General features: G+C 44.4%; 4 protein-coding genes and 2 long non-coding RNA genes across 12 annotated transcripts; 3 read left to right on the forward strand and 3 right to left on the reverse strand.

Moving 5' to 3' along the window:
• Positions 1 to 20,259: 20,259 nt before the first annotated feature.
• On the forward strand, positions 20,260 to 51,242 carry Msantd2 (Myb/SANT DNA binding domain containing 2). Of its 6 annotated transcripts, none has more exons than XM_021638643.2 (4): positions 20,418 to 21,188; positions 43,787 to 44,042; positions 45,334 to 45,394; positions 49,738 to 51,242. In XM_021638643.2, exons 1-4 carry the CDS (start codon positions 20,676 to 20,678, stop codon positions 50,588 to 50,590), a joined length of 1,683 nt encoding a protein of 560 aa, XP_021494318.1. In that variant the 5' UTR covers positions 20,418 to 20,675; the 3' UTR covers positions 50,591 to 51,242. The 6 variants fall into 6 exon arrangements, 5 of the variants coding, with proteins under 5 accessions (XP_060227773.1, XP_021494318.1, XP_021494319.1 ...); XM_021638644.2 differs by having other exon boundaries at positions 20,419 to 21,188; positions 43,943 to 44,042; XM_060371779.1 differs by lacking the exon at positions 20,418 to 21,188 and adding an exon at positions 22,867 to 22,899 and having other exon boundaries at positions 40,172 to 44,042.
• LOC132649028 (uncharacterized) lies at positions 47,815 to 55,828 on the reverse strand. Its single transcript, XR_009587431.1, has 3 exons — positions 55,192 to 55,828; positions 51,237 to 51,395; positions 47,815 to 47,959 (listed from the first exon to the last, which is right to left on the reverse strand). It is a non-coding gene; the product is annotated as an uncharacterized LOC132649028 (long non-coding RNA).
• A 76-nt stretch (positions 55,829 to 55,904) lies between these two features.
• Positions 55,905 to 66,050, forward strand: Esam (endothelial cell adhesion molecule). 2 transcript variants are annotated; one of them, XM_021638634.2, is made up of 7 exons: positions 55,905 to 56,037; positions 59,273 to 59,460; positions 61,962 to 62,163; positions 62,350 to 62,505; positions 64,406 to 64,528; positions 64,814 to 64,940; positions 65,165 to 66,050. In XM_021638634.2, exons 1-7 carry the CDS (start codon positions 55,968 to 55,970, stop codon positions 65,481 to 65,483), a joined length of 1,185 nt encoding a protein of 394 aa, XP_021494309.1. In that variant the 5' UTR covers positions 55,905 to 55,967; the 3' UTR covers positions 65,484 to 66,050. The 2 variants fall into 2 exon arrangements, with proteins under 2 accessions (XP_021494309.1, XP_060227787.1); XM_060371804.1 differs by lacking the exon at positions 55,905 to 56,037 and adding an exon at positions 56,783 to 56,920.
• Positions 66,051 to 66,159: 109 nt separating this feature from the next.
• On the forward strand, positions 66,160 to 71,639 carry Vsig2 (V-set and immunoglobulin domain containing 2). The gene is made up of 7 exons (XM_021638640.2): positions 66,160 to 67,106; positions 67,525 to 67,682; positions 67,947 to 68,154; positions 68,874 to 69,032; positions 69,889 to 70,008; positions 70,121 to 70,265; positions 71,451 to 71,639. The coding sequence occupies exons 1-7, from the start codon at positions 67,046 to 67,048 to the stop codon at positions 71,581 to 71,583; spliced, it is 984 nt and encodes a 327-aa protein (XP_021494315.1). The 5' UTR covers positions 66,160 to 67,045; the 3' UTR covers positions 71,584 to 71,639.
• A 323-nt stretch (positions 71,640 to 71,962) lies between these two features.
• On the reverse strand, positions 71,963 to 80,043 carry Nrgn (neurogranin). The gene is made up of 4 exons (XM_021638657.2): positions 79,775 to 80,043; positions 73,401 to 73,628; positions 73,160 to 73,177; positions 71,963 to 72,785 (listed from the first exon to the last, which is right to left on the reverse strand). Exons 1-2 carry the CDS (start codon positions 79,787 to 79,789, stop codon positions 73,407 to 73,409), a joined length of 237 nt encoding a protein of 78 aa, XP_021494332.1. The 5' UTR covers positions 79,790 to 80,043; the 3' UTR covers positions 71,963 to 72,785; positions 73,160 to 73,177; positions 73,401 to 73,406.
• Positions 80,044 to 87,249: 7,206 nt separating this feature from the next.
• LOC132652287 (uncharacterized) lies at positions 87,250 to 91,721 on the reverse strand. The gene is made up of 3 exons (XR_009589771.1): positions 91,611 to 91,721; positions 88,016 to 88,107; positions 87,250 to 87,537 (listed from the first exon to the last, which is right to left on the reverse strand). It is a non-coding gene; the product is annotated as an uncharacterized LOC132652287 (long non-coding RNA).
• Between the last annotated feature and the right edge of the window lie 34,143 nt (positions 91,722 to 125,864).

A 125,864-nucleotide genomic window follows, 5' to 3' on the forward strand; every position in this document is an offset into this window, starting at 1 on the left:
GCTTAGCCTGATCCCAGCATATGGTAGTACCTTCCTTTGTAAAGGAAGTAAAATTACAGCACTTGTAAAAAGCTTGCTGTGATACAAAGCTTTAGTGAATGGAGGTTCCTAGGGCCCACCAAACCCGCGCTTTCTGTGTGGGCCAACCTCTGTGGCTTCCAAACTGCTTTACCTCTGTTGCGAATCATTACTTTGTTTTCTCTCTCTTAATACAAAGGGCAGGGACTGGGTCCAGGTGAACAAAGCACAGGTAGGTGAATGGCAGATCCAGAGAGATGAACAAACAATGACAAGAATCTTTATCATGCTAATGTGGCAGTTGGAGCACCCTGAAACCACTTACTGAAGCTAGTGAGACACATCAAAGGTTGGGAGGTTCTGCCCTTGAACGTCTGGAAGATGGGAAGTATTGATGTCTGAGCTGATTGCTAGTGAACAATGATGTAATCAATTATGCCTACTTCATGAAACTTTCCAGAGACCTTGGAGCTTTGGCATAGGTGAACAGGTGAAGGTTTCCAGAGACTGATGCCCTATGGAGAGTGAGGAGAATCATAGTGAGCTTGCCCATCTGAATCCTTTGTAGTAATCTCTATAATAAATCAATAGATGCAAGCAAAACGTTTCTCCAAGTTCTGTGAGCCATTCTGGTGAGCTAATCCCAAGGAAGATAGTCATGAGAATTCCCAATTTACAACAGTTCGTTTTAATAGGTAGCAAACCATGTGTAGATGGTGTTTGGGGTAAGGGCACTGTTGTCACGTTGGGCCTCAGCCTGCGGATGAGGCAGCCTGAGAGACACCTCCTTGAGGTACCTTCCAAGAAAACAAATCAAATGGAAACCAGAGGAATGATTAAGGGGATTTTGAGGGGGGAGGGGGGATTTTGGAGGGTTTTGTGGTTGCTGTTTGTGTGTTTTGTCTTGTTTTGTTCAAGACAGGTTTCTCTATGTAGCCTTGACTGTCCTGGACTCTCTTTGTAGACCAGGCTGGCCTCAAACTCAGATTGTCATAGTCTAAGAATAGCCACACAAACCACTCAGACACTGATCTCAGTCAGATATGGATGGTTTATTAAACGCAAAACCTCAAGACTGGTCAGGACCAGGGACACAGAAAGGAACTCTGGGAGCCTAACTGTGACATCGACTTGTTCCCACAGCAGGTTTTTGGGTTTTTTGTTTGTTTGTTTGTTTTTGCATTTATTATTATTATTATTTATTACAATTTATCTACTTTGTATCCTGGCTGTGGCCCCCTCCCTCATCTCTTCCCAATCCCACTACCCACTCTCTTCTCTCCCATGCCCCTCCCCTAGTCCACTAATAGGGAAGGTCCTTCTCCCCTTCTATCTGACCCTAGCCTATCAGGTCTCATCAGAACTGACTGCATTGTCTTCCTCTGTGGCCTGGCAAGGCTGCACTCCCCTCCCACCACGGGGAGGTGATCACAGAAATGGTCACTGAGTTCTCACAGCAAGGTTTTTATAGAAAGAACCAAATGCAAAAGACATTCAGAGGGCAGTACTCATTTTACCTAACAGTGCAAAGCAATATTACGTTTTTTGCTAAATAGACAAAATATCATCGGTTAACCTTTAATCAGATTGGTTCTAAGAAAAGTAAGTGAGGCAGTGCTTAGAGTCATCTAGAGTACATCCAATATGAATCCAGGTGTGTAGATAAGAAGGGTGACACCAGAGTGTACATAATTACATAAATAACAAGTAGATATGACACTATTGAATCATAGTAAATTATAAGGTCAGCTCCACTCTCTGGCAGGGTCTGTTAGTGTCAGGTATGAATAACTGCTTCTAGGAAGCAGACTGAAAAAGTTTAAAATTTTGAACTTAGTTTCACTTTATAAACAAAATGGAAGCCAAATGGCTGCAACTATGTCAAAGAGCTGGCCTCAGCAAGATCCGCCTGCCTCTGCCTCCCGAGTGCTGGGATTACAGGTGCTTACTGTCGTGCCTGGCTGGTTTGTTTGTTTGTTTTTGTTTTGTTTTGTTGTTTTTTTCAAGACAGATTTTCTTGTGTAGCCTTGACTGTCCTGAAACTTGCTCTGTAGACCAAAGCCTAGAACTCAGAGATTGACCTGCTCTGCCTACCACTGCTGAGATTAAAGGTGTGCACCACTGCTCAGCTAAGGAAACTTCCAATGAAAACAGATAGCTTTGTGAAACCCTTTAGCTAAAGACCAGTTTCAGAACCCAAACTGCTCTTTTGCTCATTTTTAACAAGCGTTTTGAGGGCTGTTTGCTGAAAATGTTAATGTTTGAGTTTTAAACTGCTACTATGGGAATCTGCTTCCCCTCCCAATTCCCTACATCTCTGTTGATAGTCTTAGTTACTTTTCCTGTTGCCGAGAGGAAATACTCTGGCAAGAGCAACTTAAGAAAGTTTATTTTGGCTCATGGTTTGAGGGTATGGTTCATCCTGGGACGGTGGCAGCGTTGCAGAGGCCAGCCATCTTGCTTTCTCACGTGGACTCCAGTGCTCAGCTAACTTGTTCCTTCTGATTTGGTCCAGGACTCCAGCCTACGGAATGGTGCAGCACATGTTTAAGGGCAGGTCTTTTTACCTCATAACCCAGTCTGCGCAATGCCTCACAGTCATGCCCAGAGGCTAACCTAATACAAATTAACCCCACCAGAGAGATCTGTCTACCATTATCCAGCCTCCCAAATGAATCAAACTTATGTCGAGTTAAAAATAAATAAATCAGCCTCCACAATGTCTGAACTGCTAAGCCATTTCTCCAGACCCACTATTTTTTTCTACTTTGACTGGCATCTGTTAGTGCAGGTAAATATAACAAAAATCTCACTGAACTCTCAGTAGACCAGGATATTGCTTCAGAGGGATTTTTTATGTTCTTGGAGAGAGCTCTGTTTTGAGAAGTTTTCAAAGGTGACCAAGATAATTTGCCTTCTGATTTCTGGTGGGTTGGGGTCTTTCTGAGGTTAACGCTGAAACAAAGTTTTCAGCACAGAAGTTGATGGGAGAAATGAGTTGCCAGTAAGGAAGCAGATGTGTGACGGCAATGAAGGAAGCCAATAGAGGTGAAGAGCTGGAGCTTAATCTTCTGGGAAATGGTGTAAAGCTCATCCCAGACTTATTCTGCCAGAGGAGCCAAGTTGGGATATCCGGCTACAAACTCTCCATCTGCTGCAGATCCAGCTCTCTAAATGGAGAGTGATGTGTAGAATGGCCTCACAGAACCCTAAATGCTATATGTTATAACCACTAGCACTTTTTATTTTTCCATGACAGGGTTTCTCTGTGTAGCTCTGGCTGTCCTGGAACTCGCTCTGTAGACCAGACTGGCCCCGAACCGAGAGACCTGCCTGTCTCTGCCTCCAGAGTGCTGGAATTAAAGGTATGGGCCATCACTGCCTGGCTCACTTTAACTTTTTAAATGTGAATGAGTGATTTGTTGGCGCATAAATTCAGTGCTTGAGGAGGCCAGAGGAGGGCAGTGGATCCCCTGGAACTACAGTTATACAGAGATGGTAGGGAGCCTCCGTGTGGGTGCTGGGAATTGAACTCAGGTCCTCTTTTGGAGCAGCAAGTGCCCTTAACCACAGAACCAACTCTTTAGCTCCTAATTAGAACTTTCTTAATGGAGTTTGTGAGGGACTCCATGTGGTATGCACATCTGTGACAAACGCAGGATTCCGGTGATCCGAGCAGCAAGGCTACTCTAACTGTAGTCAGATACTGCCACAGAGTCTGTTCTTGTTCTGAGTCTGTTTGTTTGTTTGGTTGGTTGGTTGGTTTGGGGGGGTTGTTAGTTTTGGTTATTTTGCTTTGGTCTTTTGCTTTGCTTGTTTGTTTGTTTGATGGCTAGAGATGGAACCCATGGCTCTCAGAAAATTTTAATATCTGAGAAAAAGAATGAGACAACTATATTTTCTAAACCAGCAAACCCTTGAGATTAAAAAAAAAAGTTCTCTAGTCAGATAGTGGTGACACACACCTGTAATCCCAGCACTCTGGAGGCAGAAGCAGGTGGACCTCTGAGTGTGAGCCTGGCCTACAGCGCCGGTTCCAGGACAGCCAGGGCTACACAGAGAAACCCTGTCTCAATTAAAAAAAAAAAAGTCCTCAAATTCTGCCTGTAAAAGGAATCATTTCTACATTTGCTCATCTCTCCTTTTCTGTGTTATTACACATAGTTAGGAGATACCAAATGGAACTAGCACCTTCTGCCCTACTTAAAAATCTGAAACAGGGCTGATGAGATGGCTCTCTACGTGGTCCTCTCACTTGCATAGGCATGCTATGATATGCACATACCTACACATACACACATGTGCACACACACACCATGTCCACATACCACACACATACACAATAGTAAACAAGTCCACATATTGTTTTACATATTACTAAATATTGCCTCTCTCTCTCAGGTTGGCAAAGGTCAGTCACATGAGGACTGCATAGCATGAGATGCCCTCTCTCCAGTATCAGCTATTTTCTCACCTTTTTTCCAACACCAGCCACTGTTGCTCCACCATCCCTCCAGCCTTCCCTTACTGCCTCCTTGGTGTTTTTCCAGTTCTAAGCGCCAGCTGCTCCAAAGGCAGAATTCCAACACCACAAAAGTGCAAGACAGAAGCCTGTAGAGATTAGGTTCCAGCACAACGTGGCTTCTGCTACATTTTGCTCCAATTGAGGCCCACAATTCTCCCCTCCCCTGGGAAAGTCAGATAGTATGAGAGATCATGAAACAAGTAAATGTACCAGTTTCACTCATTATGTACAGATTCATTCACTTTTAATGAGCTAGGGGGTTCACATGATTACATGACAGTTCAGAAAACTTCTGGACTAAGTCTCAGAACTTGGGGCCAACAGATGTAGTTCAACAGTAATGAAGTGATACAACTAAGAACCAGCCAGTGTATAGAGACCACATGCCTGCCCCAGGGCTTGGAATGCTGAAGTTTAGCTTGTAGGATTGATTTTAAGTTCCAGGTTAGCCTGAGTTACACAGCCAAACCCTGCCTCAAGAAACCAAAGCAAACAACCAGCCACAGTTAGAAATGCCTACAGCAGAGGTCCCACATTTTATATCTTGGAGTCTGTATCATCCTCCGAACTTTGATGTGTGGTGAGGGCATGCCGAAAAAGCTTACCGTAATCCTAGTGTCCAGACCTCACGTTCCACGCCTAGGGAAGCATGCTTGACTCAGGTGTTACCCTCACGGGTGAGCTCAGTTTCCAGTCATAGACCTTCAATTGTCAGGCTGGCTTCACTCCTCCTACCTTTCAGGGAATGTGCACAAAAGTCAGACCTTTCCCTGGGTGAAGACAAATCTCCACAGTGTACCTATCTATGTTGTTCTTTTCCGGGTCCTTTTGTTTCTTATCTTTTATTTTTCTCATTATGCTTTGTTTTGATATTGAAACATGGCTTTGCTCTTTAGCCTCAGCTAGCCTAGAACTAACTTACTGTGAAGCCCATGCTGGCCTCAAACTCATGGAAATCCTCCTGTCTCAGCCTTGCAAATGCTGAGATTACTGGTGTCACCATATCTGTCTTTCTATCCTACTTCTAAAAGTATTTTATTACATAGCAGCAATTAATTAGGACTGATACTGTACTTGCTACTTTATGTGGCCAATGTCCTACACTTCTGTTGCATTTTAATCAACTTTATGCTATATCTGTTGCAGGATATTTGATCCCATTGTGAATCCCTGAGATTGTGAACTGTAAAAACCTGTTTATTGTTTAGTGTGGCTCAGCCCTAACACACACACACACCTTAGCCCAAGATCTTTCTGTTTACTGTAAATAGTCCTTGAGGTGTGGCTCATCCCTAGTACACACCTTTAATCTAAGAGCTTTATAAAGTCAACCCTAGGTCAAGAGTCAGAGCAAGAAGCCAGCTGACAGGGATTAAACAGAAAGGAGGGACATTGAGAGACATCCTGGAGAAGAAGCTTTTGGCTTTTTTTCTCCTGGGATCTGAGCTGAGTAGAAAGGCCAACTGGGTGCTTTGCTGCTCTGAGCTAGCAAGATTTTACCCCACCGTGTGGCTCCCATTGGTAAAATTGAATGGCTGGGACTTTTATTTATAACAACATATATTATTTCCTATGAAGGTATTTGCAGCATATGCTTCCTGGTTTCTTCTCATTCTCAAGTTGAAAAACAAAATAGTAGCAAAACAACTGTGCTATTATTATTTATAGGTGTATATGTGAGAGTGTGTGTGGAGATCAGAGGTCAAGTTTTGGAAGTTGGTTCTCGGTTCCCACTGTGGGATATTTTCAGGCATTTAGGACAAGTGCTTTTATCTGTTGAACCATCTCACCCCTCTCACCTCTTCTGTTTTTTGAAAGAGGCTCACTATGTAGCTCTGGCTGGCCTGGAACTGACTATGTAGACCAAGCTAGCCTCAAACTCACATTGATTTCCCTGTTTCTGCAGGCTTCTAATGTGTGTCACCACACCTAGCTCTACCAAATACCCCACCCCCACTTTGAGACAAGGTCTCTCTATTATGTACCTCTAGCTGTCCTGGGACTCTATGTAGACCAGGCTGGCCTCATAGAAATCCACCTGCCTCTACCTCCTGAGTGCTAGAATTAAAGGCATGTGCCAGCACACCCAGGTCAAATAACACTTGAATAAAATGCATTTTGCTTATTATTGTTATGGGATTCACCTTAACCCAACATAACATAAACCCAACAGGTCAAGGCAGGTGACAAAAATGTATTGTAATCAAGCTGCTGTTGATTGATCAGGACCACAAAACAGACTGAAGAGGACCTGAACTACCACCCTGAAGGGGTGTTGTACAGCTTATCTAAAGGATGAAACCACAAAGCAAGGAGGAGTGGAGTTGGAACATTGTCCAACCAGAGTTTGACATAAGGAGTTGAGCAAGGGAGTTTCCATCAATCAGGACAGGAGTAGGTTCCTGGGCCTGAGAACACGAACTCCTTTGACCCTGCCAGCAAGATGGAGAAGTTGTCCTTGAAATGGCTGGACTCAGACAATTGTCTCCTTACAAATTGTCCCTGAGATGCCTGGACTCAGACAACTGTTTCTTTACAACAGAAGCTGTTCAGCTATTGGGAAATCCCCAGGTCCCCTAGGGCCTGGGACCTTGAACTTAGTTTTTCCCTATGATTAAATGGAGTTTGAAAACGAAGTGGTAGTACTTAGAACAAGTTTCTCTTGCTTGTTTCCGACAATTATTAAGCATATGTGTATGTATGGTACATGTGTGAATGCGGAAACGTGTGCCATGGCACAGATGTGGGGGTTAGAGGATAACTTTCAGGAGTTGACTCTCTTTTTCCATCGTGGGTTCTGGCCCTGACTTGGGTCATCTGGCTTCCATGTAAAGTCCTTTACCCTCTGACGGCTCTCCTTTCATCTTCCTGCTAATGTGGTGACACAGTGTTTTTAGGACGAACAGAGTGTCACTCTCCTCTGTCTTTCCTCTCTAGATCCCTTTTATTAGATTTACATTTAGATTTCTTTCTCTCTTTTTCACTTCCTTCCTGCAAGACAGCATCTCACAATGTGTTATGTGACAAGAACTTTTCTGAGGAGACTCAGCACACACACCTACTCACCCGAGATAGGGATCCCAGGGCAGAACAAAGTACAACTCAGTGAAGCAATGAATTCCACTGGGGTTACTTACAGGAATATGGGTGAGGGGTTATCTTCAGGAACAGAAATGACTCAAGGACAGCTGCATCATCAAAGCCCACCCCAGAATGAGTAACTGTTCACAAAAGCTGGAACACAGGTACACAGCCTACAGGCAGCTCAAATGGTTGAAAAGTGACCTTTCTGGTCCCTCAGTTGGTCTAAACCTCTTTTTGTGGCTTGTTGGAATCTTCTGTGCTGCTTTTATTGTTTATTCTGGCAAGGTGGAGGGCCTAGTGAATCTGTTCATCTGTTCAGTAGCAAGGATTTCCTGGAGGTTTTATTTTATTTTATTTTTTTAAACCTGCTCAAGAAGGTTTTCTGCATGAAGGAATGTTTCAGTCTCTGAGAAAACTGTTACAGAACACTATGTGGACCTGGCTGTCCTGGGACTCAGTATGTAGACCAGGATTAAAAGTGAATGTCACCACTCCCAGCCAGATTTTTTTGTTAATTAATTTATTTATAAGTTTTCCAAAATAGTTTTGTTTTGTTTTGTTTTTTCTGTGTAGCCCTGGCTGTCCTTGAAACTTACTCTATAGACCAGGCTAGCCTCTGCCTCCAGAGTGATGGGGTTAAAGGTGTGTGCTACCACAGTCCAGCATATTAATTTATTTTCTTTCTTTCTTTCCTTCCCTCCTTTCTCCCTTCCTTTCTCCCTTCCTTTCTCCCTTCCTTTCTCCCTTCCTTCCTTCCTTCCTTCCTTCCTTCCTTCCTTCCTTCCTTCCTTCCTTCCTTCCTTCCTTCCTTTCTTTCTTCTGTTTGTTTGGTTTTGGTTTTTTGAGTCAGGGTTTCACTGTGTAGCCCTTGCTGTTCTAGATCTCACTCTGCAGAGCAAGCTGGCTTTAAACTGTCAGAGATTTGCCTGCCTCTGCCTCTGGTGCTGGGACTAAAGATGTGTACCACCACCACCTGACTCAGATTAACTTTTATAAAGAAAAGTGTTGGCCAGGCATAGTGGTGCTTGCCTTTATTCTCAGTATTCCTGAGGCAGAGACCAGAGGATCTCTGTGGGTTTGAATCTAGTCTCTTCTAATTAGGGGCTGGAGAGAAGGTTTAGAGCCAGCCTATACTGCTCTTCCAGAGGACCCAGGCTCTATTATTAACACATGTGTCAAACAGCCCTATAACTGCCTGTAACTCCAGCTCCAGGGAGTTCCTGAGACCTACCTGGTGGAAAGAGAGAACAAATTGCTTGCTGACCTCTGCACTATAGTGCATGCTCTCCCCTTCAATAAATAAAAATAAATACATAAACGTAAATAGATTCTTCCCTAGGTGTTGATGGAATGCCTGTGTTGGGATAACTGCTCAATAATTTGATTTATGAGTGCCATGCTGCATTTTATTACTTATCATGTACCCATCAGATTAATGTCCCTTAAGTGGCACAAAGATAATATTTTTTTCCTGACAAAATATTTATCTTTGTTAGCACTTGAAGAACTACAAATTAAATAAAGAAATACTATTTTAACCTTTCAATTTGTAAATAATTTAAAATGACAGCATAAGCATGAATTCTCTTTATACTCAGCAAATAAAAAGGAAGCAATTTCCATTTCTAAAGCATTTCACAATATGGATTTGACAATACTACTCAGAAATAGGAGATGAACTCCCTGGAGGTGGTGGCAAGAGATTGACAAGTTGTGAGATAGGTATATTTCTCTATAATGCTAAAAAAAAATGATAATATAACCTGGAAGAAAATTTCTATAGAAAAAAGTTGACAAACATCAAAATCTTCAAAAACGTAAGAACCCAATATTCTTTTTCTAAAAATGCATTAAAAAATGAAAAGAAGATCACAGCGGAAGATTGAGTGTCTAATCCTACATGAACAGGCTGCATTCTGCATATCATGTTCTAGAAAAGGCAAAACTGTAATGAAAGTAAAGGCTGGTTGTTGTTTAAAAGAGAGAAAATCTCAACCTTCCTATTTTACCAGTAAAGACTCAGGAGCCAGATGCGGGGAGAAAACCTGCTACCTCAGAGAGGCAGAGAAAGTACCCAGCTGACCTTCCTTCTCAGTTTAGGTCTGGATGGAAAAAAACCTAAAAAGGCTCATTAGCTCAGCTGACAGCCCCAGGAGCAAAAGACAAAGAAGCAAAAGTGAAAACAAAAACAAAAACAAAGCCAAAGGCTTGCTAGTTCAAAGCCTGAAAACCCAGGGAACTGAGGAGCTGAAGCCTAAGCTAAAGCCAGAGCTTGAGCTAATAGCCCTTTCTTCTCCATGGTGTCTTAAATATCCCTCAACTCAAAGTCCCTCCTACTCTTTAAAACCTGTCAGCTGGTTTCTTGCTCTGCCTCTTGAGCTAGGGTTAACTTTATTAAATCCTGTGTCCAGAAAGCTCTTGGTAATATTAAAGGTGTGTGCTAGGACTGGGTAAGCCACACCACAGTTACCACTTTAACACTAACAGAAAGTTCTTAGATTAAAGTTATGTGATAGGGCTCAATCACACCAATGAAACAGGGTTTTACAGTCTACAATTTAGGGTTCACAATGGTATCAAATATCCTGCAACAACTGGTAAGGTAGTAAACGTTCTAGCTGCTAAACCTGATGACCTCATTTCTACCCCTGGGACATCTGTGGATGTCAGAGGACAAGTTGTCAAAGTCAGTGCTCTCTTTCCACTGTATAAATCCCTGGGATTGAACTCAAAAGTCCTTAGGCTAAGCAGCAAATACCTTGACTCACTGAACCATTTTGATGGCCCTAGAACTACTTAAAAACAGCAATTCAGGGCTGAAGAGATGACTCAGTGGTTCAGAGAACTGCTCTTCCAAAGGTCATGAGTTCAATTCCTGGCAACCACATGGCGGCTCACAACCATCTATAATCAGAATTGATTCCCTCTTCTGGCAGGTGTAAATGAAGATAGAACACTCATATACGTAGAATAAATAAATCTTTAAAAAAAAGAGAGAGTAGAATTTCTCAACTTTAAAAAAAGTAAAAACAACAGTTCTCTAGAATGTTTCTCTCTTTGAAATGAAGCATGGAACAAGAAGGAAGACCATTGAAGTGATGTAGATCCAAAAACATTATCTCACTGTCTGTGGGCTTCTATCTATCTCCTCCCCTCAGAGTCCACCCAGGGATGTTTTCAGCTGGCCAAAATCATGCCCCTCACACAAGACAGCTTGCTTCCAAACATCACGAGGCACAAACTGAGTCTTTAAAGAAACTAGAAACTTCTACTTCATTTTCCTCTTTCTGTTTTTTTTTTAAAGTCTTTTCCTCTAACATTAACAATCTACACACAGTAAGAATAATTATGGCAACCATACAATTAGAACTTTACATCAAATTTTTAAATGAACTGCTTATGTACAATACATCAAACAGTAGTCAAACAAAATAACCTTAAATTTCCACCAGTATACAATAATTAAACAAAATAACCCTAAATTTCTACCAATATGCTATAATTAAACAAAACAACCTTAAGTTTCTATCAATATACAATACGAAATAAACTTAAGTTTCTATCAATATACAATAGTTACACAAAGTAACTTTAAATTTCTACCAGTATACATTAATCCATACCAAGGTAGGATAACACATCAAGTGACCAAAAATATCTACCCTACCTTTTGGGAATGAGGGAGTCGTATTCTTAAAATTACTTATCTGGAGGCAAAGATATCTTTTGGGTGCCCTATGAAAATAGGACTATAAGCCAAGACTTCAGAAATCGCTAGCTGTATCTTTTTCTGTCCAGTATCTGTGTCGTCTGTCCAGTCTTTGTCTGTCTAGTTCCTGTGTGAACAATCTTTTGGGTTAGCCCTTTTGAAGTTTATTTGCATGCAAACTTTGGAAAAATCAGTGACTGAGGCAGTGACTGAGAGTGAATCACCTGAGCTGCTTGCTTCATGAAGACATTCATGTCTCAGCTGATAAGAGGTTTTCCCTGGTCAGATCTAATCTTTATGAGTTCTGTTGGTAATCATATTTTGTCACTCCCTACAGATACATAAACATAACCACATCCCCATCTCAAAACTATCGAGGGTTTCCATTCTAATGTCAACACATCCTTATGGCGTATTGGTTGACCTAGTTCCTCAGTTTGTTTGTTTGTTTTTCCTATAACCTGGTGTCTCTCAGCTGTTGCTGCTCCTTTTTCACCAACGCTAAGAGCCTTTAGAGTTAACAAAGCATTATTTAGTCTACCCCTGGGGTTTTTCACTCCTCCTTTTTGTTTAATAAGCATCTCTTTTAAGGTACAATTGGCTTTTTCTACAACTGCTTATCCTGTAGAATTGTGTGGTACACCCATAATGTGCTTTATATTGTAATATGCAGAGAATTGCTTCATCTTATTGGATACATACACAGGCACATTATCAGTTTGTTTTTATTTAATTTACTTTACATCCTCCTGTAGCCCCATTCCTCTCTTCCCAGTCCCACCCTCTCTCCCCACTTCTTCTCCCTCCCCCTCCCCTTTTCTGAGGACTGAGACTGTCCTCTTTCCCTGTGGCCTTGGCAAGGCTGTCCTGCCAGGAGAAAGTGAATAAAAAGCTGTCAAGTGAGTCCATGTCTGATGCAGTCCCCACTTCCCTTACTAGAGGACCCACATGAGGCCTCAGCTACTCATATGCTGCATCTTTATAGGGGGCCAAGGTGAAGTTCATATATGGTCCTTGGCTGATGCTTCAGTCTCAGCAAGCCCCTCTGGGCCCTGGTTAGTTAGCTCTGTTGGTTTTCTTCTGAAGCTACTGTCATCTCCAGGTCCTTTTCTCTTTCCTCCCACTTTTCGACAAGACTCCCTACACATCACCCAATGTTTGGCTGTGAGTTTTGGCATCTGTTTTGAGGTCTGCTGAGTAGTGCCTCTCAGAGGACCGCTCTGTTAAGCTCCTCTCTGCAAGTTTAGCAGAGTATCATTCATAGTGTCAAAGGTTGGAGCTCTCTGATAGGGTGGGTCTTTGGTTGGGCCGGGCAATTGTTGAGCATTCCCTCAATCTCTGCTCTATCTGCTTTATCTTTATCCCTGATCATCTTGTAGGCAGGGTAAATTCTGGGTTGAAGTTTTTGTGGGTGGTTTAGTGTTCTCCGTAGGAGACTAGTCTAGTTAGAGGGTGTCCTCTTCAGTCTCTATGGCCTCTGACACTAGGAGTCTTTGCTTGAGTTCCCCTGATATCCTCCCAGGGTCTGTATTATGTGGAAAGCTGCTTGTGTGTCATGCTGCTTTGTTATTCAGAAAAAAACAAGTTTTCACCCTGGCTTTCACCTTGAGACAGAGAAAAGAGGATGTTTGGACAAGTTCCTTAAAACTTGTTTGTGTGATCTTGGACCTTATTTGCTACAGGAAAGTAGTTTTAGAAAACAAGTTTGGCAGTTCCAGGAACTTTTTTCTTGTATTGATGTGATTTGGTTTTGCTTTGCCTATAAAAAAAGGAATTGTGGAATAAACTCACGCTGCAGTCTTACAGCCCTCTCAAGCTGATCCCATGTGTGGTGTGACTTGCTTTAATTATTTCAATCCTCACTCCCCACTCAGGACCTGTTTGACTCTTCTCTGGCAGCATTATCAGTCTTAATTTGTGCAGGTAACCCACAATTGCCATTATTTCTTACAAGTCTGTAATTACACAGTTTGTTTGTTTTTGTTTTTGCTGTTTTGTTTTTTGAGGCAGGGTTTCTCAGTGTAGCCCTGGCTGGCCTGGAATTCCCTCTGTGTAACAGGTTAGCCTCAGACTTACAGAGATCTGTCTACCTGTGCCACCCAAGTGCTGGAATTAAAGGTCCTATAGTCTGGATTTTTGAGTTTGGGCCTTGCTGTGTATATATCCCAGAGTTGCATCAGAGTCCTTCTGTGGCCAACAGTGGTCTTGAACTTGTGGTGATCCTTCCGTCTCTGCCTCACGGATGCTGAGATTTGGAAGCATGTGTTATTATGTTTAGCACCTTTCACCTAAAATTATTTTGCAATCTATCATTGGTTTTTTGTGTCAGTAGCTTTCTTTCATATTTCTGGCTTTTTGAGACTGGGTGTCATTATATAGCCCAGGCTGTCCTAGAAGTCATGATCCTGCTCCTTCCTCCCCCATATTAGGATTGTACACATGGGTACTCTGGTGCTGGGTGTGATCCCTTGTGTGGCTATACCACCATTTTGTGTATACATTCATTTGCCGATGGACATTTGGGTTTTTCCAGTTTTTTATTACAAGTATAACTGCAATATATCATGTATGTCTTTAATGGGCATATGTTTTCTTTCCTTTTGGGGAAATGCCTAGAAATCATATGGCTGGGGCATATGGTAGGTGCATGTTTAACTTATTAAGATTCTGACAAACTGTTTTCAAAGTAGTGAAATCATTTAATGATCTCAGCAGTATGAGAGCTCCACACTATTATCAGCTACTGTGATTAGTCCTTTTTTCTTTTCTTTTCTTTTCTTTTCTTTTCTTTTCTTTTCTTTTCTTTCCTTTCCTTTCCTTTCCTTTCCTTTCCTTTCCTTTCCTTTTCTTTTCTTTTCTTTTCTTTTCTTTCCTTTTCTTTTGAGACAGAGTTTCTCTGTGTAGCCTTGGCTGTCCAGGACTCACTTTGTAGACCAGGCTAGCCTTGAACTCATAGAGATCTGTCTACCTCTTCCTTCCTGAATGCTGGGATTAAAGGCATAGGCCACCTTGCCTGGCCTGATTAGTCTTTTTAATATCAGGTACTCAGATGTATGTGTAACAAGATCTCATTTGGTTTTAATTTGCATATTCCCAGTGACCAATAATATTTACTTTCATTTCATAAGCTTCTTTGCTATCTGTATATCTCTTTTGGTAAAGATGTATCTTAAACTCTTTTGTCCATTAAAAAAATTAAGTTCTAAAATAAACAAACAAACAAAAAACAAAAAATCTCCCACCAATGCCAACAAACAAACAAAAAACAAAAAAATCCACCAATGGCAGGTGGTGGTGGCACAGACCTTTGATCCCAGTTACCCGGGTGGCAGAGGCAGTCTGTGAGTTTGAGGCCGCCTTGGTCTACAGAGATCCAGGAGAACGCCTGCTCCAAACAACAACAACAACAATAAATCAAAAATCAAAACAAAACACAAACAAAAAGGGAAGAAAGGAAAGTAAGTTCCTTCCTGTTGCTAAGATTTAAGATAATTGCACCTATTTGGGTACAAGTACTTAATTAGACATTCAATTTACAAATATTTCCCCAGTTTGTGTCTTGTCTTTCCATTTTTCTTTACTGTTTTTTAAAAAGCAGAATTTTATGGCTCTGCCAGTGGATAGAGATGACTGTCATCAAGCTTGCTGACCTGAGCTCACTCCTCTCAACCGACATGGTAGGAACACACACACACATACACACAGAGTAAATTGAAAAGAAAACCTAATAGAAAAATTTCTTAATTTTAATATGGTTCATGTTATCATTTTTTTCTTCTAGAATTACAATTTTCATTGTAGATCTAAAATATCCTTGCTTAGCTGAAAATCACAGATTTTATGTTTTAAAACTTATTTATTAGTATTAGGTGTGTGTAAAACATGTATGTGTGGATGAGCACACATGTGCCACAGTACTCATATGGAGACTGAACACAAATTGTGGGGAATTGATTCTCTCCTTCACCTTGTGGGTCCCTGGAATCAAACTCAATCACGGCAATTGCCCACTGATCCTGTTTATTTTTGATTTTTTTTTTTTAATTTTTCGAGACAGGGCTTAACGGCTACCTTTAGCTTGTTTAGATTAATTCTCCAGCCTCAGTTTTTTGTGTGCTGAGATTTCATGTGTGCAGTGTGCATCACTCCTTCTAGCTTTTTTTTTTTTTTTTTCTTTCAGAAATTTTATAGTGTTAGTGTTCAGGAATAGCTGCATACTGACAACTCCAACACAAGATTCAGATTGAAAGAAGTTTATTGAGCGCGCGCTGAATAAAAATCTGAGAAAATCAGCCACCTCTGGTCTCAGGAGCCAGTGACACTGAGTGTGTTTTTAAAGGGAAAAACCACAACCAAGCAGAAAAAAAATCTTTTTTTTTCTTTTTTTTTCAAGTACAGTGTGTTCATTCAACTGAGAAGAATTACCTTTTTACTTCATGTTCCTTGACTCTAGGTAGCTAGACAAAGCACTTTAAACTGATTGGCTGGATAGAGGGTAGGGGACTTCTTGGGGGCATTCCAGCTTTCTGGGAGCAAGGAACATAGCAGGGTGTTGCAGTCTTAACTCTACCAGAACATCCCCTTGTCTTTAACTCAAGCAGAACAGGCATTTATCTATTGGTTTATTCTAAGCAGCATAAGTATCGAACTACTGAATTGAACCCTGGTCTCAGGCACATAGGACAATGAAAACTTGAACTTAATTTCACCTGGTGATCACAATGGAGACAGGGAGGCAAAATAACTTCTGATGTGCTCAAGGAGACAGCAGGTGCCATGGTTATGCTAAGAACTAAAGCTGGTCTTAAGGAAGGGGCTAGAGTTACATACAAAGCTTAAACTGATTACAATAGGTTTATATTTATGTCTGAAACAGTTGCTCTGCCCCATTCTTTCTTTCTTTCCTTGAGTTTCACGTATCCAGGCCTGGCCTTGAACTCCTGTTCCTCCTGCCTTCACCTTCTGAATTCTGGCATTACAGGTGTGTACCACATGTTCCGTTTATATGTTGCTCGGGACTGAACCAGGGCTTTTTCCGTCCTAGGTAGGCACTGAGCTACTGAGCTCCATACACAACCCAGGGGCGCTCTAAATTAAGAATACATGCCAAGCCCAGCTGGGCAGAGTGGTGCACTCCTTTAATCCCAGCACTCAGGTGGCAGAAGCAGGTAGATGGATCTCTGTGAGTCCGAGGCCAGCCTGGTCTACATAGAGAGTTCTAGGACATCTAGAGCTACTTAGTAAGACCCTGTCTCAGAGAGGGTGTGGGGGTCAAGTCCAAAGGTTCTAATGTGGAAACCTGACTTGTTCAATGGCATAGGTACAAGGCCAGTGAAGCTAGGAGTTGGAGAGGAGATTGTTGTGGGTAAAAGTGCCTTACACATTATTTTCCCAGTGTGCTGCTGTATGAAAGACCCAGAGTTAGTGGCGTAAAGCACCAAAAGTCACTTATTTGGTCACTTTGAAGCTGCCTGATGCAAGCTAGGAGGCTTTCACTGAGGGTCTCCAGAGTGATTGACCCCAGCTCTGGCCATCTCAGAGCTTCTTCATCCACATTTGGGGATTTGGGCTAGTATGCAGGCTAGTCTTGTGTCAATATGACATACAACTATAGGTATCTCAAAGGAGGTAACCTTAATTGAGGAAATGCCTCCATAATATCTGGTTGTAGGGCATTTTAAAAAAATTGGTGATCAATGGGGAAGGGCCTAGCCCATTGTGGGTGGTGCCATCCTGGACTGGTGGTCTTGCATTCTATAAGAAAGAAGGCTGAGCAAGCCAGGGGAACAAACCAGTAAGCAGCACCCCTCCAAGGCTTCTTCATCAGCTCCTGCCCTATTTGAGTTCCTGTCCTGACTTCCTTCGGTGACAAACAGCATTGTGGAAGTGTAAGCTCCAACTCAGCCCAGAGCCAGAGGAATGGCTCAGTGGGTGAAAATACTTCCCAAGCACACCTGATTCCCAGAACCCACTTAAAAAAGAAATCTAGATACTGAAGCCTGGCTTGGTGGTACACACTTTTCATGGTGTCACTCATGAAGCAGAGGTAGGGGGATTTCTGTGAGTTCAAGGCTAGTCCAGTGTATAAAGCGAGTTCCAGGATAGCAAGGGCTGTTACACAGAGAAAACCTTTAAAATAAGGGGTAGGGGTAGGCTAGAGAGATGGTTCAGCAGTTAAGAGCACTGAGTTCTCTTCTAGAGGAAGAGTTCAATTCCCAGCACCCACACAACTGTAACTCCAAGATCTCACACCCTCACACAGTCAGACATGCACATACAGGCAATACACCAATGCACACAAAATAAATAAATTACAATAAATACATTTTTAAAAATTAAAAAAAAATATATATATATAGGTACTGTGGGGCAGTCTGCAATCCAGCACTCCTACAGGGAAATTCAGGAGAATCTGCCAGAAGCTCGAGGATGTGCTGGCCTGGAATAGACAGCACAGCAGCAGCTAAAACAAGAGGGACTGGGGCTCAACAAGGTTAAAGAGAACTGTTAGGTCAGGTTTTTAGGACAAAGGCAAGGTGGTTTGGACCAAGAGGTCCCTGCCCTTCTCTTCTGACCAGGAGTACCTTTCTGTTTTCCTTCCTTCCTTCTTTCTTTCTCTTTCTTTCTTTCTTTCTTTCTTTCTTTCTTTTTTTTCTTTCTTTCTTCTTTCTTTTTTCCTTCCTTCTTCGTCCCTTTTCTTTTCTTTTCTTTTCTTTTTTTTTTTTGAAACAGGGAACAGGGTTTCTCTGTGTAGCTCTGGCTGTCCTGGACTCGGTTTGTAGACCAGGCTGACCTGGAACTCAGAGATCCTCCTGTATTTCTGCCTCCCAAGTGCTGGGATTCAAGGCCTGTGCCATCATGCCTGGCAAACCCATGCTTTCAAAAGCCCAAGCAAATCAATGGACAAAGCCAGCTCCTGGTTTCAGAGTTCAAAGTGACCACTGAATCTAAGACTGACCTACAGGGGCCTGAACTCAACAAATAAGGCTATAACCCAACCACCTCATCATCACATCACAACTCCCAGCCACTCCCCTTTAAGAAGCCCCTACCCCAGCTCAGCCTGGCAACTTCACTGATCTCTTCCTGTCACTGGAGAAGCCATTTAAGAACAACCAAAAGTTGAACTTTGACCTATATGGCATGAGCATGTGTGTGCAAGCACACACATACGCAGAAAATAAATAGACACAGATAGATAAATATATAGAAACTTAAAAAAACAGACCACTGCAGTGCTGGTAAGGAGTTTGAAATTTATCATTCCAAATGAAAGCCTCCTGAGTGCTGGGATTAAAAGTGTGTGCTACCATGTCCAGCTCTTTTTAGAATTTTAATGTCCATATATTGATTATATGCAATATTGGACTTCAGTATGACCTGTTCATTCATGCCTACATTGTACTTTGATCAGGTTCACCCTAACCCCCGTTCATTATCCTGTTAGGTCAGGTTTTTAGGACAAAGGCAAGGTTGTCTCACTCCCACCCATTGATCGGCTTCTCAGGATCCTTCTATTTTCATGTCGTGTGTGTGTGTGTGTGTGTGTGTGTGTGTGTGTATTATGAATGAGTGAGCAGTTAAATACAGAGTATGTGAAATTTACTGATGTTAGACCCCTGAAGAAAATGTCACTTTTTCCTAGCAACTGACCTAACAGCCTATGCATTCTGAGGAGTTTGTCCTTGTGAATCCCCTCCCCCCGAGTCCGAGTCCATGGCAAAATATGGACAGACCTGTTTTGTGTAGGTGCAATGGTTAGTCCTGGTTGCCAATTTGATTGCGTCTAGAATCACTGAAGAGTCTTCAGGTAGAGCTGTTGGGGATGGTCCTGTAACTCCAGTTCCAGGAGATCTATCTGATGCCCTTTGCTGACCTTTATCAACACCAGGCCCCTACATGGACACACATGCATACAGGCAAACATTTATACACATAAAACTAAAATGTTTTTTTTTTTTTTGCTTGTGTATGTGTGGGGACATGTGGGGCATGTCACGTCTGAAGGTCACAGAACTACTAAGGGGAGTTGGTTCTCTCCTTTCACCCTGTAGGTCTCCAGGGATGGAATTTAGGTCATCACGCTTGGCAACAAATGCCTGTACCTGTTGAGCCATCTCTTCTGCCACTTCTGAGGTTTTAAAGCTAACGATCCAAGATAAACAGTTACAATTTTCAGCTTTAAAGAATATGGATGCTGGCTGGGTGGTAGTGGAGGTGAAGGCTGAGGGCGTTAATCCCAACACCAGGGGAGTACAGGCAGCCTGTTCTACAGATCGAGTTCCAGGACAACTAGGGCTACACAGAGAAACCCTGTCTTAAAAAAAATAAAACAAGAACATACAAACAAAAAAGAATATGGATGTATCTTACAGCTAAGTACATACTTCTTGAGTGTTCAAGACTTAACGGATATATTCAGGGGGGACTGATGAGTGCTAGTTTATCACAGGAGCTGTCATAATTGACAGTGCGTTTCATTTCCTTGCACTTGACAGTATGGAAAACCGGGCGATTTTACACCATTTCCAAGTCACAGAGGATTGAGAGTCTGGAGTAGCTATTCTGCTCTTTCATGCCCCCATTATATATGCCGTACAAAAGCAAGAAAGAAAACTAGTTACTCTGTCGTTGGCTACATCTACCCAGAAAACAAACCAGGCGTAGAACCGAGGACTTGTGGGTGTGGCTCAGTGGTGGGGTGTTTGCCCAGCCAAACACGTGAGTGGAATCAGAGTTGCTATCATGCAAGAGATTCTTGAAAAGCTAAAGTGTACAAATACAGTGACCACATCTGTTCTTAAAAGCCTCTTCCAGAACTGCTCTCTGCAGCCTTCGCGGCTTGCCTTCCTCCACACACCCTTTGTAGAGTTCCCTAGTCTCCACCCTGGACATCGGTTTCTGTACCCAAAGGCGGGCTTAGGAAGGAGGATGGGCACAGGGGAGGAGACAGGAAAACAGAAATGGCCAATTTGTCCTAAATTCGAGCCCTTCGCGGGCCTCACCCCTGCTGTGAGGGCTGAGATTGGAGAGGAAGTAGGGAGGCTCCAATCAGTCCCCCACTCCCGCGCCCTCATGCCCCCACCCTTCTCTGCTCGGAGCTACGGCGGGCCGGGTCCCAGACCCTCGCCTCCGGAGGGGAGCGGCCGGCGCCAGCGGGCTGGAGAGGAAAGGCGAAGACCTGCCGGCCGCCCGAGCCAGCCAGCCACGTCCCCCGCGCCCTCGCCCAGCAGCGAGCCGCCCAGCCCCGAGCCAGGCCCCAGGGCAGCCCCGGAGACCGCGGTGGCCGGATGCGCGGCTGCGTCACTTCCGGGCGGTGCAGCGGCGGCGGCTTGGAAGATGGCTGCGCCCTGTGGCTCGGAGCTGCCCGCCAACTCGCCGCTAAAAATTCCGAAGATGGAGGTGCTCTCTCCGGCTTCTCCCGGCGACCTGAGCGACGGGAACCCATCTCTGTCCGACCCTTCCACGCCGCGGGGAGCGTCCCCTCTCGGGCCGGGCAGCGCGGCGGGCTCGGGGGCCGCGGCATCCGGGGGTCTCGGGCTGGGGCTGGGGGGCCGCAGCGCTGCCTCGTCCTCGGTCTCCTTCTCGCCCGGCGGCGGCGGCGGCGGCGGGGCTGCGGCGGCTGCTGCCGCCGCCTGCCGGGGCATGTCTTGGACGCCGGCAGAGACGAACGCGCTCATCGCTGTGTGGGGCAACGAGCGGCTGGTGGAGGCGCGGTACCAGCAGCTGGAGGGAGCCGGCACGGTATTCGGCAGCAAGGCCCCTGGGCCGGCCATGTACGAGCGCGTGTCCCGGGCCCTGGCCGAGCTGGGCTACGAGCGGACCCCGTCCCAGTGCCGGGAGCGCATCAAGGTAACCGGCCGCCCTGCCCGGGGCAGCGAACCAGAGGCGGAGAAGGCGGGGAAGCGGGCCTGGGGGCGGGGGCCGGGCCGAGCGCGGGGCTCCCCTCCCGGGCCCCGAGTCACCCCTCGCGTCTCCTCCGCCTCTTTCTTCTCTCGCTGGGAAGGGGCGCTTCTTTCCAGATGGCCGCCAGCCCGTAGGTTTCCTGAGTTTGAAGTTGGGCGTGTCTGCCGCCGCCCCTCTTTCTTGCCAATTGAGGCTGTTCCTGCGCTCTGAAGTTCATAGTTTCTTATTGTGCGCGGGGCCGCACTGTCACTGGTGCTGTCGCCCGCACTGCTTTGTTCCCAGGTAGAGGGGCTCCCTGGCCGAATGGAATTCAGCTAGGATGGAATTGAGGAAGGGCAGCAGAGGGCCGAGTGAGCGCCCAGTGTAGGATTTTTCTGTAAGTGCTGGAGTTTTAAAAAGAAAGGAGCCTTGGTACGGCTGGCCTTTTGTGTCAGTCGCATTGCTTGTCACTTGAGGTGGTTAGGACTAGCAAGATTTGAGGTGCTTGTGGAGAGTTGGAAAGGCTTAATGAAAGTCAGGTCGTGAATTGTTAATCGTGGAGGTAGAGGACACCTTGAATGTTAGTCTGGCTGAGGGTTATATTGGGATTTGGATTGGCGATCTTTAGAGTCAGGTTGGCTTGAGAGTCAGGAGGCTTCTATTTCTGCGGAGGCCCTCTCTTTATACCCAGTTTTTATTGCTTTAGTTAAGGTGCCAGATGCTGACAAGTAAAACTAAGTGCATCTGGCCATCTTTATGAATCTGCATGTTTAAATGGGCTAAATTTTACCGTAAGCTTGTGTATTGGTTTGCTGTTTCTAATGATTTGTCTAGGCGTTCTTATCCGTCTTTCCAGACAAGGAGCTGTATTTTAGTCACGTTCTTTCCCTCATTTTAGTGTCTGCTAAAAGTTTCTCCCAGTTTTCATTGAAAACATTTACAGCACTTAAGTTTAACACAGTGTTCATTTCTGATAGTGTAGGCTACTCTTTCTGGGGAGTGAAAAACTGCTAAGAACAGTCATAACTGAGAATAATCACATTAGCGGACAACCATAAACCCCAATAAGAACAGTTTAAGTGTAATCACACTGACTTTGGGGAGGTTGTGCCAGAGTTCACTTGGCTTCAGTGTTGTTCATTTGGACATTGTTCCTTAGAAAATTTGGTCCATAAACAACTGCTTCATTATTATCTACTGTTCAAGGCATTTGACACCTATTAGAAAGCTAAGTTAGATTATCTGATTATGTACATTTGTGGATTCTTAGTGATTTCCTCTGTTAAACAAGAATGTCATTGAAATAATATGTAATAGTGAAAAACTATTGTTCTTTGGATTTCATTCATTGCTCTATTCAGGGTCATTCATGTTAAATTTGGGGCAGTTTCTTGAACTGCCCTGGATAGCATCTGTCCACAACTTTTCTGGAGTTCTGAGAGTGTCTTAGGCATTTATAAAGTATGCCTGTTTTCTTGATTTTTATTCATAGGATTTTCAAAGTGTACTATCGAAACCTTGCTGAATATAAATCTCTCCATAAAATTGTTTCTCAAACAACCAGGGAATATCTAGTTGGAATGCTTCATTGTCCAGTTATGAGAAGGAAATCTAAAGCAAAGAAAGGAGATTGAGCCTCTGAAGAATTTAGAGGATCAGTTTACCTGTTTTCAGACAGGTAAGACCAAGTTGACCTCAAACATTTAGTCTTTTGAGATTATGAGATGATGGGTTCTCTGATATGCTGTGGCAATTAACGGACATGGAGGGCTGATAAATGTTCTGTTCTGTAAAGTCTTCTTAAAATGATTTGGATCAAGGAATCAGACTCTTTTGTTAATGTTGATATTTCCTGCTAGAATTAAATGTTCTTTAAGGACAAGTTCTGGTCTTATCGTGTCCCTTGACACACCAGCATACAATAGGCACTGCTTAAATACTTCATTTACCTAACAAAGTTTAAGAAGAATTTTGGAAGGTGTTCCCTTTTTTTGCTTTTTGTTGCTGTGATAAAACACTGATCAAAACCAGTGTAGGGAGGAAAGGGCTTCTTTGGCTTACAGGCTGCATTATTTAGGAAAGCCAGGAATCTTAGTTAAAGAACAGCATTCACTTGGGGGCTTGCTTACAGTTTCAGAGGGCGTGCCCAGGGCGATCGTGGTGGTCCAGGTATGGTGGCAGCAGGCGGTCACGGTGTTGGAACAGCACCTAAGAGCTTACATCTGATTCTCAAACAGGAGGCAGAAACGAAGAGACTGGGCCTGGCTCGGTTTTTGAAATCTCAAAGCTTACCTTCAGTGACATACTTCATTCAACAAGGCCGCACTTTCTAATCTTTCCCAAAACAGTTCCACTGACTACCAGATCAAGCATTTACATATATGAGTTTATGGAGGCCATTTGCATTCAAACAACCACAACAGGGCAAGAGCCCAAGAAAGGAATCCATAGGTAGGAACTGAAGCAGAGACGAATAGGAACACTGCTTACTGTCTTGCTTCCCTTGCTTCCTCAGTTACCCTTTTTTCATAGCCCAGGCACACTTTTCCAGGGATGGCATCACCCACAGCGGGCTGGGCCCTCCACTATCAATTAAAAGAATGCCTTACAGACCTGGTCACAACTAGTCTGATTTTCTCAACTGAGTTTCCCTCTTTTTAGGTAAATCTAGGTTTGTGTCAAGGTGATAAAAAGCTGTGACTGAATATATAACAGTTCACAGTAGTGTCATTAAAATTTATAAGATATACACTTTGGAACCCAATTTTAAAAATACTACATTTAAAGCTATGCTTGGAGGGGCTGAAGAATTAGCTCTGTGGTAGAGTGCTTGCCTCTTTTCTATATGGCCTTGGAGTCAATCCCCAGCACTGTGGACAAATACAAAAACAAAACTGTTAATAAAATTCCCCCAAGCTTTGACCCTTTAGAAAACCGTGTAAATGTGATCTTAAGCAGAGAAGCAAAATGTAGTCACTGAAAACACAGTTATAATATAGCTGCCCAGGAAATAAAGATTATATTTAAGAAAAATACAACCTTAAGTTCTTAGAGTCTTTGACCTAAAAACAAATCTTTGGGTCCCAGTTTTTAGAAATGGCAGCTTAGAACAGTAATTTGGAAACATCATGTCACCTTTGTATTGATGCAATAGTGCAAAAAGATTCTGGAGAGATGGCTCGGGTTAATAGTGAGAATAGCACCAGGGTTTGTTTTCTTAGTACCCATATGGGACAGCTTACAACCACCTGCAACTCCACCTCCAGGGGACTTAATGCCTTCTTCCAGCCTCTGGGTACTCACAAACACATGGAATGCTGGTACGCACACACACATAGGCATGCACTGATGCACATAAATAAAACAAATATGACACAAAAAGAAATCCAGTTAGTAATACCTTTGTCTTATGGGGGATTTTGAGACAGGGTTTTTCTGTAGCTTTGACTGTCCTGGAACTCGCCCTGTAGACCAGACTGACCTTGAACTCAATCTGTCCGCCTCTGCTTCCAGAGTGCTGGAATTAAAGGCATCCACCACCACCACCACCACCACCACCACCACCACCTAGCTATTTAGTCAATTTATTTTATCTTAAGTGCGTGTTTTGCCTGTGTGTGTGTGAGTATCCAGTTCCTCCAGAAGTCAAATAAAGGCATTGGATCCCCTGGACCTGTAGCTATAGATGGTTGTGAGCTATCAAGTAGGTGGGTGCTGGGAACCAAACCCTGAGTCTTCAGCGAGAACAAGTGCTTATTACTACTGAGTCACTTCTCCAGTCCCTAAGCCAGGAAGTTCTTGTGTACAGTAATGTAGCTTATTTAAGTGTAAGCTCAGGGGTAGGGTGTCAGTGTTAGAACATGTGGTTACTATGTAGAATTACCCTGGGTTCAATTCTTAGCATTGCACAGCACACAGAACACCTTAACAGGATGAACACAGTAATGTAGTTATTGCCCAATCCATTGCTTCTTTGCAGTATCCTCAATAAACTATTCTTACAAAAACAAATCAACAAAAGCCTTAATATTAGATGGGAGAAAGAATACCATGTGAATCCGTTTTAATTTCTCTTGTAGTGTATTTGAAATTCCTGTAAATATTCAGTTATGTGAAGTCAGTAAAGGGGAAGGAAAGATGGCTTAGTGATTTAAGGGCACTGTTCTTCCACAGGATCCAGCTTTGGTTCTTAGCACCCTCATGTAGGCTCATAAGCATTTCATTCTAGGGGATCTAATGCCTTGTGGTTTCCAGAGCCACCAGTCACACAAGTGATACACAGCTACACCTGCAGGCAAAATACCCACACAGTAAACAGGAGTTTTGTGGTGTAGATAAAGATAGATACTAGTTTTGAGTATCTCAAAAGTTTCACTTTTGAGACAGGGTTTCATGTAGCATAGGCTGGCTTTGACCTTTATTTGTAGTTGAGGCTGGTCTTGAACTTCTGTTCCTCTTGCTTCTTCCTTGTGAATATTGGGGATTATAGGACTGTGCCACCATGCCCATCTCCAATAAGTAATTTCTTCTTGATTTGAAAATAGATTAATAGACATTAGTTTTTTTCCACTTACATAATGTCTAACACAGAGCAGCCTTCCTCCTAAAAAAGGACTGGAAGGCTGGCTCCTATCCTAGCCCCTTTCCCAACTACATTTCTTAAATTATATTACTTCTCTGGACTGTTCTTGTTATTTATACAATGAAAGTATTAAGATTATAAATATTAATAATGCTTGAAATTTCTTTCTGAAATTCAGCTTTTAAAATGTTCATAACTATATTTCTAAGCCTACAATATTTTAATTGAAAGTCAGATAGAAACATTGTTTAGAGTTGTACAGCTCCATTTGATGTCTGCCATGATGTTGGCATTTGTTCCGTCTTTTGGATAAAATAGATGTGTTTGAGACTGCTTTACTACACAGATTGTTTATTCTGAAATTTTCTTACGTTTTTTGTTTGCCAGAAGAAAATGTGTTTGCTAACAGTTCCAGCCCAATTTTGGAGTCAGATAAACAAATATAGAGGTTTTTTTTTTTCTTTTTGTGTTGTTTTGTTTACCTTGTGTGTTTTTTTTTCTTTTTTTATAAACCTTTTCTTCATATGTTCACTCACCGAATGGACCTTGAGTGCTTGTTATTTGTGGTTCCGTCTGCTAGACGTTAGAATAAAAACCAAATCGTGTTAAATACAGTTCCTGTAACCTAAGCGCTTTTACTGCAGCTGAAGCTTGTATATACACATCGAAGAGTTGAGAAGATGAGACAACACAAGTGATGGGAAGCAGAGCAGTACTTGATTAAGTGGCATAGGACTAAAGCAGATTGTAAGTGTGATAACTTCAAAGGGGGAGTCACCTTCTCCATGCTTCCTCAGTAGTTGAAAGATATGTCTTGAGGTAGAATTGACGAAAGCATTCAATTCTGAGCCAGATGCCACATTCACACTTCAGTCAGTTAATCTGATGCACTGCAAGCCTCATTCTCAAGTCACATATTTCTGGATGTTTGCCAAAAATTTGCCTCTTGAGAGTTGGCTTTATGTCTCTGAACAGATGTATGTGTTTGGCTTTGCCTGCAGTTGAAAGGCAAGGTGATTGTTTGTGACCCAACAAACTTGCTTTTGCTGTGTTCATTCCATGTTGGTTAACCATCAGAGTCTTCTGTTTAGCCATTGGAACAAATAATTCTCATGGGACATTGCTTAGATTTGTTCATTTGTCATTATGTTGGAATACATTCTGTAATTTAGCACCAAAATCACAGTACAGTGTATTTGGCTTTTTATTTTCGCTACACTCTCTGTTTGTGAGAACCAGTAGAGCTGAGGTAACTTGGAGCCAAAAGATGGTCTTTTCCTTGTACAAATATTTTAATGGGCTGCCCATTCCTGAGGAGTTTCCTTTGGTGTTTGTAGACAAGACTTTTCTTCTTAGTATTGAAAGATCTACAAGACCTGTCACAAGCAACATAGATAGATCTAGTGAGTTCTTTCTCTTATCATTTGTTACATATTCTGAATTTTGTTGTCCCATCGTGCTGTCACTTGAAAGCTTGTCTTTCACTTAAAAGTTTACTTGTTTGGGGTTGGGGGGTTGGGAGTGTGTCTCAGTGGTAGAACATTTATTTGCCTAGCATTGTAAGGCCTTGGGCTCTTTCCACAGCACTACATGGAGCAATAACAACTAACAAAACCTGCTTTCTTAGAGCAGAGTATGATGGCCCAAGCTATGATCCCAGCATTAGGGAGGTTGAGCAGAAGGTTAAGGCCAAGCTGGCTATATAGAGAGGTCAAGGTTGTATTGGCTATCAGAGCTTTAAAGAGATACAACAAGCTCTCATTAGAACTGTGAATGAATGGGATTCTCACTTATTTCCTGGCTTTTTTTTTTTTTAATCTAATGAAGGGTAGAGTTAAATATGTATCTGAGCCTGAAGGCTCACATTTGTAATTCCAACGCTTAGGAGGCAGAAGCAGGAGGATTGCAAATTCAAGGCTGGCATGGGCTGAATGAAATCTGAGATACATAGAGAGATTCTGTATTGCTTACTGTTTCATTTTTGCAACAAAATGTTCTAGAAAGGCAACTTGTCGTGGGAAGGGTTTATTTTGATTCACAGTTTGCAGATATAGTCCATTGTGGCATAGTCATGGCAGCAGGAGTTTAAGGCAGCTGTGACTATATTGTGTTCACAGTAAGGAAGCAGGAAGATGAATGCTGCTGTTCAGCTTGCTGTTTTTTATTCAGCATGAGACTGCATCCCATTGGGATGCATTCAGTTGGTTTTCTTCTTCAGACCTTTTTGGAAACAGCTTTATAGTTATATCCATAGTTGTGTTTTCATAACTTGAGTCCAAATTTGGTGTTAACCATCACAAAAAACAAACAAGAAAAGTAAAATAAAAATATTTGTAAAGTGTATGGGTATAGCTGGGTGTGTAGCTGTGGTAGAAATACTTGCCCAGAGTGGATAAGCCTTAGATTCCTTCCCAAGCACAGCAAAGGGGGCATAGTGGAATAGTAGAATCTCAACAGTTGGGAGGTGGGGGCAGGAAGACCAGGCGCTCAAAATCATTCATTCTTGGCTATATAGAGAGCCTGGCTTGGGTTACATGAGATCCTGTCAAAAAACCCAAAAAAGGAAAAATATGAAACAAGCCATGTAGTGTAAGCATTGCCCTCCAATAAAATGTTCTGTGATGATGGGAATGTTTGTGTCTGTTAGTTCAGTGTGATTGCTATCAGTTACATATGGCTACTGGCCCCTTGGAATGTGATTAGTGTGCCCAAGTAGCTGGTTTTAAAATTATGTTTAGCTTCAATTTATTTACTTAAAACTTTTAAATAGCCACTTTAACTAATGGAGACTGTGTTGTTGGAGTATTAAGAAATCTTTAGAAGGGTTTACCTGAAGGGAATGTGTTTAGTGGGGCAGAAGGCAGTAGAGTAGAGGAGTAGTTGGTATAGAGTAGAGCTCAGGGGCAATGTAACTTAGATTGTAACCTCTTTACTAGAGCAGTTTTTGTTTTCCAGGGTTTATTCTCTCTTAAGCTCCTGTGTAGGCTGTTGTCACAAGGTGCTTAAATTGACTTCTGAACCTCATCCTTAGTTAGCTACAAGGAACTGAGCTATAATCCCAGCATTTGAGAATAGAGAGGCAGGAAGATTATCCTGGCTACATGGCATGAGACCCACTCTCTCCCCACAGCCCTCCAGGGGGGAAAAACCTGGGAGATACAGAGGAGAGATCAACATTTTTCTTTTGAAAATGTTATTACATTTATTTAGTATATGTGTATGGTGTGTGTGTGTGTGTGTGTGTGTGTGTGTGTGTGTTGGGCATTCAAATGCCATGACACCTGTGCAAGTCACCCAATAGCTTGTGGGAGTTGGTTCTCTCCCTTAATGTGGATACCTGAGATTGAACGTAAGTGGGTCAGGCTTGGTGGCAAGCACCTTACACACTGAACCATCTTGACAGCCTGTGCTCTTATTAAAAGTATTTTATATTTAAAGTTGTTTATTTTATATGTATGGGCATCTTGCCGGCATGTGTCTGTGCATCACTTATGTACCTGGTGCTCATAGATGCCAGAAGAAGGTATGTTTCACAGGTCAGCAGATCTGTGAAGCAAGTTCTTTGACCTGCCTGCTGAGCCATCCCATGCCCACACTGTGCTCCTAAAGAATTATTCCAACATGGCATGAAGCCCCAGGTTCTCTAGTGGAACACTTGGTTGAGTGAAGGGTAAAGGGAAATAGGAAGTAAGAAAGGAGGTGCTGACAAACTAGAGGTCAGTGTTGTGCCGGGGAATTAGTTTTTATCTTTATCTAACAAAGCATTTTAAGCATCTAGTGACATGGTTACTTTTCTTTTTATAGCTCTTACTGCCAGTAATGTCAATAGAAAGGGTTAGAGTGGAGGTATGGAGGTCACTTTGAAGTTATTCTTGCAGTGAGTTAGTAGTGGCAGTGGAAGCTTGGGAGAGGAGAACAGATTTCATGCTGGCACAGTTCTTAAGAGATTTGTTGGATCTTAACTTGTTCTAGAACTGCCTACTTCTGCCAGTTCTTTCTATGGTCACATGACCTTCATGGAAGTTAATGGCTCAGTGATAGGCTTCATTACTCACAACCTAGTGAGACAGAAATAGAACGTGTTAGGATGGTCCTGTTCTATGGCCTAGAAGATACATTCTCTTAGCCTGTGGTCTGTCTGGTTTGGACAGAGTGACTATCCCACCTTCTTTTCTACCTCTTTTCTTTTGTTGTTGTTAACATTGGCAGAGGATAAGAACTGAAGTTTGGATCTAAGATTTCAGTTTAAAAAATTTTAAAGTATTTTGAGACATGATAGTTCTGGTAGGCCTAGTCCTCATTAGGTAGATTAAATTAGCCTTCAAGTTGCAGCAATCATCCTGTCTCCACCTCTGGAATGCTCAGATTATAAGAGTGTACCACCAAGTTAGGCCAGATTTCGTGTTAATTATCATACAAGTGTGCTTTTATTACTAGGCTAAGATACATTAGCACAGTGGTTCTCAACCTAAAAGGATTGAATGACTGTTTCATAGGGATTACCTATGTTTACATTGGGATTCGTAACAGTAGAAAATTACAGTTAGGAAGTAGCAACAAAATAATTTTATGGTGGGGGGTCACCACAGCATGAGGAGCTATGTTAGAGTCACAGCATTAGGAAGGCTGAGAAATGACTGCATTAGCAGTATTTTCCCTTGTGGCGACCCCACCCCCTGCTGCTATAATGTTTGACCTACCTTTGATTCTGGGGCAGGGTCTCACTATGTAGTTCTGGCTGTCCTGGAAGTGACTTGGTAGACCAGGCTGGCCTCAAACTCAAAGAGCTCCACCTGGCTCTGCTTCCCAAGTGCTGGGATTAAAGGCAAAAAGCCTGTTAGGTAGTGCTTTAGAGTTTAAACAGTTTTTAGGGTCACAGGGATAAGGACATACTTTTTAATTTTCTCACTGTAGGGGAAGTTTATGCACCATGCACTGTTCTGCCTACTTTTGCCTTTCCGGAAACTTCTATATGTATTTAAAATTGATGCTTAATGAACCATTGCCTCTTATGCATATGCCACAGTATCTGGAGTTTGTGATCTGTGCTGAGCCTTTCCACTGTTCTGAATACTAGGTGAAGATGTCTGCACTTGGAAAAAGACATGTATTTAAATATGTGTGTATCACTTGTTTGTGGTTTAGAGAGTTCTTGAGAGCCTTTGGAAATACTTTGTTTTTCTTGGCACTAATTGGGTGCTATGTTTTCACTTAGGATGTGCTGTTAAGCCTTAGTGAAATAATAAACCTGTATCTTTTCTCAGGTATTCTAGGAACAGTAGTCATTCATCGTTGCGGTTTTCTGTGTGTGTTCTCAGATGTGTTAATGAATAACATATTTTGAGTTAACAAGTATTATTGACAGAGTAGGTAGGAAGTTGTTTACTTCTATGTTTTCTAGTTGGAATTCTTCTGTCTGTGAGACTGCTTTATTGTAAAAGCTCAAACTTTTGACATTTACAGTAGTTTTCTCTTTAGATTACTTCATTTATTTGAATAAGCCAATTATGTTTGTGATATTAATAAAACAAAAATAAAAGTTTGTATCAATCAAAACCTGCTTTTATTATTTATTTAATTTATAAATATTTTTCTCTACATGGAAAGATTGGGTTGTGATTTATAAAGAAGAATGTGTTAGGACAGCAAGTCAACCTGTATGTGGTATCTGAACTGCCTAGACACAATCTTAAAGAATTTTTATTCACTCATCTATCAAATTTATGGAGCCATTTTCATATGCCAGGCATTAAAGGCACTGGGAGTATGTCAATGAAAGGAAGAAACCTTTTTTAAAGACAGTATCTCTAGCTCAGCCTTCCTCACTGTATATAACTCACTATATAACTGAAGGCTGTGAGCTTTTGATGGGCCCACCTTCCTCTTTCAAATTCTAGGATTACAAGTCTTTGTCACCATACCTGGTTAAAAACTGATTTAAGAAAACAAACCACAGATTCTATATTCTAATATAAAATGATGATATTTATATTCTTATAGTGCTGGAGATTGAGCTTAGAGCCTTGCATATGCTAAGTAGACACATATCCCAGTCCTGAGAAAATAGGTATATATAGCCAATTCAAACCAAGTGGTTTACTTCTGTAATTCTAGCACCTGACAGTAGGAGGCAGAGAGTTTGAGACCAGCTTGGCTACACAGTGGGACCTTGCTTCTGAAATAAGTTAACAGTTAGCACAAGACAAAGGCTCCTCACATGTGATATTTCTGATAGAGCTTTATTGGTCTCAGTTTAGACACCACACCTTGCACTTTTAATATGCACCTTCCTGTCTTAAGCTAAAGCAGGTAATTTTCTTTTCTTGTTTAAATTAGAAAACAGTTGGGCTTTGAGAGGTCAGTGTTGTGCTTGTTTTAGACTAGAACAGAACAGAAAAGAATATTTTTCCTTTATTTAAGTAATGTATCCTTACTACTACACTAAAAAAAAGGAAAAAAAATTGAATTCTTTACCATAGCATAATGACACATCCCTAAAATGACACATCCCTAAAATGTTTATTTTACATACATTTATTTATTTATTTATAATTTTTTTTTTTTTTTAAAGAGCCCTTGCTGTCATGACTCACTTTGTAGATCAGGCTGGCTTCAAACTCAGAGAGATCTGCCTGCCTCTACCTCCCAAGTGCTGGGATTAAAGGCATGCACCACCATGCCCAGCAAAATGTTTATTTTTCAACAAGACTGGTAAACCTAATTTTAATTTCAGTATATTTCCATGTGTCAAAACAGGAATGAGATGGCTTTATTTTATCAAACGTCAAGAAAATATATGGGCCTTTTATGCACCTTATTTACACTATTTGTGTTGAGTTTTCCCTTGTGCTTGCTTCCTGTGAATAGGCTGCCATTGAGTGAGGCTCAAATCTCTAGGTAGGGAGTTAGACTCCTTTACCTTCTTTGTTCATATGTCAGTGTGTTAATTGCATGTTAGTTATAGTCATGCTAAGCCTTAAAAACTGGAATTGATTAGCTGACAAAGCTAGATGTTTCTGAAATTTGATTCTGGGTAAAAGATAATTACACAGCAATGTCACAAACCATCTAGGTATGAAGTCCTGTTGTGTGTTGAGCTGCTGTTATCAAGCAAAAAGATATCTTAACATCTTTTAAATACTAAAATGGGAGAAAGTCAAGGTACACTGTTCAATGGGATGGGTTAGTTGAAACTCTTGATCCCACCCTACCCCACATAATTATTGTTTTTGTAGTGATCAAGAGGTGTTGAAATAGTCTTTTTATGTATTTCTGGCTGGCCTCAAACTGGGACCATCCTTCAAGTGCTGGGATCACTACTGCCCATTATTTGAAGGTGTCATTCACATTTTATTCTTAATGTGTGCTCTTGATATAGCACATTAATTTTCTGCTTTGCTCTACTTGGGTTTACTGTTATTCATAAACCCCTTAGTATATACACACTGCCTGCATCATTTTGTAATAATTATAACAGCTAACATTTATTGAATAAAAGTAGTTAGGTACATCACTTTAATGCTCACAACAAGTCTGTAATGGAGCACTGTCCTTAACGCAGCTTTACAGATGGAGAAATTAAGGCACAAATTAATTTGGCTAATGTCACAAAGCTAGCAGGTGGTGACAAAAGAATAAGCATTCTCATTCCAGATCCTGTGTTTGTAACAACTTGGTTTATTTTCTCCTACAAATCACCAGCCCACTTTCTTTAAATTTTGACAACTGCAGTAATGTTTTTGGAGTATAAAGCGTAAATGTAATACCAAAACCATATCCTAGCATCCAGATGGACACACCACTATGCTTACATGTTTTTCTTTTCTCTTTCCCATTTTGTTTTCCCTGTTACATAGGGTCTCATTTATCCCAGGCTGGCCTCATATTCACTATGTGGCTGAGGAGGATGGCCTTGAACTGCTGATCTTTCTGTCTCTTCTCTGGTGCTGGGATTGTAGGCATTTGCCACGATGCCTTATTTAAGTGCTGGGGAATCAAACCCAGCATGACATGTATGCTGGGCAAGCATTGTACCAATTGAGCTGTGCCTCCAGCCCTCTTAATTTTCTCTCTCTCTGTCTCTCCCTCTCTCTGTTTCTGGGATTAAACCCAGTTCCTTTTATATGCTGGGCAAATGCATATATTTCTGATTGAGTTAAATTTCATCATTCAGATTTATGGGATCTTACAGCCTACTCTATTTTTTATATTATGATGCTAAATTGTCTTTCTCAGCTGGAATTATCTATTGATTTCAAATAATGTGTACTTGAACAGAAAAACACAATTATGGTTACTGCTCTAGACTCATTTGGGTTTGAGCACCTCAAAAACTCTTATAGAGTGAGAACTGGCATGACATCACTAGGGAATGTTTGAATCCAAGAATGCTTTTTGGAAATCTGTCACAATTGGTCATTAAAGCCACAAAACTCTTAAAGTGAAACTAATGAAGATTTTAATGTAACAATATACTGCTTGCTACACTGAGCATCAGTCTACGATGAGACATATCAACTGCAGATATGTCCAAGACTGAAGCCTTAACAAAAGGGCATATTTCATCTAGCACATGAAAAGTGGAATGCCAAACCATTACATCTGAGTTTTCTTATCACCTATGCTTCTAAATTATCAACTTAAAAATATTTTATGAATATTTTGCCTACACACATAAACGTTTAAGTACATCATATGTATACAGTGCTAGAGGAGACCAGAAGAGGGCATCAGATCCCCTGCAGCTGTAGTTAAAGACCTTTGTGAGCTGCCTAGTGGATGCTGGGAATTGAACTTGTGTCCTCTAGAAGAGGAGCCAGTGCTCTTAACTGCTGAACGACCCTCCCAGTCCCCATAAACTTTTTCTTTCTAGATCTGTTCTTAATATCATAGTCCTTCTTACATGAATCAAAACTCATGGTGAACAATGAGTTTTGGATTACAAAAGAAGACAACAAAAATACAAGTTCTGTTTTGGAAAGTTTTAAGGAAGAGTTTAAAACCTGTGAAAATAAAGTATTGTAGAAGATTCATTGTCATTCATTCACATCTTCAGTGGATGATGGTGGTTATTGGGCTGTCAACTCCTCTTAAAGGAGGTGAGCTTGAATTAAAGCAGAAAAAACATCTACAAGGTGCAATTACTTTTTGATAGTAAAAACAGGTAAGTGTGGGACTTTCTTGCCAAATGATGTATAGATTATGGCCATGCTCTCATGCTTTCTATTAATTGCGACATGAGGAAATGGTTGGGGACTTGCCTCCATAGTGATAATACCGGAGATGAGGCGAATTGTAACGCTTACAAGTTGTGTTCACATGATGAGATTTTTGTCAACAACGGAGGTACACAGAGGCCATTAGAATGGAGCCAAACATTTCTTGTCATATAATCAAATTAGAGCTATCTTTATGTTCGGTGGCAAAGCATTACTCAACATGTCGTGATGCTGGTAGAACAAATGTACTCTGTTGCCAGTCAGTAAAAGTATAGCACAGTCAAGCATGAAGGCTCACTTCTGTAGTCTGAGGCTATTCTTGCTTGCTCTCTTTAGTATATATGGCCAAAAGCAGTTTGAGGAGAAAAAGGCTTATTTCATTTTAATGGCTTACAATCTGTCATGACAAGTCAGGACCTCATTTAGGAGCCTGAAGGCAAGACCTGAACATCCTCTCATGTTCCCGTGGAGGAACACTGCTTCCTAGCTTGCTCCTCTGGCTTGGTCAGCTTGCTTTATTACCCCACCCAGGCCCACCTTCCTAGGTGTGGCACTGACCATAGTGGGCTAGGCCCTCCCACATCCATCATTAATCAGGAAAATGGGCCATAGATCCCCCAGCCCAATTTGATACTTCTTTTTTTTTTTTTCAATTTATGTTCCTTCTTGCAAGATGACTCTAGCTTGTGGCAAGTTGACAAAAAGTAGCAAATAGCGGAGGCTTTCCATGAGGAGGATTTCCATAGTTTCAGGGCAGCCTGAGTTACACAGTGCGACTGTCTTACAGAGCAAAGCAGCAATAAAATAAAGAAAGTCACACAGCGGCACATGTAAGTGGACAGTGCATAACCTGAAGATGGTGGTGAGTGCTTCTGGTGGCTTAGGCGCGTACCTGACAGTCATTATTATGTGTTAACGTGAGTCGTCACTGCCAAGTAGAAGGCCTCACTGCACTGGCTGCCTCTCACATACTGCTTAGGAGGCCACATTCAGTGATATGCCCATACTCATTAGGTTTGGGTAAGCACACTAAAACTTCTCATGTTTTGGATCTTACGTAGTGCAGGCTGCCTTGAAACACACTACGTAGCTGGGGATGAACATGAATGAAAGATGGTCCTGCCTCTACCTCCTAATGTTGGGATTATGGGGATAGACCCACCATATCCTATGCTGATCATCTAAATTTTGTGTCAACTTCCTAAGTAATTTTAGGTTGCTCCAAGGCAGAAACTTAGAGTAAACTTAGAACTTGCTTTTAATTTTTCATAAAATGGTAAATCTTATACAGTTATTGCTTATAGTTTATTCTATATAAATGAAATTTTTAAAAATGTTTTTAGAACTGGCTAACTCTTGATTTAATGTTTGGACCTAGAGATTTTTCTTTTTCTTTAAATTGTGTGTGTGTTTGCCTGCACATATGTCTGCACCATGTCTGTGCTGGGAATTGAACTCTGCAAGATCATCCAGTGCTTTTCACTGCTGAGCCATCTCTCCAGCTAAGGGCCAGATGTCTCTATGGAAGATTTCTAGGAGCTTTAGTTTTTAGTGAGATATCATGGATTCAGGATTGATTTCATAAGTGCATAAATTTACTAATGGAAACACTTACTACAGGTTGTCTTTGCTAGCTGGATGGTAGTTTTCAGAAGAAAACAAGTACAAGCTGAGCTGATGACATGGCCAGCATGTGAAAGGGATAAGGTGGCCTACTCTGTAGGTTCACTTTAAAAAATGTTATTTTTAGTGGGCCCACAGTCATCTGCATGAGGATGCCAGAGGACAGCTCTGTGCTGTTGGTTTTCTGTCCACCTTTATATAGGTTCTGGGGCTCGAACTCCAGTAGCCAGGCCCATTCAGTAAGCACCATTAACTGCCGAGCCTTCTCACTGACCCCGTGGTTTCACTCTTAAACTTTTAAGTGAGTAGAGGCTACTTTTGTATTTCAGCAGCAGGATAATGTTACTACAGTAAAAGCTGGTCAAGATTTTTGTTAGGGGAGTGACCTTAATTTGCGGGCATAATTGATTGTGGAATAGTTAGTTCATAGTTTGTGTGGGGATATGATATTTACATGTGTGTGTCTGAAAGTCAGATGGGTATCTGATCCCCAGGTTATTGTGAGCTTTCTGATGTGGATGCCAAGAACTGAACTCAGGTCTTCTTCAAGAACAATATATGTTCTTAACCGCAGAGCTTTGTCTTCAGTATCAAATGGGGACTTTTAAAAGGGAGGAATGGTTCCCTCTGCCATGCCAGAAGTATTTTTGTGAATGTGTTTTTCCCCTCATTATTACCTATTAATAAATGAAAGACAATTTTAATGTTATCTGAATAACACTTGGAGTTAGAGCCCCAAAGTGTGAAGTATTGAGATGCTAACATAGCAACGTTAGAGGAATGCTTTTTCTGGAGTACCATCCTGAATGGATATCACACCTTGTTTAACACTCCCTTCAATGTTGGGCTCCGTTACAAGTGCTTCCTTAGCATGCCCTACCGCCCATTCGCAGTCTAGCATGCAGACATGTCCATAGTACCTGCAGTTTTGTTGGAGTTCTGTTTTGTTTTGAGACGGGGTCTCAGCCTAGACTGACCTTGTATTTCCAGAATGAATTTTTAAATATTGTTTATTGTCACTTCTGGAAAAACAGTTGTTGCTTATTACATAGGAAAAAAAAAGCTTTTGGCGGGTGGTGGCAGCACATGCTTTAATCCCAGCACTCAGGAGATAGAGGCAGGCAGAGCTTTCAGGACAGCCTGGTCTACAGTGCTGTCTACAGTTCCGGGACAACCAGGGCTACACAGAAAAACTGTCTATAACAACCAAAAAAAAAAAAAAAGAAAGAAAGAAAGAAAGAAAGTAAAAATAAGAAAGAGAAAAAGGGGTACTCCTTCTCATCCCAGTAAGATCCTTGTATATTATTTTTGTTGGTAATCCTTTTATTGAGATATGATCTGACTATTAAAGCACAGGCTGGCCCAGAATTTTCTATCCTCCAGCCTCTAGAAGTACAAGTATGGACCACATCTAGGATACTTGTGGGTTTTTTGTTTGTTTTTCAGTTAATCTATTGAAATGAATGACAATAAGTGACATTTTTCTGAATCAATACTGTTCTCCTTTGCTTATTTATTTGTTTATTGTGAGCTTTACAAAAATTTTGTTGGAAAAAATCGGGAAATCTAAGTGCTGTATATCATGCCTGCTCGACTTATGAGAGGCTGAGGTAAGGGAATCCCTTGACTTTGGGCTCAGCCTGGGCAACACAGTGAGACGTTCTCTGAGAGAATTTTACTCAGGTTATCAGTATGGCCATGATGCCTTTCCCTGCCAAGCCATCTTGCTGGCCCTGATTGTGTCCGTCTTTAGAATCTCTTCTGAAGTCTGTCATATAAATTGAGTCGACTTATCTTTGACTTCCTAACACATTTTTTATTTTTTCCTGGAAGAACAGCCTCTGCTGTAGAGCAGGCTTTAAAGCAGGGTGTGTGTATGGCTCATCAAGGAGACTGGGAACTTTGTGATATGTGCATTTCCTCAGGAGGGAACCTGTAACCCTAAGGTTAGACTCTCCTGAATAGGAGCATAAGAGAAGGAAGAGCAACATGTGTAGATTAGAATTATCTGCTCTAACATGCAGAACCAGGAGAACATGAAACAAGTTCCCTATATTTTTTTCTTTGTTCTTGTTTTTTTCTTTTTCTTTTGGTGAGGAGTGGTTTTAAAGGATTTAGTCAGTTTGCCATATATTAATGTTCTGAAAACCCAGTATGATAATACCAAGAGTTTTATCCAAATGATTTTGTTTTAGGTACTTTGTACCTAAAAGTTGCAGTCATGTGTTAGAAGGTGTGTACACCTTGCTTTTTTTGTTTTGCTTTGTTTTCTTTTTGAGTCAGACCTCTCTAGCTGAGGCTGTCTTGGAACTCTGTAGGCCCGGCTGTCTTGGAGCTCAGAGATCCCCCTACCTCTGCCTCCCAGTGGTGGGATTACAGGCATGCACCACCTACTGTTAGCATGTTAGGCAGGTATTCTACCAACTGAGCTACACCCCCAGCCTGTCTACGTCTGTGTGTATGTCTGTGTGTGTTGCTTAATATTGCACCCAGGGCTTTATACATACTAGGCAAGCATTCCGCTGAGCTGTGTCTTCAGACCTTCTCAGTTTTTATTGAAACTTGGTGTTTTGTTGCCTCCTTAAAAGAGCCACTAGTAATAATTGTAATAGTAGTTTAAAAGGAAAAGATCTGTTTTATAGAGACTATTCATTTGTCTTCGTCAGTGGTATTTGTTTGGTGGGGTGGGGTTATTTGTTTTCCAGAGACAAGGTCTCCCTGTACTCCAGGCTGGCCTTGAACTTGCAACAGTCTTTCTACCTCGTATGCTGGCATTATAGAAGTGAACTGCCACACCCAGCTTAAAGTTTTATTTTGATACTTTTATAAGAAAATTAGTTACTGGAGATTTACCTTTTGTATAATTTCCCCATTTCTTGTAGAGTATCTGAGTTTTGAAGACTTATTCATTTGAGTTAGAGGAATTCTGGGTTTATCATGTTCAGTTTGGCACTGGGTAAGGTAACTACAGGGCATGTGTAGTGTAGTGTGGCCAGTTTGACAACTACATCTGAAAAGCTGTTACTATTTGTGTTTTCTTATAACATTGTTTCCTACTATTATAACTAAGCTGTCCTCCTTGCAGGTTCACATTATTTTTCATCTGCAGCCAGTATTTTCTAAACAGCATGTTTATGTAGCCATTATGACTTATTTCTGCTCCTCTTCATTGTATGCTCTGCTCTACTTGCCACCAATTGTGTTAGAACAGTGGTTTTGTCATGTGACTGTATTACTGTATAAAGGGGGTAAATTGCCACCAGCAGTTTTCTTGGCCTGTGCCTATATGAGCTAGTTAGTTTGCCTCCTGTATTCCCAAAGCAGAGAAGAACTAGCTCTTCCCATTTCTAATACAAGAGCAGGGGTTAGAGGACACTAAAGTGAAAAACCTAAATTTCATCCTCAGGGTACTTAATAAAGCCAGGAAGGGCTCTGAAACCACTGACCCTGCTTGTAGATCTTATTTTCCAAGCCTTTCATTATTTTATTTGCCCTTTTCTGAACTCTACAATTTCCCTCTCTTGTAGCTGGTTCGATGCCCAGAACTGAATGCTGTGCTCCAGCTGTGGCCTCACCGGTGCTGAATAGAGAGGAAGAGCCACCTTCATAGCTTACATGTGATTCCTCTGCCTATACAACCCAATACTGGATTTGCTTACTTTGGCAAGATAGCTGCATTGTGCACTGTATTTAATGTTACGTGTGCTGTAACCCTGGGTCTTTCTTCGCATTGCTGCCGTCAAACCCTCAGTCCTGCCAATCTAAAACTCCCGCCTCTGTTTACCTGCCCTTCTCCCCGTGGACTCCCCGTACATTCATCCACAATGAATGTCATCTTTTTATTTTCTGATTTTCTTTTACTTTAATCTTAAACTCTGGCAAGACTTTCACTCTGTCCTATAAATTTTTAGCTGTCAGCCAATTTCCCCCCTGCTTCGGTAATGGAACATCCCTCAGGCTTTTTCTCTGGTTCTTTTCCGGTTGTAGCCCTGAAACCCAAGCATTTGTATGGTGAATTGAGTAAGCATTCGCCTGGCGTTTCTGATCGTATACTCGGAACAACTCTGGTTTGGCCCCTTGAAGTTGTTGTGCTTGCTTAGTTCTTTCTAGATTTCCTTGACTCCTCACTGCCTCTGTTTGGGTGGATAGTATAGTCTTTACAGCGCCTCTCCAGGGAGACACTATCAGCTGACCAGAGAGGTTTCTCACCGTGAGGAAGTTAACTGTTATCTTTTAATTGAATAGTGTTTAGTAGTTTTAAAGTTTTTCCAATTAGAGATCAAATTGCTATACATTTCTGAGATGAGTGAGGTAAATGAAAGAAGTGAAGTGAGATTTTTAAATGTCAAGCAGAATGTGGTTCACTAAGAAAGCCAAATGGTGTATCTTGTTGGATTTGGTAGCTGACTCAAATGGGAGCTGCAGTCTCCTTTTTCCTGGACTCTGGAGCATCATGATCTCTGATTTAGAGAAGGTTTTTAGTTGGTTTATTTAGGATTGTTGATCCAGCCGCCCAGTCTTTTAATTATATGCTTTGATTAAGCATTTAGGGGATAATGTATTGTATAATCTTTTCTGTGGGTGGTAAGAATTGGAAGGTCTCCAAATGTCCTTTTTATCTATGTCTGAGCTCTCAAGTGAGTCCTAGTGGGTCTAAGGGTAGCAGTTAAGCCACTGTTTGAGTTCCCCTCCTCCCCACCATCTTAGGGGGTGTGCCTCTTTAAACAGACTGTCCTTGGATTTTTGGTATTTATTAGACCTACAAGAAATTGCTTATATGTATTTACATCTTGAAGGAAGGAAAGTTGATTTGGAAATCTTTTTAATGTTATTCCAGTACAACAGATTATTATCATGGTTTTAGACATTACCAAACACATTGTACTAATTGTAAACCTGCGTTACAGGTGTGCACTGCAAGTAAAAGATGTGTCTAGCGGTCAGAGATCGATGATCTCAGCATTCACATTTGCATAACCGAAGAAAATTGTAAGCTCAATTTGCTGGCTTTGGAGAAATGTCTTTTCTCTGGTTTCTCTCCACATACATTATCAAAATTTGGTGAATTTATTTTTGATAAAGAGAATATGTGTTTGCAGTTATAGGGAGAAATTGGTAGGTTTTCTTATGCCTTTGACACTTCTTCGTAAGAGTGGCACCCTTCTTTGGCTTCTGGGGTAACCCTTAGTGACATCTAAGTGGACTTTGCTGTGCTGTAGGCAGCCAGTAAGTGGTGAGAAGGACACGGTTTCCATCTCCATTTATGGTCTTAGGAGGGGACAGAGTTGGGACTCTATTTACAGTTCTTGGAGGAGTCCAGAGTGGTTGGGGTGTTCTTGGAGGCAGAAACTAGACATTGTAAGATAAAAATAAATTGTCAGGGGCTGTTTGTAATTCAAATTCCAATCTCTGAGGAGGGCAGAGGGTGCCGGGAAAGGGGAGTATGTGTGAAGTCAAATGAGATTTGCAGTGCTTGTCTCTTCTGTTGAGAGATTTGACCATGACACACATTTTCCAAGTTTACTTTTCTGGATTGTTTTTAGATGGTTTTGTCCTATGGGGTCACAATTCTCCGTTACAAAAAGAAAGCCAAGATGATTGGTTTTTAGAGGGTTTATAAGAAGCCTCAGTTTTATGTGAGGATCATTTGAGGTGGTGGGGGAGATGCTATCTCAATGAAACGGACAATGGGCAGATGCTTGTTTGGGGGTCTGAGGCTGCAGGGCGGGTGACCATGTCTGAGGGAGGCAGACGATCATGTCTCATGCTTTTATTATTATTATTATTTTCCCATTTGGATTTCTGGCCTCAGAGCCCAGATTTTAGAGTGTTTAAGGGAGTGTCTTGTAGATTGTCAGCTGTGATTTAAAGATCCTGCACTTCATGGAGAGCCATAACGTTTCAGACTTGTTTTAATTTGGTGAGACTAGGTCATATATTGGCTTATGGAAGGCAATCTCTCCTTTAGGAGAGTCTTATAGTGTTGATAATGCTTATACATTATGTTAGAGATAAACTAGTTTTAACAGTTAAGTTAGAAAATATTAAGGAGCCACTAGGGAAAAGGAGGTTTTGTCTCAAGAAAATTCTGAGTGAAGTCCTGTGAAGAAGAACAATTGGAAGGAAGAAAGGAAGGCAGAGAGCAAGTAGAGCCTGAATGTGACTGAAGTTTTAAGCTAAGAATAAGTTCTTGATGTATCTTTTAGCTTATCAAGTAACATAACATGAGGTGTACCATTACATTCAGGAAAACTGGGCTAGCCTGAAATGTGAAGTGGAAATAAAGACCCTAAAAAGCGAGAGAGTTGAACAAGGCAACGAGGTTATCCAGGTTTTTTCTGGGAGCTTGCATAATGGTATTTATTTGCTGTGTGCCAAGTGACAGAGAAAGAAGTGAGATGACTCCCTTCCTCCCTTCCCTAAGAAAGACTGTTGACCTTGTTTGTTGCTGTGTTCAGCTAGCAATTTGATTTGGTAGATTAGTAAAATTTAGGTATTAATGTACTTGTCGTTGTGTCTGAGACTAGGGAGTTATGACATTATTGATTTGATTTCTGCTTAAATTGTAGAGTTTTTTTTTTTTTTCTTTTACCATGACAGAGTGAGTTAGGAAGGAAAAAAGAGTCAATAAGTGATCTGCTTTGTCAGCTACTTTGTCTAGGCAACTGTTTTCCTCTGTTCTCCTTAACCAAGAGTAAGGAAGATGTTTTTCACTTGGGGAAATTCTTCTTTCTGTCTTCCTTCCCTCACGTTTTCCAAATTCTGGGCACCATAGCAGCTTTCTCTCCTGTGGCAGGTGTGCATCCTATTGGCTGGCTGGTATTTCTTTTTTTCCTCCCCCTTACCCTTTTTAAGTGGGGGAGGGGGTATAAAATATGTGTATGGGGTACTTGCAATAATGTTGTAATGTTTCTTGTTGTTTTAATTGATAATTGCAAAATAATTGTTTGATTATAACATGTTTGAGTAAATGCTAAATTAGTATTTTTCTAATATAATAATTTATTTGAAATCTAGCATTCCTGTAACAATGTGTCTGTGTTTGTCTGTCTGTGTCTGTCTAATAGTAATTAATATCTGTGGTCCGTATCTGGAGGAGGAAGTACAGCTTTAAAGGAATAACAAAAGACTTTGTGTCTTAGACCCTTCGCAGGTGTTACAGTCGGGTGAAAGAACATGGTGTTGGGAAAAGAAAGAGCAGTTACACATTTGAACAGTTGGAACAGGTGTTTGGTCAGGGAGGATGGGATGCTCAGCCCTGCCAGCCTGTACTTATTAACAGTAGTGGCTTGTACCAGGAGCTGGAGTCAGATGGCAGCACTATGGAGGACTATTCACAGGAGGACTGGGGAAACCACAGTCAGGATCTCCATGGCTATCCAACAGATCAGGAATTGGGTAAGAAAACCAATCACTTATGACTCTGTGTGTGTGTGTGTTTGTGTCTGTCTGTCTGTCTGGTATGTGCACTGGTATTTACCATCTGCAATGGCCTCTAGTGCTGTTAGCACAAGGCATATTGCCAAACTATTTGAGTCAACATGGACATCCTTGTTTTTGCATGAAACTGCCAAGTAGTGCTTTCTATTGGCAACTTGGTGACTTGGATACTGGTAAGCTCTCTGAAGATAGAAGACTTCCTAACCTGACTCATACAAGGAGGTTCACTGACTGAACCTTATGCAACTCAAAATACCCCTGCTTTTTGTAGCCCTGAGAGTCCTTGGCCCAACTACTTTAAATCTCCACTTGAGTGGCCTGATGAAGAGGGTATATGTGGTTTTTGTTTGCTTGCATCTGGACAGGTCAGGCACTCCCGTTTTGACTTTCTTATTTGGGAAATGCTGACAAGTTTTAGCTATAGCCTGTGTACATTAGCAGCAAGTGGTGTACTGAGTGTGTGAGGAGCAAATGCCCTTCCCCCTAGTGAGCTGCTCAGGTGGCGCCTGAGGAAGTGCAGGCAGGATTGCCAGCATAAATTTGATTCCCTTGCTTAAGGAAAAAGAATTACAGAAATCCTGCCTGATGACAGAAATAAAGGAAAAGGGTGAACTGTTATAGTATTTTCTATTAATGCTGTTTTAATTTCTTCCAAATATTGGAAGGGAAAAAGAGAGAGGTTCTCAGATTGTTAAGATTATTAGCCATATGTAAAACAAAATGAAGATTTCAAAAATAAGATTAGATCCTAACTGATTTTGCCTTTCAAGCTCACAAGAACATTAAGGGCTGATTGTCTGCAGCATACCATAACCTGTTTGCTGTGAAGAGTTAAGTCACCCAGCCTTTGAGAAAAAAAATAACATGCAGAATATGCTGATCCTCGTATTTGGGAGTAATTACTTCCTCTGTAAAACCTACACAGAAAACCTAAGTAGAGCAGAGTCATTTCCATTCTTGTTCTTTTAAAATCATGTTTGCAGTGAAATTAAGCTTTAAGCTCCTCGCTTAAAATCCACTGGTGACCTTGAAGAATTTTATGCTTGTGGAGCTGGTTTCTGATCCTGCATATCAATGTTCGCATCTCATTAGATAAAGTTTTATTTTTATATCTGGTGCCGGACAGTGTTAGACATCAGAATTAATTAAGAAAGGACAGAGTGGGCAGGAAATAGAGCTACTTATCCACATAAATGTATGCCACCATTTAGGAAAATATAATTTGTTCCAAAACTTCTTTTTTTTCCAGATGAAATGCCAGTTTCAAAGAGAACATTAAAAATAAAACAAGAGTCTTCTGAAGAGGCACAGTAAGTAGATGTTTCACTTTTGCACCACTGTGTCCAAGTGTAGTGACCTGGGAGGATCATGGGTACCTAGGCATGATAGAGAAACTCCAGCCTTACTCCAGCATCTTGGAAGCATTTCTGCTTATTCTTTACCACTGGGGACCTGAGCTGCTGAATGTTTTATACAGGAAGAAGAAACAAGTCTTCATGATATGTGTTTCCCTGTGTTGGTGTGCACCCTTAGATGCTTACCTTAGACAAGATTAGCCACGAGGACTTGAGTTTAGGAGGACCAAAGGGACATTTGAATTTTCAATAATATTACAGTTCGGGAATCTGAAGGGAAGCTCTTAGGTGACCTACTTATACATGTAGGAAACCACCTGGAGGAAGGACCCAGAAGGTTCAGGATAGAGCCTCTCAATGACCCAACTGTTGTTCTTTCCCATAAGAGTTCAACACCATCTGTTACATTTATGGTTCTTTTTAATGGCTTCAAGTGAGTTCCTTATCAAAGCCATTAAAAAGAATAAAAATAAACTTAGAAGCTAAATGAAAAGTACTACTCATTTTTCTTCCTGGTAACTTGAATTCCTAGCACCCATGCCTGATGTGTTGCATTCCACATGACATTTGATAGACATAGGAAAAGACAAGCTGCAGATAGCTAATAACTCCATAGAAAAGGCAGGTCAGCAGTTCAGCACGCTACCACTGCAAATGCACACTTTTTTTTTGGTAGTATGTCTTTAGAATCACAGAATTCCCAGTGGTGTGTGATTGAGCCTATGTCTGGGAGAGGGTGAGTGAGCATTCACGAATATGAAAATATCCCCCAAATCTGTACTCATTATCCTGCTCTTCAAAAGTGTGGGTTTTTTGGTTTTTCTTTTTTTTTTTCTGACCCAAATCAGTAAACCTAAAGTCATGTCTTATTGAGAAGTAGTTATTCCTTCAAGATTGTGACATCAAGTAGAAAGGAAAGAAGACTGGTGACTGAATTTATTAATTGTTACTGTACACGCTTGTGTATGTGTATGGGCACATGTTAGCTGCAGTGCATTTATGGAGGTCAAAGGGCAACTGTGTGGAGTTGACTCTCTTCTTACTCTTACACCTTTACATGGGTCCTAAGGGTTGAATTCTGGCTTACATAGCAAGGGCTTTACCCTTTATCCCCGGCAAATGATTTTTAAAGTGAGTTACTATAAATCCATACTTTTAAGTCTCTTTTTCTCCAAAATAAGCCTCTGGATCTATAACTGAGATGGCCTGTATCTCCCAAGTCACTTGGTTCTTTCAGGGAGTGGTCATTTGATGTAGCAAGTATAGATGCATATGTCACAGAGTTGTCACTAGCCCTAAACCCTGGAACTCTTGGCATTGGAAGCCAGGAAATGGACAGTTCTCAGAAACTACTCAAATAAGTATGGTGCCAAATTGCTCCAAGCTTCTGGAACACCCTCATACTGAGGCCACCAGGACTCTGGTATGCTCTGTCCTTTGCTGCCCTTTCTCTGGGTGCGAGTCAACGAGGGAGTAAGAGGTTCTGAAGAGCTTCTAGGAGGCCATTTACTTCTCTGTCTAGTACTTCTGAAATTCCTTGCAGTGTGTGACTAGTGCCCAGAGTGTGAAGTGTGGAATACCTTGATCTGGTTTAGTAGATTGGATCTGTTTCTCTCTCTCCCTCCTTTCTTCCCTCTCTTTCCCTCTCTCCCTCTTTCTTCTTTCTTCCTCTCCCGCTTCCTTCCCTCTCTCCCTTGGCATCTGTGGAGTTAGTTAGTGAACTGATACATGCTTCACAAAGTATACTCACTTGATCTTGTTTCATTAACTTGTTTTCTAAGTGTCTGCTATATTCAAGGCATTAAGGTGTATCACTGAGCAAGATGAACAAAAGTCTGAGCTCTCCTCCATCTACTTAGTGTAATCCTCTTTGAGATCAGTGAAACACGGAGAGGTGGCTTAGTGGTAAGAGTACTTCCTATAGAAACTTGCAGATAGGAGTTCAGAACTCAGCACATATGTAAAAAAGCTGGCTTGGTCCTGTTCATGCCTGTAAAGCTAGCCCTGAAGGAGATGGAACCAGGTGGCTACTCAAGAAATGAAAGCTCCAGGTTCAGTGAGAGATATTAGATTCCCTCTTCTGCCTTCTGCACGTGCATACATATACACAGGTGTGTATACACCAAACATACATACAGAACTTTAAAAGAAGGAAGTTTAAAACAGTTTGATGGTTATGAAAGACAATTTTCCTTTGAACTGTTGTCCTACTCAGAAACATATCTGCCTCATGAAGCATCACAATTGAATATTGTAAGTGATGGAGTGAGTTCCTTCATGTTCCTTGAGTAGAGAAGTGGTTCCCAGGAATGCCGTGTGTTCCTTTAGGTGCTTCCATGGACACTTGAGAAAATTCCAAGACAGACACATGGGTGAGGGATAAACCTAGGGCATTCTTAGGGGCCTAAGAAGCAGGTGGTGACACAGTGCTCGCTCTTTACATCTTGCACAGCTAGGCCAGGAGGACAAGAGGACAGACAGTGGCTCTGTGAGGCCTCTCCAGAATGTTCCTTAGCTCTTCTGAAAGATACAGGATTTCAAAGGGAAAGCATGAAAGACCATGGCCTCTTTTGAAGATGGACAGAAAGCTGGAGAGAGAGAGCTCTGTGATTAAGCAAGTGCTTGTGCTCCTGCAGAGGCCTCAAGTTTGATCCCAGCAATAATCCAGAGGCTCAAATCTGCCTGTAATTCCCAGGCCTCCACCAGCACATGGATACACTCACTGGCCCACTAAAATAGTACTATTCAGGCGGTTGGCACACGCCTGTTATCCCAGCACTCAGGGAGGCAGTTGGATCTCTGTGAGTTCAAGGCCAGCCTCAAAGGGAGTCCAGAACAGCCACAGATACACAGAGAAACGCTGTCTCAAAAAAACCCAAAACCAAAACAAACAAAAAAGTATTCTTAGCAAATCCGTTTTTCTTGATTGTAGCATGATGTAAGCACTTTTGTAGATTAAACTTATAATTGATTGCTTTCCTTTTTTATTTTTTTAATGTTACAACTTGATTTCTAAGTTAATATCTAATTAGCCAGTCTTACCACATCAAAGTTTGGCCATATTGAGAAATACCTATTTGTTGTTATTGTTGTTGTTTTGTTTTGTTTTATTTGAGACACGGTCTCCACACAGCTCTGGTTGTCCTGGAACTCACCATGTAGACCAGCCTGGCCATGAACTCACAAAGATCCACCTGCCTCAGCCTCCCAAGTGCTGGGATTTTCAGCTTATAATTGCATTTATTATACAAATTGTCAGTCAATACATTAGTTAAGCAGCCTATGGAACAAGAATTCCATAGCATATTCTATCTTAATCTGCTAATTATGTAAATTCTAATTGAAGGATTTCTGTAATTTCACCATTTATGTTCTAACTTAAATCTGGGACTAGTAATGAGTTTGTATTAATTCATTTCATTGGAAATGGCATGATGGAAATGTTCTTGTTTTAGGTTCTTAGTCATAACCACTTATTTTCTTCCAGCACACGTGTAAAAATTGCTGGAGCTCATAAATGTCATGTTAAAAATTAAGGTGCTATTTGAGGCTGCACTGGTGCTCTGTTACGTATCCTTTGCTTTTTTGGTACTTTGGTCTGAAGGTAACCAAGAGCTGTGATAACCACTTAAAAAGTTGATGCTCCACTGGGAGCATGCTCCTCGTGCCCCAGAAGAGGCAGGAAGATCTCTGAGTTCGAGGCCAGCCTCGTCTACAAAGCAAATCCAGGATAGCTAAGGCTACACAGAGAAACCCTGTCTTGAAAAATAAACAAATTAAAGAAAAAAAGAATAGTAAACAAACAAAAAAATCATGGTCCTGCTTTGAGTCAGTGAGTACTTAGTGAGTAAAGTGCTTGCTGAAGCCTGAAAGTCTGAGTTCAATCCCCAGAATGCATTGGAATATGGAAGAAGATAATTGAATCCAAAGTTTTCCTCTGACCTCCACACAAATAATATGGCACATGCATTTGTACAATAAAATTTTTTCCATAAATTCATGTTCCATGATTTTTTGAAATCCTAGGACCATAAGTATTTATATTTATTAAAATTGATATGAGATCATAAAGAGCAGTTTGTTTTTAATTCTAGGAACTTGATGGGTTACTTCAGACATTTAATGCAGTGACCTTCCAGTGTAGAAGCCTTTCTGAGGTGTGGGTGTTGGCTGTATTTTAAGTTCTAGTGGCTCCCATAGTGGGCACTGTAGGTATTGAACATTTCCATCATTATAGAAAATTCTGTTAGATGTTGCTGCTTGAGGCAATTGAAGAATTTGTTGATTTCTCTTTTTAGGAAGCGAGACACCATGCAGAATATTGTACAGATACTGGAGTCGGTGCAGTTGAAGTGGGAACTGTTTCAGAGCTGGACAGACTTTTCAAGGCTCCACCTTTCCAATAAATTGGCCATTTTTGGAATTGGCTATAACACCCGCTGGAAAGAGGATATCCGTTACCACTATGCCGAGATCAGCTCACAGGTGCCCCTTGGCAAGCGTCTTCGGGAGTACTTCAACTCTGAGAAACCCGAGGGACGGATCATTATGACCCGAGTGCAAAAAATGAACTGGAAAAATGTTTACTACAAATTTTTAGAGATCACCATTAGTGAAGCTAGGTGCTTAGAGCTGCACATGGAAATTGACTGGATACCCATTGCCCACTCCAAGCCAACTGGTGGGAATGTTGTTCAGTATTTATTACCAGGAGGGATTCCTAAAAGCCCAGGCCTGTATGCCATTGGCTATGAAGAATGTCTTGAGAGGCCTCTCTCACCAGATGTGGAGCGCCATGCCCTGGACCCCGGAAAAGAGGGCCGGGTTGACATAGAAACCCTCTCGACACAAGCCTCACTGCAGGTGGAGGTCGAACCCACCCGCATCACCTACTGCTACCTCGGAATTGCTGAAGTCAGGACTCTGCAGCAGTGCTTGTTTCTACATTTCCAAGCAAATACCAAAACCTTCAGTAAAGATTGGGTTGGTATTAATGGGTTTTTGTCTCAGAACTGTATTGTGGATCCTGGAGTTTCCCCTAAATCCATCTATATCAAATTTGTAGAAGTAGAAAGGGATTTTCTGTCCGCCGGCTCATTAGTTGAGTGCCTGGAAAAAGCCATTGGATACCCCTTAAAATTTAACAACTGAATGTCATCCTTCATAAGGATTTGGGCTTGTGCATTCTTCTCCCTTCTTCCTATTACCCAAACTACCCCACATCCAGATGCTGCCATCGGACTCTTCATGGGAGCTCTTTCCACGATGAGACCAATACAACCTCTAAAAAAATCACAGTAGACTCTGGGCAGAAAAAGCAGACCTCACCTGAAATGCTCATTTTGAGCAAGCAGGTCTTGCATGGTAGGTCAGTTCTTTTTTAAAAAAAGAAAACATCAATTTTTAAATGGATTTTAGAGCCCTGATATAAACAGATGTAGGTACATTCCATATTGGACAAAACTTATACTTTGAGTTTCATATGAAATTGAAAATTGTATTTTTTTCACACTATTTCATTTTTACACATCTCTATAAGTATTATTTACAGCCTTGAATAAATAAGCAATAGATAGTGACAAGTAAATTTTGAGTCACAGTTAATAAGGCTGTTTTTCAGTATTACCTTTAGCTACTATTGTATATAATTTAGAATTTCATTTTTCACCAACCAAGCGTTTTGCTATTTCCAATCAGTGTTGCCTGCAAAGACTTTGTTTATGTGATGTACAAACTTTTATGGTTGTGTTGACATTTAAACTAAAAAAAGAAAAAAGAAATTAAAGGAATTCCTGACCTTTTGGGTGTGCTAGTTGAGCTTTTTGTAGCAGAGTATGGCTGCATGGTTGTGGGGGAATATTCTGGCTTTGCTGTAAGTGAACAGACAAAGGCTGAGATGTGGCCCAGCAGGAGGGCTCGTCTAGAATCCACAAGGCCCTGGGCTCTATCCCCAAACCTGAAAAGAAAAGAAAAAGAATGACCAGGACCACCCCCAACACACACACACACACACACACACACACAAAAGAAAAAGGGGGAAAAAAAGCTCTATTTTCTCTATGTATTAACAATAACCATACTCATTTCTTGTCAGTTCTGGAGGTCATTAGAAACCACACTATTTCTTACTTGAAAATGTAATAATATTCCTTTTGACTTTAGTAGTATAAATTCGTGAAACACTTTGTTTCCTTATCTTTTTCTTAGTAATTGGGTTAAAGCCTCCTAAGTAGTGAAAGGACAAACTTTATGCCATCTTTCCGTGTCTAATAAAAGAAAATGAGGATCCAGTAGAAATATAGCACTAATGACTTTGAAGTGTGATTTATGAGAGAAGCAATTTGAAGGTGTCAATCCATTAAGCAATGACTCGTGCATAGACCTCTTCTGAGCTTTTGGGGGTTAGGGACCACTCCACATGGAAGTTAGTACAGTTGCTAAGAATAGTCTCCAGTAGTCAAGGATCACTTTGGTCTCATGGCAGGAACTTGCTGGTTTTGTTATTTATCTTTAATGGCTCCTCAACATCTATCACATGTTCTGCTTTTAATGGGCAGCAAATCCAGATGGGAACTCTTACGTCCTGATTTTCTATACTGTTGAAAATAAAATCACAAGCCAGGAGGTGGTGGTATCCTATTCTCCTAAGCACTCAGGAGACAGAGATGGGTGGATTTTTGAGTTTGAGCACAGCCTGATCTATAGAGCAACTTCTAAGACAGCCAGGGATACATAGAGAAACCCTGTCTCAAAACAAACAAACAAACAAACAAAAAACTAAAAATAAAATGAAATTACATATTTAAAATGTTCTTTCCCACAGCCCACAGAATGATGTCAAATCAGTGGTCCGTCCTTATATTGATACAATTTGGCTAATTGATGCGTGTATGTTTTTCTAGTGATCTAGAGTTTTTAACCACTGGGATGGTTTCTATTATTTGAGCCTAGGCTTAAGGGGTTACTTTTTTCCTATGTTAGCTGCTAAAAATAGGTGCTGCTTCATACGCTGAGACTTAGCACGGCACCTGCTCTCAGGGCACAGTTTATATGTAGGGGCCTTAGGAGATTCTTGTGATCTGACTCTGGTTCTCAGGCTAAGGTGAACTGATGGTCGTACAGCAGTAATCCCAGTTAGCAGTGCTAGAGTGGTGAAACAAACATTACCAAGGAATACTGCATGGCCCCTCCAGTGTGGCCACTGACCAATCCAGAACTATCACCAATAGTTCCTGAACTTATTTACCTCTGTCCCTTTCCTTGGCTAGTGTTTCCTAGATGGGGCAGAATATTTTAGGAACATTTGCTGAGGATTTTCTATACCTGCATGGCATTATTAGACTCCTGTGACTAAGATGGAGGGCAAAGATAAGATCAAGCCTGAGTTTCCATTTGGCTTGAAATGGGTCGAAGGCTAGGGGGCCAAACGTGAGCGATGAGAAATGGAGGCTTGTCAGGAGAGTGTCTTGGTGATAGGAGTATCCTATCTGTTGGACCAGAGCAGTTTAGAAAAGAAGACAACAGCTGTTGTCAGGTAACTAACTGAACATTGCTAAAAACAAGTGGACTAAGGCCCTGAGTAAGCCTTCTGTGTGATCCAGGAGGGGTGGGGGCCCTTTATTCAAATGTTTTTAAACGACTTTTGGGATTCTTTAATTAAACTGATTTACAGCCTGATCTCAGCCCCCTCCCTCCTTTCCTCTTTCCCTTACATCCTCCTCCCTCTTCCCCTTCTGCTCAGAGAAGGGGAGGCCTCCAATGGGAACTAACCAAGCCTGACTCATCAAGTCTCAGGAGGACTAAGTATCCTTTCCCACTGAGACCAGACAAGAGAACCCATCTATGGGCAAGGGATCCAGATGCAGGCAGCAGAGTAAGAGACAACTCCGCTCCAATTTTAGGGCACCGCATGAAGAACAAGCTGCACATATGTATAGGGGTTCTAGGTCCAGTACATGCATGCTCTTTGGTTGGTTGGTGGTTTAGTGTGAGACCCCCCATGTCTTTTTTTAAATAAAAAATTTTTTAGCCGGTTGTGCTGCCACACGCCTTTAATTCCAGCACTTGGGAGGCAGAGGCAGGCAGATCTCTGTGAGTTCAAGGCCAGCCTCGTCAACAAAGGGAGTCCAGGACAACCAAGGCTTCACAGAGAAACCCTGTCCTGAAATTTTTTTTTTTTTTTTTTACGTTTAAGAATGTTTTGCTTGAATGTGTATATGTGTATCACATGTGTGCTTGGAGGTCAGAATAGGGCATCAAATTCTCTGGGATTGGAGTCACAGATGGTTATGAACCACCATGTGGATGCTGGGAATTGAACCTTTGTCCTCTTAACAGTCAAGTACTCTTAACTGCTGAGATGTCTCTCCAGCCCAAATTATCAGTTCTTTGAGATGAAAGTGTGGCTGAGATTAACCTATGACATTCTGAACTTAGCTTGCACAGTCAAATGCTTAGGTAAGCAGGTCTTTGCACAGGCATGTGTCATAACACCACAACAGATGCCTATTTTCAAAAGCATCAGAGCCAGAGCTTGTAGGGTGCAAAAGAGCTACTGCTCACAAGTGGCTGGACTAGGAGACAGTAGGGAAAGTTCTTTGGGGTAAAAGCCTGAGAATGCTTTTGTGCCACATGGAGACGTCACCCCTCCTCAGACCCTTGTGGCTTTGCTATACCAGGGTTACGCTCTTTGGGAAGCAGCTTCTGGGTGGGGGTGGGCCCACCTGAGTCATCAGATGCTTCAGTGTCACTGGGCTGGAGCCAAGGCTTTGTACTCCCTTTTCCTGGGAGGAGTTATTTATTTGGTGTGGCAACTGTGGTCCAGAAGCAAATGAGTTTTAAGAGGTGCTTATGGGGCTGGAGAGATGGCTCAGTGAGTGGGTAAGGGTATTTGCTGGTCTTCCAGAGCACTGGGGTTTGATTCCAGACACTCAAATGGCAGCTCAAAACTGAGTGTCAACCCCAGTTCCTCTTTTGGCCTCTACAGGCGCTGGATGCATATGCAGGTACAATACCCATAAACGGTTTTTTAAAAACCGTTAAATCTAGAAAAATTTTGAGTTTTGATAGACTAGAAAAAACCCAAGTCAGCCCAGCACCACCTTTTGACAGTCCCATAGTCTGGAGGTCTCTGTCCCTTGTCTGAGCTGCCAAGAGGTAGATTCCAGAAATGTCAGGAGCAATCTAGTGTTTGTACAGGCATTTTGTATAGCCACTGCATGACGGGTATTTTAAGAGGAGCCAGGCTGGCTGCACCGGGAAGAAGGTGCAGGGGTTCTGGAGCCCCAGCTGCTTTTCCTACCCGACAGTTCTGCCCCACTCCCCACCCCCAACGGGCCACGCTAGACATCCGTGGTTATGCCTTCTGCTCAAATATTTGAAGCATCTTCGTAATTTATTTCTTGGCTGTTGGGCAAAGGCAAGAACCTGTGCGTGCCCTGCTGAAGCAGCCTCGGCCATCAGGGGGCGCGCAGAGGTGCCTCCACCGAATGGCGTGGGAGGGGTGTGGGCCTGAAATTAAATTCACAGCGGAAAGATCCAGTCCTAGGAATTAAAGGATCAGGGCCGGCCTAAGCTGTTCACTGCGAAGATGGGCGGCCGCGAAGACACCAGTAGCTGTACAGAGGAAAGGACATTTATATCCCGCCCTCCCGCAGCTGCCGGCTCTTCCCTGGTCAGCATTAAGCGTATGAACGGTTCACGGATGAGGATGAGGGGCTGAGGACGGTTGCCTCAGTTTCCTGCTCATCTACCTTGTACCAATCTTCCGTGTTCTCAGCAATGAGGCAAAGGGCCGGGACTCCCTCGGGCCTCAGTTTCTGGAGCTCTGCAGAACCGACTCCTCTCTCGCCTTAGGAGAAGGAAGGCCTGTGGCGTCGGGGCTGTCTCGGACATCCTCCCCCTGAAGCCTCGGGCGTGAGCCGGGCGGCGAGGGGCCTGGGCGAAAGTTCGAATCCCCACCTGACCCGGCACTTCACACACGGCGTCGCTCCCCTTCTTCCTCCAAAAAGGCTTAGGCTAGGACTCGGCACCCCGGGCTTGGAGCGGGTTTCTGGCCTCAGCTACAGGGCTTTTAAGTGTCAGTTGAGGGCGGTCCCCCATTCCTTCTTTGTCACCATACCCGACACCTGCGCAGGAGGTCTGCAGGACTCAGGATGGTAGTTCCTTTTTGCTTGCAGATCTGGTTCATGGGGGGTAACACGACTTCTCCGACCCCAGTCTGAAGGATAACCGGGTAGAGGCCGCTGGATCCGGCTATCCCGGCACCGGGAGAACTCTCCTCCCCCACTGCGGGTCACCAGCAAGCCGCGCCCGGCAGGACGGTGACCTCTCCACCCCTTTGAACGCCCCGCCCCCTGTGCAGCCGGTCCCCACCCCACCTCCCCATCCGCACACCCGCAGACTTGAGCGGGAGCCACCCTGGTCAGTAGCCTGCTTCCTGTGCACATTCGGTTGCCGCGGCTCAGCCGTTGCACCTGTAGGCTCCGTGTGCCCCAGTTGTCCTGAGTACTCCGGGCCACCGAGGGCCATGAGTCTCCCGGCTGGAACCCCCGAGACCCGCTGGCTGCGGGTTTTGTTCCTGGGACTGAGTACCCTCGGTGAGTCAAACCCCGGGCCCGGAGGGTCTTTGATCAGGTAAATCCGATCCCAGCGAGGACTTCGGGAAGCGGATCTGATGGGACTTCTGCTTGCCATTCTTGTCTGTGCTCATCACCCTCCACTTCTGGGCATCACTGGTTGGTGCTACATTTTCTCCCTTCTATGGCTAGACCGGCTCCCAGCTTTGGTGCGGAGAGGGTGTAGGGGAGGGGGGTCCCGGCATCTCCAGGCGAGACCTCTGGGCTGAGTTGTGGGAGCTATTCTTGTCTGCTCGCTACCCCCACTCATCACAGCCGGATAAGCTGAGGCACTAGATGAGACAGTGGCTAAAGAGCTTAAGGACTTAGTTCCAGCCCCCAACCCTACATTCAAGCTGATGTGAGATCCCCGGGGGAATGCCTGGTCTTCGGCCTTGACGCAAGTACTTCAAGCCAGTACTTAACGTCACGGCGTTCCTTCCCCCCCACCCGCACCCCCCAAGTTCCTTTCTTTCATCGCTCCGGCTTCCTGCCCTGGAAATCAAAGGAGATGTCCCCGAAGCCTGACCATGAGGTCATTTGGACACAGGAAATTCGGGAAGAGGTCAAATGCTGAGACTAGTCACACAGCCTACTCTCAGGTCTACCATCATCCTTATCTTCCCGGATCCGAAGGAACAAGGAAAATAGGGAGAGGGTGCCAAAGGGTCCGAGAGGAAAGAAGCTTCCTGAAGCAAGTGCTTCAGGAGCTGGGGCGGCCCAGTGCTCCATCCCGAGAGAAGAGATTCTGTAGGAACGGGAGTCCACTCTAGGCTACCCCCACCCCGCCCCCAGGCTGTTTTGCTGTCTGGGTTTGGAATCCTGTGCTTTAACTCCTTTCTCAGGCTGGAGGATGTCAGAGCAGGTGAGACCGGGAAGAATGTAGAGTACAATCCAGTGACGACGCTGGTGGGGGAGATGGGGGAGCTCCTTGTTTCTACCTATAGTCTCTTTCAGCCTGGTCTCTGTGTTAGTGGTGCCGAGTGCATGAAACCTTAAGGTCTCCAGAGAGTCTCATGAACTTCCACCCTTCCCAGCCAGGTCCAAAGCGTAGGGAACTTCCCGCTCCTTCAGCTTCTCCGATCTGCTTTTGCATCTTCAACCTCAGCTTCTGTTTCTTCTCTGCATTCTCTCTCAGCATGGCCCTTACTGTGTTGGTGGGTCAGTGGCGGTCGCCAAGCAAGGGAGGAGAAACCTATGTTGGTGCCTGGGCCTCACAGACACCCTCTGAAAGTCACCCATGGGCTCTTCCTTTTTTTTTTTTTTTTCTTTCATCTTTGAGTCTTAGTTTGTCATATCAAAGACCCAGAGCCTAGGTTCCTGCCATGCCATGAAGGGTTGCCCTTCTTTGCCTCTGGAGGGTTAAATGTGCTTGCTGCTCCTAGGGAAGGCACAAGGCCATACGGCCCTCCTGCTCCATGTGCTCTCTCAGCGGCTCAGAACTGCTCCTGGGGCGTGAGAAGCCCACAAGGGGAGTTTCTCAGAGAAAGAGGGGAACTAAAAATAGGAGCCCTAGGGAGCAGGGACCATTCGCTCTGCTTAGGCCCTTGGCCTCCTCTCTGACTCTGGTCTCAAATTGGGCCAAATGATGCTATTCTTGAGCAGCTCTACAGTCCCTCGTTGGAACCCACCAGCCCACCATTTTTCTCCTTGAGGTACCTAGTCACCAAAAGGTCCGACCAGTTCGGTGTCTTCCGTTCCTAGTGACGCCGGAGCAGGGGGCGGGGAAATCTCAGGACCCCTTGCTCTTGCCTCGACGCTGGTGTGTTCATCGCCGCATCTCATCCCCGAGCCCCTGCTCCCCACCTCGTAAACTCCAAGCGCAGCACCTGGAAGAGGCACCTAGGGCTCCCTTAGCGAGGGAAGCTGGGAGTCCATCAGGGGGTAGACGCTCTCCCCTCCTGAATGGCCTTAACAACAGTGGCGCCGCCTGGGGTCTCCAGGTGCGCCTGGCGGTAGCGGAACAACCTGCAGGCGGAGTCCCTGGAGGGAAGTGGAGCTTCTCAAGGCGGGGTTGTTTTCGAACGCAGCGCCTCCGGTCCAGCGGCCCCAACTTCATTGTCTTCAGTCTTATCGGCGGGCACAAGTTTCCTGCTCCGACCGCAGGGACCCGCCAGGAAATGTCAGGGGTGGGGGTGGGGGGTGCCACGAAGGACAAGGAATAGGGGCCCTCTGTTAAGACGCGGTCGGGAAAAGATGGGGGAGGCGCGCATCCTGGCTCGGTGGGCTTTGGGTCTCCCGGACCTTCCGCCCTGGCTTGGCCCGCGCAGACGGTCTGCGGCCTCCGAGCTCCCGCCGCCCGCCCCGCTCACCTTCCCCAAGGCGGCAGTTTGCACTGCGCGCGGAGTGCTGTGATCCGGGAAGAGCGGGGCCGGGGACCAGAGCCGCTGGTGTTCCCAGGCCGCGCTCTGCGCCAAACCAAAGTTATTTCCTAAAAGGCTGTATTTAGCTCTCCAAGCCCGTTCTCCTCTCAGAGGGTAGAAACTGTTCTAGGCGTCGCAGCGCCGTCTGTGCGCCCCCTAACCGGACAGGACACCCCTGTCGTCTACCCGACCGCACGCCGGGGAAGCTTTGTACTTGGGGGAGGATAGTCCTCACCTCCCATCCTCACCGCCCACAACCTAGCGGCATAACCAGGACCCCCGAAGTGTCCCTGAGGGTTTGAGTGGGTCTCAGAGGTGTGTTTTCCCGGGGGGGGGGGGCTGACTCAGCGGGACTAAGCGGAGGCCTGAGATTCTCCCGTCACCAGCTGGGGCGGGAGCTGGGGAGCGCCACGCTCCCCACCCCGGGTTCAGAAAGAGCCGCGGGGTTAATGAGTAACCAACTAAGCAGCCGCCACCGGGATCTGCCATCCGGTTGAGACCTCGGGCGTGAGGAGGCCGGGTGACCTGGGCTGGCATCTCCATTCTCCCTTGCCTTTCACCAAGGAGATCGGAGAAACAAGTGTGTTATGTTAGGTGTGGACCAAAAGTGGGTCTGCCTTGCCTCCTGGAATCTCCCCCCTCTTCACGGTGAATCTGCGCAGACTCTGCACCTCTGATTAGAAGGAATTCCTAGGAATAGGGCCCCACCCCCACTCTACACCCAAGAAGTCGGAGTGAGGAGAAACACTCCTCCAGGCACATGTTTCTCCCTGAAGCCACGGATGTTAGGCAGGGTCTTCAGCTGACCAGGGAGCCAGCCCTCGGACGAGCTCACACCTCCTTGCTGTTTTCAGCTTCCTTCTCACTGGCGCAGCTGGAGCTGCACGTCCCCACCGGCCTCAACAAACTAGAGGCCATAGAGGGACAAGAAGTGGTGCTTCCTGCCTGGTACACGATGACACGGGAGGAGTCTTCGTCCCAACCCTGGGAGGAGCCCATCGTGATTTGGTTCTTGGAACAAGAAGGGAAGGAACTGGCCCAGGTGAGGGGGGAAAGCTTAGCCAATGACAACCTAGGGCTGGAGGGGGAGCTGGCAGGGAATGAGGATGGGTGACAATGGGGTGACAGTGTCAGTGATGGTTTTCATTGCGAAAGCCACAACACAAAACACGGTGACAGGTGACAGCGTAGAGGTAGGCGTACAGCGGGGGGAGGGGGAAGGGAGGAGCCGAGGTGGGGAAGTAAGGCTCAGAATAGAAGGAACACGGGGTGAGTAAAACACAAGCTTTTTCTTTTTGGAGACCCAGTCTCATCCTGTGTACCCAGCTGACCTCAAAACTCAGAGACCTGCCTGCCTCTGCTCCCCTGAGTGCTAAGATCACCCCACACCATGGCCTGCATCGCCAGTTTTCAGAGCTCAACGTGCTGTCTGCTGACATTTTCTGGGCTTGAGATACTGTCATGTACAGGCCACTTCTCTGCCTGGATCCATCTGCCTTCCGGGCCACATCCTCTATTTCTTTTTTTGAAGCAAAATTTATCATCCTCATCTTCATCATCATGTCTATGTATGAGTGGGCTTGTGTGGGCCATGGTGCCGGCACGGAGGTCAGAGAACAACTTTGAGATGTCAGTTCTTTCCTTCTATCTTCATTTGGCTTCCGGGATTGAGCTCAGATCTGCAGGCTTGGTGGCAGTGCTTTTATCAACAGTGAGCCATCTTGCCAACTCAAATCCCTAAATTCTTTCTTTCTGTAAGAACTAGACAGTAGGATCTCCTTCCAGCACTCGGCCTCTCTGTTCCTCCACTACACAGGCACTCAGTGGTTCTTTTATGCAGAAGCTAATGAAACCGTTTTCAGATTCCTTCACTCTTACGGATTCCTTGCACTGTCTTGGAAGATGTATTCAAGGAAGTCATTTGATCTTGTTTTGTTTGTTTTTGAGACAGAGTCTCTCTGTATAGCCCTGGCTGTCCTGGAACTTACTATGTAGACCAGACGAGCCTTGAGCTTCTGGAGATCTGCCTGCCTCTGCCTCCAGTACTGGGATTAAAGGGATGTGGCACACACTTGGCCTTGTTTTGTTTTGTCTGAGACAGTCTCCTACAGTTACTATGGCTGTTAAATTTTAGTTTTCCTGCCTCTGCCTCCCGAGGGCTGGGATGATGTGGGGCTGGGTATGGAGCCTAGGGATTACTGCAAACGTTAGGTCAAGGCAAGGACTCTACTAGGTCAATCCCCCACTTATATTTGTGTGTGTGTGTGTGTGTGCATGTTTGTATGTGTATGCATGCTGATGCGTGTACATGTGTGCACGCTCATGTACTTCTGGCATGGGAAAGCCAGAAGTTAGCCTTTGGGTGTTCTCACTTTTTGAGAACTTATCCTAGCAGCCCGAAGCTCACACTGGACTATGCTGGCAGCCAGCAAGCCCCGGAGGCTGCCTGTGTGTGGTTCTCCAGCTTCGGGGTCGTAAGTGCCCCACCTGTACGGTCCCGTATCAGTGTCTAGAAATTGGTCAGGGGTCGGGGAGTAAAATGACCCTGGCCAGTATAATCTTTGGATTTTTAGGAAGGGGTCAGGGGGGAAAGTCAGTTCTTAGGACAAGCCTGTGAGATGTTTTAAGGGCTCAAGGGGAAGAAATGAAAGTGTTTCACCCTTTTTTTAAAAAGTGTTGGTCTTTTCTTTATTTTTAATTTTATTTATTTTTGTAGCCCTGGCTGGCCTCCAAAACTCAGAGATCCACTTGCTTCTGCCTTCCCGAGTGCTGGGATTACAGCTCGTGCTGTAAGTGTGCCACCGCTTCCCTGCTAAGCGTTGATCTTTCTAATAGAACTGTTTTCTTCGTTGCATCGTTTCCACTTCAACACACTTGGTGTGCTAGGTTGATGAATGGTCTTGTATTGACTCTTTGGAGGATGTCTGTGAAGAGTATGTAGCTTCTTCCAACCTATTAGATGATGAATATCAGTTCGCTTTGCCATCCCAATTCTGTCCCAGTCATGTCAGATGCTTCTGTTCTCGAGTGGTTTACAAATTGCTCTATGCTGTTAAAAAAAAAAAAAAAAGTGCTCCACCATACTAAAAAAAAAATTTTTTTTTTGTCTGTTTGTTTTGTTTTTTAAACATGAGTTCTGGGGATTGAATACAGATCTTCATGCTTGAAGGACACGGATGTCAGAGACTGAGCTATCCTCTTAGCCTTACCTTTTTTAATTAAAAAAGAACTGTGTTAGGTCTAACTTAGATTGTAATCTACAATCTAATTTTTTTTTTCATATACACTTCCTCTTGCATTGCCCTTTCTTCTCCCTCTGTGGTACTCCCCTAAAAGCTGCCATAAAAGCAGAAAATATGGTCCACATGGGAAGTGAGAATTGCCTAGAGTTGTGAAAGAGTGGGTGAGAAGATGGACGAAAGGGGGTTCAGATAAGAAGGGTCCAAGCTGGAGTGGAAGTTCCTTCTGGAGGAGGGAGACAGGCTGAGCCCGTGTGCAGACAGATTCATTGGATACTCGTAACAGATGTCCCGGCCCCACTAGGTGTTGTCCTATATCAACGGAGCTCTGTCAAATATACCTCGGGTTTCCCTGGTCCACTCTGTCACCACTCGGAATGTGTCCCTGCGGCTGGAGGCCCTTCAAGAGGGGGACTCTGGGACCTACCGCTGTTCCATCAACGTGCAAGATGGTAAAAGCCCAAGTATGGGCCACAGCAGCAAAAGCATAGAGCTCAAAGTGCTGGGTGAGTAAGAAGGGCACATCTCTGGACCCCACCCCCACCCCACCCCAGCACAGGGAAGCCAAGGAGGTCTTCCTCTCAAGCGGCTGATTATAAGACCTGGGGATGAAATGTGGAATACAACAAACGGGGGAAGGAGAACCTATGGGTCCTTAACATACGGATTTTAACCTATCTTCCCTTCTCTAGTTCCTCCAGCTCCTCCATCCTGCAGTTTACAGGGTGTACCTTATGTGGGGACCAATGTGACCTTGAACTGCAAGTCCCCCAGGAGTAAGCCTACAGCGCAATACCAGTGGGAGAAGCTGGCCCCGTCCTCCCAGGTCTTCTTTGGACCGGCCTTAGGTAAAGGAGTTTCTGGAAGTCACTGAGATAGTAGCTGAAGATGGGCAAGGATGAGCGGCACCTCACAGAATGGGGTGATAAGGGCAGACATTACAGAAGGGGACAGGAAGAAGACATGGAAAGAGGGTGAAAACGATGTTATGTTCGTAGGTACTGAGCCCAGTGCTTCTGAGACTCTGTGCACTGTTACTGAGGTCTGGGGCTAAACTGCCTGCTTCAAGTTACAGTCCTGCCACTCAAGAACTTTGTGACTCCGCTCCCTTTCTCTTGCTTGTAAAATGAGAGTTATACATACCAGCTATAAAAATATTTGGGGGGCTGTGTGTGTGTGTGTGTGTGTATGTGTGTTTGTGCAAGACAGAGAGAGAGAGGGAGGGAGGGAGGGGAGAGAGCTAGCAATTGAACTCAGGACCTTGTGCATGAAGGGCAGGAAGTCTATGCCCCCCCCCCCAGGCTTCATTGGTTTTTGAGTTAGAGTCTTACTATATAGCTAAGGCTGGCCTCAAACTAGTGATCCTTCTGCCTTACCCTCTTGAGTGCTAACACCACTAAGTTACTCAGCAACTGGAATATTTTAAATATGAAGCATTAGATGACTTCAGAAGATCATTACTTACATCTGAGGCTTTGCAATGGTTTTTGATTGTCTAAAACAGCAGGAGGTTTTTCTTATTGTTGTTTGTTCGTTTCCTTTTTTCTTTTTGGCTTTTTGAGACAGGGTTTCTCTGTGTAGTCTTGGCTGTCCTGGACTCACTTTGTAGAGCAGCTGGCCTCAAACTCACATCAATCTGCCTGCCTCTGTGGGGATTACAGCCCTAAGCCACCACACCTGGCAGGAGTTTTTTTTATTTTGTTTTGTTTTGTTTGAGACAAGGTCTCACTATGTATTTCTGGCTGTCCTGGAACTTACTATGTAGACCAGACTGACCCTATAATCACAGAGATCTGCCTGCCTCTGACTCCCAAAGTATTGCGATTAAAGGCGTACGCTTCTAACTACACCCAGCTTCATGGACATTGTTTTTGAAGATACATTTTAAAGTATTACTCTCTCTCTATGATGATGATGAGGAGGATTATAGTGTGTGTGTACACGATAGGTGTGTGATCCTGGTCTACGCTTGATGACAGCTTTGTGGAGCTGGTTCTCTCCTTCCACTTTTGTTTGTGTTTTGGGGGGATTAAATTCAGGAGGCCGGGCTTACCTGGCAAGTGTTTTTTTCTCTGTAGCCTTGGCTGTCCTGGACTCGCTTTGTAGACCAGGCTGGCCTCGAATTCGCAGAGGTCCATCTGCCTCCGCCTCCCTGAGTGCTCGGATTACAGGCATGTGCCACCATGCCCTGCTTGATTACATCATAATTTAAAAGGGCTCAGTGGGTAGGTTTCCTGGGAAGTCCAAGCTAGTACAGGAACTGAGCTCAGGCTAGGTTTCAGCATAGAGTCAGCAGAAAGGGTCAGCATGGTTAGTCTATACACTCTTCTCAGCCCCATCAGGTAAGGAGTACTGTCCCCATTTTACAGATGAAGAAGTGGGGACCCACGAGGGTCACATGGACATCTGGGATCCCAGCTCTCCTAGTTCTAGTCAAATGTTCTTTCCGTCCCCTCCTCCCCTCACACAGCCTTTCAGAAACAAATGCCAAACTGGTGTTTTGGTTTTTCTGTGTAGCACTTCTGTTCAGAGAGCAGCTGGGATCACTGAGTGACGGGAAATGGAGCAGGCATTGAGCTAGCCCATCTGCACAGCCCAGAGTGCTGCCACATTCCTCCTACTCAGAAGGGCACAGAGAAGCAGTGGCTCTCAGGGACTCAAAGAGGACATTTCAGAAGTAGGGCATGGTATACATGCTTTTTAATGGAAAAGTTGGTCTTTGGACTGATAGCTAAATTGTGTCCAAAGATGCTGTCCGTGGATCCTTGAAGCTCACCAACCTTTCCACTGCCATGTCTGGAGTCTATGTCTGCAAGGCCCAAAACAGAGTGGGATTCGCCCAGTGCAACGTGACCCTGGAAGTGATGACAGGTCAGTGAGGGGTAAGTCTGGTGAAGAACTCTGCTCAATGGGTGGCTTCCCAGGAAAGAAGAAGCCTGTCTGCTGGGGCTTCTCATCGAAACATGACAGGGAATTGGACTTGGTCAAAGGCAGGAACAAATGTTTGGTCAGTGTCTGGCCATTTCCTACTTGGCAGCTTTCTACTCCCATCCTAACAGAGAAGAAGGGAGAATGTTATGGTGAGAGTAGGGTGGTAGAACTGGAGTGGATAATAAAGAGATAAGTGTCCCCTCTCTGACAATAAGGATTTCTCAGGGTCTAAAGCTGCAGTGGTTGCTGGAGCCATTGTGGGCACTCTCGTTGGGTTGGTGCTGCTGGCTGGACTGGTCCTGTTGTACCAACGGCGGAGCAAGACCCTGGAGGAGCTGGCCAATGATATCAAGTAGGTGTTCCTGGTCTTTGAGTAGCCAGGACTCTTCTGGCTTTTCTCTGGCATCTGGGGATTCAGGCCTCTACCATTTTTAATGGAAAGGTGGGAAGTAGCTGTAATGGTATTCCTATGGGAGGATTTAAATGCAGAAAGAAAGGGAGTCATATGTGTAAGACAGGCATGTAGAAACTCTTCTCCCTTTTCTCCTTCTGACGTGTTACTTATTTGATGACCAGGGAAGATGCCATTGCTCCCCGGACTTTGCCTTGGACCAAAGGCTCAGACACAATCTCCAAGAATGGGACACTTTCCTCTGTCACCTCAGCACGAGCTCTGCGGCCACCCAAGGCGGCTCCTCCAAGACCTGGCACGTTTACTCCCACACCCAGTGTCTCTAGCCAGGCCCTGTCCTCACCAAGACTGCCCAGGACAGATGGGCCCCCACCTCAGGCAGTATCCCTGAGCCCAGGTGGGGTTTCTTCTTCTGCTCTGAGCCGCATGGGTGCTGTGCCCGTGATGGTGCCTGCACAGAGTCAGGCTGGGTCTCTCGTGTGATGGCCAGGCACTCACTCATTACCTAAATCTGGTATCTCACCTTCCTATAAAGGTCGCCTGTGGCATAGAGGACTGAATCTTGGGAGGATACCCACACTCTAGACCTCCAGCCCTTTGCCCCAACTTTTTTTAGTGCTGGAATACTGGGCCTCAGTAAGACCAAATCTGGGACAAAAGAGAAAAAGGAAATGGACCTGAGATTGGGGTTTGGGGGTGTGTGTGGGTAGGCCCCACCTCTTCCCTGCCTCCCTCTATGAAACCAGAGAATGCTGTTGAGACTGGCTCCCCTCCAAGGGCTCCGGGGGAGACTGCTAGTCAGTGAGGCCCCTGGCTCTGTGATCTGTACAACACCCTTATCTAATGCTGTCCTTTGCTGCCCACTCCAGCTCCCTGTATTAATATAACCTGTCCTGCTGGCTTGGCTGGGTTTTGCTGGAGCAGGGGATAGGGAAGACATTTTAAAAACTAACTTGAAATTGGTGTGTTTTTAGTTTTTTGGTTTTTTTTGTTTTGTTTTGTTTTCATTTTGCAAATTTCAATAAAGATACATTGTATTTGCATGGACAAGTAATCAAATCACTTTTTGCTAACTAAGGCCTCTCAGAAGTTGAGTTGCAGGAGGCTATGAGGTTGTGCATCTGGGAGGCTTTACACAACTGCAGGTCTTACTGGCTTATAGTTCTTCTAGAGTCTATAGAAGGGTAGAAGGGTCATTCACGGTCATATGGAAAGAGAAGGTGCCAAGGGTCTGAGGCTGAGGAGCCCCTCATCTAGTCTGAAAAGCAAGGAGGTGGTGATGAATGGGGCACTTGCTGCTGGAACTCTGGAGCCCTGGGCTTTGGTCTCCACGCACCCCATTGCTCTTCCCCTGCAGAATGGAGGAGAGGAACTAACTTGTATTTCCTTTCCCGTGCCACTGGATCTTTAACAAACATACCTTCCTGCCTCTGGGGTAGCAGTCCCCTTTGTCGATTGAAGAGAGACGTAAGATGTCTTGCAGGTTGATTCCTAATACCACCCTGCTCTTTCTTACCAAGTGTGGGGGCTTCAGATCTCAGTTTCTCTGTCCCCAGTGTCTCTGGGAATGGAGAAGTGGGTATAGTTTCCCTGGAGAGACTCTTACCATAGCAAGTGGTGGGAAAAGAATCTCTGAAGACTCCAGGGCAGCTTAGCTCCCAGTATGCATGCTTGCCAGCTCCCAAGGTGACATCATTGGCCAGTCAGTATCAGGATACCTTCTCCTCTGCTAAAGACACTTCCTTTCTAGAGTTCCGGTTCTGAACCCTTGTCTTGAGGGTGCCCACACCAATCCAGCTCCTTCCCTTGGCCCTGAAAGCTTTGGAAATTGGCGGTAGGAGGAGGAAGAAGTATCCCAGAATCAGGCCTGAGGGAGGGAGGAGCATTTTCCTTACCTGAGGGTGCCCGCCTTTGCCCTTGTTTGCTCTGAGATAGGCAGTTTCTCTCCTGCCCAACACAAGGCGGCTGCCCTTCGGGCTTTCCTAGACCTAGCGCTCTTACGCCCTCCAGACCGACAGACAGGACGTCAGGACCAGGAGACCCTGATGGCCATGGCTTGGGCCCTGGTGGGGGCTTTCCTCTGCTGGTCCTGTCTGGGCCTGAGTGGTGAGGAGAGGCTGGGAGGGGGGAACCAAGGGGAAAGCTGGGGGCAGGGCAGGGCTGCTCAGGCCTGCTCAGTACCTGCAGCCAGGAGGGAAGGGGGCATTGAAGGCCGGGAGAGTGGAGTGGGGAGGCAAGCTAATGGTTTTGGCCTGTCTTGTCTCAGGATTTACCAGTGCAGGGCCTTTTCTTGTTTCCTTTTCTGCCAATACATCCTCATACCTGGCCCAGTCTTGGACCTTTTACCCGCAAAAGCCGGGTTGGGCCGAGGGCTCCTCCCTCCCTGAAACCTCAAGTTTCAGGAGAGAAGGGGTTGACCTGAAGAAGGGGGTTGTGCTGTAGCAAGGGAGGCGCAGCCTCTAAACAGCCACAGTAGTGTGGAACAGACTTTTCAGATCTGTGGGATTGGGGTCCTCAGTCCCAGGGCTAGCTGTGGAGGTGACTGTGCCCACTGAGCCACTGAGCATGCCAATGGGCAAGATGGCCACGCTGAGCTGCAGCTACAGCACGTCTGTGGGTGACAACTTTGCCTTGGAGTGGAGCTTTGTGCAGCCTGGGAAGCCCATCTCTTCATCTGCTCCTGTGAGTGGAGGGCAGAGTGCCTTCTGGGGCTGTCTAGGGACTGAGGGCTCACCAAGGGTGAAGGGTGGGGAGAGGGGCTGCCGTCTGAGCCTTCAGTCTGTTTGGCCCCGCATTCCCCCTCCCTTGGGTCTCAACTCCCCTATGCAAATGTAGCTCAGTTCAGTAACTTAAGTTCACTGAATCGGAGGTAGCGTGATAGTATACTGTTCTGCCCATTGTTTTGTGTCTGAAAAGGGGACATGTGTACCTTGGGCTTCTTCTCAGATTCTCTATTTCACCAATGGCCATCTGTATCCCACTGGCTCTAAAGCAGACCGGGCCAGCCTTCTCCACAACCCGCCCACAGGAGGAGTGGCTACGCTGAAACTGACTGACCTCCGCCCCTCAGACACTGGAACCTACCTCTGCAATGTTAACAACCCACCAGATTTCTACACCAATGGGTTGGGCATAATCAACCTTACTGTGCTGGGTAAGGCATGTCGAGGATGCGCTAGGCACCCTCCAACCCTGGAAGTGTTCTCTAAGCTGCCAAACCCCACCCGCTCAGTCCTGATAGGCAGTCCTAACATGCGGGTGGCTGCTGCGTTGGGTGGCTTAGTATCAAAGTGTGGAAAGAGGGGGCAGGGAGAACCAAATATGGGGATGCTGAGTCATATCATGTTCTACTAACACTATCATTCAGGAACTTCCCATTGGTAGCTCAGATTTGGATTCTGTCCCTCCCAAAGTCAGCGAGAGAGAAGGGAAGTGGCCATTAGAGGAACAAAGCCTCTCTGTAACAGAGTACCACGTTGTGTTCAAAGCTTCCACCCCAGCATAAATCAGAGCCTGTTCAAAGCTGAACAAGAAGTTTTAAAAGCAGACAGGGGTGATTATAGGAAAGAGAGAAGGCCTAAGATGGTGGTGCGTGACCTGTGTATTCAAATATTGTAAGGGCCTTCATGTGGAGAAAAAAATAATTTCTCTTTATGGGCCCGGATAGCAAGAACTGGAATCAGTGACTTGGCATTATATTAGCAACATGTTTGGGCTTAGCATGAGGAAGACCTTTCTATGACTCAGAATTCCCCGCAGTGGAAATCACTTCCGCCGTATGGACCACTATTTGGCATAGTTATTGAAATAGGAAGTGTTGAACTCAACAGGTCTGGGGGTTAGAGGATCACTGAGGTTCTGTGGTTTTTGCAGTGCCCCCCAGTCACCCCATATGCAGCCGGAGTGGGCAAACCTCTGTGGGAGGTTCTGCTGCACTGAGATGCAGCTCTTCTCAGGGAGCACCCAAACCAGTGTACAACTGGGTCCGTCTCGGATCTTCTCCTACACCTCCTCCTGGGAGCATGGTTCAAGGTGAGAGTGTGGGGCAGGGGTCAGGAGAGACAAGATTGGAGACGTAAGATCTGCTGCTATCTAAGTCCCATATCCCACATCCATTTGTGACTAAGGCCCTTTCCCTCCTTCTTTCTTGTATTGATGCCTTCTCGTCTGTCTTCCTGCTAGTGCTTGGGAAACACTTCTCAAGCTAAATGTCCCCCTGATAGCCTGGAAGAGAGCACAGGGTAGGAAACAGGCTGACAGTTCCTACTTGTCTATTTATTGGAGGTTTCTTAAGGGTTACAAATTGCTTCCAAACTTCCTAGAGAGGCAACTATCCAGTAGCTTAGACTGGTTCCAATGTTTGATGGGTTTCTTTGGAGTTGTATATCTAGAAGCCTTAGCTTCATTTTGTTGGTTCCAGATGCCCTGTTCTGTAGCTACAGTCCCAGTAAACCCTTTCATCCAGCACATCTCCTCCCCTAGATCATTCCCTATGTGTTCTCTGCCTTCTGAGGCAGAAGTGGAGTTCAGAAAGTGGTCGGGTCAGCTTAGAGCTATTCTAGATGATGGATGCTTAGTTATTAAGACTTTTGCTGCTCTCCAGGACCTGAGCACTTACTCTCCTTCTGTTATCACCTTCCTGTGCATGTAGCTCCTCCTCTGTGAAGGCAGCTGTGTGGAGTGGCAAGGGCACACAAGTTCCAGTGGCTTTGAGGTTCTTCTCTGAGTTTTCTCAAATTCCTCCTCTCTGAGCCAGGATTCTGACGAATCAAATGAGGTTGGACCTTTCTTGGTAGATTGTTTTGAGAACTAACCACATAAGCTTTTGTGGTGGTGTTGTGGGCTGTGAGGTGAATGCACGGTAGCAGACTTCCTTCTCGCTCTCTAGATGAAGTGTCTGGCCAGCTCATTCTCACCAATCTCTCCCTGACCTCCTCCGGCACCTACCAATGTGTGGCCAGCAACCAGATGGGCAGTGCCTCCTGTGAGCTGATCCTCTCTGTGACTGGTAGGGGATGTTGGGTAGAGGCCTGACCAAAAGTCTGGGTTTGGGAAGACTACATAACTCTATCTGAAGGTGGGCCTAAACTTCTGCAGCTCTGATGGTCCTGTCTCCCTAGACTCATCGGAAGGCCGAGTGGCTGGGACTCTGATTGGGGTGCTCCTGGGTGTGCTGCTGCTGTCAGTCACCGCATTCTGCCTGATCAGATTCCAGAAAGAGAGGAAAAAGGAGCCCAAGGAGACGTACGGGGGTAGCGACCTTCGGTGAGCAGGAGAGCTGGGAATGGTGCAGAGGGGAATGAAAGAGACCGGGCTCAATGTGGATGTCCTCAGCTTTTGAGCTGATACCAGTAAAATCGCTTAAGGGGAAGGAGGGATTGGTCCATAGGCTGGCATGGGGATGTCTCACTTTGCAGGCTGCCCTGATCCTCCTCTTCACCATGAAAAAAAGTTTTTCTTGTTGTTCTCCATATATATATATTATGTATACAGATATCACTTAATGCACTTAGGTATATATGTCTTACATAGGGTAATGGGGAGAGGTGGATGGTGGATGCCAGGAGTTGCATTTGTCCTGAGATTAGTTATTTTAGGTAGAGCCAACACAAAAGGCCAAAGCTCTTTGTTACACACTTGACACTTGGTTGAAAGGCATGGGGTCGGCGTAGGAATTGGAGTGATACTTCTCTCTCTTTCCTTAGACAGGGTCTCACTAGGTAGTCTTGAGTGGCCTGGAATCCTGTGTAGACTAGGCTGGCCTCCAACTCACAGAGACCCTGATGTTTCTGCTTCCCAAGTGCTAGGATTGCCACACCTAACCGTCTCTTTTCCTATTTGTGTGTGTGTGTGTGTGTGTGTGCACACGCAGGAATGTACATGTGTTTGTGCAAGTGGTGTGCAAACATACAGCCTTTCTAGGAAGGTTGTCCCCCTTAATTTTACACAGTTTAGCTATTAGTATTGTGTGTTCATGCTGTACTTGTGGAAGCCAGAGGCCAACTTTTTGGAGTAATTTTTCACTGGTCTGGAGCTGGCCAAGTGGCCAAGTGAGCCCCAGAGATCCACCTGTCTCCACCTTTCCAGCTGTGGGCTTACAGGCCTGAGGACGCTGGGGCCGGGGGAGGGGGCGTATTTTAAGGTCTTCATGCTTAAAAAGGAAGCCTTTGACCCACCAAGCCATGTCCTCAACTCTCAGGACATTTCTTAAAATGTGGCCTCAGATGACCTAGGCAAACCCAAGAGGAACATGCTTAGACGCTCAGCCATTTTGTATGCCTCCCAAGGCAGCGTGTGTGACGGTGGAGCCGGACTCTTCATTTTAAACAAAGTTCTGCAGATGATTCTAAGGCTTTTAAATGTCTCCATTTTTAAACGTCCTGGGTTAGAGGATGCCAGTTACCTAAGGGATGTTTTTCGTCTCTGTATGACTTTGCTTGTATCCTTCAGGGAGGATGCCACCGCCCCTGGGGTTTCTGAACAAGCTTCTCTGCGGGCCAGTTATAGCAAAGGCCTCCTGGAGAAGTCCCCACCCGCCAGCACGGTGACGACCACCAAGTCCAAACTCTCAATGGTTGTCTGACTTCTGATCCCTGAGGGTAGTGAGGGGGAATGCTCGTAATAAAAGCCTTTAGGTACCGTGGTACCTCCTTCTTTCTCCCGCGTGGTGAATTCCTCTCTGTGTCCCAAAGAATACTATCAGCAAGGGAAGGAATGAATTTGAAATCATTCCTCCAGCGTTGGTGCCGCAGGCCGCAAGTTCGGCTGGATCAAAGGTATAGGTTTCAGAAAGTGTCTTTCTACCGCTCCTACCCTTTTACCCCACGCCCACCCCCACCCTGCCTGTGAGTTTTGTTTTGATGAAATGAGATTTGTTTTACCGCCCATTAGTGGCCTTCTGCAAACCCCTCTCCCCTCACTTCCCATTCCCTCTCGCCCCCTCCCCACCCCCCTGCACCCTCTGAACACTTGGACATTCCTCTTTATTGTTCACATTCCAACCCAGTATGGTAACATGCACACGCAGAGATTAAAAACCTTCCAGCCACAACCCCAGGAGCCCAACGGGGGAAGGGCTATCGGGGGGCGGGGCCGCAGAAGACCCCTCCGGCCGAGCCTCCAGGCGCTCCGAGGCTTTTGCATAAACAATGGAGAGCGGGAGGGGTTGCTCTCAGGGTGCGCTTAGGAAGGAAAAGGGGTGACAGGTAGGTGTGGGATAGTACTTCCCTTCCCATCAGAGCAAGGGGCATCATCACCATAAAAACCCTCTTCCCCTCTTTCCTAGCCCCAGATTTAGGGGGTTGAGGCTAGGCTGGGGTGGATAGGGCACAAAGACGCGGGGCGCCCCCTTTCGTTGACCACAGAACGAAAGGACTTGGAGGTTGCTTTTTTTTTCTTTCTTTCTTTTTGAGAGTACTTGCGCGACGCCTTGGGCGCCCTCTGCAGTACGCGCAGCGAAGCGCACCGAGGCTGCGGAGGCAGAGCTGCATGCTGGGCGCGGGGACCGGTGGGCGTGAAGCAAAAGGACAATTTTGCGAATATGAGGTTTAGAACGAGGGTGCGGAGGAAAGGCAAAAGGGGGCAACGTTAGACTGGAAAGCTAAAAAGAGCACGGACTTGGCTACGCCGCGACGAAGCCAGCCTGGGAGAGGGAGTCTATGAGACGCGGCGGGGTAGCGGGGAGGACTCCTGAAGCTGGCTAGTCGGTGGGAAGGAGGGGTCACAAACACAGTAGGGAAGTCTTGTCACTGCGAAGGGGACGCGGCATCCATCTCTCCTCTGGAACTGAGGAGAGAGAAAGTCATAGAATCTGCCCCCTGCCGGCCCCATCTCTCCCCCCTCCCTTTCGGGGAGTGCCACCCAGACCCCATCCCCGGCTCACTGAGCTGAAATGAGCTCGAGGGCAGGTACGTGAGCCTCCCTGTGCTTATGGCCCTTGGCCGAGTTTGGGCAGTCGAACGAGGGTGACTGACTGAGTGCATGTGTTGGTCCAAGTGTGTCCCTGCCTCAGCCTCGGGCGCCTGGACATACCAGAGGGCCTGCAAAGTCATGTTCCTTGGCAGGGAGGGGCTGAGGGCTAGCAGAGAGAAGGACTCGGGGTCTTTTCTCCCACCCAGCATCCTCCCCTACACACTCTGCCGCTTTGGAGTATTGGTTACCTTCTAACACGTTCAGTTCTTCCGTCCAAGGTGGGGGCAGAAGAGAGAGAGGGAGAAAGAGGTGAGCTCTTGGCTTGTCAGCATCGTTGGCCTTCTCCCGTCCATTTGTTTCGGGGTCCTAAGTCCCCACCCTTGACTCTCTCCACCTCCTCCACTCCCAGCCCAACCTTAGACTTCCCCAGCTTTTCCCAAGCATGCCTGGAAAACGAGAGCCTCAGCAATGCGCGCCAGCCAGCCTCACCTGGCTTTAGTCTCCGCTGGGGCCGCCGCCTGCGCCTCCCCGGGCGCCCCCAGCTCCGCCCGGTCCCCCCGGGCCCGGACCCTTCCGGCCGCACTCTCCGCTCTTTATCTTCTTCCTCGCCATGTGGCCCCGGAAACTCGCCTGGATTTTGGCTGCAGCGGCGTTGGCTCCCGGATCATCCAGGGGGATGTCGAGAATGTCGTCGTCAGGCTTGGAGCAGGCGCTCTCCTGAGAATCGGGCAGGGTTGTTTTTTGGTTTTGTTTTGTTTTTTGGGGGGGGAGTGGGGTGAGGGAGTGGGTGATAAAGTCCAGACTCCGACGGGATCGGGTGGGACAGTGCCCTGTAGGATTGGGAGGACCTCGAGGGCGGTGGGAGGAGTAGAGAGGGAAGCCTTGGGGGTGGGGGGGGGGTGGGCGCACCTCCTAGGCAGCAGCCATCAAGAAAGTCCTGAGCCAGGCAGACACAGGCAGAAGTGCATGGGAGGATGGAAAAAAAAGTCAGCTAGCCCCATTGAAATTAGCCTTTAGTTTCAGGGAGCTGTCCAGTTGAGTTTGAGAGAAAGCTGAGTCTGAAAGAGCAGAGGAAAGGCAGCAGGTGCTCCTGAAAGAGGCCGCCCTTGGCTCCCAGAAGATGCCACCACCGGAGCAGGGCCCTTCTGTGTACAGGATTCCCCAGAGAGTGGATACAAATATCTCAACAGAGCCGTTCCCCCCCCCCCCAGTAGAACTGTCCCAGAGCTCAAGGCTGGAATTCCGGAGAAGATGGACTACCACTCCCGGAGTCAGCCAGAGGCCCAGACAGTGTTCCCTTTGGGCTTGCTATTTCCTACTGTCTTCCAGGTTGGACTCAAACACCCAAAAGAGGTAAAACAACAATAACTGGAAAAGAAACAGAAGGCAGGAGGTCTTTCCCTCAGTGTACTCAGGAGAAGGGGATTAGGCCAACGGCTGCCATTTAAGCCCTTACACTGTCCGAGGTACAAGAGCTGTGTTGCCCAAGTGTTTTAGTTCTTCCTCAGCAACAAGGCTGTGACACGCTTTCATTCTTACTCGAGTTTACCAGGATAAAACTGATGATTAAGAATGTCAAAAACAGGGGGCTGGAGAGATGGCTCAGAGGTTAAGAGCGCTGACTGCTCTTCCAGAGGTCCTGAGTCCAATTCCCAGCAACCACATGGTGGCTCACAACCATCTGCTAAAGGAATCTGATTTCCTCTTCTGGTGTGCATGAAAACAGAGTGTTCATACACATAAAATAAATAAGTATAAAAAATAAAAAAGAATGTCAAAAACAAAACAAAACAAACAAACAAAAAAACCTACCTGGGCTCCCAGACAATTATTGGTAGCTGGTAGAGTTGAACCTTGTATATCAAGTTCTAGATTCAATTTAATGCCTAAGAAAGGAAATGCAGCCAGCCGGCCTGGTTAGCTGTACTCTTTGCTGTAACTGTGTGGTCTTGGGAAGTTATCTGAGTTTTTCCAGTCTTAGCTCTTCCATTTGAAAAAAAATTAGGATGATAATATTTACCTCTACTGGTTCTGGAGAAGAGTAAATTGCATGGTATTGTAAAAGTTTCTGGCATAATCTAGTTGATCAGCAAACAGCAGGTAGGCTATAACTGCCTTGTAGAACAATAAGGTGACATAAAATGATCGATTCTGTAAGCCAAAAGCGGTCCTATGACAACAATCACAGTCTTACATAGTTCGCCATAATATGTCATGTGCCGTGCAATGGGTCGGTGAATAATACATTATGTATGTGGAGACAGTCTTCTATGATTGTATCAATTATTGATGCTGTAGACATCTTAGTTTTGTAAACATACCTTTGTAATATGTGAACCATTATGAAGTTGGCTAATGACGCATTTCTCAGAACATAGTCTCATCAAGGAATGTGTAAGATATAATCAAAGCCATCTTTTTTCCCCCCAGTATTTCTTCCCTTCCCTTTCTTTCATTTACTCTTACAGGTGCTGTTTCTCAGAGTGCTGGGATCAAATCTAGGGCCTTGTGCATGATAGATAAATGGTCTGCCATTGAGCTACACCCCTAGACAGAAGGCTACGTGTACTCCAGGCAAGCCTTGGATGCATGATCTTATTGCCTACAGAGTGTTACAGACATATTTTCATATCCGGCTTCTGTTCCTGGCACCCTGCTCTAGGTCACAGTAAAAAGGATTAGGGCCACACGTGGTGGCAGATTTCTGTATTTTCAGTCTGATGGAGTTATGGAGCCAGAGGAAGGGAGATCAGGAGTTTGAGGCCACCCTGGGCCACATGATATCCTCTTTCAAACACACACACACACACACACACACACACACACACACACACCACTACAAACAAAACAAGAATAAAGAAAGGATTCGGAAGTTGATGGTATCAATTTGAGAGGCTTAACACTGGAGCATCAGTAAGCGCTGGGGAAGGGATGTTGCTATGAAGTCAGAAGGACATTTTCTCTTGATCTGCCTCCTATGGGTTCTCGGATTTTGTCCTTATTTCTCCGCCAAGAATGCTCACTGCTTTCACTGCCCCCCCCCCCCCCCATGTCAGGCCAAGATCTCACATAGTGAGTTAGCTTGGCTTCTGCCTCATCTTGGCCATCAGCTCTCTATTGTCAGAAATGAGCAGAGTGTGAGTGAGGATTTAGAGTCATCTGTCTCTGATAGGTTTGCCCTAGGGGCATAGTTGAAAATTTGAGACAAGGTCTCATCATGTAGCTCTGGGTGACACTGAACTTGCTGTATAGTCCAGGCTAGTCATGAACTTCCCATAGTTCTCCTGCCTCTGTCAGCGGTGTGTTGGGACTACAGGTGTGGACTACCACGCCCAGCCTGTAAGCAAAACTTTCTACTCCAGAAGCCCAAGGCCGAGTTTACAAACGACTCCCCCTCAGCATGTTTCCCCAGCTGTCCTCATTTCCTGGGCCTCAGAGTTCCTCAATTTGTGCTCAAGATGCTCCTCAATCGATTTAAACACATTTTCAAAGAGTTGCCAAGAGGCTGGGATGAGCTTAGACGGATGGGCCTAAACCTCCGTGTTTTCGTCTTTCTTAGCTGTAGGGCTCTCTCCGACATCTTATTCTTTACATAAAATTCAAATCAACCCCTTTGGGTTTTCTGATTCTCCAAGTGCAAGTCTTTCTTGGTTTATTCTCAGGAAGTAGGCTTTTTGAAAGGAGGCAGCTGGCATAAAAAAAAAACAAAAAACAAAAAAAACCAAAATCTATCCAGATCCCCTTTCCTTGGTCTTGGCAGCTGATAAGAGGCTATGTGGAGGTTGGGGGGTTGAGTGCTGAAGGAGAATTTTTTTTCCAGTCACCCTCAGATGTGACCTCATCACCACTCACCACAGATGCTCCAGAATCAAAACCTGGAAAAACAGGCAAAGCCACCCCCAACAGGCTAGCATGTTCTCTGTCCCTCTGGCTGATTCCTTAGGGCAGGCTGCTCATGCTGCCCATAGGCTGAACTGGAGGCAAAAGGAATAAGAATCCGGGAGGAGCTCCTTGGTTTTGGTGCCTGGGCAGCTGCCCCCTAAAGCCTCGACTGATGACAGTCTGTGCAGAGGGGGCTCTGAATGAACTAGGGACATCTGGGGGTGGGAGAATGCACTTGCCAATAAAGCAGGAGCCATGGATGGGCACAGTACTTTGCCCCTGAGGCTCTCATTTTTTTCCAGTGCCAAGCAGAACTTAGCTCAGGTGAACAGTACCCTTCAGCTCCCCAGATTCAAATAGCTTTAGAACTGTCGGCTGCCTGTTATATGTCAGGCGCTGGGCTAAGCACTTTGGACATTTTATCCGATGCAATCCCCATTTTAGAGTCAAGCAACAACCTCAGAGACATTTTATAACTCCCCCAGGTTGTGCAGTAAAAAAATAGTGATACGATCTGCTTCAGAATTTGTACTTTTACCCCCTACCTCAGGGCAGGTACGGGGGGTAAAACATCTATGCTGTTAGCTGGTATGCAGTCAACTAGACTACAAAAAAGAAAGGAGTGGGGTATCGAAACAGATCTCTTTTCCTCTTCCTGTTAAGTGAAGGCAGGAAAGTAATGTATGTTTGTTATGTCAATCAGCCACTGGAACATCGAATAATAGCTCCTTAAAAACATTCCCTTAAAAAAGAACAGAGATCTGTTTTCTTTTCCCTCATTTCTGTGTAAGCTTGCTTACCAAGGGGGAAAGAAACAAGCAAGGCAAGACTAAATTCTTCCCGAACATCAGGTGGGTTGGCCATGGAGGAGAGCCTCAGAGTAAAAGAAAAGAGGCACACTCTTCTCTCTACAGCATAGGGCAGGAAGGTGCCTATGAGCAGCCCTGCCCTTCCCCAGGCCTCCACCCTTCTTGCCCCTTTCCCCTCTTTTCTTCTGCTCCAACACCACAGAATGAGACTGATGCTGAACATTGTCTGGCCCTTTGGCCCAGTGGACTTGGGCCATGGAAACAGAAGAGTTTGCATCAGGGTCCTGGGCATTCACTACCTCTGGTAGCCCTTCTTAGGGGGACACTGATTTCACTCATGTCAACCACACCCTCAGCTATTATCTATCCGAATTAGTTGTCTGTTATGTAGCTATCTACCTGCCATGAACCAGTGGCTTCCTGGGGATTCATAAGCACTAACCAGGACAGACAGGCTTCCTAGAGAATTCACTCACTCATGTCTTCCCACTACGTCTCCTGATTCCTTTCCACATCCTTCTTGCCTTCTCATCCTTTTCCTTCTTGCTCAGCTGTACCCCATCCCCCGCCATTGACTCATATCTCATAATCTGCCATCTATTTATTTATTTTACTTAATGAAATGCTGCTGGGGATGAGGACCTCTTCCTCAATCGAGACTGAAGACGACCTGCATTTCTCTTTTCACAGCCCAAAAGTGCTTCTTGGGTTGGGTGTTTATCTCAGAAGCAGAGTACATATTTAGCAAGCACAAGGTCCAGAGTTCAATACCCAGCACCAAAAATAAGTAAGTAAATAAGCAAACAAACTGCTCCCTGGAGAATAACAAACAGCTTTTCTGGAGGAAGCCCTTGTCAGTTTTCTTCAAGGGGCAGGACCATATGTGATTGGCATGCTTCTTTTTCATACTTTTTCTGGTCTATACATTTACTGCTGTTAGCATTTATAGTAATGAAAATCAGTATGCTTCAAAGAGAGATAGGAGGGCAGCCTTTTGGGAAGATAGGGCTCCATACTTGTCAACAGTGCCTTCTTGGGAAGAACAAACAAACACACAAATCACATCTCTAAACCTCCGTCTGTACAGCTGTAGAAGGCCCACCTACCTGAGCTGAACAGGCACACTGGCAGCTATTACTGATTCTAACACGAGTTAAAAATTCAACCATAGCTTGCCCCTGAGTTTCCACTGCTTCTTGGCACCTAGACAGCAGGAAGTCTCACCTCGTAAAGAAATGGGCTACCCTTCCCTTCCAAACAAACGTATTTATTTTGTATTTATTTTGCATACTGTGGGCGAGAGGTGGGGTCCCTGCTGTCATTAAGTACCCTCTGGTGTCTTTAGCCAGGCTGACAGAAAGAGCATACCAGGAGTTTGGAGTCGTCTTTTTCCGCAGATAGGGGCTAAGAATAAGCAAACAAGGTTTATACAGGTCTGGCCACTCCTTTAGCCAGCCAGGACCCGGGACCTGTACTGGCCACCTTCACACAAGTGCCCGTAACACGATCTGCTTCGGCGTCCCTTGCGGCATCCAGTTTCCGTGAGAGCGCTGTCACAGACACTTCCTCCCCTCGCCAGCAGGGCCCTCTCACGGTCACTCATCCAGGACCCTCTAAAGAAGAAGGCGTTGGGGGCCGGGCCAGCTCCTCCCCAGAACCACACTGACTAGGCTCTTTGCTGCCCCTCACCACCAAGACCTTCTCCGTCTTCTATGCCCACCGTCGCCATAGAAGGGGCTTAGAGGATCGTCTGAGGGTCGTGAAGATCTTGCCACGATCGACATGGGCAGCAATGAGATAGGAAACCGTGTGGGGGCCAAGAAACACCGAGGAACTTGCCCACCAGCAACAGTTTCCTGTGTCTCCATGGGGGCAAGTTCCACCTCTTGTCTATCCTGCAGCTTCCCTGCGGGAAAGCTCCGCTCAGCTCCCGATCCAACCTAGACTGCCTGGCCCATGGGTGCTCTGACGCCCCCGCGAGCTGGGGAGATTTTCTCTAGGGCTTGGCTCAGATTAGGCAGGCTCCTTCCACCACCTAAGACAGTATCTCAGCACCCTTTCTCCTCACATGACTCCTAGGTCTTCTCCATCCACTTCCATCCCTCACTCATCCTCCAGGGGTTCTCGGGCACCCCTGGACCCAGACCAAGCTGAGTTCAGGTATGGACTTACCGTGCAACAGTCCATGTTGGGGTTGGGGGTCCTTGGCTGGGGTGGAGTCTGGCGCAGAGTGGGGGTGGGTCTGTACGATGCTGGGTGGTAGGTAGCTCAGGGTCTGTCGGGCAGCCCCGGGCCAGAGGGAACCAGTGCAGAACCAGCTTCTCTCTTCCTGGGTCCGGTCTCCCGCGCTCCGCAACTCTTGCAAATGTAACCTGAGCCCTGCGGTCTCGAAGCCAATCAGGAGACACTTTCAGGAGGGTGGGCGGGGAGAGCTGGAGCAAGGACCACTCCCTCTCTCCGCTCTCTTCGCCTTGCTCTCATTGGTGCCCCAACCCCTCCGCCTACACACTTCCATCCATTCCTCCTACACACCCCATTTCCCAAATTCAATCCCCGGGCAGCTGTACGTCGGGGTAGGCACAAGGCCCCCAAATCCAGGGCACAAACACACATCTGGGCGCATCACGCCCTGCGGTCCATAGATAGAAACCCACGTACCCCACCCACCTCCCTATACTTTCAGAATCCAGAATCCCAAACATTGCTCCCTCTCTATCTCTCCTCTCTGCAAAGAAAAGCTCCCTAAACTGCAAAGAGGAGCCCTCATTACTTTAACTACAGAGAAAGCTGTTGGTAAACAGCCTGCAGGAAGGGCACATAGCGACACAGACGCTTCGAGCCTCATGCATCCATATATACTCCCAGACTAAGTGAAGTGTTCCTGTCTTCCCACATACAGACACTGCAGACACAATAGGCAAAAACAACGACTCAGGCCTTGTACACACACCCTGTGAGGCACAGGTAAATTGTAGACCTCGCGTTCACTAGCACATAAACAAAACCGCCTGCGTTTCGGCTGCTGCCAATGTTGGCATTAAGTATTTATCTTCTTAAAAAAAATTTTTTTTTAAATCTAAAACGTTGTATTAGCACATATTGAGTCTACATGATAGTTGGTTTCACTGTGACTTTCTAATACATGTACTTTAAATCATGTTCATCTGATTACCTGCTCTCACCCCCTCTCCCTGCTGATAATCCTCATCCTTCCTTCAAGTATCCCTTTTATTACCATGTCTGTCCTGGGGAGAAGAAACCCATTGAATTTTATTGGTGTTGTTTACAGAAGCCTGGGTAAGCGTTTGTTTGTTTGTTTGTTTTACAGGAGTGAAGGCATTATGCTCATGACTACACTACTGAAAAGTGTTTCTCCCTACCTCACCAATCATTAACTGCATATAAATCTTCAGGGAGGGGTGGGGTCTCATAAGCCTCTCCCCTTTCCATGACAGGGGGTTGATAGGCCCAAGCCTATTCAGGTCTCCTCCGGCTGCTGTGAACTCAAGAGCACAGCAGTCAAGTCATGCCTGGAAGTCAGAATTCCATTCCTCACCTCCCTTCTTCTGGTTCCTACATTCTTTCCACCTCTTCTTCCATCATGTTTCCTGAGCTGTGGAAGGCTTGGTGTATATATGTCCTTTCTATGGCTGGACATTCAATAGCCATTTATCCTCAGTAGTTTGGCAAGTTCTAAGTGGCTGCTGTCATCAATGACCACATCAGCTTCGTATCTATCCATGGTCTGTGATCTGTCTACCCATCCATCTATCCTTATACCCATCTGCACCAAATAAAAAATCACTTATGCCCAGCAGCCACTTTGAATGCATTTGTATGCTGGTACAGATTCAGCACACCCGTCCATTCTACTCCTCATACTAGACTTCTTATCCTTTTGATCACAACCTCAAAAATAAGACACAGGGGACTGGAGAGCTAGCTCAGTGGTGAGAGCACTAGCTGCTCTTTTAGAGGACCCAGGTTCAATTTCCAGCACCCACATGACAGTTCACAACTGTCTGTAACTCCGTTCTAGAGGATCCAACACTGACACAGACATACATACAGGTAAAATACCAATATGAAATACAAATAAATTAAAAATTCAAAAAAGACAAAAGTTAGCTGCCCTCATGCTTGGAAGAAAAAGGATGCTGTCAACTCAAGCAATGTGGTGGTTATCACTAGTATTGGCCCCTTGGGCCCATGCTGGGGAAGGAGTGGGTTAAGAAGAAGCTGGGAAGCAGAGGTATGGAAGGAACATCCAGGGCAGGCAGCTTGCTCTTTGTGTGGCCTCTTAACCTTCCAGCCTGTCAGGGTGGTACTGCAGACTGTGTCACACATTATCCAGGTGCTTGGGACACCTCTGAGAAAACGCAATTCCTGCTCAGCTAAGGTCTCCAAGGAGGAACAAGGGAAGCAGAGACACTGCTTAGAGTAGACAGGAAGACATGCTCCACAGCTCTGAGCAAGACGGGGGACCTCAAACAGCAGAACTGCAATGGATCCACCGTCACAGGTCAGCCATGATGAGACTGTTGAATGCCAGCATGCCCCTGGGTGTTTGGGTCATGGCTTTCCTTGCTAGAGGGTGAATGAGTGGGAGGGATATGAAGGTGTTCATTCAGGTCGGGGCATGTTTACCCATCGGGGGCTCCAAGCTGAGCTGGAGGCTGGCTGGGATTCCAGGGTTGGCATGTAGGGGTGTCTCTCCCAGCATGTTTGGGACCCACCCACCCCTGGAACAGCAAATCTGTTCCCCAATCTGTCTCTGGCACATCTTTAGTCCCCCACCTCCACCAAATGGCAGGATGTCCTAGGAACGAAGGTCCTTGTCTAAATGACAAACACATCTGGAGCCAATGGTTGTGCCAACTTCCCCTCTGTTTTTACACCAGAATCCTGAGGGCAGAGAGAAGGGAAGAAACTGGGGGCCAGAAAGGATCTCAGGTCTGGACTCTGCTTTTCCCAAATTAGAGCTGAGGAATTCGGGATTTGGTGAGTCTGCAGTAAAGTCTCCGAGTTGCTAGGCAACACAGCTCTGCAGGCTGTGCTGCCTCTGGGCCCTTCTTCCTGCTGGTCAGAACTGGAAGGAGGAGTATCTTTACCCCCTTCTTTCAACTCCCACACAGCACCTCCCTCCCTTCCTCCTGTAAGACACCTTTGTGTGGGGTGAGAGTGTCTGAACACTGGCAGACCCATGGGATACCAGATACGGCAACCGTCAGTTCCATCCACAAAGCAACCATTTCAGTATCAGCCCACTTGAAGTGCCCACACAGAACTGGCCTCAGTGCTTGGCCTGGGGGATGGGCGGGCTTCAAGGTGAGGAAAACATAGACAGAGAGGAAGGCAGAGCCCAGAATGAGAAGACAGACACACTACACAATACAAATACACAGAGGCAAGTGACACGTACAGAGACTCAAAGCACATACACTGGCTGCTCATATATCTTCAGAAACACCCTGAGCAGGCTGTCACACTGTGACATCTGATGCTTCTTCCTGTTGGACTCTCTCACTGTCTCAGAGCACACCCTAAGGCTGGTGGAAAGCTCTTCTTCTGAACTAGGCGTCTGGACTTTGTCAGCAAGGTGAGCTGATGGGACTCTGAGCCTATGACTTTCTAGCTGAGCTTGGAGAAGGGACAGGTGCAGTCTGGGACCCCTGAGTGTGACTTCATGAATCTGATCTTTGGCAAAGTGATGTCTGGCATGCTTCCCACCATAGCCTGCTTAACTCGAGGGCCTGCCTGGGTGTCAGAGGTCAAGTTTTAGAAAACTACTTATGAGCTAACTTGGCTTATACTTCTTGGCTCTTCCAGTTCCAATTCTTCTGCCCGTTAGCCAGCTCCTGTTTGTAGCTGTTGAAAGAAAGGGTTGCAGACCTGGAAAGAAGAAGACTTCTAGAAAAGGCTGGGTTAGGGAGAGAGCCAAGACATGTAACTGCCCTGGGCTGGAGCCAGCAAGGGTTGTGGAGGCAAAGACTAGATGGTAAGGCAGATAGAAGAGATGGTTAGATCAGCGAGAGAATAAAACAAATTCCTATAAAACCCCTGTGGCCTAACACATATCCTTCTAGGGACCGACAGGTTTGGAGAGGATTGGTCCGAGAGATAGATAGATAGAGATAGAGAGAGAGAGAGAGGCTGTGTGTGTATGTGAGAGAGAGCTGAGGTGTCACGTGAATATCTATTTGCCAATACTTGTGGCTTCCCCTCCTGGGAGTGGGCCCTCTCTGAACATAACATCCCCGCTCAAGCCCACAGACAGACTCCATAATAAGAAGAGGTGGGAAAGCTGGAGGCTTGTGCCTTTGGCAGAGCTGATCTGGGGCTTCTGAGGTCAGGTTTTACCCATTTGAGTGGAGGGAGTGGGGGTAGCAGGAAATTCAGTTTTCTCTGCAAATATTTCAGCTTTTGCTGTAGTCGTATTTTTAGCAACCTGGTTGGCAGAGGAGGAGCCTGAGTACATTTTTAAAGGGGCCTGTGCCAGGCTGGAGGGCTCTTTCCACCCTTAACCCACATGTCAGGAAGGAGGGGGAGGGTAGGGCACATTCCATATGGGTTGCCTTCAAACTTGAAAATCAGGGTTGTTGGACTGTAGGTGACCATGGACTCATCCTTATCAGCACCAGCACCCTTACCATCCACAACATCGTCAAGAAGAGTAAATACTTCCTGAACTTGTGGTGTGAAACATGCTATAGGGACACAATACAGATTTGTATAATATGTAGTTCACCCTCCATGTCTATGGGTGGGAATATATGGACTAAACTAAGTATAGCCTGCAAATATGCAGGGAAAATAAGCTCATCTATACCGTTTAGATTTCCTTTCTTGTCATCATTCCATAATACAGTATAAGAATCATTTACATAGCATTTACATTGAATTAAGTATTATGCATAAGCAAGAGAGAGTTTAAAATATACAGAAGAATCTGCATAGGTTACATGAAAACATGTCATTTTAAGTGACTTTTAAATTATTTTAAAAAATTATGTGTGTATGTATATGCCTCTGTGTGGGTATGAGCAAATGAGTTCGGGTGCTCATGGAGACCAGAAGAGGGTGTCAGAGTTCCCTGCAGCTGGAGTCCCTGTCAACTGAGGGTCAGTCATCTGATGGCAGTGCTGGGAGCCAAACTTAGGTTCTCTGTAAAAGCAGTACATGCTCTTAATGGCTGAGGCATCTTTCCAGCCCTGAATATGTCATTTTGTATTAGAGACTCGAGTCTCTGGAAGTTTCCCAATGGATATTCAGGGACAGACTCAGAAAGAATCAACAATGAGTGAATGCTAAGCTAAATTGGAATAGTGTTACAAAGGGCTCCCATGAACATCATTCAGTGTGGCACTTTTTAGAACATATTGACATTTTAATGCCCTTTTCTGGGGCCAAGATAGGTGAAATGCCCTGTTATTTGTGTGGTACTAGGTCTCCAGTGTGATACAGAACTGGGAGACGGTATGTGGGTTTCCTCTAAAAGGCACCTTACAGGAGGGAGATGGCGCTGGTCATGCAATCATGAGGACCTGTTTGGATCCCTACCTCTCCAGTAAAAGCTGGGTGCTGGGGAGAAGAGATGGATAGTCACTTGAAGCTCGTTGTCAAGGTACCTCATCAGTTTAGTGAGAGACCCTGTCTCAAAAATGAGCTGGAGAGTCACTGAGGAAGTCACCTAAGGTTATAAAGTGTCTGCAAGAACACAACTGATACGTGGGTGGGCATACCTGTGTTTCTCCCCTCCCCCAGTCCCCAACCTCTCACACTGTATTGGCTGGGTATGGTAGGTTGTGTTTGATTAAAAAAATTAGTCCTGTTCACTTTTCTCTTCTTCCTTGTGCGTAAAACAAAAGCGATAAACCATAGGTGCTGAGCGAATGACACAGTAACTATTATGGGAGCTGGGAATTTGGATGATCAGAGAGACTTTCTGAATAAAGCTGGTCTGAAGCAAGGTTCATTTTCACGTAAGTAAAGAGGGGTGGCACGGGCAGAGGACATGAGAGACAGGCGCAAATATTGTGGGTCATGAAGTTCATCTCATGTCACTGAATTCATGCAACCTGTGCCCCTGGCCAGAGGAACCCCGAGGACTGGAGTCTTAAATTTCCTTCCTTAAACACACGGTTTTTTTAAATTTGAAGTTTAGTGTCTCATTGTCATCTGTGGTGACATGCCGAAGCATGTCTAGACCATGAGGAGCATTCCAAGCAATGCTCACTACCACAGTGCTCAGCCTCGTTGTTCTTCAGGGATCTCCCAGCCTCGCTCCTGCAGATATGTCAGGGGTCTGCTTCCTTTCCATCCACCCCTTCTTTTCTGAGTCTCAGTGTAGTCCAAAGTCATGGTTGTGCCCTAATCCTTGTTCCTGTATTGTCTCAAACATCTGCTTCTCCCACCTCATCCCTTCCTCCAGTTTGCTTCCTGCTTATCACACAAGTAAATGCTTCTGCCAGCTGACCAGTATGTACCTGCTGGTCCAACACATCTTCCTGGAACGTTGACCCACCACGAGCATTTCAATAACAAGGCAACAAGCATTTAATTTCATTTGAATAGCAAACTCCAGAACCAACCTAAAAATAACCTCGTCAGTCAGAGGTCCTGACACATGCATGTTCTGTTTTTTTTTTTTTTTTTTTTTTAAGACAGAATCTCATGTAGCTTTGCCTGGAATCAAACTTGCTATATATAGCCAAGGATCTTGAACTGCTTTTCCTCCTGCCTTCACCTTCCAAGTGCTGGGATTATAGGCATGTGTACCACCCCTGGTGTGTGTGTTTCTGTGGATAGAACCCAGGGATTTGTACTTGCTAGGAAAGCACCTTATCAACGGCTACATTCATAGCTGCATTTTAATTGGCTTCTACAGAAAGATGTAGTGAGTTATAGTTCTTATATTATTCCTTGGTCTGTTTAAGGACCTTTGCTCTGTATTTCACATAGCTTGATATCCCTGGTTCAAGCAGCATTGTGAGTCTATTTATGTAAATGAGGATTCTGGCTGCTCTGCTGTTGCCATCTTTCTTGGGGGAGCCAGGGAGCAACTCATCCAAGAAATGAAGATCCTCTGAAAATCACCCAGAATGAACATCTTCTGGCTTGTGTGCATATGGTCAGTTTTGTAGCCCTGTCTTCATCATGGTGATGCCCCCTAAAATCTTTGAGTGGTCGTTCTGATCATATGCTTTGGTCTATGATCAGCTAGAATTTATTGCCTTGTATTAATATTTTAAAGATGTCTTTTGATTTTACTTATACAAAAGCTAGTCAGGTAGTAATGAACTACACTGAATCCATCATTCATAATCAGTAATTTTCAACTCATCACCAAACTTTTAATTTAAATTTCATAATTTTCTCATTATTATTTTATTTATAAATACCCAAGTATGTATCTCTGAAATATACAGCATCCTTAGCGCTAATTTTTTTAAACTTGTGATCATTATACTGTGAGTTCTGTAGGGAAAGACGTGAAATTTTAAGGACCCATTGTAACATGGTAACATTTCCTGAAAGAGTGGCACTTAAGTATACAACTGCAGACACCAACAACTGTGTGTGGGTTGAGTTAATTTTATTGTGGTAATCATTTTATAATGTAGTTGTCTTAGTTAGGGTTACTATTGCTGTAATGAAACATCATAGCCAAAAACAAGTTGGAGAGGAAAGGATTTATTTGGCTTACACTTCCACACCATAGTCTATCACTGAAGGAAGTCAGGGCAGGATTTCAAACAGGGTAGAAACCTGGAGGCAGGAGCTGATGCAGAGGCCATGGAGGGTTGCTGCTTACTGGCTTGCTTAGCCTGTTTTCTTGTAGAACCCAGGACCACCAGCCCAGGGGTGGCCCCAAGGACAATGAACTGGGTCATCCCATATTAATCACTAATGAAGAAAATGTCCCATAGGCTTGCCTACAGGGAAAACATTAAATGTAAAACAATAAGGAAAAATTAGCACCTTGTATAAAGATATAGTATACACTCAATAAATATTTTCTAGTAATTTAATAAATAAAGGGTGAAATTAACAAAAGCATCTCAAGAGGAAGCAAGGTTTGGAGAAAAGTGCCCATTGCAGTAATCAGACATGACCTTACTGGAAGTGGACATAGTTCTGTTAGAGGCCCAGTACCTCTTCAACAAGAACACTTGCTGCCCTTACAGAGGACCAAATTCAGTTCCCGGTACCCACATGACAGCTCACAGCCACTTGTAACTCCAGTTCTAAGGAATCTCTCTGGTTTCTGATGACACTGCACACGTATATTACATATATATGCACGCAGGCAAAACACTCATGCACATAAATAAAATACATTAACAAAAAGAACTAAGAAGGCAAGTCTTTCTGAAGGAGACAGACTTTGATGGCTCTGCGGTCTTGTCTTACTTTTCCATGCTGAAGAGCTGAGAAATGGAGATACGTTCCTCATATGTTTTCTTTGAGGTTGCTTCATGGGAGCAGAGAGAGCATGCCAGGGCCTGAAAGCCAGGGAGAAGCTATGTTTGTACCCTTGACTTGGTTTAATGTTATTATTTGTTTTGGTTTTAACATTTCCCTTCTTTGGCTTGGTTAAGCGTTTTGACATCATCTCACCTATGCACAGAGATGTTCATGGTAGAACTATATTCTAGGTACTGGGCAAGGGAGGCCAAGAGGAGACAGCCAGTTTGGTAGCAGTGAGCCTAAGCAGGTCCCACAAGAGAAACTTGCCTCAGAGTTTGAAGTCTTAGCACACTGTCTCATTCAGAGAGTCTTTCTCTAGTGATAATCTCAGAAAGCTTTATTTTAATTAGTTAATTAGTTGATTAATTAGGAAAAGAAAAAGCTTATTTCATCTCGTGGCTTACTGTCCACCGTCAAGGGAAGTCAGGGCAGAAGCTCATGGCAGGAGTCTGCTTGCAGGAACTGAGGTAGTACCAAGGAGGAATGCTGCTCGTTGTCTTGCTCACCGTGGCTTGCTCAGATTGCTGTTTTACAGAACCCTGGACTACTTGCCTGAGGGTGGCACCACCCGTAGTGGGCTTGGTTCTCCTACATGAATAATAGTTAATCAAGAACATTCCCCAGAGACATGCCACAGTCCAGCCTGCTGCACTTCCTCAGTTGAGGTTTCATCTTCCCAGGCAAGCTCTAGTCTGCATCAAGTTGAGAAAGCCTAAGCAGTACCATAGCTTCTGTCTACTACAACAAGCCAGCATCCTGGTAGGTGAATAAAGACTAAGTGTGACCCCTGATTATGAGGAATTAAAGTTTAACACCCACCAATGTCTTTAAGCCTGCATAAATCATCTTCTGTTGAGATGTCACCGGCGTTTCTCTCAGAAAATTTGTTTGTATAGAGCTTGTTTCCCTTGGACTTCAGGAGAAAGGAGACACTGACAGAAGCCTCCTCAGCTGCTATGCAGTGTGGCCATGATAAAGGTGAACAATTAGCACTCACTCACTGTAGCTTCCTTATGGGCGCTACGCAGAATGAAAGGCACTCCCTTGGGATGGGATCATGGTAGGAATTTGGTTATTTGGACCAATGTATTTCCATATGCAAAAATAATGCTTTTATCCAGATAACACGCCCTTCTTGCACAGCCTTGGGAGTTTGCTTCCTTGGTTTCTCTTTTGTGTAAGTTTTGGTGAGACTGTTAATATTTAACTTTTGTTATTCATCAGTTTGCGTGGAACATCGAAGGGGATGCATTGATGTTTGGGTTGATGTATTTGTGGTATTTTTGCTTTGCCTTCCCTGGGTTGTGTGTTGGAGTGGAGTGAGTGGGAGGAGAGCTGAACATGACTTGTTTCTGGATGGGGTTGCTAGCGGGAATGTTCCTGCTGCTGAGAGAGAAGACATGCTAGGCAAACCACGTTTCCTTCTGACCCTGAGGCATCAAGAAATTTCACTAGCATCTCAACAGTCCTGTAGTCCCTGTACAGATTGTGTATACACAGTCTTCTATAGTACATGCTCTCAAAAGAAAAGATGTCAAGTTTGGACCTTAGAGGAGACACAGCCCATCCTGTTCCACTAGGTAGAAGAGTGTAGCCCTGATCCATTACAATATGCTAAGCAGGTGTCAGGTCATGACAATGCACCTACTGTTTTGACAAGATGGTGTCCACATGTGCAGGTTACTTCTAGGGATTCTCTGATGACAGTCTCTGAAAACCCTAGGGACATTTAGCCAATCAGAAAGGCGTTCATGCAGCCTTGCTCTCTTTTAAAAAAATTAATTAAAATAATTTATTCACTTTACATCCCTATCCTAGCTCCCTCTCTCGTTTCCTTTTGGTCCCAACCCCCCTCCCTCTTTCCCCCTAACCCCTTCCTGTAGTCCTCAGAAAGTGGAAGCCCTCCTCCCCCACCAACTGACCCAAGTTATCAAGCCTCAACAGGACTGCCTGTATTTTCTTCCTCTGTGGCCTGGCGAGGTCACCCTCCCAGTGGGAAATGATCAAAGAGCAAAGCAACAGAGTCCATGTCAGAGACAGCCCCTGCTTTTCTTATGAGGGGATTCCACATGGAGATTGAGCCACCTATTGGCTACATCTGAGCAGGGTGCCTAGGTTTTTTCCACGTATGTTCCTTGGTTGGTGCATCAGTCTCCACAGATCCCCCTGGGCCCAGATTTGTTGGCTCTATTGGTCTTCTTGTGGAGTTCCAGTCCCCTCTGGGTCTTTCCACCCCTCCAACTTTTCCATAAGATTCCCTGCTCTGCCCAAAGTGTGGCTGTGAGTCTTGGCATCTGTTCTGATCCCCTGCTGGATGGAGACTCAGATGTCCCTCAACTGGAGAGTGGATAAAGAAACTGTGGTACATCTACACAATGGAATACTATCCAGCTAATAAAAACAAGGGCATCATAAAAATTTCAGGCAAATGGATGGATCTGGAAAATGTCATCCTGAGTGAGGTAACTTAGACCCAGAAAGACACATATGGTATAAAATATAGTAACGTATAAGTGAATATTAGCCATATTATACAGGAAAACCATACTACAGTCCTAAAGAAGCTAAGTAACAAGGAAGACCCTAAAGAGGATGCTTAATTCTCATTCAGAGGGGCAAACAGAATAGACGCCAGAAGCAGTTGAGGAGGGAACAGATGTTCCCTGAAAGCCTTCTGCTCCTAATTGGTTGGCTTAGTTTTATTTTACTTTGTTGAAGGAACCATTACAGAATCTGAGGTGACCACTCCTAGGTTCTGCAGTCGTACTGGAAGCCTTGTCTCCTAGTGTCTCATTATTTCTACAGCCGAAGTAACCTCTCCCAGATGTTCTATCTGGGGCACAAGCTTGCTACGCTCAGAATGACTAGCAATTAAGGAGGTGTCCTTTAAGAGAAGGATGAGGACTAAATGGCTTTGAACATTTTATCTCTGTGGTCTGTCTGCCACATTTTAAAATAGAAATAAGGGCTTTTAAGGTTAGCTATGGAAAAAGAGAGATTAAAGGCAGAGGGACGTTCATATAGAGCGCCTTGTTTATTTAACCTCTGCGGCAACTCAGGCAATGAGAATACTTGGCAATCCATACACAGCCATCAATATAGCTATCCCAGTGTTTGGAAGGGGCAATTAAATACCCCAATCACAAAGACTCCCTACCCATTTTTCATGAAATGTCAGCTTGTTTCCCTTGGAACGGCTATTACCTTTAGGTAAAACTTGTACCCGTGAGCCGAGACCTCTGAGACACGGGGAAGGGGTGGTTCTTTTTGTTTCCTTATTGTTCATTATTATTATTGTCACCGTGATTATCATATCATAAGCCAGCGAGCACACATGCATGTGCACACGGGCTTCTGAGTTTGTCTTGAAGCATAGATTCTGTAAGAGTGGAAGGCCTCAAAACACTTTCTTCGGAGAATTTCCTGTGCCAAATATTTATTATGAGCATTTATTATATTTCATCTGTTTTATACTGAGTTGATTCACGCTATGTCCATTAAGACTCCTTTGGAAGGAAGAGATAGAAAACCATCTTACCTTAGCATAAGCATTGATTCAACAGAAAGGCCAAGGTTGAGTTTCAGCAGCAATTCAGCCACCATGAGGTAAACTGACCCTTTTTATTACACACTCCCACCACGAAGTATGGTGCCACCAGTAGCCTAAAGCAAAAGGACCAAACAAACATAAGCTGGAGCCTCTGAAACTATGAGCTATAAACTCTTCTTCCTAATAATTGGCTGTTTCAGGTGTTCTGTCATAGTAGTGAAAAGCTGACTAACAAAATGGGTAAATGGCCATAAAAGAGTGCTCAGAGACCAAATTTTCACACACACACACACACACACACACACACACACACACACACACACACACACACAGACACACAGACTCAGAGAGAAAGAGAGACATGGAGAAAAGAAAAAGAAACCCACAGAGATAGAGAGAAAAGTCTTTTAAAATGATTTTTCAATTTTTAAAATGTTATGTGTATGAGTATTTTGCTTGCATGTATGTAGGTGCACCATGTGCATGCCTGGTGAAGAACAGGGTGTTGGATCCCCTAGAACTCTGGGCTTCCATATAGGTGGCCATGTGGGTTTTGAGAAGCAAACCCAGGTCCTCTGGAAGAGCAGCAAATGCTCTTAAGCACTGAGCCATTTCTCCAGCCCTAAGAAATGGACTTTGTTTTGTTTTGTTTTCAAGACAAAGTTTCTTTGTGCAGTTCTGGCTGTCCTGGAATTTGCTTTCTAGACCAGGCTTCCCTTGAGCTCAGAGATCCTCTGCCTTTGCCTCCTGAGAGCTCGGATTAAAGCCATGTGCCCAGAGGGGAAAAGGGACTTTTCTTTTATGACACATGTGAATGGGTCAGAGAACTACGGAGTACATTCCCTCCTTCTACGATGAGGTTAGTAATCAGGATCTAATTCAGATCTAAACCAGGGATCTAATTCAGGACAGTTCACCAGGTGTGGTCATAATCACTTTTACCTGCTGAGCCATCACACCAACGTGGTGTCTTCTACTTTTGAGGGATTGGCATGCCAGGAGCCTTCTTTGCTACACTGTGTGGAAGACCATGAAGGAATAACTAGCACAGCCGTGCACAATTGCATCTGTAATTTCTTCTCTGTGACTCTTGGCTTTCTTTTGCTATCAGTGCCTATCCTGGGCCTCTAGCTATTGGCCATTTTGAACTTAAGCTGTTATAAACTTGGGATCCAAGAGGAAATATAATCCTTCAATCCTAATTTCATCAATAATAATTTAAAATTCTTGGAGAGGTCTCTCTGGCCTAGATGGGACCCTTGCCCTTGCCTGCATCAGTTCTTGTGGTAAGGGAGAGGAAATGTTATAACTGACCTAGTCCATTTGGTCAGAGGGATTGTATTACCTGCAGTGTCCTTCAGAACCTTTTGCTTGGAGTTGGAGGGAGAGCAGTGCCCCACAGTGGAAAGATGTGCTAGACAGTGATTAAAGAATGCCTGCTCATCTTAGGGCATCAGGCCATCATGTCATGTTTAAGACAATCCAGTGAAGCAAATATATTCATAGGGAAGGACCTCAAGGGGAAACAACGGCTAAGTAGCCGGAGCAAGGGCATACAGGTGATGTACGCTCCCTTTAATTCCAGCCACTACACTATTTGGTCATCTCTACTACCTTGATGAATTTCTCCTCAATCTGTACATTATAGTCTCAGAAATCCATTTGCCCATCAGGAAACCATCTTCAAACCCTTGCTCCCCTCTAGAAGAGGCCACTTTGGCATCAAAGGCACTTTGAAGTGTGTGCTTCCTTCTGGAGTAACTAGCTTAAACAAAACCAGGCATGTATTGGATGCTTAGCTGGGATGGGATGACTGGACCCAGGGCCTGGAATGATGTTGGGCCTTTTATTTTTCTCCCCAGCTTTCAGCAAGTGTTCCTTCAGAGGCTTTCTGCTGGCTCTACCCTCAGATAGGTATGGCGTAAGAAAGATGGTTGCTGACACTCTAAACCTTTAGGGGAAAAGAGATAATCTTTCTATATAGCCATAAAAGGACATTTTTTTGAAAAGGCTCTGAGTACTCCTTGGACATTTGCCCATTGGTTTAGTCAGCTTTCCATTACTATGACAAAGTACCTGAAAAAAAAAATCAGTTGTAAGGAGTAAAAGGTTTTTAGCAGCTTGTAGCTTTGTAGGTCCTGGTCCATGTTTGCTTGGCCCTGTTGCTTTTGTGATGGGGCAGTACACTGTGGTGGGAGCGTGTGATAGAGAAGCCTGTTCACCTCGTGGGGGCATGAAAACAGAGAGGAAAGGGTCAGAATGGTAAAATCCCCTTCAAGAGGGTGACTCTCAAGACCTGACTTCCTCACGCTAGGAAGAAACTACTGCTCTCTCAAAAGTGACTCTGGCTCAAGATCAAGCCTTGATAAATAAACACTGATAAATACTCTAGGACCAACTGGAGTCAGGGAGATGGTGGCCCACCCCAGAAAGGGTTAAAACCACTTTCCACCAGTTTTTAGCAAGGTGAAATCACTAGAATACAGGGCTGTGTCCATACCTTTGCTTCTCAGTGTCCCCTGGCACTTGTAACACTGCTTGCTCATTGCACCCCCTGCCCTTCCCCATGGAGGCTGTCAGTGCCTGCAGAACCAGAATTTGGCCTTTCATTTTGACACCCCAGCAGCTAGCATAGTGCCTGACATATGGTAGAAGTTCGATAAATATTTATTGAGTGAATGTTATATACTGCCATGTTTGATATAGTTTACAATTCTATGGGTGTAAAAAAAAAAAAAAAAGAAAAGAAAAGAAAAAGCATTCTCCAAAGGTCTAATCTAGCGTGTACAACAATAATGAAAACCTGGAACTCAAAAGCTGCTGTATAATTTATCAGTAAATTATAAGTACTTTGCCAAAAAAAATTTTATGTGTGCACCTCATTCCAAATCAGACATCATGAAAATTTATGTGCCACATGTTAGAAGCCTTGTACTCAGCTGGGTGCAGAGGAGGTGAGGGAGGCTGAAGGAATGAGGGTGGAGGTGCAGCTGTGTGGACTCTGATATTGTGGGGAGGCACGAGAGCCATGCGATTAGTGAACCTCTCCAGGACCATGTGCAAAAAGCTTCTCTGTTTGAGCTCTGCCGCTCCCTGGGGGGAGTCTAGGGTCTCTTTAGGTTCCCAGGAGGAACTTGGGGACATATTTAAGGCAGGGTTACAGGAGCGACAAGGAGAAGAGCTGGAAAAAAAAATGACACGTGGAAAGGTTAAAGACTTTGGATGACTCAGGTTGCAGAAGAGAAGGCTGAGAGGAAACTGAATCATTTTCTTCAAGACAAAGAAGGGCTTTGGTTGGGGGATGATGGCCAGCTGTCCTCCGTTGCCTCTGCACGCAGAGCAAGGGGAACTGGGCTTAGACCGGAGGCAGGGCTAAGATTAGAGAGCAGGAAGAACTTGGCAGTGAAGGATGTTGTATAACCTACTTTTGAGACAACTCGAGGACTGAAGAGACTCCCACACTCCTGGTCTGGGCTCAGTGGACCAGCACACAGGGCTGATCTGGCTGTCTGTCTGCAGACGGAGGAGGTGGTCCTGTGGTCGCCTCTCTTCGTGTCCTCGATTTCCCGTTGGAAGTTAAGTTCCCAAATTTTGGAGCTGGCAAGGCAGCACCTCCCCCACCCACCACGCACTGCACCAGTGTTCCTGGGCTGGGTAATAATGCCTGTCATTTCCTCTCCCGGGGGAGTGGGGCTGCAACCGCCCTGACAGCCCCGAGGGATTGAAGGCAACTAAAAATAGTGCATTAAATATAATCTGTTGAGGGGCACATTTGCATTGCTTTTCTTTTTTCCCCCACTTATCTCTTCATCCTTACTGGTGTGCCAGGCCTGGGTCTAGCTCTGGGCATTGAGACTCAGGTTCTGGGTACCAGCTGTTCTCACTTAGTGGTAGAAGGATTGGCACTCTGCGAGATCTGGGGGAGTAATCCATCAAAAGTACAGTTGAGGGTCCTCAGGGCTGCTCCTTTCCCTGGGCCTCTGGGTCCTTTGGAACCCTCCCATGCAGGAAGAGGAGTTGGAAGTGGGGGAGGCAGTGTTGACAAGGAGAGCCAGCCAGGGCTTTGTTCTCCCATCAGCCACTTCCGTCTGCTACACAATCTCTCTGAGGTTAAATATTAATTAAGAGCAGAATGACAGTGAGAACTGAACAGTGTCACTTTCTGTCCCAACATAAATGCTAATTTCCTTACAGGTATAAAGTAACTGTGGGGTGGGATTGGCAGCCCAGAGAGACTAGCTGGAGAAGGGAAGGAAGCAGGAGATGCCAGTGGTGGGGGTCATCATCAGAACTACTAAGAGGGCCATGAGACAGGGAAGGTCTGGGTGCTGGCATTTGAGAGGATGTCTGGGCTTGGCTGATTGCAGAGGACACAGTTCTCGTGAAGGCCTAGGCTATCGCCATTCTAACAACCGTGATCTGAGAAGTCAAGATCACTGGCTCCTGTCACTTCTACAAGACAGGGTTCTTTACACAATGCTCTTATGATTAAAGAAAATAATTATAACATACACCAACTACCTGAGGCAGGAGGATTATATAGGTTCAAGGCCACCTTGGTTAGCTTTGTAAAATTCTGCTTTTTTAGCCAACAAGAACCCCTAGGTTTATGCCCAATATAGCAAACCCCGAAAACAAAACAGAATAATTAACAAAGCAACATGAATGTAACAAACTACATAAATGGCCAATATTTGAAACCAAGTTTTCTCTTGCAGTAGGTCAGAGACCTCAGTGTACCCTGCAGAGTGCCGTGACTAAGAGACTATCTTGGCAGAGTCTGGAGAACATTCTTGTAACCCGTGTGTTCTGGAGTATGGTGAGGCGCTGAACCTAAACTTTATGCATCGCTTTGATGGTTTATCAGACTCTGGAAACTGCTTGCAAAACTGCTCCTGTGCACATAGACAGGCATGGGGAGACACAGTTTTGAGTTTCTAGCAGCTGGTAGATACCCAGTGTCAATCTCAGTAGGTGATACTTATCTGTAGAGTCACACTATGTGAAGATGACTGTCACGCCCCTCACTAAACGTCTGCAGTCTAGGCAGGAAGAGAAAAAAGAGGGGTCAGAGAGGCAGGTAAGCAGGTTCACGAATTTCCCTAGAAATTCACTTCCAAAGGACTGTGTGCAGAAACCTGCCTTACGAGGTACTGGGAAATATAATCTTTTAGCTGACTACATATAGCTTCACATAAAACCAGTGTTTTTGTTAATGAAGAGCAAAGTGGAGCAAATGGTAGAGGATCAGGAGTTTTCTTCTCTGCTCGGTCTCAGAAAAGATAACCTCGGATTCTGGAGATAGATGGTAGGAAGGTTCCAAGTCCAAATTCCCAGGCAAAGCTGATGGAAAGGAGGCACCTAACCTTGAAATGGCCGCTTCGGTATGAGTAACATCAGCTTCCCCTGAGCTCACAATTGGGCTTCTGAAGCTGGTTGTTCTGAGTGAAGCTGGCTAGTCTTTCACTGGGGCTGTTATTTAAAAGGATTCTTGTCTTGCTCAGCTGTGAGCGCTGGTAACCACAGCCCCAACCTAGCAGTTCAGATGTGTCTACTGGTCTAATAGTGGTATAAGTAATATGGGGAATAATCAACTACTTTTAAAAAATTAGATCTAGGGCCTACACTACAGGAGGGAACTCATGCTTATTTACTTTAAATCTCTTCTAAAGTCTGTGGCTCAACTGAAGAATGGATGCAGAAATTGTGGTACATCTACACAATGGACTATTACTCAGCAATGAAAAATAAGGAAATCATGAAATTTGCAGGTAAATGGTGGGACCTGGAAAGAATCATCCTGAGTGAGGTATCTCAGAAGCAGAAAGACACACACAGTATATATTCACTCATATAGACATATAACATAGGATAAACCTACTAAAATCTGTACATCTAAAGAAACTAATCAAGAGAGAGGACCCTGACTAAAATGCTCAATCCCCATCCTGAAAGGCAAAGAGGATGGACATCAGAAGAAGAAGAAAACAGGAAACACCTAGGAACCTGCTACAGAGGGCCTCTGAAAGGCTCTGCCCTTCAGACTATCAAAGCAGACGCTGAGACTTATGGACAACTGTTGGGCAGAGTGCATGGAATTTTATGTAAGAAGTGGAAAATAGTAAGATCTGGAGGGGACAGGAACCCCACAAGGAGAGCAACAGAACCAGAAAATTTGAACACAGGGGTCTTCCCAAAGACTCATACTCCAACCAAGTACCATGCATGGAGATAACCTAGAACCCCTGCACAGATGTACCCCATGGCAGTTCAGTGTCCAAGTGGGTTACATAGTAACGGGAAGCGGAACTGCCTCTGACATAATCTGATTGGCCTGCTCTTTGATCACCTCCCTCTGAGTGGGGAGCAGCCTTACCAGGCCACAGAAGATGACAATGCAGCCACTCCTGATGAGATCTGATAGACTAAGATCTGAAGGAAGGAGAGGAGGACCTCCCCCTCAGTGGACTTGGGGAGGGGCAGGTATGAAGAAAGGGTAGCTTCTCTGCCTTGGCTAGAGAAGCTTCTGATTGAAGTAAGCAATGGTTAATATAAAGACTCATAACTGATTGAAGCCCTTAGAGTAAGTGACTGTTGAGTGTTCATTCCTAAATATGTATCTATATAATTCTAAATCCTAAGGCTCAGGAAACATCTTGAGGGGAATGGAGAGAATGTAAGAGCTAGAAGACGTGGAGGAGTGATGAAAAACACTGTCCTCTGGACATGACATGGCCATTGCACCCATGAACTCGCAGCAGCTATGATTTATTACCTGTGCAAGATTTGCACAAGATGGAACCCGTCAACATTTATCATGGATATGAGAAGGGCTCATGCTGCTCTATCTCCAGCTGAGGAGCCTTTAATGGATTCTGAGGTCTGTCTGACTGCAGTGGACATCTGTAATGAACTCTCAATCCTTCTCCATGGGTCTGCTCTAAGAAACTATATTTTATCACTCTTCTCTGTCCTCTCTACCCTGACCCTTTCCTTGCAGCCTCCTTGCAACTCTCCTATTGTCTTGTATCTTCATTACCATATTCATCACGTTGTTTAAAATCTCTTCCCCAGCAAGGCTATAGCTCTCTAGTGATAGAGAGGTTTCATGGCATACACTTTTTAGTGGGGCTCAGTTTGTGCTCGGTGGGGATGAACAAATTTATTGAAATTATTCTTTTCTCACATAATATATTCTGATTACAGTTTCTCATCCTTCTAGCCCTCCCAGTTCCTCCCCACCTCTCTTCCCATCCAGATCCATTTCTTTTCTACCTCTCATTAGAAAAGAAAAGGCTTTTAAGAGATAATATTAAAGTATAACACAATAAAGCATAATAAGTTAAAACAAAAACTATCACATCGAAGTTTAAGGGGTATTAAAGAACACCTACTATTAGCAAGACACTACAAAAGCAAAAAAGGAGCTATCATTAAAGATGACTTAGACATCAGCTTCTAGAAACACAGAGATGAAGACTCAGTTCTTGGTCTCACAAAAAGGCAGTAGTATAAGAGATCAGGATTTCTAGGACAGAAAAGGTAGTCCTCAAAGGCAACACAGTTTCTGTGATGGCTTACAGGAAAAGTTACACATATATCTGAGAGACTTGGTAGATAGTAAATCAAAACTGTCCATCTTTCTCTCTGGCACATGTTTGGACATCAGGTGTTTGGAATCTTAAAGTGTTTCTATTTGGCTGAGTTTTTTAACAAGCAGAAACTATTGCTGTGTGTGTTAGGTAGAGTTCAAGTTTTGACTTCTGCTTTTCCTGGAAGAAAATGGTACTATCATGTTCCTACGGGGCTGAAAGGTGCTGGAAGGTATCAGAGCTGGTCTGTGGTGCCGATAGGGGAGAAGCTGGCTGGATTGCGGTCTGGAGTGGCAATTGCTTTGGTCTGTGTATTTGGGGGGAGCTTGGGAAGGAGGGCTTCCATTAGGTTCTCCCCTCACCCTTCCTTTTTCTGTCTCTCTTAAAATACCCTGTGTTCTTGCAGCAGTATGGCTGCTAATCTAAAATAAAAACAGCAGGAAATGTAAATGGTCAGGTTCTCCTAGCAACAGGAGCCAGCCCACGCAGGGCGTGTGGAGCAGAGCAAAACTGTCCTGAGGCTGACGAGGGTGGCTAGGGTGAGGAGCACGGCTCCTCTTCCAGCTGGCCTCCTCTAACTTCCGGGAGGGACTGGTTAGCGGGCAGCCACCTGCGGGGCGGAACCCCCCCCCCCCCCCCGTAAGTTGGATTGGCAGAGGACCAAATGTAGAGAGAAGGTGCAGGGCGAACAACAGGGGTCAGAGAGCAATACCCCGGTGTGACACCCCTCCCTAGTGAAGTGGCTGGAGCTGCATCTCTCAGAGAAGTTTCTGAAAGAGAGCTGCTAACTCAGTAAGCGGCTAGATGGCTGCTGTGAAGGGCCTTGGGTTGGTGTGCATGCTTACATGGTCCATTGCAACCAACCCATGGAGCTTTGTCCTTCCAAAGTTATGGAAAGAAAGAAGATGTAAAATAGTTCAGTTTCCTAAGTAAGAAAGGAAACTGACTGCAAAGACTCTCTAAGACATCTGATTTAACCCCCTGCTGTGAACGAAGAAACTAAGGTCAAGAGAGGTAAGTGAATTTCCCAGGACACAGAAGTAATTAGTAGCGGAGGAGGAATTGGAAAACAGGGTTCCAGGCTGAGACATTTCATCTTAAGTAGAAGCTGCTGACATCCCTCCTCTGCTCACAGCTTGATAATTAGGAGCCATGATAACCTTACTGGGCCCCTGTTGGGGGTAGGGGGGGGAGTCCAGTCATCTTAGGCACGTAGAGAAAGGCTGAAGGCATTTGAGAGACAAACTGTGGTGGGCACAAGTCGGTGACATGTAAAAGTGAGAATGTGAAGGTGAAAAAGGCATTAGCTGGGAGTAGAGACAAGAGCACCCGTGACGGTTTTTGGCATGCCTTGGGTGTGTGTGCGGGGGTCTGTCCTGGAGAAAGAGGAAAAAGAACACTTCTTTGTCCAGGAAACTGGAGAAGGTGACTGGGACTTGCTCAAGAGGACTGACCCAAATGTTAATGAACTTGAGAGAGAACCCTGGAAAAGATTCTGGCTCCTTGGTTCCCAGAGAGGTCCGTGTACCCTAGATGGTGTGGATGCCTATTACATAAGCAACTCCTTCATTACTCACACCCTGGCTTGCTGCTGCAACACTCCTACAGCATCTCACCTAGAAAACACCAGGGAGAAGGGAGTTTAGTTCCAGCTGAATACTGAAGATTTGATACACGCTTGCTCCTACAGGTCTGCGGTGCTGATGGTTCCAGGGGTTGTGGGCAGGGTAGAGAAAGCAAATTCGTCAGGAGAGCTGCTGTACTAAGAGCTTGATTTCAGAGACACTGGCTTACATCTGATCTCTCTGTGCATAGCTACGTGCTCCACTTCACCATGGACATCCCCACAGTACCTAAGACAATCTTCAGTGCTTCTTTTTCTATGCTGCCTCAGCCTTCCTGGCCATAGCCCCAAATGGATGACTAGAAGGAACATGGACTTTTAGTGTCTGTAGCTTGACTCACATTTTAGGTTATCAACTATGTGACCTTAGACAACTTTCCTAGCTTCTGAGTGCTGGCTTCTTCAACTGTAAAAATGGGAGCAATGATGTCTGCTTCAAAGATCTATACAAAAACTTAGTGTAGTCAGACACACAATAGGCACTCAATAACTATTGCTTTCTATGCTTCTTACTTACGGGTGCAGTTGCTCAGGGACCAGGTGGGAGATTCAACTGCTATTGCCAAGACCCCTAGGGAATGCTATTTTACAGGTAGCTCAAGAGAGAGCTGTGATGCCAATTTTTCACACACACACACACACACAAATGGCTTTGTTTTTCTAAATGATGGAATCAGCTTTGATGATTGATCTGGGAATGCTATTTCTCTGTCTTGTTTTTCATCATTATATCCCCAGTACAGCAAGCATACCATGAACATTTGCTGCAGTCTTTTACTTGCAAAAAGATATATCAAATTATAGATAGCCACCTGACAAAAGAATATCTAAATCAGTGAGTGGATGTTTGGGCTACAAGGCTAGGTCTAGGAAGACAGCCTATCAAGCTTAACTGTACTCTGGACAGCTCCTTCACTCAATCATGTCGGCAGGCTACAAGCATTCGAGTAAGTAGATTTTGAAGAGGTTGGAGTGTGTGTGTGTGTGTGTGTGTGTGTGTGTGTGTGTGTGTATTTTCCAGCAGCACAGAGGAAGGACACATTTCACTGAAGTCTCTTCCAAGGAATTTGTTCTTTTCTCTTAGTTACAGCTTCACCCTCCCTCCACCTCTGTCTCTCCCTTTTGTGCACAGAGCTGTGAGTCTGAATTTTGATCCTGCCGTTTTAACTCTAGCTCCTATTACTGCACACAGTGCTGCTTGTTTGCTGTTTCCTTGTTGCTGGAGCGGTAAAAATCAATGTCTCGTTGACGAGATGGTGACTCCTTTAAAGGAGCTCAGCACTGGACCTCTGGAAAACCCAGAGTCAACTTACCAATTGGCTCAGCATGGAAGGTCCCTAGAGAATCACAGCCCACGCCTCCTGGGAATTGCGCACCCACTGAGCTCACCGCATCTCTTGACGTCTCAAAAGCACCAGAGTTCAGATTTCTTTCTCTTTACCTCCTGCACAAACACATTCCACTCATGCAGCAGGGATTAGACTTTCAGACTTCCAGAGTGAGTAATAGGTATTTGACTTTTATTTTTTCTTTCTGAAATAAAGGTCCTGGCTCTCAGGAAGGAAGCTGCCTGACAGCATTATCTGTGAAACTGGTGGAAAGTAAGAAAATCGTATTTCTCTTCATGGGTGGGAAATCAGGTCAGGCTCTGCCAAGGTATAGAAAACTCCCTCGGGCTGTAGAGAGCATGTTCTGGTTTCTGCCCAGAAAAAAACTATAGAGGAAAACTGTGACTGCCTACTACTGAGTATCGGGGGGGAAAGCAGAGATATTTTTAACATACGGAATATCAGTGAACAGAATGCTAAGGAACTAGGAAACTTATTCCAATAAATACGAAGCATATGCTCTGCTCAAAGCAAACCCAGCTTTTGCTATATACAAATTTCACAAAGAAAAAATATGTCGGAAATTGCATTATCTGATGGAAACTGGGCTACTATACCATTGACTACAGGAGACCTGGAAGATGGAGTGGGAAGAGCGGCTAGTGGGTCAGGGTGTAGGATCCTCAGCTATCTTGTCTTGTGGGTTCCGGCTGGTTTTGGGCTCTCTGGCATGGAAGACACTCACTCCAACACCCCCATCTATGATGACAGGAGACTCCAACAGCCATCAGAGCATCATCGCTAGCTCCTCTATTCTCAATTTTCAGTCATGCAAAATGCCTGTCTTGGTGGCAGAGATTCCTAGGTTTAGAAAAACAAAACATGGCACTTTGGATTTCATGTGACTTGTTCTTCCTCTTGCAACTAAGGAAGGCAATTTGTATTCATCTCATTAGCGGGGCTCTAGTAATTGGGGGATATTAATTTTATTGCTAAACCTGACAAATATTTTACTCTCTCCTGTAGAGGGTAATTGCACCCCCAACAGCCTCTCCTTTGTGCTTCCAGATGGAAAGGATGTGTGTTTGCCATTTTCATTAATACAATTAGTACCTCAGCATCCCATCTGCCCCCTTCCTAGCTGCACACTTCCTGGGTCCTGGCAGAGGAAGAGTAGGAGGAGGGAGAGGAGGAGGCCAGCCTGCCTTGAACTTAGGTGCTGGGGAGGCTGTGCCCAGGGGTTGGCAGAGAGCTGCTGAGAAATGCTGTGGAGAGCCAGCTAGTACAGAGCCTGGAGGCTGCCAAGCTCTAAACCACAATAACACCACCGCCACCACCACTGACAACTGTGTGGTTACGGAGCAACAAATCATTATGCTGCCTAGAACTCCCCGGGGCGTCATCATGGTCCCAGAAGGGCGTGCACACACATGTGGGTGCCTCTGTCACTCTGGCTCTGGGACTGCCTGACTGATGGTGCTCCTGCTGAGGCTGCCCCTGCTCTTGCTCTGCACTCTTTTCTGTCTACGCAGCAGCTTTGTCAGGAGGGCCATGGAACAGCTTCAGAAAAAGTGTGGTTGCTTGGTCTCTCTTCCTTGGGAAATGATATAAACATCATGTTCTTGTTTTCCAGGCCTCTCTACATTGCACCCAGTTCAAACTCCTTCCTGCTTTCTTTCCCACTCCAAAGGCCGCTAACTGTTCTGAAGTTGACTGTGTTCTTTGCCCCTTAGCCACTACAAGATCAGCTGGTCAGAATCACTGTCTATGCATTTCTTGAAGAGATGACGTGGTGGCTGAAGCCATAGGGTGCGTGGACTTTAGCCTGTGTGTCAAGTCACAGGATGCCAAATAAAAGCCCAGTGCTCTGTGTGGGTCATCCCATCACCAGCTGTTGGTCAGGGGTGTCCTAGAGATCCTCAAATTATTATAGGCTTTTGTTATTGCTTTTGGTTGCCCACCTGAGCTTGATGGTAAGGCCTTGTGCCTGAGGACACCACACCATATGGCCACAGGACAATGGGAAACCAAGTTGATACTGACCAGGAAACCGTCTCGGTATCAGCTGGCACCAGAAGTAGCTATGCTGGCTTTTGGAGTACAAGTCATGAAGAGTCTTACTCAGTCGTGAATTATAATAATGACACGCATGGCAAGACATCCTCACGGCTGCAACAGTGGCAGGAATTAGTTATGGGGCTAACCAACTGATTTCTGGTGGGATTTAAGGCCTGTTTCTCAGGAGGAAAAGTGTGCATGGAACTGTAAATCTGACTGGGAGCCGGGGGTAAAACTACTACTATTATTTTGCTGAATGGTCATAGTCTCAAACCACCCTCCATATCAACAGATTGACTAGTGCTGCTGAAATCTCATCAGAGAAGTTTCTTTGGCAGTGAACAGCCATTAGTACAAATGCCGTCACTGTGCAAAATGTACAGAATAAGTGTCTGTGGAATGGTCAGTCACAAATGAGACCTATAACTCACCCCCTTTCCCCCCAAGGCTCAGAGACCATTGTGAAAGAGGAGACAGAAAGATTATAGGGAGTACTAGAGTGAAATGACACCTTTTGGACGTGACAGGACTGCTACCCTCATGAATTCCTAGCAGTTGTAGTTGCCCATACAGGACCTGTTCAAAATCAAGCCAGTCAGTGCTCCAGCATGGAGGGGCTAAGGACTGACAAACCTCTGTTCTTGGCTGAGAAGTTATTGATGGTTGATGGTTTCTGTGGCAGAGACAGTAAATCTTATTTAATGGTCTGGTCTCTGGTAGGTCAACCATTTTCCAGGGTGTGGCCCTACATCCATGAGTATACGAATAGCACAAATTGGAATCAGTGGTCTACTAAAAAAAAAAAAAAAAAGACATGCAGGGGGCAGGAAGAGGTAGGGGGAGTGCACCTGAGAGGAGATGTATCCAAGAGAATATGAAGATGACCAAAATGTATTGCATGCATTATGAAATCCTAAAAAGTTAAAAAAATAATAAAGGTATATTTACATTAAAAACCAGGAAAATAAAAACAAAAAAGGATTTCCAAGAAAGCACATTCACAATCCATTGGCCATCTGCTGGTGCTACCCATGGCTGTAACTGATACACTGGAGACTGATGTCTTAAATGACAAATGTTTATATCTGGAGATTTAAAGACCAAGATTCAGGTGCTGGCTAATCCAGCGTCCCTGGAGAGGGTTGTCTTCCTGGTCTACAGACAACTGTCTTCTCTGTGCATCCTCCCATGGTGAGGGGAGATAGAGGGAAAGCCAGCTCTACTTGCTTCTGTTTTGTTTTGACACAAGGTCTCCCTATGAAGCCCACTTGGCTGAAACTCACTATGTAGCCCAGGTTGGCCTAAACCTTTTGAGTGGTCCTCCTGCTTCTGCTTCCCAGTGTTGGGACTACAGGCATGGGCCACAAGGTCTCTCTTCTTATAAGGTCGCTGATCTCACTATGAGTGAATCACCCTTAGGGCTGAACTGCCTCTAAAGCCCCCATCTTTAAATTAACTTCTTATTGGGTAATAGAATTCAGTACGTGGGGGACAAACACAGGCACTCCCATCTGTTCATAAATGTCAAGAAGGGCAGTGCATGATGTCACTTATTTTCAGCCAGAGGTAAGGCAGAGGTGATAGGGCATCTGTCCTGTGCTCTCTCTGGCCTCTCATTGCTGATTTGGGGACCAATAGAAAAGAATCTCAGAGGCCTGGAGACATGGCTTGGTGGTTAAGAGAACTGGCTGCTTTTCCAGAGGACCAAGGTTTGATACCCAGCATCCAGATATGACTCAGAACCATCCATAACTTTAGTTCCAGGGGATCCATCTGATACCCTCTTCTGGCCACGGTGGACACACACATACTCGGCCACACATACATTCACATAAAATAAGTAAATAAACAAACAAGTAAACATTAAAAGAAAAAAAATTCCCAGAATCCAGCTCTAGATAGCCAAGTTCTGCTTTTACAAAAAAGTCCATCTTTCAACTGGAGTTGTTTTGGAACAGATTTTTTTTAAATATTAGTTTTAAATGTTTTTATCATAAATGTTGAGTATTTGAGATCAATGCTTATACTGACTTAAACATTATACTATGTTTACATATATCAAAAAAGTATACTATAACCCATAAATATGAACATGTTTCTAAGGATAATAAAAAATAAATTAAATAGCTGGACATCGTGGCTTACACCTAAAAATCCCAGCAGTTGGGAGGCTGCAGCAGGAGACTTGTTATGAGTTCAAGTGCTATATACAGTGAGACCTTGTCTTAAAAAATTAAAACAAAATTTAAAAACATAAAATAAAATAAATGATCCTTAGGTATGTCACGTAAAGGGGGTCACAGCCACCCATGGCAAATGTTTCATTAGGAAAATTAAGTCCCTTTTCCTCATTTCAGGTTATTGCCTGATGTCCCTTTAGCCACTGACTTCTTTCCAGCGTGTGATCCCATACCTCTTTCTTTTTTTAAAATATACATATTTTAAAATATTTATTTATTTACCATGTATACAGCGTTCTGCCTGCATGTATACCTGCACGACAGAAGAGAGACCCAAATCTCATTATAGATGGCTGTGGACCACCATGTGGTTGCTGGGAATTGAACTCGCGACCTTTAGAAGGACAGCCAGTGCTCTAAACATCTGGACCGTCTCGTACCCCTTTCCTTTCTAAGAAGCTCTTCTTCACTGTAGCTGTGCTGAACAACCATTGCAGAGAAACTCCGAAGAGACTGCCCCACCTGTGCTGTTCTCTGACTGTTTGGATTGTGTTGTCTGCGACACTTAAGGGTGGCAGGAGACTGTGTCTAGATCTTTGGTGAAAAAAGCCTCTTATTCTGGACCCCACTTGAAACTGACGGCCCCATGGACATTTTCAGAGCCCAGGAGAGAAGCAACATATCCACACGTGGCACATAGCACATTGTTTTTAAAGTCTACAGAGACTCCCCACTCATTTACCTTTTTCTTTTTTCTTTTGATAGATGGAACCATTTGCCCCTCCTTCCCATCCCCAACAAATTAAAGTTTATTCAAGGTGGAAAGTTTTATTAGCGTTTAAAGGAGACCCCGGGACACACAGGCTATAAATGTCAGCAGCTGTCTGGAGGAGGAGAGATGAAAGAAAGGAAGAAAGAGAGAGAGAGAGAGAGAGAGAGAGAGAGAGAGAGAGAGAGAGAGAGAGGAGAAAGGAAGAAAGAGAAAGAAGAGAAAGAGAAAGAAAGAAAGAACCTATGCACTTTGAGTTAAACTCACATAAGGTCAGATACAGGATGGACATGGACTATGACCTTTTGAATCCTCACTGATGTGGCAAGTTTTTGAACATCCTCTCATGTTACTAATACATGAGGTAACACAACATTCTGTAGCCTTTCAAACAGGGCATCTCTAGACTCTCTGAGGGTAGGCTGAAATACGAAGGGCAACATTCTTCTTTCTTTGCTACAAGGCATAAAAATGCTTCTGACTACCTTTGATAATTAGAGCGGTTTGAAAAGATCATGTTAAACTAATTTCTACATGCCGGCTTCCAAGGGCTGCGTTGCTTGCTTCACAAAGTTACTGCATCCAGAATCAGTCATGAATGATGCCACTGCGTGATAACGTACAGTCATTTTCTAAGTGTGTGGAGGCTGAATGAGCCACCGAGGAAAATAATCAGGGATGTGGTTGGATAAGTAGAATCGAGTCTGTAATCCCTCAGGACGGTGGCCTTGCTTTTGGATTACTAGCTTATTAAGGGAGCCTGAGTTGGGCTGGCCTGATTCTAGGAGTTTCTGTTTGCTACTTGGTACCCCCATTCTGGCCACAGTAGATCCCACTCTGAGTCAGGGAATTTATATAAGAGTCTCCCAGTTACTAAACACTGACTCAAAATATACCTTCTATGGCCAGAAATCACAAAAGGAATATATATCCCACTCATCTCAGACCAAAACTCCATCTTAGACCTGTTTTTGTTTTTTTTTTTTTTTTTGATACAGAGTTTCTCTGTGTATCCCTAACTGTCCTGGGACTTGCTCTGTAGACCAAAGTGTTCCTGAACTCAGAGATCCTCCTGCCTCTGCCTCCTGACCGCTGACATTAAAGACCTGTACCACCATGCCTAGTTTGGACCTGTTTTTAATAAGGATAATTTCATTAGTCATCCAAGATGGCATTTTAGATTTTATTATTAGAGTCAGTTCAATTTCTTCCTTTTCTTTTCTACTGAAAACAAAACAAAACAAAACAAAACACATTTTTCATATAATATGTCCTGATCATGGTTTTCCATCCCTCTACTCCTCCCAGCTTCTCCCCACTTCTCCTCCTAGACAGATACACACACTTCTCTCTAATTAGGAAGCAAACAGATTTCTAAGGGATAAAATAAAATATAGTAGGATAAAACAAAAAATTAACAGAACAGAATTGGAAAAAAAAAACAGACAAACAAAAAGAGAAGAGAAGAGAAGGCAAAAAAAAAAAAAAAAAAGCGGAGACCTACTCATTTGCACGCTCATCAATCCATAAAAACACTAAACTGGAAGCCATAACATATATGCAAAGGCCCGGGTGCAGACCAGTACACTTTGCATGCTACCTCTGTCTCTATGAGTTATGATTTTTTTTTCTTTTTAGAGGGCCTAATTTTCCTGGTGTCCTTCATTCCCCCTGGCTCTTATGCTCTTTCTACCTCTTCTTCAGAAAGTTTCTCTGAGCCCTGAGAAGAGAGATTTGATCAAGACATCTCATTTAGGGCTGTGTGTTCCAAGGCCTGTAATCCCAGCAGTCTGGGAGGCAGAGGCAGATGGATCTCTGTGAGTTCAAGGTTAGTCTACAAAGTGAGTCCAGGACAGCCAAGGCTACACAGAGAAACCCTGTCTTGAAAAATGAGAGAGAGAGAGAGAGAGAGGGAGAGAGAGAGAGAGAGAGAGAGAGCTATTGGATCCATCTCCTCCATTATTTGGCAATTTCATTTAGATCACTTTTATATATGTATACATTTTAGGAAGCTTCTACTGTATTAGGTTTCAATACTACTCCTCAAGTGGCCCTTATTTTTAGCTCTCTCTCTGTATGTTCTCTCTTGTCCTCTCCTCTTCCTTTCTCCACTTGATCCTCCAGTTCCAGCTCTTTCATCCATCCATCCATAACTATCTATTCTGTTTTTCTTTCTTCATGAGAAAGTTCCTTACTCTATGCTTAACCTCTATGGTGACTGTAGCTTACTGTTGACTTAATTTAACAGCTAGTATCCACATATAAATGAATATATACCACATTTGTCTTTCTGGGTCTGGGATATCTTGTTCAGGGTGAATCTTTTTCTAGTTCCATTTACCTGTGAATTTTATGATTTCATCTTTAAAAATGTCTGAATAATACTTTGTTGGATAAATGTTCCACAATTTCTTTATCCATTTTCCTGTGAGGGACATGTAGGTTGTTTCCAGTTTCTGGCTATTATTAGCAGAGTGGTAATGAATGTGGTTGAGCAAGTGTCTCTGTGGTGGGATGAAGCATCTTTTGGGTGTACACCCAAGAATGGTACAGTGGGATCTTGAGGTAGATTGATTCCCATCTCCCCGAGGAACCACCACACTGATTTCTGTTGTGGCTGTACAAGCTTGCACTCCCACCAGCACTGGAGGAGTGTTCCCCTTACTCCACATCCTCTGCTGTCACTTGGGTTATTGATCTTAGTCATTCTAACAGGTGTAAGATGAAATCTCAAAGTAGTTTTAATTTGCATTTCCTGGATGCCTAATAATATTGAACATTTCTCTCAGTGTTTCTTAGTCATTTGAGAGTCCTATATTGAAAATTCTTTTTAGACCTGTACCCCATTTTAAAATTGGGCTATTTGGCTTTTGATATCTAGATTTTTTTTGAGTTCTTTGTATATTTGCAGATTAGTCCTCTATTGAATTTGTCGTTGGTTAAAATATTTTTTCATTCTGTAGGTTGCCACTTTGTCTGACTGACAGTGTCCTTTGCTGTAAAGAAGCTTTTTAGTTTCATGAGCTCTCATTTATTAATTGTTGACCTTAGTGCCTGTGCCGACAGTGTTCTGTTCAGGAAGTCTTTTCCAATGCTATGAGTTCAAGGCTATTCCTCACTCTCTCTTTTATCAAGCTCAGTGCATCTGGTTTTATGTCGATGTCTTTGGTCTACTTGGAGTTAGTTTTGAGCTGGGTGGTAAGTGAGGATCTATTTGTGTCTTTCTATGTGCAGCCACCCAGTTTGACCAGCACAATTTGTTGAAGATTATGTCTTTTCCAGTGTGTATTTCCAACTTTATAAAAAAAAATCATGTGTTGATAGGTGTGTGGATTTAGGCCTCAGTCTTCAGTTTGATTCCATTGATCAGTGTGTATAGTTTTGTGCCACTACCATGCTGTTTTTATTATTATAACTCTGAAGCTATAATAATAACTTGAATAATATATAAATCTATTATATTATAATAATATAATAATTATATGATAAATATATAATATATAATAACTTGAAATTGGAGATAGTCATAATTCCAGTAGTTTCTTCATTATTTAGAACTGTTTTAAATATTCTGGGTTATTTTTGTGTGTGTGTGTGCATGTGTTCCTGTATGAAGCTGAAATTTGTCCTTTCAAAATCTGTGAAGAATTGTATTGGAATTTTGATGGGGATTGTGTTGAATCTGTAGATTGCTTTTGGTAGGATGGTCATTTTTACTATGTTAATCCTACTGATCCATGATCATGGGAGATCTTTCCATCTTTTGATATCTTCTTCGATTTCTTTCTTCAACAACTTGAAGTTTTTATCATACTTTCACCAATGTTTGTTTAGAGTTATACCAAAATATCTTATATTATTTGAGGCTATTATGAAAGGTTTTGTTTCCCTGGGTTCTTTCTCAGTTCATTTGTTATACATACATACATACATACATACATATATATAGGCTACTGATTTTTGTGAGTTAAGTTTATATCCAGCTACTTTCTGAAAGTGTTTATCTGCAGTAGGGGTTTCAGTTAATTTCTTAATGCCCTTGGTCCTCTGAGGAGTATATGGCCAGGCAGTCATGGATCAAAGCACATACAGTATATCCAGTTTAACTTCTGACTGTCCCTTACCATTTTAACGACTTACCCATGTCTGATATCTTCCAGGGAAGCTAGGAAGGCTCAGCTTTGCTACCTGTAGCTTACTTTGGGACAGCCAACTGACTCTGCTACTTCCTCAGATCATGTCAGTGAACCCTAATTTCCCATCATGTATGCATTTCAGCACGTTCATCTTATCAAATCTTGTTATATTCTTCTAGGCCAACAACCATAAAACCCAGTTGAACACATGATCCCCAGACTCCTGATTTAAGGCTTTGAACTTCTGCTACTGTTTGGTAGAAACTCCATCTCCTCTTCTGCCTGGTTTTACATGTTTTCATCTGGACTGTGCTGGCATTTAATTCTCCTTGTGGGTTTGGAAGCAATGGAAGACCATGGATTTAAGTAAATCACATTTCATTGTATGACACCTTCCCAATATTTTAACACATTGCAAATGAGTATCTACAAACCTCCTGTTGGAAGTTTAGGACAGTTTTCAGCTCAGATTCTGGAATCACTTGTATCTGTATATCACTCTTCATCATCGGAAGGTCTTCATTGCTTTCCCATTAGTACAATTATCTTATTGTGGGATGTTAAATCTGGAGACTTTAAGGTATTTTCCCCCCGTGGTGGGGATCTAACTTAGAACCTTCCACTAGTCGAGTACCTTGCCACTTACTTGTCATACCGTTAGCGTAGTTATTAGGCTTAAGCCTGAGTCTCTCAGCTCTTATAAATAAGCCAGGTTAGGTCCTCTGTCCACAAGAGGCCAATTAAACAAGAAATAGAGAAAAGCAGAAAAATGAGACCTATATAATTTATACACGGGAAAGAGGGACATGGAAGGCTGGCAGCCCTCCAAGCTTGTCTTCAGGGTCCCGGCAAGAGGTTTAGGTTTAGGAAGTGGAGCCATGGTGTGAACAGCTAAGCAGTTCCAGCAATGGTGTCAGAATTGCGTGTCATCTATTTACCTTGTAGGCAGCAACTTTCTCCTCTGAATGGCATTAGGCTTCTCTCCTCTCCTAGCATAAGATTGCTGGGAGAACTTCAATTTTTTAGCATTGTTTTTTAAGTCTGAATGCCAAATCAAGGGACACAAGTGTCTCTTTAGAACATTCTTTCTTCTAGACTGGTTATACAACCAGTTTTCCCGATCTCAGTGCTTCCGTTTTAAAACCCTGTAATTATTTAAATAATTTTTAGTCTTGGTCCTGATTTATATTAGTACAGTGACCAAAGGAGATAGATTCTTTTAGAGATGCCATAGAGACTTCTGACTTCCTGTCAGATTCTGAGTTGGGTATTTAAGGCACTTGAGGATTTTTTCCCTTGTTTACTGTCCTTAGAGTCATCAGCAGCCATTATCTGACTGCCGTCTTTACAATCACTATTGTTACCATGGCAACTAAGTACCATAGTCACTTTATTTCTGTTGCCCCCCACCTGAATTCGCTCTGTGCTGCCACCAGTGATAGGCTGCCACTGTTATTTCACTGAATCCCTGGGTTGCCAGCGTTCAACCTTCCCCTTGTTGGTAGGGTGGCGATGTGCTTCTCAACTACATGGGAGCAACAAAATATCAGACTACTATTTCGGGAGTGTGTTTTCTTGAGCCCCTCCTGGTACCTATTCCTGCGTCTATCTGCAGCCAGAAAGGCAACATATGGCACATTCAATGGAGGTAATTGAGATGGATGTAATAAAGGAAATATTTGTAAAGATGGAAGCAGGGGTGGCAGATTGAGTAATGGGCTTTTTTTTAAAGATTTATTTTCTGTGTACAGATGTTTTGCTGGTATGTATGCACGTGTATTGTGTGTATGTGCCTGCTTCCCTTGGAGGGCAGAAGAAGACATCATATTCCCCAGAACAGGATTTATAAACAGTTATAAGCCACCATGTGGGAAATATTCCTGGGTCCGCAGAAAGAGCAGTAAGTGATCTTAACCGCTAAGCCATCTCTCCAATCCCAACTTAATTTAAAAAATTTTATAAGTTTTATTTTTATTTCTGTATATGCATGTATGTACATGTATGTGAGAGTGCTTATGGAGGCCAGAAGAGGGCATTGGATCCCTAGGAGCTGAAGTTACAGATGGTTGTAAGCTTCTGATGTGGATGCTGGTAACCAAACTGGTCCTCTAAAAGAACAGCAAGCTCTTTTATCAGTTGAGCCATCTCTCTCCAGCCCCCTCAACTCTATCTGCATGTCCACAGCGTGGATAGAGTGTGCCTTTGGGATTAGCCATAGGGCTTATTGAGGCCAGTGGCTCAGGGGAGGAGGTGGATGTAAGATCATGCCAGTTCTAATTTTAGGGCTAAGAGATGCCATAGGTAGACAACTCCTGTTCAAATTTGAATGTAGAATGTCCCACACAGGCTCCCATTTTGAATAGTTGTTCCTCAGCTGGTGGTTCTATTTTGGGAGGTTGAGGAAAGTGGCCTGCTTGGAAAGTGGGGCCAAGCTGGTGAGGCAGGTCAGTAGGGGCAGACCTCCGAAGATTACAGACAGATGCTTGATTCTGACTGCTCTGCTGTCTGGTCTGCCATGAAGGAAGGGACCTTTGACACAGTCTCACTGCCCTGAGCTCCACCATGCTGTATCAGAGGCTCTGATACACTGAAATCTGAAACTGTGAGCCAAAATAAACCTTTCATCTCATGAGTTTATACCAAGTAAATTTGTCACAGTCATGAGAAAGTAAACTAGTTTCAGTCCTTGCTTTATGATGGCTTGGCTTACAAATCTTCAACCGTATGATGGTAAGAAGGTGACACAGACTCAGAAAAAAATTCCTGTTTCCCCAGGCTAGGGATATGATACAGCAGTCAGCTGCAGCTTCCAGTTGGTCACGTGACTGTAGATAGGGTGATCAGCAACCGAGTCTCTGTAGCATACAGTGTTGCTTGCATTTATTTTATTTATTTATTTTTTTGAGGCAGGCTGTATCTGGGTGTCCTGGAACTAGCTCTTTAGACCAGGTTGGCCTCTTACTCACATGATCCTTCTGCCTCTGCCTCCAGAGTTCTGGGACTACAGGCATGCACCACCACCACCTGGCTGACTTTTAATATTTGTTATGTGAGACATCAGCTGCTAAGAAGCACGAAAGACACGGGAGTAGCTGCAACCACACATTATGTACAGCGTGAAGCACTGTTGTTCTAGGTGCTAACGCTTGAAGTACTGATGTCTCGAGGAGCTCATCCTGACTCAAGCGAGCTCTAGCGGACCTGGAGCTGGAGATTACAGAAACACATGTAGGTTTGCAGTGTTAGTGTCACAATAGCCTGATGCACAGAGTAAACCAAGGAATGGGACAGATGGTACAGACTGAACTTAAAGGACTGAAGACCTAGGGAGAGCACCTACAGAAGGGACACTAGAGCTGTGGCCTTTGGTGGTGGATGCAGGAATCCATGGAGACCAGAATGGTGGCCAAGGGGAATAACCAGCATCACCCTGCTGTCCCCTGCTCTCCAAGACTCCGTTAGAAAAGGTCACTTTTTCATAGTAACTGAAGCAGGACGAAGGTTTGGAAGGGAAAAGGGAACACAATAGACACACTCTGTAATTTTGAAAATGTTTCTGTTTTACTCTCATGATTATGTGGTGGTTTGGTTGGGAACAGGATTCTTGGCTTGAGATAGTTCTCTGCAGAACTGTCTGTGAAAGAGTTTCCAGTAGACTGCTGAGAGGCTGGCAATTCTTCAGCACTCTTTTTTTAAAATAAAGATTTATTTATTATTATTTTATAGGCATGGGTATTTTGTCTGCATTTTTGTCTGTGAGGTGCCAGATCCCCTGAAATTGGAGCTATAAACAGTTCTGAGCTGTCATATGGGTGCTGGAAATTGAATCTGGGTCCTCTGGAAGAATAGCCAGTTTTCTTAATTGCTGAGCCATCTCTCCAGCCCCTCTTCAGCACTCTTAACCTTTGTGTGTGAACTATTAATTCCTCTCCATCCCTGGGAACTAGTAAGACTTTTTCTTTTTGTCTCAATCAGATTTCATTAATTTATACCATGTTCCTTGAAGTGGCCCTGTGTTTATCTGTTATTCTAGATAATTTAGAGTCAATTCTGCAACTATTCTTGTATTATTCACTTGTGATTTTAAAAAAATCATACTTCTCTTTATATGTGTGCTACATGTGGCATGTGCATGCCATGACATATGTGTAGACGTCAAAAAACAACATTTTAGAATCAATTCTCTTCTTCTGCTATATGAGTCAAAGGGATTGAATTCAGATTTTCAGACTTGGTGACAAGGGCCTTTACCCACTGGGCCATCTCACCAGCACTTCATAATTTATCCTCTTCTGTTTCTATTTATTTTTTTGTTATTGTTAAAAACTTAACAATATGTTTTTATTGTGTGTGTTTGTTTGCAAGTGTGCTCATGAGTGCAGGTGCTTATGGAGGCCGTAAGTGTTGGATCCCCTTGCAGGTGGAGTTACAGGTGGTGGTGAGCCATCTAATGTGGGTGTTGGGAACTGAACTAGGGTCCCCTGGAAGAGCAGCAAGGCTTTCTTGGCCACTAAACCATCTATCAACTCCATTTCTTAAAAAAAAAAAAATTACAGCTTTTCTCTCCTCTATTTCCTTTTTTCTCATCTCTCTTCTCCCCCCCCCATTCTCTTTTTTTCCCTCTTTCCCCCTTATTTCTTTCTCTTTCTTCTTCCTCTCTTTGGAAACAGGGTCTTGTGTTACTCAGTCTAATACGAAACTTCTGGGGACAGATGATTCTCCTGGGGAAGTTTTTTTCATGATGATTGGCCTGTGCACTGAAAGCTGAGCTAGCTCCTAGAAAAGAGTCAGCAAAGGAAAGAAGTGAAAGGAGGGTACCTTGGTTCAAGAGAGGTGCCAGTCTGCTTGGCATATAGATGCTTACTGTATGAGAGCCACAGAGGAGGAGCCTTAGCTGCTGGGTCTCCCAGGTTCACAGTGTAAGAGATGAAAAGCAACAAGAAGAAAGAAGAAAGTGAAGAAAAAAAGAATACCCCACCACCATCACCTCTGGGTTGTAAATATAACAACTTCCTCCTCATCCTTCCTGACATACCTCATAGTCCTTGGCTGTTTAGTAGTGATTTTATTCAACATTGCAGAATCAGAAAACCAACTGGATGATGAGTTTCTAACTGATTTGATGGCTTATTTGCTGAGATCTCCTAATATCATTTAACCTTAGGTCAGCTTTTCAGGAACGGACCTTGTAATATTGATTTTTACTTACACATATGTGTGTGTGTCTGTGTATACCTTATAGGTACCTGTGGGGGCTAGAAAAGGGCATTGGATCCCCTGGAACTGGAATTACAGGTGATTGTGAGACACTTAGCATAGGTGCTGGTTACTAAACTCTGCTCTTCTACAAGATGAGTGAGTGCTCTTTTACCCCTGGGGCATCTCTTCAGCCCTAGGGTCACTGTACTTTCTCCTCTGGGGAAGAAAGGAGTTAGTAAGCCTTTCTATGCATGGTGTAGTATGTCAATGGATGGGCTCTGGGTGTAGTAGCTTGAATGAAAATGGCCCCCAAAAGCTCATAGGGAGTGGCATTATTTGAAAGGATTAGGATGTGTGGTCTTGTTGGAGGAACTGTGTCAGAGGGTGTGGGCTTTGAGGTTTCAGAAGCTCAAGCCAAGCCCAGTGTCACTCTCTCTTCCTGCTGCCTGCTGATTCAGATGTAGAATGCTTAGGTACCTCTCCAGCACCATGTCTGTCTGCATGATGCTATGCTTCCCACCATGATAATAATGGACTAAGTCTCAGAACTGCAAGCCAGTCCCAATTAAATGTTTTCCTTTACAAGAGTTGTCATGGCTGTGGTGTCTCTTCACAGCAATAGAAATCCTAAGACACTGGCCATGGCATTTTCATGCTTACAAGTTCTGGATCTCACAAGTTCAGAGCCCATGCTGCTCTTGGGATTATAAACCTTAGCTATCTGTTAGGGCAAGTCATGAATACAGGAAAAAGAACTGAGGGACAGAACTGACTTTCCAACAGTGTTGATTGCTTTTTTTTTTTTTTTTTTAATGTTTATCTGCTTCAGCTGACTTTTACTTCTAGCTCTGGTATCAGATACCTACTGATAGTTTGGGATTCAGGTGTCCCTGTGCTGCTAGATTAATCTGGTTTCTGGCTTTCACAGTCATGGTGTTGTTCACTTCCTGTTGTCCTAACCAGGCTTAGCTTTTAAAATAATGACATTTCTGAAGGACAAAGAATTGGTTGCACATGCTTAATTTTCCATGTTAATCAACAAGTTTCTAAATAAAGCAGAATCTGGTATTTTGATCTTCATTTAAATTAATCACAGTCTGATTAAGACTCAGAAACCAGTATACTATATAGGATTTAATGTTAAGAATTATTAATCAGGTACATGGAGTTGTTAGCATATGACTGAGAATACTCTAGAGAGAATAACTGTTATAGAGGCAGACAGAACTGTTATAAAAGCAGCTTCTTGCCGGTTCTTGGTCTAAAAGAACAAAGAAAAGTTGGAATTGCTGAAACTTGCTCTAAAAGGTGGCCTCCTGGAGCTGAATCTTGGACATCTGAGGATCCTGCTGGCTGTACGTGCTTCTGGACTGAGCTGCTGCTCTGAGGACAGGAAGAACCGCGGACAGGCATCGGAGCAGCCAGGAAACAGCCAGGAGGTGCACCTTCCGCCTGTGGCCTTGAAGTCTCTTCTGAGGGCCTGTTTCACTATAGCCTAAAAGAGGTCCAGCTGGCAAAGGAGACACGCTGTGTGCAGAGAGCAACCCATACACCACAGAGCTAGTCACAGAGCCTCGGGGCTGAGAGGTTGGCTTCCTACCAACCGAGTCCATCCCTTTGGATACTCAGGATTTTCATGAGTTGTTACCTTTCTGTAAGCAAAGTCAATTCTTATTCCATAATGCTCTCCCCCCGCCCGTCTCCATAAAAAAGGAGACACAAGCCCAGTGGCAATTGTACTCACATAGGGGAATTGGAATCTCACAGTCTATTTCTGGGCAGTATTGGTGATAAGTCAAATCCAGTTGGAACCCCATCTAAACATCTCGTTTCTAAACATTCTTTCGGGGAAAGGGAGATGTCTCAGTAGGTTCCAAGCCGATGACTGGAGTTCAGTCTCTGGAACCCCATATTGGGGGGAAGAGAAAACCCACTCATGCAGGTTGTCTTTTGACCTCCCCTCAGCAGTGTGAGGTCAAAAGTGTGAGGCACACACACACACCGAGCTTTTTAAAAAGTGAAAGAAAATAAAAAGCCTGTCTTAGTCACTTCTCTATTGCTGTGGCAAAATGCCATGACCAAGGCAACTTAATTTGGGGCTCACAGTTCCAGAGGGTTGGAATCCATGGCCATCGTGGTAGGCAGCATGGCAGCGGGCAGGCAGACATGGTTCTGGAGCAGTGGTTAAGGGCTTATACCCTGATCCACAAGTGTGAGGTAGAGAGAGCTCACTGGGAATGGGGCAGACTTCTGAACCTCAAAGCCTGTTCCCAATGACACCCTGCCTACAACTCCACCCAGTTACAGTGGCTTTCTAAAAGCCCCCACAGAATGCTTATCATAAATTTTATTACAAGTGTGGCAACTCTCATTCCTAAGAACAGGATAAGTGGGTTCTGGTTCATGATATCCATTTATGGAAAAATTTTAAAAATTGCCAGGCTGTACATGAAAATTGTATGGCACCTCTCTCTTCCCTCCCCTTCCCTCTTCCTTGGAAGCATAGTTTGTCAAGTACATGACAAAGGAGCTGTGACCCATATCTCCCTCTTTCTGAGAGTGAGTTTCTTTTCTTTAAGTCTGGTGCATGCTCCCAACAATCGGGAGGCAGAGGCAGTCGGATCTACTACTTCGATGCCAGCCTGGTCTCCAGATATAGATAGATAGATAGATAGATAGATAGAGAGATAGTTCCAGGACAGCCAGGGATACACAGAGAAACCCTGTCTTAAAAAAACCAAAGCAAACCAAAAAAGGTTTCATGTCTTCATAGACTTTCATATCTATGAATCGTTTTCTTGTCTGTCTGTCTGTCCACCATGCTCATGCTTGGTGTCCACAGAAGCAAGAAGAGGCTATCAGAGGTCCTCAAACTGGAGTTACAGATGGTTGTGAGTTACCAGATGGGTGCTGGAAATCACACCTGGGTCCTTTGCAAGAGCGGAAAGTTCTCTTGACCACTGAGCACCTTAAGACTGTGTTTCTTTTAGCTGAGGCTGGCCTTGAACTTTCCATATTGCCAAGGATGACTTTGAAGTCCTAATCATCTGTCTTGGTCTCCCCAGGTCTGGATTTGAGGCATGCCTCACTATACCTGGCTTGAGCTGATACTTCCTTTGTTAGGGAACCTTAACTTCATTTTCCCATATGCTCACTAGATTTAGGTCTTCTTTTTCTGTTCTTGCATTTTGACCAGTTTTCTATTTTTTTCTTTCTATTGACTTGTAAGAATTCTTAGTTTTTTTTCTTCCTATAACATATTTGAAGTATATAGATAAGAATGGAAGTTATAACAATTCATGTTCTCACCACCCAGCCTCACCGACGCTCAGCACCATTTTAGTCAATCGGGTTGTCCTCTGGCCTCACAGCCTGCTCAGTCTGCCTGCCTCAGCCATTATTGTGAGTGCTGGAATGTACTTCTGTGGCCTGCCCCATCCTTCTCTCTCTTGTTCCGCTCCTACCATCATCAGTACCACAGTTTAGTATTCACATTCCCATGTAGTCTTTATACTGGGCAGGAGTTTATACTCTGTGTGCTTGTTCTTTGTTAAATTTGTGCAGTTTGAGTTGAAAATATCGCATCTCATTGTTTGTTTGTTTGTTTTAACCATGGTGTGTTTTCTCTTTTTAACATATGAAAGTCAAATTTTAATGTGATCACATCAAATGTTTCTGTATGGTTTGTGCTTTTTCCCGCCATCCTCACCCCTGCCTCTCTTCTCTGTGCTCATTTTGTGAATGCATGCCTCACCTTTTAGGGAATGTCTATGTTCCCTTGAAGGAAAGTCCTGACTTAATGTGTCTCTGTTGATCCAGTGTCTTCCGGGTGGCAGATCCAGGTGGGCCATGGCTGGCCGTGTTTCTCTGCACATCCAGATCTTGCTGCTGTGTTCAACTGAGAGTTCCTATCTTTTCCTTTTTCCTTCTTATCATCAGTTTCCTTTCTATTCCTTTGCCTAGGACTTACAGTACATAAGTCAGTCTGTTATAATTTACTGAAAAAAATGATTAAAATGAAGAGATTTGTGCCCATAAGCCAAAGTCTGAAGATCTTTAGCTTTACTTTAGTATGTTTTTTATTTAATCATTAAGCAAATAGACATGGTATGTTTCTTTTGTCCTTACTTCCTGCTCAGTTAGTTTTATTGTAAATCTTGTTCTTTCTTGGAAATACATGACATTTTAATAATGCAGGGGTTTTCTACCTTTATACTAGAGACATTTGGCCTGGATAATTTTTTTTTTGTTGTTGTGATGGTACATCAACCTGCAGATAGTTATAACCTTCTTCCTCCTTGCTCTGAGCCGTCACAGCAGAAAACATCTCCAGACATTGAGAGATGTCTCTTGAGGTATATATATATATATGTGTGTGTGTGTGTTATTACTCAAATTGATTTGATAGAAATTAATGGGCTAAATTAGAGAAGTTAAGCAGCAGATCCTTATTCATTTTGCTTTAGGACAAGAAGTGCATGCTATAATATGAACAGCAACAGTTTAGGACCTTATCCTGGTTCATTTCTGAGTCAGAGACACCAAGTGAATAAGCTCCATAAAAGACTACAAAAGAACGGGACGCTCAAGGGTATCCTGGGTTTTACTGATAGGAACAGACTGATTGATAGCCATAATAGCAACTCCTTTTGTTTAGGTCCATTTCCAGTAATAATAGTTAATGAAAAGTTCATGTTGACAAACTTTGAACTTTCTACAGAGCATGTGTGTGTGTGTGTGTGTGTGTGTGTGTGTGTGTCTTACCTAGGATTTTATTGCTGTGAAGAGACCCTCTGACCACAGAAACTCCCATAAAGAAAAACATTTAATTAGGGCTGGCTTACAGGTTCAGAGGTTTAGTCCACTGTCATCATAATGGGAAGCATGGCAGCATGCAGGCAGACATAGTACTGAACAGGTAGCTGAGAATTCAGCAGACAGCAGGGAGAGTGACAGAGTTTAGCTTGGGCTTCTGAAACCTCAAAGCCCACCCTCCAATGACACACTTCCTCCAACAGGCCACGCCAATCCAACAAGGCCATGTCCTAATCCTTTCAAATAAAGCCTTTCCCTTTGAGCCTGTGAGGCTATTCTCATTCAAACCTCCACAGTGTGTTTCTAAGTAGTTTAAGTTCTCCCCTTTACGTGATTTTTCATTTTCTTCTAACTCCAAACATTGCTGAGCTTCTCTCCTGTTATGTAGCAGGTGTCCTGCTTTCTTCTGCTGACAGAAAACAACTTAGGAAAGAGAAGGTTTATTTTAATTCACAGTCCCAGGTTCCAGTCCATCACAGCAGGGACGTCAGGATGGCAGGAACAGTTTGTCACATCTCAACCATAGTCAAGAGCAGAGAGGAATGGATGGATGCATCCTTACTACTCGGCTCACTTTCTGCACTCTTGAAAAATTTTAATTTTATTTACAAATTATATGTAGATACGTGTGCCTTTGTGTGAGAATGTGCACATAAGTGCAAGTGCCTGCAAAGGCCAGAAGAGGGCATGGGATCCCCTGAAGCTAGAGTTAGCTGGAGTAACAGTTGCTTGTGCGGTGCCTGATGTAGGTGCTAGGAACTAAACTCAGGTCTCCTATAGAGCAGTAAGCTTTCCAGCCTTACTTTTTTTCACTCATACAGTTCAGTACCCAAACCCAGGGAGCAGTCCTGCTTACAGTGGATGTGTGTTTTACATCAATTAGTGCAATCAAGATGAACCCCTATAGACATGCTTATAGCCAACCAAATCTAGAGAGCCCCTCACTGAGATCCCATCCCTTCCTAGGTGATTCTAGATTGAGTCAAGTTGACAAAACAAACCATCATAGCAGGCTACCCAAACTTCCATATTCCCATATCGTATTTTTCATTAAAATATTATTTTAATATTTCTCTTTCATTCTTGCTACTTCTCTAAGATACACTGGCTGGGGTTTACCAAGAAGATACATTGAGAAAGGAAGGCAGAAGTTTTGTTTTGTTTTTTAAAAAAGCTACTCCAAGAGAAGGCCTCAATGACTTTCATTCTGAGTAAAGACCTGAACTGTTTGAGGCAGTATCTGGCAAAAAGAATTCCACAGAGATGCAGGGAATAGCACACATAAAAAAGCACAAAGATGAAAGCAAGCCTAGAATGTCTGAGACAGAGACTGGACTGATGCCAGTGTGTCTGGATCCTAAAGAATAAGCAAAGTGGGGCGGGAGATAAAGATATCCACAGAGCTGTGTAGACCCTTATGAAGATTTCAGCTACCATTCTTAGCAAAATGAGAAGTCATTGAGGTTTAAGCTGAGGGACACTTGTTAGGGCTGTGAGGTATTGGGGGTGGGTTTTATGGGTAATTTTGTGTGCAAATTTGACAGGGTTAAAGAATGTCCAGTCAGCTCATCCAAACATATTTCTGGGTGTTTCTAGTGATCTTGTGATGAGTATTTAAATCAGTATACTTAGCAAAGTAGGTCTTCCCTAACCAGGGGGCCTCAGCAGAATGAAAATGTGAAAGAAGAGTGTGTTCTCTTTTTTTGGAGCTGGGGTAATCCATTTTCTTTTGGCCTTTGGGTGAGCTATCTGGGGCAGTGCTGGAGAGCTGGCCCTGGTGGTGTGGAGCCAGTGAAGAGGTTGGTCCTGCAGATTCAAAGCTGCAGGATCTCCACGACACAGGATAACAGGATATGTGAGAGGAGTCCTACTGAGGATCCTGTATTGACAGTGTAGCAGAAGCCAGAAGCAGAACCTATGCAAGTAAAGATGTGTGGACAAAAGGGCGTACTGTGTTACATACCATATGTGCTGCTTCCGCAGAGAGATGGGTTTTTATTGTTTCAATTAAAAACATTCCACAGAGGTGAGGTTGCAAGGGTGGAGGGCAGAAGAGCTGGCGGGCTAACCAACTCAGCTCCCACCAAGGCCCAAATCCAGAACTTTGAATTGGCCCGTCCTAACATCTACCTCATCTTAAGCACCACCAGATGAAGAGGAACAGCCTGATGAGGGTAGCCTGCCCTGCTACCTAAGGCCATGGTGAAATCCCAGCCTGTGCTGCAGCTGAGGGCCATGTCTGGCTCCATGGCCACACAGAAGCAGAGGTCTGTGTGGATGTCCATGGTTCATATTACCACCGAAGGCCATGCAGACCTCTCTGGTCAAGGCTGCTACTGCCTGGGACCATGTTGATGCCCAGGGGCTGTGTAGAGCTGGCCAGCCCCTCATTAGCTGTGGCACAGGGAGAACTGTGTTTTCCCCACCTCTCTCTCCCACCCCCCTGCAATCCTGCACCACACCTGGACAGCACAGTAGACTTGGCCCTGGTCCTGGTGGTGGGAGTACCTGTGAGTTAGCCCCTAGGGCATAAGAGCTGGCCCCTTCCCCTTGCCAGCACTTGGGTAAGTTAGCCAGGACAGTGCTGGAGCACTGGTTCAGATGTGGGTATAGGAGAGCTGATGGACTAACCAATTTAGCAACACCCAGGCCCAGGCCCAGGGCTTTGAATTGGCCCATCCCAACATCTACCCCATCTAAGTAGTACTGGAGCTCGTGAAGGGGTTGGTCCAGCAGATTGAAAGCAGCAGGATCTCCATGACACAGGACAATAACAGGATATCTAAGAGGAGTCCTGGTGTTGATCGTGTAGCAGAGCAAGAGGACTCAACCCAGACCACCTCACTGCAGTGAACATAGGCAAGTAAAGATGTGTGGACAGAAGGGTGTGCTGTGTAACACGCTGAGGAGTATTGCACCTCCCATGGAAAGGTGTGTGTGCGTGTGTGTGTGTGTGTGTGTGTGTGTGTGTGTTTTAATTTTTAATTAAAAAAATTCTTTTAGGGAGAGGTGCAAGAGCAGCGGACAGATACAAAGTGTTGGAGAGATGAGTGGGATTGGGGTGCATGATGTTAAATTCAGAAAGAATCAATAAAAAGTAAAAAGTAAAAAAAAAAAACAAAAAACAAAAAAAACCTGTCTTGGAAAGTGGGTGTATGACACACACCTTTCGTTCTGGCACTCCAGAGGCAGGCAGATCCCTGTGAGTTCAAGGCCAGCTAGTGCTACGTAGTGAGACCCCACCCCCCAAACAAACAAACAAAAAACAAAAAACAAAAACAAAAACAATTGTCCCTCTTAGCCCACTTGTCTGAAGATAAGCTGCCCCATGACAGGGAGAAGAGAGAACCTCAAAAAACAGCAAGAGTACAACTTTCCATCGTAAAGTTACTGCTGTTTATAGTTTGTCCCACTGTGTAAGGAGACCATGCTCCGGGCTCACGGAGCCTGGAGCTCACCTGGGAACTCCAAATGAAAGCTCAGTACTTCGTCTAGTTGGTTTCTGCTGGATGGTGTGAATGCCCGATTTAACGATGTCTTCTACAAATGCTATTTGTTCTTTTATTTGGAAGCCTCACCTGAGGGGATACAGCTGTTGCCCAGGACTCTCTCCAGCAGGAGCTCCAGGGGGCTGCCTCAGTGGAGCTTTGCCAGTTGATTTTTGCTGAGTGTTTTAAGCATTCATTTTCTTTTTCTTTTTTCCTACCTATCAATCATCTGTCTGTCTGTCTGTCTACCTATCACTTCTCACTTACTGTTTATTCCTTTACTTTAGGCATACTATGTATGTAATAAACTCACTCATTCAAAACTGAAAGTATGGCTATCATAGACCATCCTCTGGACCACATTCAACACTATTTTCTGAGGTGGAGACACTAAGAGAACTGCAAGTTTGGTGATGGCAATATCAGTAGTTGTTTGGGTGATTTCATTCTATAGAAACCTATAGACATCCCAATAGGAATGCTAAATAGGCAGCTAGCTATACAAGACTAGAGCTGGAGGGAAGCAAGGTCTGGCAATCATGTGGAGATGGTTTATGAGGTCATGAGACTGGATGACACGGTCAGGTGAATATTAACAAGGAGTCCAGTGATTGAGTTTAGAGAGTCATCAGTGTCTAGTGGTTGGAGTTGAATAGTAATCAGCAAAAGAGACTTTCAAGAAGAGGTACATATTCAAGAAGACAAAACAAAAACCTGTAAGCTGTGTGCTTGATGCTGCAGATATTCAATACTAACCCAGAACATGATTGCTGTTCAATACATTTTCAATGCATGATTGTTAGTTATGACAAGTGAACACCAGTGCAATTTACAGGGAGGCAGGATGATCTTTACTTATCTTCACAATAACTTAAACTATTAAAAAACAAACAAACAAACAAACAAACAAACCTAAGGCTCGGTGTCTAGCTCAGTCAAGGTCCTGGGGTTCACCACTACCACAATCACCAACAAAACAAAGAAAACAGTTACACTTAGAAGGCAGTGAGGTTACCACCAGAAAACAACCATGAGCTTAAAGTTTTCAGGAGT

Source organism: Meriones unguiculatus, chromosome 1 (assembly GCF_030254825.1).
Source record: "Meriones unguiculatus strain TT.TT164.6M chromosome 1, Bangor_MerUng_6.1, whole genome shotgun sequence".
Lineage (NCBI taxonomy): Eukaryota > Metazoa > Chordata > Mammalia > Rodentia > Muridae > Meriones > Meriones unguiculatus.

Bases quoted from the DNA above. Each gene is read 5' to 3' on its own strand.
- Esam (XM_021638634.2), top strand. From the start codon at position 55,968: ATGAGTCTCCCGGCTGGAACCCCCGAGACCCGCTGGCTGCGGGTTTTG. The intron at 56,038-59,272 runs GTGAGTCAAACC...TGCTGTTTTCAG, and splicing joins CCTGGGACTGAGTACCCTCG to CTTCCTTCTCACTGGCGCAG. The intron at 64,941-65,164 runs GTAGGTGTTCCT...TTTGATGACCAG, and splicing joins GAGCTGGCCAATGATATCAA to GGAAGATGCCATTGCTCCCC.
- Msantd2 (XM_021638643.2), top strand. From the start codon at position 20,676: ATGGCTGCGCCCTGTGGCTCGGAGCTGCCCGCCAACTCGCCGCTAAAA. The intron at 21,189-43,786 runs GTAACCGGCCGC...TTTGTGTCTTAG, and splicing joins AGTGCCGGGAGCGCATCAAG to ACCCTTCGCAGGTGTTACAG. The intron at 45,395-49,737 runs GTAAGTAGATGT...TTCTCTTTTTAG, and splicing joins GAGTCTTCTGAAGAGGCACA to GAAGCGAGACACCATGCAGA.
- Vsig2 (XM_021638640.2), top strand. From the start codon at position 67,046: ATGGCCATGGCTTGGGCCCTGGTGGGGGCTTTCCTCTGCTGGTCCTGT. The intron at 67,107-67,524 runs GTGAGGAGAGGC...CCTCAGTCCCAG, and splicing joins GTCCTGTCTGGGCCTGAGTG to GGCTAGCTGTGGAGGTGACT. The intron at 70,009-70,120 runs GTAGGGGATGTT...CTGTCTCCCTAG, and splicing joins GCTGATCCTCTCTGTGACTG to ACTCATCGGAAGGCCGAGTG.